This window comes from Denticeps clupeoides, chromosome 9, assembly GCF_900700375.1.
Source record: "Denticeps clupeoides chromosome 9, fDenClu1.1, whole genome shotgun sequence".
In the NCBI taxonomy this organism is placed as follows: Eukaryota; Metazoa; Chordata; class Actinopteri; order Clupeiformes; family Denticipitidae; genus Denticeps; species Denticeps clupeoides.
Genome location: NC_041715.1, coordinates 10,988,097 through 11,128,309, shown reverse-complemented (window position 1 = coordinate 11,128,309; position 140,213 = coordinate 10,988,097). Strand labels below are relative to the sequence as shown.

The window sequence follows — 140,213 nt, the reverse complement described above, 5'->3', positions numbered from 1 at the left end:
GCTGCGATGCTGCTGACAGAAGGCAAGATGGCGCCGGGAAACTGCGGCGCCCCGCGGGAGCGTGGAACGGACACGGCGGCACCAACCGCGCACACGTTTCCATTTATTCTCTTCTTTTTTCTTTTTTTTTTTTTTTTGGTGGCCTTCTCACCCCCCGGTTACACAATGGAGCCCAAAAACACGGAGCAGAGCGGCTACGTTCCAGTAGGAAATAATTACACCAAAATATTCAATAAAAAAATATACAAATATGTTGTAAACTGCGAGACTGACCCGTCAATGCTTTTATTATCAGGGATTTGTGCCACACTGTCCATATTCTAGAATATTCTTAGTGCTCCGGGGTTTTCTTCCATATTTCCTACGCTTGATGCGTTGATGCATCTTCAAAAATGTGCAGCAACAAGGGCCGCGAAGAACGTACTAGAAGTCTCCATGGCGCAGACTTGGCTTGACCGAATGCAGTTTGGTTCTGAGCGTTTGCGTGTGTGAAATGGAAGAGGGAGAAGACGTGGCCCCCGCTGTTCGTGTCGTGGGTTAAATGACAAGCGTCCACCCGCAGTGGACGAGAGGATGTAAACACACACTGCTGTGACATCCCTTTTACGTTCGTATATGTTTTTTTTTTTTGCAACGTGTCCGTGGAAATTTGCCGCCCGCGTGTTGGGAAGTGCGATTACGTACCGGCGCTGTTGTGCCAACTTCTGTCGGATCTTCAAGTGTTGGTCACGTTCTGGCTTGAAATGGTTTGTTTTACGTTAGAAGGGATACAAGAGCGAGAAAAGATACTCTGTGGCGTGAGGAACGTGCGAGGATCTCTACTCGGCGATGCGGTTTAGGCCTGACCCCAGCTAACCTTGGGTGCGAACGAGGGCGCCGTCGAGGATGGGTGTCACCGTTTGGTTCAGTGTCCTCCGTGGAGCCACCTGGGTACAAGGTGGGATCGGTGTTGCCAGATAATTATCGTATTTGTACCATTAGCTTCTGTACAATTAATAATTCCAAAAATCCCATAATGTACGATAAGTTCTCCTCTTCGTTTTGAGTTCTTTCATTAGCACCACACGGTACAGGTCTCTGTTTTCATCGGGCTGTGCAGACATACTTTGCGTGATCATTGCCTTTAGAGCCAATCAATGCTCGACGCACAAAGTAAACAACGATGGGCGGTTTATGGGCAGATTTGCATGGCGGAGTTGCAGTTACGGCTTTCTGCCACTTTTGTAACGTGCAAATGATATTCTGGACTCATCCTGCACTCCACACAGGTTTTTACAAGCGCTCTGTAGGTAAAAGTTGCATTGTACACTATAAAACGCACAGTCTATAATAATATATGTTATTGAAGCAGATTTTTTCTGAGCTACATCAGAATGGAATTTTTTCTCAAAATGAAATAATTTCAAGCTGCTGGTACGACATGTGCCACAACGAAACGTGTCCTCTGCTTTTGACCATCACCCTTTGTGAACAGTGGGCAGCCATGACAGGCGCCTGGGGAGCAGTGTGTGGGGACGGTGCTTTGCTCAGTGGCACCTTGATGGACCTGGATTCCAACCTTCTGATTACGGCGCCGCATCCTTAACTGCTCGGCGGTGTGTAAAATGTGTAAAATTTTAAATATACACTGTATATTACCCTGGTTTGTGGTTGTTAGCTTTGCAGTGATTCAGCCAATCAGGTTTGAATTTTTTTTCTGGCCCTACTCAACACTATTTTCATCAGTATATTGTCCATTTAAAAATGAAACCAGTCTAGGGCTGCAGGCTGTGATTGATGTCGATGTTCTCTTCCTCTCACGTGGATTCTTTGTTTGAGCAAAATGAAGCCTTGACATGATATCAGGATATCCTTTTTGGAGGCAGATTTGCTCCACCACATACATCCATGAAGGGTGGTAGTAGCCTAGTGGGTAACACACTCGCTGGAAAAAGGCGTCTCATAAATGCTGTACACAGTTGTGTGAACACAGTTGTGTGTGTGTGTGTGTGCCCACGCCCGCATGCTTTCACTATAATGTTTGGTGAGGATTCAGTCTAAAAAAAATCTGACTCGTAATTGCTTTTCAAAGCCGTGGCTGTCTGTCCTGCCCAGGAAAGGTGCTTTATAGTCTTGCATATTTTCATGTTCCGAACGGGAACGCAGATGGAAGAAAAAAAATTCCACTTAAGCCCTAGACTTTATTTTTGAACTTGTGCCATTAGAATTTTATTTATTTATTTATTTTACTCTTTTTGACAACTATCGTGAAATATCGTGAAACGGCAATATTGAAACTTGCAGCATTAGTGGTATTGATATATATGATCTGCTGTATATTTAACTAATGCCAAGCCACTATGGCATGAGCCTGTGGGGGTCTGGGTTGGTTTCGGTCTTTGGGATTTAGAGAGTGTGTGTGTGTGTGTGTGTGTGTGTGTGTGTGTCATCTATCTTTATGCCCCAGAATGCCAACTTGCTCTGCAGCTTCCTCTGTTTGTATCATAGAACAATAAAGGAACAAAAAAAAAAAAAACCCCACAGCAATCCCACAATCCCCCGGTGCTGGGGTGTGCAGAGTGGGTGGGTGCTTTATTGTTGCAGTAGGGGGTCAGGGGTGGATCTTTCAGACAACAGAAACCAGACGTGCGTTCTCTGTCGCCCTCTCAGCACGTCTCGCCAGCGTTTCTCACCCTGACTTGTTTACCACGACGCAGACACACTCTCTTCTCTTCTCTTCCCTTCTCTCTCGGTGCCGCCTCTTTTTAATACCCTCGCCTCTGCGCCCGTTGCAGTACGGGAGATTAAAGATGTGTTTAATCGGAGCAGCGCTGTTATAGAGGACAGCGGGACATTATGTAAGCGCAGAGCTGACCTCAGCAGCAGATTAGGCCTTTTGTACTCGTTTATTTGTTTTGCGAGGGTTCCTGCTCGCCGCGAACTACAATTCAAAGCTAAATGGGACACGGTCTGTAGAATGGAATTAATCTGCTGGTGAAAATGTAGGACTCCGCTTGTCTGCATGCCCAGAATCATCTGTTGGTTCCTGCTGCCATTGTTCTGAATGCTGATCCTGATGCAGGGACGGACTTGACTCTGTAATTCATCTGTGTATTTAAAATCTTTCATTAGGTGTGATTGGTTTAATTGTTCTGTATTTTTGTGCCCTTAAGTCATAAAGTCTTTAGACTTTTCATAAGCATGTCTATTCATTCGTGAAACAACGAAAAATCCCAGATTTTGATGAAAAGTAACGATCGTGTTTCCATTTTATGAGAAATAAAATAATAAAATCTTATTTTAAACAAGCATACTTATTCTTAACCAGACAGCCAGCAGCATTTGAAATATCTTTGGTATAATTTCATTGACAACCATTTGAATATATATATATATAATATAATATAATATATAATATAATATAGAGCGAGACAGAGAGAGAGTCAACACTGTTTTGGAATAAAATCTCAGTTTTCATCCTATTCCATCTCATTATATATGCACAAGCTTTTTTATATAAAACATTTGGGTTAAACAAAATAAATGCAGCAAAGAAAGTTCATTAATATATTTTGTTATTTAGGCCAGTGGCTGGCATCTTTTACTGATCTTGTAAATTAACATTGGCCATCAATGAATACAAATTTTTTATTTTAAGCTGTGAAGCGGATGCAGAATAACGGAATATGTTTGTATAGGACATGAAATAGGACATTTGATACCTTCATGAATTAGTTGCTGAAAAATCTTGATAATTCAGTAATTTATGGCTTTCACCTCCCACCAGCGTTGCCAGATTGGACATTTTCCCTCTGATATTACATGTTCATTGCACAAAAACGCGAAAAAATAAGTTGCCATGTCAGACACTCAGACTTAAGATTTTTGCACACAATCTGTGTTGTTTTGTCGATTAATAGTTTTAATTGTATATTATATCATTAGCAGTTTTGTTTTTTACAATGCATGCTGTATTGTATCATTGCATGTGTTAATTTTGACTGATGTCCTTATTACTGATAGTGAAGTGAAAGTGAAGTGATTGTCATTGTGAAACACAGCAGCACAGCACACGGTGACATGGTGAAACGTGTCCTCTGCTTTTAACCATCACCCTTGGTGAGCAGTGGGCAGCCATGACAGGCGCCCGGGGAGCAGTGTGTGGGGACGGTGCTTTACTCAGTGGCACCTCAGTGGCACCTTGACAGATCGGGATTCAAACCGGCGACCTTCTGTTTACGGGGCCGCTTTCACTGCCCCAATTACCAAAGTACATTATGCATTATTGTTCATTATGACAGAAAACAAGTGTATGAGCTGTTTTGTCGGCACATTGCCCCACCCCACATCGTTCGGTTTTTAGGTTGCCTTTGGTGCATTCCGTTAATGCAGATGGGCTCAACTTGCCCATGCAAGCTTTCCAGACCACGGTCCTGCCCCCGTCAGCTGGGAGCTTCAGTATCGATGCAGCTAGTGAGTAATTGCAGCGCGGAGGACCTCTATTCAGTTAGGCTCGGCAGGTTTGCTGCCTAATGCCTCCAAGCTCAAAGCACATTTGGTCTCAAATTAAATTGCTCCGGTCACAGCCAAAGTCAGAGCGAGATTTTTACCAAATGAGCTTTAGTTTTTCTGCCTGGTTGTGTCTGGTCAACCACGTCCTTGATTTGCTTAGCTGTAGCATAGCAGCAAACAAGTAATCTGGAATAGATCGGGTCCCTTTAGGTTCACTGGATTTTGTAGGTGCTACAGCGCTAATGCTAATAATTTGAGCATGAACTCATAGCTTCATGGCTCTGCAGCAGTGTAACTCCCTTGGCTTCTCCACCCTTTCTCCTGTAGGTGCCAGTGGATGACTCGGTGGGTCTCCTGGCAGAGCCACAGGTGGCCATGTTCTGTGGGAAACTCAACATGCATGTCAACGTCCAAAACGGCAAGTGGGAGCCAGACCCCAGTGGTACTAAGAGCTGCATCAGCACCAAGGAGGGCATCCTTCAGTACTGCCAGGAGGTGGGTATTTTTTATATTCTTTGTTTTTCCCTGAGTGATGCAGGTCTTAGGGGTAAAACAGGAGCACTTTAGTCTGACTAAGTGCTGAGTTACTGTTGAGGCTTGACCCCGCCCCTCCTCCCCGCAGGTCTACCCTGAGCTTCAGATCACCAACGTTGTGGAGGCCAACCAGCCCGTCAGCATCCAGAACTGGTGCAAGAAAGGGCGCAGGCAGTGCCGCAGTCACATGCACATTGTTGTCCCATACAGATGCCTGGGTATGTTTTTAAAAAAACGAATAAAAGAGCTATTCTTTCTGTTTTGAATAGGACACTCCAATCGGTTTTAATAGTGCCCATCCCTGGTATGTGTGTACTCTATTGATGCTGAATAGTGCACTATTGTCATACAAATACAATTTGGTCTTTGTGTTCGTAAGAGAGGGTAAGCGTCCTCTTTCTGTGGTTCAGTAGAAGTAGAGTGTCCTAATAAATGCTCTTTTTGGCTGTGTGTGTGTGTGTGTCTACTTCAGTTGGTGAGTTTGTTAGTGATGCTCTTCTGGTTCCTGACAAATGTAAGTTCCTGCACCAGGAGCGCATGGACATGTGCGAGAGCCATCTCCACTGGCACACTGTGGCTAAGGAGGTGAGACGTGCCACATCACGTGACACAGGAAGACAAAAGCCACCATTCATGCTTCTTACCTTTCTGAAGGCTGCTTTTGCTACACTGTAATGAAGAGTGCTGAGATTCCATAACTTCATTTTTCAACTTCAAGCTTTCTAGCCATAATAATAGCTATAACGCCATGTGGTAAATTATTATGAACTGTACTCATTTAGTGTCCCTTAGTCTAACCAAGTACTTGATTCTGATTGCTGGAGCACCACCCTGAACCAGCTTTCTATTAGCCGTGTATTATAGTTACCATGTATACAACAGTATACAGCAAGCATGCTAATAGTATTTTAAATAAATGTCCTAAATGTTTTCATCTAAAAGCAATATTGTTACAATTTTAAAATAAAGTTCTGTAGCTACTTTTATTATATTATTTAATAATGAAGCTTTAATAATGTAGGGTGGTAGTAGCCTAGTGGGTAACACACTCGCCTATGAACCTGAAGAGCCAGGTTCGAATCCCACTTACTACCATTGTGTCCCTGAGCAAGACACTTAACCCTAAATTGTTCCAGGGGGACTGTCCCTGTAACTACTGATTGTAAGTCGCTCTGGATAAGGGCGTCTGATAAATGCTGTAAATGTAAATGAAATGAACTAGGATTGTTAGAGTTTGTTAATTTGTTCATCTGGTTGAATCAGATGCACTGCTTCTGTTAAAAATAGAATTCATATTTCTATAGACCACAATTCGCAGGTTATCTGCCTGCTGTAGTGACTCAGCTGATATCACCTTCTCTTGCAGTCTTGTGGGGACCGCTCCATGAATCTCCATGACTACGGGATGCTGTTGCCATGCGGCATCGACCGTTTCCGTGGTGTTGAGTTTGTGTGCTGCCCGGTGGAGTCTCAGCGCGACGCAGACGTTGAGGAGCAAGAAGAGGCCGACTCAGACGTGTGGTGGGGCGGAGCTGAAGCTGAATACACAGATAGCAGGTGTGTGCACACACACACACACACACACACACATATACACAGACACATGGCCTTCTGTCAATGCTGTCTTGTTTTCATCTGGGTTGAGAACATGCCTTGTGTGAGGCTTGTGTGGACCATGCATAGCTCTATTAAAACTATGAAAAGTCTAGAGCAGTGGTTCCCACCCATTTCCTCTGTCAGTCAGCAGAGTCTGGGGACCACGTACAATGACTGCAGTATAAGCAACTTGGCGGAACATCAAAAGTGTTTCCTTGATGAAAGTAATGAATGCAGTTAGTGTGTCATTTCCATGACGCACTCATATCTTGAGTCATTTATTTTGTCCAGCAGCAGGCAATGCGAACAGATGAAAGTATGTTTTTCCCTTCTAATTGGCAAGAAGCAACCAATCAGAGAGATGCAATTCATGCAGGTTCCGAAGATTTCTTCGCTTTCTGTTTTGTATCAAATTGAGTGAAGTTTGGACGTTAGCTATGTCTGTGTTGGAGTTGGGGCCTTGAAAATATTCTTATTAATAAAACAGGCCCTGGAGATCATTTTGGTAACCACTGTATTTTAATGCCATTTAAGAATATACTGGACCCAGGTAATAAAGTGGAAGTCCATGAAATCTCTCTCAAGGCGGCTGGTGTGTGTCTGAACCCACAGCGTGGCGCGTAAACAGGCAGCAGCGGAGCAGGAGCAGACGGAGGAGGCGGAGCCAGAACCAGCCGTGGTCGAGGAAGAGGATCAGGATGAGACTTACGATGAGGAAGAGGGCGCCTGGGACAACGACGAGGACGGCGATGGCGTAGATGATGATGAGGAGGAAGATGAGGAAGAAGATGATGTGAATGACGAACATGACCCCAGCGAGCAGACCTCCAACATTGCCATGACAACCACCACCACCACTACTACCACCACTACTACAGAGTCAGTAGAGGAAGTTGTCAGGGGTAAGAGGAATTTTATATGATTTGATCATAGCAAAATAATACTTTGGGTGTAATATTTAGTGTAGAAATATGATGAGCTAATTTAAATAATAATATAATTAGGTCTGGGGGCCCTGGGATAAACATCTACTATTTTAATCTTGTGTGTGTGTCTGATTTTTGTGTATTTTTGTTGTTATGAATTATATTCAACAACCCCAAGCTCTTTGGAAGGTGGGTGTGCACACACTTGTCCTTCCCTTAAAATTATGGTTAATGTGTTTTCTCTCATTGAAATGCAGATCAAATTATATTGCAATTAACTCCTAAAAATTCAATTAGTCTTTTTCGTTTTTTCTTTTCCTTACAGCATTTAATTTTAGGTGGCTGTCAGCATAAATCAGTCACAATCCAAAGGCCTTCTCCACATCAAAATACAGAAACAAATCAGCAGGGACATTGAACTGCATAACATATAACCTGCAGAAATGATGCATTTTACATTTTTGATTTATTTGGCAGATGATTTTGTGATGTGCAAGATGTTCCTCCTTTATTACAAGAAATAGTCAAATGTACAAATACAAGAAAAATGTGTGACTGATAGATCAAGATAATTGTCCTTATCTATTCATTCATTCATTTTTCATTTCATTAATAGCCAGAAAAACTCAGTTCAGTACCGTTTTTAAAAAATGACTGTTTTGGTAATTCTGTTGTCTTTATAAATTGAACTCTTTTATGCATTTATTTTACTGGTCATAATATATGAATACTTTTTTTATGTGTTACTGTTACTAATTTAACCCCAATATCTGTGCCATAAGAGGAATTTAATCACTTGATTCTTAGCACTTCGAATTCGTAATTTTCCCCCCTTTCAGGGCTCTATGGAAATGTTCCTTGCGAATACTGGCCGTTTGACTGGTACTGGAGGGGAGTGTTGGTGTGTGGTGCTCATGTACTGTGCTGCTGTGTGTGTCAGAGGTGTGCTGGGCTCCGGCGGAGACGGGGCCGTGCCGCGCCATGCTGCAGCGCTGGTACTTCGTGGCGGAGAAAGGCCGCTGCGCCCCCTTCATCTTCGGGGGCTGCGGGGGAAACCGCAATAACTTTGAGTCGGAGGAGTACTGCCTGTCTGTCTGCAGCAGCAGCGTGCGTAAGTTCCACCGGAAGAGCCGGACGCTGTCTCTCTCACCGCTGGGTTGCTATGTCTACCCCCCCACCCCCCAACCCCCTAACACCACCACCCCCCACCACCAGCACCACTCTTGCGCGGCGGTGCGTCAGAATCCGTCGCCCTGGTTCCAGACGCAGCAGACGCACACGAGGCTGGACGAGCCATCTGCCTCACTCCGCCCGTCCTGCCTGTCTCACTTGCCGCAGACTGACTGCCCTATCTGCTAACACACTGCTTGAGTGGTCACGCGTCTCGCTGGACTCGCTGTGTTTTCTGGAACGGAGGAGGAACCTGTTTACCCTCTTGGCCGATCGGCATTTTAGGCGACCGTCTCTCTCTCTCTCTCTCTCTCTCTCACTAATCGCATGCTCCCAGAGCATTCTAGATGCTGATTGAAGTGGATCCCTGCTGCTGCTGCTGGTGTGTGCAGTAGTGCGCTCCAGTGGGGGTCTTCAGCTGGAATGATCTGCTGTGTCAAGTGTTTCACCCGAGTCACTAACCTGCTGAACTTTGCAGTGTCTATTAACTTGTAGTTAATGCTCTTACACACACTCATCACACACACGCACACACCAATACTCACTTTACATGCTTTTTCTACCTGTTGTACTTAACCGAGATTCATTTCCCCCATCCTATTCTTTCTGTGTCAACAGTGGATGAAGTACACAAACGATGTACTTCACTCAAAGTAGAGATAAAATTTTACTCAGGCAAAAGTAGACTTTAACGTCTCTCTTTGAACTTTATTTTAACGTCACAAATTACTAATTGTAGGCAAACGATTTCCATTCATTAGGTTGAACTAAGTAGTCATGAAAAGGATTTATTAGGATTTCACCAGAGAATTTTCCTTCACTTTGTGCCTGTAAACTGGCCAGATCAGATGGACTGTAACAGGAGTGCTTGTGCAAAACTCAGACAAAAGACCCACGGCAGTCAAAAGTTTTTACAAAAGGAGAAACTGATTTCGCAAAATCTAATTAAAAGTAAGAAATTTGACTTGACGATCTCCTCAGATGCAAAATTACAGTAATGAATGAAACGTACTTGGCTGCTGGCCACCTCTGCTGTTCAGTTTTTCCTGCTGGTTGGACCAGTCTGACTCTGTGTTCTGTCGTTTTTGCTCAGCTGAGCAGAAAACTCGGTCCAGGGGGTTTAGCTGATTTAGCCAGTGCTCCCTTATCTGATCCCAGTCAGCCTGCATCAACAGCGGCTCTGTCAGCACAGCAGTCGCTGCCCAGAGCTAAAACTGAGCCAACACACACATACACAATCATATTATATCCTGACAATTTAACCAGTACAGACGATCAGAATGATGTAGGATTTTTTGCTGATATTCTGTTAATGAGTACACAGATATCACATTTTCTTAAATGTGATCAGTAAATTCAGTAATTCAATGTGCCCACAGGACACTGCAAATAGTTACAGTAATGGACTGGGTCATTTATTGTCCCAACCTTACATCGAACAGTTATGCAGAGATTTTTTCTTTTGAAATTTCTCTTGTTTATCCACCCTGCCGGGTCAGTTTTGTCCGTTTAAAATCTGCTGGTGCTCTGTTCCCGGACTGGGTTCAGTGAGCTCCATGCCTGCTGTAGCTCTTAAGCATTCAGTTATTAAGTCTGAAAATTATTTGCTAATTTCTTTTTCAGTCAATAACTGAAATCTGTTAGCTATTGAGCCATTAGTTGACCTTAGAAATCACGCAGTGAGAAACACAAAGACACACACACATGCAGAACCAACCTGCCTCACTCTGAAAATCAACTTCACACAGTATATTCTTTCAGCATTAACCTATGAGCTGCCTGCTTTTCCTTCTAACAGTGACATTTTTTTAAACATTTTTACTCAGGAAACAAGACACCGGAGTGCTGAGTCCTGTTTTCTTTCTTCTTCTTCTTTTTCTTCTTCACTTCCTTTCTCTTCATACCCCCATTCCTGTCTCTGTTTTCCCCAGTGCCCACCATGGCGCCCAGTCCGGCTGATTTGGTGGACCGTTACCTGGAGGCACCGGGAGACATGAATGAACACGCCCGCTTCCAGAAGGCCAAGGAGAGCCTCGAGGCCAAACACAGGGAGAGAATGAGCCAGGTGATGTAGGGGCGGAGCAGAGCTTCTAACCACTTGCTCACACATGTACATATATATACATAGATGCATACATACTTACAGGGTAGAAAAGAAATCACGCTCGTGTGTCTGCAGGTTATGAGGGAGTGGGAGGAAGCAGAGAGAGAGGCCAAGAGTCTTCCTCGCGCTGACAAAAAGGCTGTGATCCAGGTAAACTGGTGCAGATGCCCCCGACTGTACATCCTTCACATAGACAGAAGCCAAAGTCTGCGGCCTACAGCACTGCTCAACGCTTTACTAGCATTTAACTTTGCTTCAGTGGAGGAAGTCTGTAACGTGGTAATTATAAGGTACATTTACAGTGTCATGGTAACATCTCAACACTGAGATTGTTAGAAACTACTCCTGAATATGGACTTTGCTCAATCAATGGCTTTGGATCATTACCTTTTTCTTAAATTGATAGTCAAGTACTATTGTACTATTTGTATTTGTATTGTACTATTCAGTTCACTCATTATAATTACTGAATTGAATAATGTGGTAGTAGCCTAATGGGTAAGACAATCATCTATGGAAGTCCCAGGTTCAAACCCCACTTACTACCATTGTGTCCTTCAGCAAGTCACTTGACCCTTATTGTCTCCAGGGAGGCAACTCCCTTTTTAAATCATGCTCATAAATACATCGTCTGGGTGTCAGAAATAATTACACAGCAACGAGAGTCCGATCTCTACAAGATACATATAACAAAGCTAGCAGTCTTATCCTGTTTATTTCTTTCCATCCTGCCTCATGTAACATTAATGAACGATATGTACAATAATCAAGCCCTATAATCTATTACCTCATTTCCACTACACTGGTCCCAGGTGCCGCATTTACACTAGACAGGAACTCAGCGGGAGCCGTATGGTAATACGTCAGGTCCATTTTCTCTTTTAAAGCTAACGATCACCCACTCATGACATCACAGGTTTTTGCTAACAGACCATCAAAGTTTAGGGGCCAGTTCAGTGTCTTAATTTCCACACAAAAGATCTTTTGTAGATTTGACCCATCTAATTATATTGGTCTATATTCTAATTATATTATATTATATTAGGGTAACACAGGCCTAAGAATTTAATTATGGGTAATGTTGCTACATTGTTATCTGGATATGACAATGAAACTTCATTGACTCCTGTCACCAAATGTTGATGCCATAGAGGAATGGAGTTATCCTTGGTGGAGGATCATTCTCCCAGTGTGCATCTAGTTATTATATACAACCCCTCTCCCTCTGCAGCACTTCCAGGAGAAGGTGGAGTCTTTGGAACAGGAGGCAGCCAGCGAGCGGCAGCAGCTGGTGGAGACCCACATGGCCCGGGTGGAGGCTCTGCTCATCGACCGCCGACGCATCGCATTGGAGAGTTACCTCAGTGCCCTGCAGGCAAACCCCCCACGGGTAAAAAGCTCAGACAGCACTGCATTATGGCAGGAATTAAATCACAGCCCGTCCACTTCAACGTCACATTTTAATGCTTTTTAAAAGCCTTAACGTTATAAAGCACTAAAGGACCTGTGTGATTGTGTTAGGCTTTTAAAATCTTTGACGCGCACACACACACACACACACACAAACACACTCCTCAGGACTAGAAAACGCTAACAATAAAAGCTGCCGTGCCCATTAAGTACACTCACTGTCATAAAACTACTGGACAGCTGCAGAAAACTCACTGTCCCTTTACTCTCTGTCCCTCTTTCAATCCTCCTCCTCTCGCAGCCCCGTCAGGTCCTCAGCCTGTTGAAGAAGTACATTCGGGCGGAGCAGAAGGACCGGCAACATGCCCTGAAACACTATGAGCACGTCAGCATGGTGGACCCCAAGAAAGCTGCCCACATCCGCCCCCAGGTAATTCCCTCGCCCCCTGGACCAATCATGAAAGTTTTGACTTTTATAACCACAATGGGGTTATAAGGATGGGACTACCATTGTGTCCCTGAGCAAGACACTTAATCCTGAGTGTCTCCAGGAGGGGACTGTCCCTGTAACTACTGTCGCTCTGGATAAGGGCGTCTGGTAAATACTGTAAATGTAAAATGTAAATGTAAGGCTTTTTGTCTATGACGTTGATCCTTAGGTGCTGACCCACCTCCGTGCGATTGAGGATCGCATGAACCAATCGCTGGGATACCTGTACAAGGTCCCCCGGGTGGCCAATGAGATCCAGGACCAAGTCGGTGAGTTTTTCAAGAAGGCTACCTCCTGTTTCTCTTCCCATAGGCTTCGCCTCGGTAGGGCCTATGGGTCCCAAAAGAAATGTATCACTGTAGTCCCAAAACCCACCTTTTCCCCAACAATGTGGCCAGTTTCTATGTTTGGGTTTTCCCGTTCTGACTTTCCCTCCACCCGCAGCCGTGCTGATCCAGAGGGACCAGTCGGAGATGACCCAGCAGATGTCCTCTCTGCAGACAGAGAAGAGGGTGAGCTACGGCAATGACGCTCTGATGCCCGACCTGCCCGACAGCACCACCACTCAGGACCTGCTGCCCCCCGAACAGGACCGTCTGGGCTTTATCCATCCTGAGAGCTTTAACCAGGCCAACACTGACAACCATGGTAACCATCAGCAGCCAGTTTTTTTAAAGACTAATTAAGAAACTGGTCACAAGATATTATATTTAAAATACTGGTAATATTCTGTATCGCATGCCCAGAATGTAAAACGTCACCACTTTCAGATATATTTTGAGGAAATAAACTGTTTCGTAGTACAAGTCACCTAGGGGTGTTGAAATGTATTGCATAATAGATGCATCACGGTGCAGACGTGAACAATTCTGCATCAATGCAGGGCAGAACACAACCGATTACATCGTAATAACGTTGCTTGGTGGTTTTCTGGTCGCGGTATAACAAAATTCTTGTTAAAAAGTAGTTCTGGCAGTGACTGTGGCTGCCTGATCAGAGTACAGTGCCGCTCTGGGCAGGAGCTTCTTGCTGCACGGCACCCGGCGGCCCTGTTCTCGTACCGTGGCCAAAGTTGAAATTTGCTAAGTAGTGTATAAGGTCTAAAATGTAAGTATGGGATGCATCGTGATGCATCGATAATCGAATCGTGAGACCAGTGAAGGTTCACACCTCTACTACAGACTACTAACTACCTCCCTAACTACCACTCTGTCTATATGAAGCCCAGTTTAGTAGTACTGTGCTGATACATATTATCACGATTATGCTGCAGTGCATCCATTCATATTTATTTATAGACTGAAGACTTTCCTGGACCTCACAGAGCAAACCTCTTGCTATTGCAGTTGTTGCTTAGCAACAGGCTGCAGCTTAAAACCATACCTGTTTAAAATATAATTCTGCTGTTATTACATTGCTAATAAAGAATAAAATGAGGTTTAATAACAGAATTGTATAAAGCAGACTTTTGATCCGCTCTAATGGTAATCCTGGCATTTTTCCGCAGTTGAACCAGTAGATGCTCGCCCAGTTCCTGACAGGGGACTCACCACTCGACCTGGTGAGTATGCATTTTGGTGACAGGCTGTACTAATGCAACTCTGACTATTAGAATATCATACAAATGCTGTGTATTGTGAATCCTTTTTAATTGCAGGTTATAGCCTAGTTCTGATTTTCATGAGTTATCAGGCATAATCTTCAATATACATGAAATGAATATAGCATAAAATTGTGAAAACTAACAACGCTATTCAATTTGAAGCAGCACAGTATTTTTGCAGCTAACTTGGGATATTTTTTGTAATTTTTTTTCTTCTTTTTTTCAAGAGTGATTTACACTTCACAGCAGAGGAAGTATGTAATAAATCACGCTTTGATGTGTGTGTGAATGTGTAATTTCTCTGCAGGTTCTGGTCTGAAACCTAATGAGATGCCTGAGGTTCGTCTGAACACGGAGGAGAAGCACAGCACCAACTACGAGGTTCATCCTGAGAGACTGGTACCAATTCCTTCATGATGTGGCCTGAATTGACAGACGTTTTGAAGAATAAATTAATTGTCACTGATGCTTTGACCTCCGTAGGTCTTCTTTGCTGAGGACGTCGGGTCTAACAAGGGAGCCATCATTGGCCTCATGGTTGGTGGGGTTGTCATCGCAACTGTTATTGTTATTACCCTGGTGATGCTGAGGAAGAAGCAGTACACCTCCATCCACCACGGAGTCATTGAGGTGAGGATGGTGGGACGCATCGCTCAGGTTGTAAATGGGGGGTCGGGGAGTTTAACTAAATCATTTTATTGTCACTAGTACACAGCTACAGTACACGACCAGTCATAAATATCAATATACCTATTCATTTATGGCTCATTTCTTTTTCTCACTATTTTTGTGTTAGAGTTAAAAGAACTGAAAACTCTCAGCTATGAAACAACATAAATGCAGTGAACTTTCACGTCTGACTTTCCTTCGCCCATGTTAATAATCATTTCATGAAGCAGCTATGAAGCTAAAAGTAGTGTGCAGAGCAGTCATCAAGGTAAAGTGAATCTAATACAGGAGACATTGTATGCTTCTTGAATGAGATTCTAAAGAGAAGCTTTCATTTTAGTCTCCACAGCCTCCATTGAGCAGGCGTGCAAAATATTTTGAATGGTGGTATGAATGTGGTTGTGTGAGAGGTTCATGTCTCTCTGACTCTCTGTCTGTCTGTCTGTCACTGACAACAGGTGGATGCAGCCGTGACCCCTGAGGAACGCCACCTTACTAAGATGCAGCAGAACGGCTACGAGAACCCCACCTATAAGTTTTTTGAGCAGATGCAGAACTAGGCGTCCCCAGGCCAACCCAGAACACCCTCACTCCCACCCCCATCTCCCCACCCCATCAGGACAGAGCAGCACAGGGACTAACCAGTCATCACCGCCGTCACGTCTAGCTTCTGCTCAGTCCCGTCCCCATGGAGACCCGAGCAGCTTTCCTTCATCCAGTCGCCGGCTGCTGTCCTGGGTTTGCACCAAAAGAAAAGAAAAAAAGCAGAACAGAGAAACACATTATTGACCCATCGAGCCCATCTGTGTGTCCATCTGTGCTTGCCCTTGCTGTGCTGTCACAGTTAATGTTGTTAGCACATCTCTCCTGCACCCTGGGGACCTCCACTGTCCCCTCCCTCCCTCCCTCCCTCCCTCCCTTGTTCCAGCTCACGTTTCCTGTGCGCTCAACCTCTGGGCTGTTTCTTGGCATGCTCACTTACGCCACCGCACCATTCCACTTCCATTTCAAAACTGTCGTTACCTTTTTCCAGAAAAAAAAAAAAAAAAAGATTAAAAGAAAAATGTATAACACTTACAGAGATAAGCAATGAATGTTTGTTTTTCATTTTTATTATTCTAATTTTTTTCAGTGTGTAATAATGTATTAAAGTAAGCCAGAATCTAGCTGTATCGACGTGGTGCATGGCGATGATGACAGAGACAGCCTGAGCTCACACGGTTGCCCAGGAATTCATCTCACGTGTGTAGAGTTTTGGCAGAATTGTACATTTTAGTGTCCGTTTGTGATCACGTTATTTAAAAAAAAAAAAAAACTAAAAAGAAGATTAAAAAAAAAAAAAGATCCATTCAATCCATTCTGCTTTTCACAGGGACGTGCTTTTAAAAAGGAAGACTGTGCTTTTTGTTTTTCATTTGGGTTTCTTTTGTGACTTTGCCACCACGCCCCTGGCAGTGTGGGGCTGTATGTAAAATATATATATATATATATATGGAAGCTGAAATATTATCTTGAGTTTTTTTTTTTTTTTTGGCTACCTTTTGACGCTTAACTCTCTGAGTTTTCTTTAGAGGGGACCATCTGCTTCCCTGTTCTGTTTCATTCCATGTTGGGATTTGAGAATGGGGTTTGGAAAAGAGGGGGTGGGATTTAAGAGTTTATTCATTTCTGGAAAAAAAAATATTAAAATCTCCATTGTCAGCTTGAATTTATTTCTTTTTTCTTTTTAAGTTTTGAGATTTCTGATATTCGTCTGTCTGTTTATTAGCACACTGAGGGGGTAATGACATTTAATAATCTTTTTCTTTTTTAATTCACTCTTCCCACGTCTAAGTGTTGGGTAGACAGAGCAGATGATTGCCACTGAGGCGTTTGAGGTAGAAGGAAGCGTGAGGTTGTGGGTGGACATGGATAGTATTCGGTGTACCCCGCCTGCTTTCATCAACACACACACATACACACACACACACAGGACTTCTCAGGTTGCTGAGACACAATACTGCATCAGCAGAGTCAGAAGAGTGCAAATACTTAAGCCGACCTCGAGTAAGGTGCTGAAAGGCCAGTCCGACGGTGGGATGACATTAATGTTCAGACATGGTCATCAGATAGCACGTGTCAGTATGAGAGGGGTTAGTTACATAAAGAAATTATTTTTTATGGTCCAGTAATTTAAAACACTGCACAACATTGCCAAATATCTTTTAGTTTTTTTTTTATGCTGAAGATTGTGAAGAAAGCATAGAGGTTAACAGCAGGTTAGACTAAAAGCCTCTGGGCAAAATTGATAATAATTTGTACAGTATCTGAAAATTATCACTCCACCTAAAAAATTATCAAAGGCCTTGGGCAGTGCCTGCATTCCTTTGTGGCACAGATTCCTACACAAGAAAGGATACTGGACAAAGTGAAAAGTGAAGGCCTTTAGGTTTTTTTTTTTTCTTCCCCTCTACCATCCTGACTTGTCTTTTGCTTTTCTCCTCCTCCGCTCTGTTTCTTTGTACAAAACCATCAGCTTGGGAGGGAGGAAGCATTCTACACTGTATCCCATGAATAAATGAATAAAGTTTTGAATGTACATACAGACGTCTGGTGTGGGTTTGTGAGTCATGTGTGCATCCACGTGTTGCACAACTTGATTTAGACATGTAGGTCAAAAACATTTGCCACTTTATTGCCCCCTAGAGGCCAGGTCAAAAAGGCCTCAGGGAATTCAACACACAAATTAATTACAAAAAAAAAAAAAAGCACGATTGTATCCCTTACAAATGGAAAAGTACAAAATACAATGCCATTTAGGCTATCAAAAACATGAAGTATATACAAATGAAAATGCAGCAAATGCCAGCATCCAATCAGAACAAGCATACAAAACTCCTCAAATATAGCATAGAGCATCTATATATTCTCTCACACGCACTCTCTCTCTCTTCACACACCCCCTCTTTCCTCTGGAATCCAAACTTCCTTACAAAATCCTGGATTCCCATTGGCTTACAGAAGCTTTGCCCCACCCCCTTCTCAACTGTCCTTGTCCATTGCAGTGGTGGCCAAGGTTACTGTGGTGACAGGCTGGCCAATCCCATGCAGTTGAACCCGGGCCAGTTTCTTCTGCTCACATTCGGTGACCAGGCTGTTGAGCTCGGCAGCGCTGTAGCCAATCAGAGTCCTCAGGTCGCAAACAAACTTATACACAAAGCGCTTGCCTTGCACTTTACTGATCATGTCACCATCATAATAGTACCTGTCAAGAAAGCAGGCAGAGAGGGGCATTAAAGGCAGACTTCAACTGATATCAACAGACAGCGCTGCCTTGTAATGTCAGAGTTCAGAGAGCTCTGAATTATTCATCATATTCTCCATCGCTGCGGCTCAAAGAACAGTTTAATTATTAACTGCATGTTGCACAACATCAACTGTGGTGAATAAAGATATATATGTTAAAATTTTATGTACAATGAAGTCTTCTTGCTCAGGGTTGAATAATATGCTGATGTCTGGTTCTTGCAATGTTTAAAAGGTCCCCTATTATGAAATTTCACTTTGTGAGATTATTTAACATTAATACGAGTTTCCCTAGCCTGTGTATGGTCCTGCAGTGGCTAGAAATGGCGATAGGTGTAAAGGGTGCTGCTTTTTTTTTTTTTTTTAATAGGGGACCTTTAAGAAGTTTAATAAATAAAGTAATTTGGTCTGACATTCGCTTTCCACTTCCAAAAGGTGCCAGAAGGGTTTGGACACAAGCAGTTTCAAAACATTGATGGAATAACACTAGCCAGTGCCATGATGGCATGAAGACACATTCATGAAATTACAATTACACTGTATGTTGTTACATTATACTTATGTTTTTTTTAAGATGTTCTGATTTTCTGTCTTGTAATAGCATTTGAAAAGATCAGAGATTAATCCATAGATTGCTCCAAACATTTGGCCTGTGGTGCATGAATAGCTTCATTTCCCTTAATTCAGGATTAACAGGACTTTTCCGAACCAGAGCAGAAATAAGAAACCCGATCCAGAGGGCTGGTGAGGGTCCAGCTAGGCAGTGGTGGCCTAGCAGTTAAGGAATCGTCCCTGTAATCAGAAGGTTGCCGCATCCCGAACGGCCACAGTGCCACTGAGCAAAGCACCGTCCCCACACACTGCCAGTCACGGCTGCCCACTGCTCACCAAGGGTGATGGTTAAAAGCAGAGGACACATTTCACCGTGTGCTGTGCTGCAGTGTTTCGCAATACAATGACAATCACTTCACTTTCACTTTATAAATCAGCCTCTTAAAGCTCAAGCTAACTTTAGTTAATTGCAAGACGATCCCAAAATCCATCACCCACACCAGCCCTCCATGGATCATCAAGAATAAATGTAGATTTGATTTTTTTTTTTTTTAATTACAGTGAGACAGACCTGAGGGCTCGGCTGAGCTTCTCATAATTCATGGTGGGTTTGTTCTTGCGCTGGCCCCACTTCTGCGCTACCAGCTCAGGCTGGTTTAGCTTGAACTCGCCCTCCTCCCCGACCCAGGAGATGCAGTCTCGCGCATCCTTATCAGTCAGCAGCTCTAGAAGGAACTGCCAGAGCTGGATCTGGCCATTGTTACCTGCAGAAGAAAGTGACAAGATCACATTACAAACAACTAAATGAACCACTGTTAGACCTTAAATATATCAATGTTATCAAGGTCATGGCAAAATCATTTTCTGTTGCTTCTGGGCTTTATCTTTAGCACAGCGTGGATACCTGTGCGGTTGCCAGGGGAGCTGCGTTCTTCTCCCGAGATCCGTGGGGCTCTGGGACCTTTGCTTTGCTTTAGTACCTTAATGGCTGTTGGTGTGGAGTGCATCACAGGGGCAGGGATTATCTGTACCGCTGGAGACATGGATTACAGGGGTACAGAGATTTAGACTGGAGGCGATACACGTAGACAGCGTTTACAATGTTAAGGAGAACAGAGCATGAAAAGTGCAGCGAAGGAAGGGGAGACTTACGCTGGTCGATGGTCACTGTGGCCTCCTGCCCTGCCTGGTCTTGACTGGCCAATACATCTGTACAAAACATCAATTATATTACTGCAATCGCATTAGCAGATGTTGTGTCATGTCCTGACTATTAACCAAAGGCTCAGAACTACGAAATAACACATGTAAACAAAGAAATCGTCTCATATTTTATCTCTCAAGTTCCTATGTTGAGCTCAGGTTCACTCATGTTAATGGTCACATTATGAAGCTGCATACTAAAAATGTTTCCTTCAATCGATTCTCCAAAATAACCCAAATGATCAAAAACCAGCCCTCTGTCTTCCTATAACTCAGTGGAAGTGTTCCACACTCACATTTGCGCAGCAGCTCCAGGTGACTCCAGAGGATCTCGCCATTGGGGACCCTCTGCAGGAACTCCTCCTGGGAGAAGGCACAAAGTTCCCGTCCGGGTATGTGGATGGTGCCAACGTCCATCTCTTCAATGCTAAACTCCTTCATTACCCACACCGCCCAGTGGATTACTTGGTCTGACGTCCACTGAACAGGGTCTGTCGGGGACAATGTAATGTTTACAGTATGAACGAAGGATCTTTTTTTTTTTTAAGAATTGTTCATTGGGGGAAAATAAATAAATAAATAAATAAAATTCTTTATATATAAAATAAATAAATAAAGGGTGTGTATTGGCAAGGATCTCACAATAGGATTCGTATCATGATACATGGGTCACGATACGATTACGTTGTGACATTACTGTGTCTACTGTACTGGATTCAACTCACCATAAGGGATGCTGAGGCGAACCTGCTCCTTACGGTAGCCCTCCAGTGCTGCCGCCCAGCGTGTCACTTGTTCAGAGGTGTCGTCTGCGATGGTGGCGCGCTCCACCGCAATCACCTGACCATCCTCCATCAGATGAGCTTCCTCTCCTGGCACAGCATCTGGGTCAATCACGACCTCCACCGTCTCCACCGGCTTCACAATCTCCAAGATGTTCAGTTTCTCTTCACCTAAAGCAACGCAATGTTATCCATAATGACACAGTGAACTGATTCATAAAGTAATACAGAGGGTATACTGTATACTATATTATAAATGAGTGTACATATTCACTTTTTAATTACCTGGCCTGGTGATAATTTGCAGACTCAACTGCACCGTGCCATCAGTTTTCACTCCTTGATCAAACAGGCTGTGGTCTGGATGCAACTGGTCAAGAGACAGAAAGGGAGAAACAGAGAATACGCAAATTAATATAGAAATTTAGATTACATTGTAGTGGACCGGTAGAATGCAATTTTAAAAGAAGTGCCGTTATCTGGAGGTGAAGTGCATGTATGAAATAAAGTAAACAGTATAGTTTCTTACAGAACGTACAGGAGGGAGTAGAAATATACAGGGTGGTGGTTCAGCACACAGGATATACAAAGTGTGTAACAGTGAAACAGCAGGGCACAGATTCACATGCATGAGTAATATATTTCAGAGTATAATGATGGTAAAGTACACCGTGTCACATACTTGAATGTCCTGAAGACAGATGTCATAACAATCCAGCGAGATCTGGACACGGGGTTCCAGCAACTTCTTGAGGTTCCCAACGGGCTCATTGATGTCAATGTCTTGCGTAATGAGCTCAGTAGTCATGATAGTTTGCTCTTCAACCCTGAACGCGCGCACACACGCAGACAAATGGAGGGAAAAAAGATGAGTGATGGGATTAGGCAACATATGCAAATACTCAACATGATTTCCTCTTGGAAACAACTCAAGACACTCAAAAGTGAATGCGCGTGTGCACTGGAAACGCTACTCACCCCTCCTCCACACACTCCTGCTTCTCCTGTCCATCGATCTCGATCTCTATCATCTCTTCTGTCTCACTTTTTGACATTCCACTCAATAGACTGTGGTCTGGAACACTAAATACAAAGTGTATCGCACTTTAAAACGGGGGAGGTGACACATATGGTATTAAACTGCAAGGCCAACGTGACGTACCCCCCCCCCAACCTCCCATTTACTTTGTTGGAGCATAATTACAGATTTTCATGCCATGCGGAATGATAGGAACTCGCTGTTAGCGGCCCGTGGCCGTTTGCTCGGCCGATCGGACGGGACCGGCGCGCCCATGAAGTCATCACGCAAGTCCGAGGCCTCAGCCAAGTCGAGGCCCACAGCAAAGCGTTTACCAACAACGAGCAACATTTTACAGCGGCAGCGGCCGAACGCTGTCCGGGGGGGAAAAAAACCAAGCGATTAGCGTTCGTTCGCTTGAAAACACTCGCGCCGAATCGGTCCCGGGCGCAGTTGTTGTTTCGGACCGGTGGGCGGGAATCGTAATTGTTTACACATGTTTACGCCAAAAGCGACGGCGTCGGCAACTTTCCGAAGTTCCCGTCCGATAAACTTCTGCGAAGACTTTTCTTTTCTGTTTGTGGAAACTTAAAACGGAAATGGAGGAAAACGGAAACAAAACAGCAGAAGGGCGCACCGTAAAAAACAGCCGGAAATCCTGGCCGAAGTCTCGGCGCTGTCAACACTTCCGAACAAAACCTCGGACGGGGAGCAACAAGGAAGAAAAAAAATGTCCAGAATAACTTTTGATTTGTTTTTTTTTTTTTTTGCTTGTGTTTTCGCGGCGACCCGTGGTGGGCTCCGGTGAGGTAAAGATAGTTTTCCAGCGTACGAAAAAAATAGGGGGAAAAAATAGCGAGCGGCTGAAGCTAACAAGCGGCGGGCTAACGCGGACCGTGCGCCCGAAGGAGCGCGTCGTGAGGGCCTTGCGGCCAGTCAAGAGTTGGCCGGAGCGCTTAATACTTTCGGCTGCACATGATTCGTGACGGGGCGGTGTTTTTTTTTTAATCCTTTTCCAGAGACGGGTAAGAGGTTTTGCGAGTTTTAATGGACCGACGGACCAGCCCGGAGTGCGCGGCTAGCCGTAGCCGCGCGGCTAACGTTGTAGCTTTAGCCGCGATGCTAACGCGCTGGAAACTTCCGCAGCTTCTCTACGCGAAGGGGAAAAAGCGGGAAGTTTTGTCGGCGCGCCACAAATACGAGAACGGACGTCTTCATTATAACGTGGCTTTCGGGGGCGCTTTAGGGCGCATTTGGACGCCGCAACAACAAAAAAAAGGAGCCGCGGCCACGGGGCTTTACGTACCTTCAGTAACCGAGCAGCGGGCGAAGGAAACGCCGAAGCGGGCTCCGTGTTCGGGGTGTAGCGTTAGCCTCCTCTGCGGTAAAAAGCCTTCATGCTGGCTGGTTTTCTGGCCAACAACAGGGGGCGGGGGTGGGAAAGGCCGTGGCGGCGAGGCAACTAGTCCGGCGCACGGAACGGCGCGACGTGTGCGCGGAGAGCCGAGGTCGCAGAAGCGCCCTTGCCCGAGATGTCGTGGAGTTTATAACACGGTCGCGAATATTACGGCGTTCGGTAGCGACCATGGTTGACACGAGCCTGCCTACGGGCGACAAGTACGCGGCGGCGTTTTTTTTTTTTATTATTGCAGATGCATAAAATCTTCTTTCTGCAGTGTACTGTGTGTAAAATAAATGGCAAAACGTCACTGGTTTGGTCTGGTTTTTAATTTTTTTTTTCTCATACAAATGGACAGGAGCACTTACAACACTTCCATCCATGCACTTTCAGTAGTTAAATATACATTGTGTACATATTCCTCCATCAATAGACAGGAATGTTTGTGCATAAAAGGCTTATATAAAGTAAGTAGGAAGTGGCTGTGAGTCCCTGGTCCCTGCACTGCCATGGACGATGGTGCAGTTCATCTACAACATGAAGGATTTGGTGTGTCTGTAGTTTCGTGGCTGCGGAAAAGAGGGCAGAAATAGTCCATTCATCATACCTGCACATTATATACAGTACATGTACATACAGTACAAAGGTTTGGACACACCTTCTTGTTCAATGTGTTTTCTTTATTCTCATGACCATTTACGTTGGTAGATTCTCACTGAAGGCATCTAAACTATGAATGAACACATGTGCAGTTATGTACTTAACAAAAAGCGGAGACCTGGCCTTCACTGAACCCTATCGAGAGGTGAGCTGGACCGCAGAGTGAAGGCAAAGGGGCCAACAAGTGCTAAACACCTCTGGGAACTCCTTCAAGACTGTTGGAAAACCATTTCAGGAGATGACCTCTTGAAGCTCATCGAAAGAATGCCAAGTGTGTGCAAAGCAGTAATCAGAGCAAAGAAACTAGAATATAAAACATGTTTTCAGTTATTTCACCTCCACATGTGTTCATTCATAGTTTTGATGCCTTCAGTGAGAATCTACGAAAGTAAATGGTCATGAAAATACAGAAAACACATTGAATGAGAAGGAGTCCAAACATTTGACCTGTATATATTGCATTGAATATCAGTATCCTCTCTTATGACCTATGTAAGAACGTAAAGGTAAAAGTACTGTACTCACTTCCTGTGGAGGAGGGCTATAGATGTTTTGGTTGCTAAAATTGGGAAAAAAGTTAAAAAGGTCCTCACACATGTAACTGCACACAAATGTCCCATACATCCCAAGCCCCTGACTTCATATTTAACAGGAATACATTTACTGTATGGATCCACACATTGTACACAAGTATTCTAAAGTTTGGGTTATCAGGGGAAATAGTTCATGTTGTAAATGACTGTGGGCGCTGGAAGTAGCTGTTAATGATGGAATATCTACATACGTTATCAGGGTTCCAGTGGAGGGACGTCTGACACTTTAAAAGCTTCATTGATTGTTAGACGGCCCTTCAGCAGTGAACTTAGTAAAGCAAATACAATTAAACTACTTGGGTATCTGGTACTCAAAGTAATTTTGGAACGTCGTTATTGACTATTTATTATGGCACCACAACTGTCATGAGAATTTCTGTTTTCATTTGTTCCAATTTATAAAATACCGTAAACATCTAAAATAGTGAACGCTGGGAAATGTTTGAATGTCCCCATAGTTGACCTACGTACATTCGTGCATATATTTATATTCAGTGTGTGTGTGTATGTGTGTGTGTGTGTGTGTGTGTGTGTGTGTGTGTGTGTGTGTGTGTGTGTGTGTGTATATATATATATATATATATATATATATATATATATATATATATTCTGATTCTGATTCTTAGTAAAAAATCAACACTTACCCTCTTCTCTTCTCCTCTGTCAGAATAAAAAAAAAAAAAACACAATAATGAAACAGCCTGGTTTCCAGCTCTCCTGATGAAGATGAAGATGCGGGGCTCACCGTGCGCCGGGCGGCGGCGGCGGCGGCAGCAGCACCCCCTCCTGTAGCACAGGCACCCCCCCAAACAGCACAGCAGCAGGAGTCCCGCAGCGCCGCCCCCGGCCGCCAGGAGCAGCTTCAGGCTCAGCTCGACTGCGACGAGAGAACCGGGGACCCCCTGAGTGCCGCGGTCCGTGGCCGCCACGAAGTCTGCCCCGCACCCCCCGATACCTACTTTCTATGACCTTCATGTCCTGGCCCGCGCAGCTTTTCGGGGCTCCCACCCCGTTGGAGGACTCGCAGCGGTACCGACCCGCGTCGAACTTGGACACCGTCTTAAATTTCTGCCCAGATCCACACACAAATGAGACAAATCAGAGTCGCCAAAACACGCGCGAACTCGGCCAGCGTGTGTGTGTGTGTGTGTGTGTGTGTGTGTAAAGTGAAGTTATTCAGTAAAGTGAAGTGATTCAGTAAAGTGAAGTGATTGTCACATGTGATACACAGCAGCACAGCACATGGTGCGCACAGTGAAAATTGTCCTCTGCATTTAACCCATCATCCTGACTGAGCAGTGGGCAGCCATGACAGGCGCCCGGGGAGCAGTGTGTGGGGACGGTGCTTTGCTCAGTAGCACCTCTGCCCCTCCACTGCTCCGTGTGTGTGTGTGTGTGTGTATGTGTGTATGTGTGTGTCGTATTGCAGGCGCAGACCAGGGAGCCTTTCTGGGGGTCCAGGCTGTAGTGGGCGTCTGGTCTGGAGGTCAGGGGCCTGTTGTCTTTGTACCAGCTGTAGGTGGCGGCCGGGATGCTGTGCTCGTCTCTGCAGTGCAGCTCGGCGGCCAGGCCGCTCACCGCCGTAGCGGGGATCTCGCAGGACGGGGTGTGAGGGGGGACTAAAAAGATTCATGGCGACGATTATTAACTCGCTTTCAGAAACGCCAAAGTGAGGCATGACCAAAAGGAAATTTTTACTTGCAAAATATACAGTACAGGCCAAAGGTTTGGACATCTTCTCATTCAATGTGTTTTCTGTATTTTCATGACCATTTACGTTGGTAGATTCTCACTGAAGGCATCAAAACTATGAATGAACACGTGTGGAGTTACGTACTTAACAAAAAAAGGTGAAATAACTGAAAACATGTTTTATATTCTAGTTTCTTTGCTCTGGTTACTGCTTTGCACACTCTTGGCATTCTCTCGATGAGCTTCAAGAGGTCGTCACCTGAAATGGTTTTCCAACAGTCTTGAAGGAGTTCCCAGAGGTGTTTAGCACTTGTTGGCCCCTTTGCCTTCACTCTGCGGTCCAGCTCACCCCAAACCATCTGGATTGGGTTCAGGTCCGGTGACTGTGGAGGCCAGGTCTCCACTTTTTGTTAAGTAAATAACTCCGCATGTGTTCATTCATAGTTTTGATGCCTTCAGTCAGAACCTACCAATGTAAATGGTCATGAAAATAAAGAAAACACATGGCCCAAGATGTTCTGGACCTTCAAGCAAAACACTGCCAGACGTTTTCTTATTAGCCAAGCGAGCGACCATTACAGCCACAAACTCTTAAATACAACACTTTTGGTAAACTTGTTTTCTGTCAAGTAATTTAATATGGATTAACCGTCAACCTTTTAGTCCCATCCAGGTATTTACAGTATAAATGGAGATACTTTGGATTTTTAATGCTGTATTAATGTGAAATACTAGACATCAAAATAGAAACAAAATTGTTTCACTTTTATTAAATAAAATATACACAAATCAGTCATGACATGACCTTTGTTAGTCAAAAAACTACTAATGGAAAGTGAAGTGATTGTCATTGTGAAACACTGCAGCACAGCACACGGTGACACAACAAAATATGTTTTATATATAATATTTTAACCATCCCCCTTGATTGAGCAGTGGGCAGTCATGACAGGCGCCCGGGGAGCAGTGTGTGGGGACGGTGCTTTACTCAGTGGCACCTTGGCGGATCGGGATTTGAACCGGCAACCTTCTGATTACAGGGCCGTAAATGTTTACTGAATGTCTGACTGTAAATGCTGGTGTAGCAGAGCATGAGAACCCATCCAAACATACCCAAAACATTAAGGGCGATGTCGACTTCTCCCAGGGGAACATGGTCCAAGCGGGCGGTGACCTCGCAGCGGTACACCCCAGAGTCTTTCTGTGTTACACTCTGGAGGGTCACAGTCGCCCCATCAATCGACGCTCGTTTCGCATAAGCATCTGAACAGAAAAATAGTGGGATGTGAGAAAACAAAGAATGTCTCAACTCTAAAAACACTGTTTACAAAGCGTACAGTACATTAAAAAAAAATCTAAATCATTGCACATTTTGCAATAAGGAATTCTTAAGACTGAAGCTTGCTATAACGCATATTTAAGTCAATGACAAGGCTCTGTGAGAAATATGTTCAAGTTGCAAATGCTATATGCTGCCTAACTGAATTGTGGGTCATCATGCAGAAATAAATAAAAAAAAGTGCTAGCCAATCAAATCCATTGATCTATTTTCCCTTCGAATGTGCTGGCGAATCAGTGAGCAAGAAACAGCTGTTGGTTGCTGCTCCTGTGATCCCTGCGCATCAAACGTGTGATGGTACGTGTGAGTAAACAAAATGCAGTTGCAATAAATGTTCCAAATCGATTGCCGTGATTAACACGTTAATTTTGACAGCCCTAATTATAAGTACTAACTCATTCACTATCCTTTACCACTTAGTCCTGATACTCGCCCAGACCACCAAAGGCCGCACACACACAGCATTCACTCACAAGCTCGTGCCTACGGTCAAGTTAGGGTCACCAATCCAGCTAGCGTATATCAACGGCGGAAACCGGGGGACCCAGTGGAAACCCGCACCGACACGAGGAGAGCATAATGGGGTAAAGTAATGCTGTAAATAAACGAAGGTTCTGCCACCTCTGAATTTGCCGTCAAAATAAACGAAGGCGACGTCTTTTCCCTTCTTCTTCCACTCGATGCGAGGATGGGGGTCCTTCTCCGTCTTGAATTCACAGGACAGTACCGCATCTGAGAGGCAGAGGTTGGGCAAAGATCACATGGTTGCAAAGTGGCCTTTGTCACTCCCACTACCTTTTTTCTTTTTCGCCACATGCCTCAACCTACTGGAGTTCTCATGGGCCACCACGCTGGCTTTACTGGTGCTCACGGTGACAGTCTCAGCGCCTGGAAATCAAACAGAGGAAGATGGCGTGTACTGTAACCAATCAACATCAGCACCGCCTCCGCGTAATATTTACAGCATTTATTATATCAAACACCCTCATCCAGAGTTTTCATAATCCGACCCAATCAGCCCTGTTAGTTCTATTGTTTCGGTTGTTTTCTGTTGTCACCCTCATTTAAGCCAGACAGACCCAGAGGCCTTTTGTCTGGGCTCTGTCGCCTTCACAAATGTGTGGCTCATTCCGCCGGGTTTAGTTTCACGTTTTTTCCCCCACGCTTCTGTTTCGTATTCTGCTTGTTGAAAATCCCGAGCCGACGACTTCATAATCCTGCGTTCCTTTCTTCTTTTTTATGAGAAGCGAGTGTACCGGAGAATGAGCTTGACGTTGGTTTGTGAAAAAACTAAGTGACCACAAATTCAGGACGTGCATCTTGGTAACATGGAAGCCCTCTCTGCAATTCTTCAGAAGGAGGCCAGTTCAGAGAAGAAATGAAATAAATGAAAACGTCATGAAATTCAGCTTTGAATTAGTAAAATTCTCCACTTCTGTGCAAACAAACACAACCGTTCCCCCCCGTGCCACGCTGAGGCCGGTACAGGAATGGGCTTGCCGGTGATGAATGGGATGACACCGCGTGATAGAGGGCAGTGGTTACGCTGGGCTGGTGTGATAAAACAGACCCCAAACATGGGGGCTGGGTGGGCTCCTTTATCATGGAACGCCTGTGCCCTTAATCTCTGTGGTATGTGGACAATGTCCGTCTGCGAGGGTCCGGGGTCGGAACAAGGCGTCTCTGTATCTCTGTAACTGAAGCTGTGCTCCGTCAACCCTGCAGCAAGGGTTAAAATCACACAGCACCTTCTACCCGTCCCACCAACAAGTAATCGTACAAACACCGCCACAACTGGTCAGGGCAAACTTCTCACGCTCTGATACAAAAGTACTTCATGAGAAATACTGTGAAAACACTTCAATGTACATTGTTCAGTGATTAACAAGAACACAAATTAGAATCTGCCACTGGAAGTTTTTAAGTGTTAAGTATTTCTTTTGAATCAGAGTTATACGTGTTATTCTCAGCCATAAAATTCAGTAGCTTTTTATCTAACTGTGTGATCACTCTGCAGAATGAATGAAACTGTAAACGTGACAATTTGAAGCTCAGTAAAACCTTTAAAACGAAAAACTCTTTTTTTTTATAAGATGCAATACCGAAACAGTAATTCTGAATGAGAGTAAGTACCGCCATCATTAAAGACATAAAAATACAAGACCAATTTTACTAGTTTACTCAGGAAGGTTTATTCCTAATGCAATTTTAATCCTCATACATTGAAACAATTTATTTGTGCCTAATCCACTGTCAATACTGTGAGGATATTAACTGTACAACCCTGAGGATAATAAGAATAATAATTACACCTCAGTGAAACACACAGTTTGAGAAGAGATGCCACTGAAAGTGACAATATTCGTGTGACCCCATTAATATTCTGGGCCTTCATCAGACCACCGATATGAACCTCTTGATAGATTAGAGACTGACACCAAGTGCAGTAGGCAGGGTGTAACCATCAAGGGAAATTGTAGGGTATGGAGAAATGACTACATGGGTCATTGATTGGGGGTTCTGTTACAGAAATACAGAACTGTCTGGCTCCGGACTGACTCCGGATGGGGCACTCTGGCTCCGCGATTCGGTTTGTTGTTATCCTGACTGTGTGCAGCTGTTGTGAGTGCTTTAACATCGGCCTCTTTTATCGCTTCCCTGTTATGTCCTCAATCTGTAGGTCCTGTTCTGATGCATGTACCTGTTTTATGTGATAAAGCCCCCCAAATTTTGAAGCTGTGCCTTCCATGCACCATGCTGTTGTGACAAGAATGTGACCCACCAAGCATTTTAAGAAAAATCTTGTTCAATTTCAAGCCAGTCAATCGTCTAAACTAAATGATATAGGACAGAGAATTTTAGTTCAATGTCTGATTCAAAAGGCCTTTCCACCAACTTACATTTATTATGTGCATTAGTATTATTGCACACAATTTCACCCTTTTCGCAGGGGTGGATTATCAGGCCTTCAGTTTCTGTATTAGAAGCACTCATTACATTGGAACACAGGCCGTAGCAAATTTAAGATGAAATCGCACAGAAAACCATTTTCAGCGGGGTTGAGAAGAGGACGTCCATGAAGCAGTCCAATCAGATCAACCTTCACAAGCAATCACCGGTCAAGCATCCAGTCCTTCCTGCACTCTCAAGTTCAAAGGGCACATCAGAGGAGGCTTGCAAACGCACATAGGATGTTATCCTGCAATTTGCAATAAAAGTCATAAGCACAATAATTGAACTCCTTCTTCTGAACTGTTTCGGTTTCTGTGATGAATATATATGATCTTTTCTATGACATCACACTATATACATAGTGGACCCTCAAAAGGACGAATATCATACATGAGTTAATGTCACCAACAATATGAAGGTAGAAGAATACATTCAGCATAATGAATTGTTCCTCTGTACAATTAACTTAACATTCTCACAAGTAAAAGTTGGGTTTAAGTAAAGGTGCTAATTACATATTGTAAGTTGGGTTCTGACAAAAAAAGCGATGAACTTTAAGATGCATGTTGTTCATTATTTGTTGCTTGTTATCATTTATTAATTATAGTTATACTATATATATATATATATAGAGAGAGAGAGAGAGAGAGAGTTCCTCACCAGGATGATTGACACTTGGACTGGGATAACTATGCACGCAACAAATAAATCTTGAAAGAGGTCAGACAGAGGTCTACATGACCACCCACTAAATAACAAATAAAACAAATACATACATACATTTTTTTTTTTATTTCCATGCAAAGCATTAAGATGTATGTCTTGACAGCTGCACTAAACATTAGACTCACTTTAAAGGAAAGTTCAGAAGAAGAGAGGAACAAACTCCATGGATGTTAGAAAGGAGCATTTCCACATGCTGCAGTTCATGAGGATTATACAAACACAAATTTAAAAAATTGTCAGCCTACTCACTCTTAAACAGCCCAAGAAGAAGTGAGAAGGTTGCAAATAACGTGACTGCATCCATTCTCAGGCGTCTTCACACATGCACTCTCTGTCTCTGTCTTCTCCTTTTCATTTTCTCCTAGCTTTGAAGCTCAAAGGGGCTGAGATCTGGAATGAAGGCGGGGGCCACGACGTCCCATGATTTTGGATGATAATCCCGCTTTGTAGATGAGTTTTCTCCTGAGGGAAACCTGGTTTTGGATGGACCTAATCAGCCTCATGGGTCAGAAACCTAAAACCTGAAAATCAGACGTTACATGATAGGGGGTAGCTCTTGATCTTCATATGAGATCTTCTTAAGGGTGATGGGTACATGCTAAGGCGGGGCTGGTATGACTTTTTACCTGGGAAGGGGTGGAGACACAGTGATTTAACACTAAATAGATTTCATTTTACACATTTAAGTCTGTTGAGTGTTAAATTTAACACAGATTTCAGTGTGAACTCTGTGTGAACTCTCTGTAGTCTTTTAACATTGGTATATACAGTGTATATTAAAAAGCGTGCACATATGATAGGAATGGTTGTAAAAGAGTGTGCATGCCCGTAAACTGCACCTTCTGATGTAGCACCTCAGGACTTGGTGATATTTGCAAAAGCATTCCAGATTGGTCAGATTGTGAGGGCATCTCCTGTGCTCTCTTCGGGTCTCATCCATTTCCAGATAAATACACATGCAACACCTTTGTGGTGCACACACAATACATTTAAGTCAGGATCCAGTCTGGAAGAGGCTACTCCGGATCCGGGGTTCAGACCGGAGTTTCATGTTGGTCCTGTGCTATTATGGTTCCTGATTGTTTTCATCCGTACCTGCCTGTATAAAGCTGCCCTGTTCGTGTCTGTTCGCCATTAGTTCATTGTTATGTGATGTTTAGCCCAGTCTTAAACTCCTGTTTTGTGACATCATGTGTATGCGTCCTCCTTCCTCACCATGTCCAACCATCATGACAATTTACTAAGCAAAGCATTAAATCATTAATCACTATTTAATAAGAATGTTTGACAAACTCTGTCATATGAACATATTGAAGTGTTTTTTTTTTCACAGACTGAGGGTTTTTACCATCAAGTGCATACCCTGGACACAAAATAAGTAAATAATGAATACAAAAAAATCACATAAATGAAAACAATGTGACTTAACAGTAATTAAAACGTCCATGTCTATTCTGAAATTGAAAAAAAAATCTGAATGGGAGAAATAGAACCGTGTGAATATGCAGACGTAAAACCACTTCTTATCCACAGGGTAAGCTCCCAGTCAAAAGCTTTGATGAATGAATGATGAATGCCATTTTGAAGAATCTAATGTGTAAAAAAGTGTAGCGTAGTGCACATCGAACCCTCCAGCATCTGTATTGGGCCCCAAATGAAAGCCCAAACAAAGTGGCAGATGATGCAATGCACTGTAATCAGGTCCAGGACCTGCCAATATGCACACACCCACAGTGCAGGAGCAGCTCTCCTGAATGAGGAGAGAAGCATGAAGGAGGTGATCCCCATCGTCCAGTTATGACATTTTATGGATTAAAATATTAAGGCATTATGCATTTGAACAAATAAATAATTCAGTTTCACATTAATCTGACAGATTGTGGGCGGAACTTGTTAACAGATGTCATGTATCATGTTATGTATCATCACAGTCTTCCATGTTGATCAGTCTTTTGCGTGTGATATTTCACAAGTGAAAATATTTGTGGAATATCTGGAGAGGAGGGTAACTGAGCTGGAGCTGATCAACAGGAGCTGGACAGACTCAGAAGATGAACTACAGCTCCCAGTTTCAACATAAAATTAAAAAAACAACATATTTTTATGCCATTTATCAGATGCCGTTTTATCCAGAGCAACTTACAATCAGTAGTTACAGGGACAGCTGGGCCTGATCAACTCCCTCTGCAACTGGATCTTGGACTTCCTGACTGAGAGACCTCAGTCTGTCCGGATCGGGAACAGTATCTCCAGCACCACCACATTGAGTACTGGAGTTCCTCAGGGTTGTGTGCTCAGTCCAATGCTGTTCACCCTGCTGACCCACGACTGTGCAGCGATGCACAGCTCCAACCGCATCATCAAGATCGCCGATGACACGATCATGGTGGGTCTCATCGGCATGAACGATGAGTCAGTATACAGAGAGGAGGTGCAAAGCCTGACGGACTGGTGTAAGGTCAACAATCTGTTTCTGAACATGGACAAAACAAAAGACATGATTCATGTCTGATATATATCCTTAAAAAAAGTTCTTCCTGATGTTTTGTTGCTGGTATTATTAATCTGACCATATATAAATTCTGTTGTGCAGTGCTACATATATGGTGAGGGATGGAAAAGTAAGTAATAAGACTCACGTTTGAGTAATAAAACAGTGTCTGTGCTTCCTCTGCAGTTCTTCTGCCAGGAACATTTTCCTAATGGACACTTGGCATCCGTGACCAGCTCCTACATTTATTCATCAGCAGATGATGAGACTCATGGTCCAGAATGTTACACTAGGACATGGATAGGGGGATACCGATATTTTGAAGCTATGCTTGGTTCGGTGTCCTATTTATAACCCCATAAAGGTGAAAACCAACCCTATAATATATAATCTATGGTTCATTCCCTTAATCATTCGGATGTTGGTGTATGACCTAACTGCTATGACAAGGAGAATGCTTTGCATGAGACTGATGGTCCTAATTAAGTTTTCTGGGGATTCAGGTAATGGGAAGTTCAATTACATGCCATGCTGGGATCTACGCCCCTTCATCTGCTCTTAACCAGTGTGAAGGGCAGATGGTGTAACATCTCATTAGATCTTGGTGATAAAAAATAAAAACAACGAATTGACAGTTTGAAAATGTGTTATTAAATGTTATTATCACAGTACCTGATTCATTAAATTAAATATACATATCACAGGACCAGTTGCATGTTAAAAAAAGTATTTTTTTTTTTCTTTGACACACCTAATTGTGTGTTTCATAATGTCTTTAATAATCAGATAATTATTGTCAAGTCTGTCAAGCATTGTTTTTACTAGCTCATAACATACAGTAACAGAAAGGAGGCACATGGGCCAAACAAAACCAAGATCGTTACACACCCATTAACACAAGGGTTAACCCACCACACAACAGACTGGCACAGAAGGACAAGAGGCAGGTTTATAAACACACACACACACACACACACACACACACTCAGACTGATGTAGACATTGCGCCCACTGGTGGCCACAAGGTACCAGGACAAGGAGAGAACAAAGGTGGACGAGGAAGCTCTGGATGTAAACCTGTTATGGGTCATTTGTCCCAAATGAATACACATAGGTATTTTAAGGGTCACAGATACAAAAGTACGAGCAACAAAAAATGACCACACACTTAGCTAAAGGGAGCCTATAAATCTGTATTGCAAAAATATATTGTTTTTAAATAGCAATCACCCTTATAAGTTATACAGTTGCCAGCCATTCACATCCACCCATTCAATACAAACTAAACTACGTCATGGACTAACCCTAACCCTAGTAAACTAGTAAAGCCAGCCAAGTGTGTCTATTTAGGGATATTTTATTGTATGGAGTACATGGCAGACCCTTGCTCATTTGCATCTGTGCTTCAAAATCTCCATTCTTACATTGGATAGCATTCGGCTCCATGAGTGAGCAGAGGTTTAACCCAGAGCATCATGGGCTTTAGCCAGATGCAGTTAGCCCAGCAGCTGCTGGCACGACCTTGACTGGAATCTTTGTCCTCACTGTAATTCTCAGAAGTCTCCATTTCCTTGTGTCAGCCACAGGATCAGACTAAAGACACTGGGATGAGGGATACTTTACCGAATGAGCATTTTGTTCCGAGTCCAGTGGCCTGGTTTTGAATTGACTTCACCAGAAGCGGTTGTTGGGTAGCTAGATTATGATCTTTTAATCTCCCTAAGATGTGTGAATCAGTAAAAGATAGACACATGAGCGCTAATGGAGCTTTACAGCTCAGCCTCACTCACACACAGCAGGATAGGGGCTAATGAGAGAATCACATTCCTCCCCAGCGCGTGTGTGCGTCAGTTTTCCATTTCATCCCAGCAGCTGTTCGTATCGGTACTGAGATCTGGACCAATGGTTCTCGAGAGACAACGAGTCTGTTTCAAATCCCTTAACATCAATCGCGGATTAACTCATGGCCACGCACACACAGGTATGAACACAAATCCACCCATCCATCGGGATGTAAACCTCCAGAGTGTCACGGTGACACCGTCTGTCTGAGAATGTTCTGCACATTTTTATTCTAGTGCCTGATGCCTGTATAAATATGTGCCAGTTTTCATTTCTGAGCTGGGAATGAATGGATGGGATGGAAAACAGTGTGGTCCTGAGAATTGATGTAGGGTGTCAGCCTCATTTAACTTATTCAATAAACCATCAGAATCTATCAAACTAAATAAAGAAAAATAATCTCGACATTTTTGCATTAAGACATAGTAACTCATATCCAAATTGGGTACAGAATAGGAGTGTGTGACTGTTTTGTTTTTTAACTTTATCTTGTAGGTTGGTAGTAGCCTTGTGGGTAACATACTCTCGCCTATGAACCAGGTTCAAATCCAAACCCAGGTTCTTGCTCCCTGAGCAAGACACTTAACCCAGAGGGACTTTCCCTGTAACTACTGATTGTAAGTCGCTTTGGATAAGGCCGCCTGATAAGTGCTGTAAATGTAAATGTAATTATTTTAAATTAGTTTACAATGGGAGGAGCCTGTGACAATAATTGGGCACTACTGACTCATTGAGGACAAGTCAACATGTAAAATGTAGCTACCAAACAAGAAGATAATCATGTTTATAGAGTTCTGGTTAGTGAACTACTGAATGTGCCTAAAAATATACCCATCCATGTGCAGACAGACAAATGTGACTGGCCACGCCCACTGAGCAGACACTCTGAACTTCAGACACAGGGACTCACCTGGGCGCTCTTCTTGTCTGAGGAATTGCCTGGCTGGTTCCACAGACAATATACTGTATTCACAATGAGTCAAAAGTCAGAGAAATATGTCTGTCAGCATCATCCTTAGCTGTTATCTGGTGGTCAGATAACCGCCATGGGACTGAGGGCTTTGAAAGATAGATGTGTAGTTACAGCTAAAAATGGCTTAAACAACAAACAGGACGTCTGTATCTACGCATAAGAGTTATTTGTTGTCCCCACCCAGACAATTTTGACCAACCTCTCAGGACAGATTATAGCATGCAATGTTAGTATGTAATCAACAGTATCCAGCAACCCAGTAACTAGTGCTTCCTGTTAGAACATCACCCTCCTTCTCCATTCATTAGTCATGTTTGACTGGACAACTTAATGATTTTCAGGTCATGAGGACAATAGAGTTTACCACAAATATGCCACTGTAATCCATGCAGGTGGAATTTTTTAACGTGCAAAAGACATGGCATACATACATATCCCTAGGTAGGTCTTCTGCTGAAATGCTATGGATAGAGATCTAAAGAAAAAACAAAAACTTAGCAGCTACGGGTCCATTTCTTTACCTGCTAGACCACCACTGCCCCAAGACTATGAGTGAGTTGCCTTCGAGCAGCAACAGTTCCACTTTGAAATGAATGCATTCTTTCAGAGAAAGAGAGAGAGATTGCCTGAGTTTAAAGGGGTTACAGCCATTTGCTGACCTTTCTCATACTACATAGATGTGCTGGGCTTTCTTTCGACAGGACAGAGGGGGCTTTGGACAGCTTTTCTCTGCCTCCATCTCTTTCGTAATCTGTTTCTCATCCCACCACGCCCGAGTTCCGCTCACGCCTGTAAATATAGCTCAGTGATCACACGAGTTTGCCTGTAGGGATATGGGCCCTGTGCAAATCCAGGAGAGATGTGAGCTTCAGAAGATCCGACCAGCCAAACCCAGCAGAAACTGGACACAGAGGTTGGTACAGGCTGTACACGTCATTTAATACTTATGCACGGACTTGATCACACAGGGGCTGATTGGCAGCTAGTAGGTTCTCTATAAAAGCACAGTGAGCACAACTGAAGGCAAAGAAGAGCAAAAGGAGATCACAGCTACTAGGTCAGAAGACCTCCAAATATAAGATAAATATAAGTAGTGAATAAACATGTTATTTAGACCATGTTCATTTACATTATTACACAAAATGATAATGTTTGGAAGCATTAATTGTCTTTTCATCTGATTGCAGAACAAGGGCTTGAATTTGTTTGGTTACTATGGAAATGTTGCATAAACCCACAAAAAAGCATCAGAAAGTAAACAAGACTGGCCTCAGAGATGGAGACGTTAATGAAGAAGGTAAGTGTCCCCTGCAGGTTGTGTGTGTACATCTTGGTAATTTGGACCATTTTATGTGACCTGTTCACTGGCCTCAGGCACCAAAGTGATGTCTGGTGAAGCCCTGAGTCGGCGGAACGTTTGGGAGCCGAGTGTCTTCTATGGCCTTGGCATAGAAAAGTTCTTCTTTGCTGGACACGAAATTGAAATTCGGGAATCCCTGGATTCCTACGGTGCCCTCGTTTGGCCAGGGGTAACTTGTATTTTTGGTTTGGAAGTGTTATTAAGTGTTGGTGTACTGTTAACTGGATAAAAGTGCATGTTAATGGGTAATGGAATGTGTGTGCTCACTGGCAGGCTCTGGCTCTGTGTCAGTACCTGGAGAACAACCATTTGCAGATGAACCTGCAGGACAAAGCTGTGCTGGAGATCGGAGCAGGAACTGGTCTGGTGTCTGTGGTGGCATGTTTACAGGGTAAGCAACTCCACACAAGTAAAAGCGAGGTGCTGCACTGCAATTCAACACAAGTCACATTCTGTCAAAAATGTAACACAGCAGAACTTTGTTGGTGAGCTCAGTTCGGAACAGTGAGTTCTAGAAAATGATCTCCTCCCATGTACATATGCTGGAAGACAAGGCTTTGTACATTATTACATTATTTGTTACTCAGCATTTGAAAAATCTGGCAAAAACTGAATTTTTTTCATACATATTAGTGAAATGGCAGTTTTGAATACGCATGTCCATGTATAAGGACGGTAACACTTTTTTGTTGGACTGCAATACATTTTGTTACCTTTCATGACCTTTATACAGTTTGCTGATAATGGTTCTATGCTGTGCCAAGCCCTAAGACTACTGAAAACCTTTCAATAAAGGGCCATACAAAATCAACTTTTTGAAAATTCATCAAGGTATAAAGTGAAGCTATTCAGTTTAGTTTCAGCGCTATGATTTTTATGTTACACAAACATTGCAATGATCTTAGTATTGTTGTTGCCTCTTGTTGATAATTATTCTACACAAATGTAAAAAAAAATAGTATAATGTCTAAAATTTAAATAATTTTTTATTAGATAGATTTTCAGCCTGAAATATGTAACATTCATTCTGTATTAACCAATCACATGGTTCCTAGTTCAAATTATTTATTCCACATAATTATTGTGGAAACAACAAAAAAAAAAATCCATGGGACTATCTATGGTACTAATTCTTAAATGGTTAGCGTAAAGGAAAGTTTACAGGGAGAATACCTGCACGTTAGCTTTTGCAGATGATATACTGTTTGGATTTTCAGGTGCCTGGGTAACAGCCACAGACCTGCCCGACATCCTGAGCAACCTGAACTTTAACCTCACGCGCAACACTCGTAGGCGTTGCCTGTACACGCCACAAGTCACAGAGTTGACCTGGGGTCAGAACCTAGAGCGCACATTACCCTCCTCGATTCTTCGCTATGACTATGTGCTGGCAGCTGATGTGGTCTACCTCCACAAATGTCTGGATGAGCTTCTGCTGACCATGAAACACTTCTGCCGGCCAGGAACCACTCTCCTATGGGCCAACAAGGTTTGACCTTCACCCATCAACTACTGGATCTTAATTATGTAATAATTAGCTGAATGTTATGATAGCTTTATGAGACCACAAGGCAGTGGTAAAAATCGATCAGGCTGTATTCACAATCATACTAATGGCTACTCCTTGTATGACAGAACATCACTAGATTTGTCTATTTACATGTAATTTGTTGTAATTAGTCATTGTTGTTGCTATTTATAATTTCTTATTAAGATAAAAATTATTGGATTTACAAATAATCATTGGAATAATTCTCTAATTATTGATTGTTGAACTTTCCACAATAGCTATCATTAGATTTATAAGCTGGACTTGCTAGAAGAAAAGAGCATTAAATATAAAGCATTAAATGATTATTCTCTTTACAAGCTGGGTGATTATAGCAAAGATATCTGAATAGTCCATTGCAGAATATTGAATTTGAATCTTTTTTTTTTTTTTTTTTAATGCAGATGCGCTTCCAGTCAGATCTGCAGTTCATCAAGCTCTTTAAAGACACCTTCACCACAACTCTGCTAGCTGAAATACCACAATACGACGTCAGGATCTACCAGGCTACTTACAAGGAATAAAGATAAGACTTACCATGGATAAAGGGACAGTGGATATCACAATTATGAATAAGAAAATCGTGTTTTGTGCACATTTGTCGCCTAATAACCTTGAAGACTGTGTGAACCCTTTTTATTGAGGTGGTATATATAGGTGGTACCACTATGCAGCAAAGGAGACGATTTTAGCAACACATAATAGTGGAGTATGTCTCACAAATGTCATTGTTCCCAAAAAAAAAAAAAAAAAAAACATTCTCTGATTCAACCCACGCAAACAAGTTCAGTTCAGAAGACACCTGGGAAGAGTTGGCAACTGTTTTAATAATTTGAAATCATTCATATTCTGGCACCAGGTTAGGCAGAGCCCAGGGAGTGTCACTCCTATAAGACCTGTATGAGTGTAAATTATTCATTCACTTTAACAGAAACATTGTACTCATTTTCATTAACTCGCAGTCCAAAATGGTTCAACATTCTATATATTTATTTTCAAAACATACATTAGCAAAAATTATTTGGAAGTCCGTACATAGAGTTAAAATAATAAAAAAAAGAAGCCCTAAATAAAGCAAATTTGTTTTGTGTCTGCCAGCACTGCTACAGTTTTTACTGTATTACTGACCTGAAGAGAAGTTTAGGAAAAGCAACCTTCAGGGGTTGTACTGCACCACTCATATCATTTGATTAAATAATGGTTGTGAATGACAACTGTTTCATTCTCCTGACTCCAGTCACTGACAAACAGAAAAAGAAATTACAGGCAGTTTTACCATTATAATTATATTATTATTAATTCATATTATTAAGTATAAATTGGACCCATGACCAATTTTGTGAGGCATGGGGAGGGATTTTTTTTTTTTAATTCAATGAAATTAAATAAATAATATTTTTTTTTAAAAAGGTGTCCACACATCTAAACAACTGCCCACTAACAGGGCAAAACGGCAGCAATCTTTGAAGATTCAATTCCACAGTGAAGAAGGCAACAGCCACCACACTAGCTGAACTAATTCTAGCCAATGTGTTTCAAAGAAAATAAAGTACTGAACCAGAGACAATCTATTTCACACACAGGCCACATTACACACTCCCCAAACAACTGGGGATTCTTCTCGGATGGAAGGTCGGCGGGTAAGGCAGGGGTCTACACTGCTGCGATAAAGAAATTCCTCGGCAGGAACGTCCTGTTTCTGCAAGAACTACAACTCCCAACAGCCAACAGGCTACAAGATTCTGCTGGGCAGTTAATGGACCATAGAATCCATCCCAGTGGAGGGTCAAGCGGACGCAGAACTGAGCATACACCCAATCCCCCAGGACTCTCCAAGGCCCTTGTTGATAAATGAGAGAATAAAAGAGTGCGAGAAATCAAGAGAACAGTGCAGCAAGATTACGTTAAAGATAGATCCCTCGAATATGTCCTTGCCAAAGAACTGTGCACTCAAGACCAATGATTAATGATTGTCCTCATCATCCTCGTCATCCTCATCGCAGTCATCATCGTCATCATCATCATCATCTTCCTCCATGTAAGACACTGGGGTTTCTACCCGTGAACCACTGTAGTGAGAATCATTGGAGCTAGAGGCTAGAGTCCCATCTGCTCCACCATCCCTGCATAAAACACAAATGACTCAATTTCACAAACAAAAAAAGCCTGACCATATCATCTCAGCAATCCTGCAAAATGTGAGGCATCTTCAGCAGCCTCAACTCAATTTTTTATTAATTTCAACAGCTTTCAATAAAAATGACTTATGTAAAACAGTTTGGAAATGGCACAAGACAGGATAGTGTCTTACCTGCCCAAATGGCTGCGCTTTCCTTTGGAAGAACCTCCAGTCATGTAAACATTAGTTATTGGACCCTGGGACATTTCTGCAGAAAATATCAGTTTGGGTCTGTGAATTGACTATTGTATAAAGGTAAACACTTCAACAGTGTACAAATTTAAATCATAAAACATAAATATTTCAGTTTCACAAATCAGTTTCTTTAACTGTATCTGCCCGGGGGTGTGTATTGGTAAGGAACTCACAATACGATTACACATTTACATTTACAGCATTTATCAGACACCCTTATCCAGAGAAACTTACAATCAGTAGTTACAGAGACAGTCCCCCCCGGACCAACTCAGGGTTAAGTGTATTGCTCAGGGACACAATGGTAGTAAGTGGGATTTGAACCTGGGTCTTCTGGTTCATAGGCTACTACCACCCACGAGTCACGACACGATTAAATCATGATAAAATCACAATATAATGAGATACTACACATATTGTGATATTCTGTAGTTCGCTGAACAAAACAGCTGTACAGCGCCACCTACAGGAGTGGAGGTTGCACACTGATTCTTATCTTTGCTTACCTCACTAAAGAAAATGCTCAACAGCACAACCTGGTGGACTAAATTTAATGTTGGACTAAATCTGACAAAGAATGTTGAGTATGCACACAGAGTACAGCTGTTTGTTCAGGGAGAGATATTTTGTTGTTTGCAAGCAGCTAGCTCACAACGATGGAGCCCCTTAAATACCATGAAAGGCAAAAATATCCAATGCACACAAGTAATTATCCTGTGTGCACAAGTTAGTGAAAGTGAAGTGATTATCATTGTGAAACACTGCAGCACAGTACACGGTGACAATACATCACCATCAATACGATACATTTTAACAATCACCCTTACTGAGCAGCGGGCAGCCATGACAGGCACCTGAGGCACCAGTGGTACCTTGGTGTTTCAGAATATAAACACTACCTGTCGTTTCTGCAAAATGTTCAGTGTGTAATAGTATGGATGCAAAGTTTGCAGGTATCGTGCTTATTACTTGTTTTTATATGCAAATATGTGGGAAAACTGTGGGATTTGCTGACGGTAACATTGCTCTTCAAGAAATACATAAAAGAGAACACCGCACACAATCATGTCTTACCTGTGACATAGGGCTCCAAAGCCTTGGGAACGAGGTTTCGTGCCACTTTCAGGTCCTCTGCTGAGCACTTGCCAACGTCCAGACCACAGGCCATACCCATTCTCTTCAGAACCTCAATGTCATCATGAATCTCAAACATGCTATCAAAGTTAAAAAGATACTCCAACCTGGGGAGAGATTGAAGCAGCAGTGATAAGAAGGATGGCGTTCAGATTTGTTAATGAAAGAGCAGGATTTATTAGTTTGGTACAATGCTAGTCTGCTATGAGCAGTGGACAGCCATGAAAGGCACTCAGGGTCCCTGAGTGTGTAGAGAAGGTATCTAGCTCAAATCCCAAAATTCCACTGGTTCAGAATATATCAATCTAATATATTGAAACACATGTCTGTTGATGATGTGTGTAAATAGACCATTAACAAGCATCAGAATGACAGATGCTATTTTTTATTAATTGAAATCATTTGCAGAAATTGTGAAACTATTCTGCACCTTAAATTTGATTGAAGTAAACTGAGCTGTAGAACTGTTAATTTTACATCAGTATGATCAGTGTATTCAAAAGTATCTGTCTTTTTAGAACTCAAGTTATGTTTGGAACAAAGCAATTAATTGAACCACTGCAATGCTTTCTTCTTGATGCAGACATTTCATACTGTGCAGCCTTTACCGTTAGTCAATTACTGATCCCATGAGCCTCATTATATTAGACTCCTGGCAGTGGGTACACTGTTCAGTGTAACCATAATAATCAAACAGATCAGGAGGGGCAGCACATATATATCTCTCTGTAATATGTACAGTACAGGCAAACAGTTTGGACACACCTTTGACAAGACCATTCACATTGGTAGATTCTCACAGAAGGCATCAAAACTATGAATGAACACATGTGGAGTTATGTACTTAACAAAAAGCGGAGACCTGGTCTCCACAGTCACCGGACAGCGAGCTGGACCGCAGAGTGAAAGCAAAGGGGCCAACAAGTGCTAAACACCTCTGGGAACTCCTTCAAGACTGTTGGAAAACCATTTCAGGTGACGACCTCTTGAAGCTCATCGAGAGAATGCCAAGAGTGTGCAAAGCAGTAATCAGAGCAAAGAAACTAGAATATAAAACACGTTTTCAGTTACTTCACCTTTTTTTGTTAAGTACATAACTCCACATGTGTTCATTCATAGTTTTGCTGCCTTCAGTGAGAATCTAATGTAAATGGTCATGAAAATAAAGAAAACACATTGAATGAGAAGGTGGGTCCAAACTTTTGGCCTGTACTGTACATATCCTTAAAGGCATCAATTGTAGACGCAACACCATTTAGAGGAAACTGAAAGTGAGTTACACTTACTTGTCATTGGAGATGCTGCAGTCTATGACAGCGTTTTTGCTGGTGTTGATGATGATGAAGGGCAGATGTATGACTGAACTATCCAGCGGCAATGACTTTGTCTGCTGCTCTCTCTGCCTGTTGCGCTGTACCAGTTTTTTGAAGACTATTTGCTGCAAATAATGCATAACGGTCAAACTAATCGGTCAGATAGACTCACTAAACTAAACCAGAGAAGTCAATAAATTAAGGGTGACTGGGCTTTGAGTGGCATCCAGTGGCACTAAGAATTTCTTTAAACAATCACACATTCAGTAATACCTGTAATATGAGCTCCTGAAGCTGTGACTGCTTCTGTCTGATTCTTTCAAGTCGTCTTTGTCTCTCTACCTAAAAGCAAAAGCAGTGCAAGTGATCTCCTTGTCAGTTGCACTAATATTATTCTAGACATGAGAATTATTGTAGTCTGGTAGGTAAGACACTTGCCTATGAACCAGAAGACCACAAAGTCACATGTTCAAACCCCACTCACCATTGTGTCCCTGAGCAAGACACTTAACTTCAAGTTGTTCCAGAGGGACTGTCCCTGTAACTGTAATTGTTAGCTCTGGATAAGGGCATCTGATAAATGCCGTAAATGCCTAAATATAGAAAATTTTACAACTTGTGTGACCGATATATACGGATCAATAATGTACAATATTATCGTACATTATATTGTGCAATAATGCACTCATTCATGCAAAGTTACAGAATTTTAAATATATTTTTAAATGAATCATGATATTGCCAATAATGAAATATTGTAATATTGCAAACGACAGAAGGAAGTACATGAATCAGCAACCTATGACTGTGCAAGTCATATAAGGAATGACATGAATGCAAAAAATTAAATGATCACTTCACTCTTTATATTTCTGCCATAGCGCCAAGTCCTCACCTCCAGATTCTGGCACTCCTGGGCGGAGTTTGTCGGCAATCCAATCCACTTTATCTCCTTCTTCTCCTTGGAGATGATGTTCATAGCCATCAGCACGTTGAGTGCATCATAAACACGTCGCCGGATGTTCTTCTGATCGTAAACATGCTACATGCAACAAAGTCAAACAGGAATATTAAAATCTAAGAATCTTAGGGGTGGTGGTCTAGTGGTTAAGGAAAATGCCCCATAATCAGAGGGTTACTGGTTCAAATCCTGATCCACCAAGAAGCCAGTGAGGTGCAACTGAGCAAAGCACCGTCCCCACACACTGCTCCCCGGGCGCCTTTCATGGCTGCCCACTGCTCACCAAGGGCGATGGGTTAAAAGCAGAGGACACATTTCGTTATACCGTGTGATGTGCTGCAGTGCATCACAATGACAATCCCTTCACTTTCAAAAATGAAGGTTAATATAAATATGAATATAAATAGCTTGTCCTGAGATTAATTCAGTGGTGATGTGAATATGTGTAGACTTTTCCTTTATGGTAGGGTTTATTAAAACTAAATTTGTTATTAAAGCTAGAACTCCAAGTTATACAGGGAGCGCAGAATTATTAGGCAAGATGTAATTTTGAGGAATAATTTTATTATTGAACCACCACCATGTTCTCAATGAACCCATAAAACTCATTAATATCAAAGCTGAATGTTTTTGGAAGTAGTTTTTAGCTATTTTAGGGGGATATCTGTGTGTGCAGGTAACTATTACTGTGCATAATTATTAGGCAACTTAACAAAAAACAAATATATACCCATTTCAATTATTTATTTTTACCAGTGAAACCAATATAACATCTCCACATTCACAAATATACATTTCTGACATTCAAAAACAAAACAAAAACAAATCAGCGACCAATATAGCCACCTTTCTTTGCAAGGACACTCAAAAGCCTGCCATCCATGGATTCTGTCAGTGTTTTGATCTGTTCACCATCAACATTGCGTGTAGCAGCAACCACAGCCTCCCAGACACTGTTCAGAGAGGTGTACTGTTTTCCCTCCGTGTAAATCTCACATTTGATGAGGGACCACAGGTTCTCAATGGGGTTCGGATCAGGTGAACAAGGAGGCCATGTCATTACTTTTTCTTCTTTTATACCCTTTCTTGCCAGCCACGCTGTGGAGTACTTGGACGCGTGTGATGGAGCATTGTCCTGCATGAAAATCCTGTTTTTCTTGAAGGATGCAGACTTCTTCCTGTACCACTGCTTGAAGAAGGTGTCTTCCAGAAACTGGCAGTAGGACTGGGAGTTGAGCTTGACTCAATCCTCAACCCGAAAAGGCCCCACAAGCTCATCTTTGATGATACCAGGCCAAACCAGTACTCCACCTCCACCTTGCTGGCGTCTGAGTCGGACTGGAGCTCTCTGCCCTTTACCAATCCAGCCACGGGCCCATAAAGACTCACTCTCATTTCATCAGTCCATAAAACCTGAGAAAAAATCAGTCTTGAGATATTTCTTGGCCCAGTCTTGACGTTTCAGCTTGTGTGTCTTGTTCAGTGGTGGTCGTCTTTCAGCCTTTCTTACCTTGGCCATGTCTCTGAGTATTGCACACCTTGTGCTTTTGGGCACTCCAGTGATGTTGCAGCTCTGAAATATGGCCAAACTGGTGGCAAGTGGCATCTTGGCAGCTGCACGCTTGACTTTTCTCAGTTCATGGGCAGTTATTTTGCGCTTTGGTTTTTCCACACGCTTCTTGTGACCCTGTTGACTATTTTGAATGAAACGCTTGATTGTTCGATGATCACGCTTCAGAAGCTTTGCAATTTTAAGAGTGCTGCATCCCTCTGCAAGATTTCCCACTATTTTTTACTTTTCTGAGCCTGTCAAGTCCTTCTTTTGACCCATTTTGCCAAAGGAAAGGAAGTTGCCTAATAATTATGCACACCTGATATAGGGTGTTGATGTCATTAGACCACACCCCTCTCATTACAGAGATGCACATCACCTAATATGCTTAATTGGTAGTAGGCTTTCGAGCCTATACAGCTTGGAGTAAGACAACATGCATGAAGAGGATGATGTGGACAAAATACTCATTTGCCTAATAATTCTGCACTCCCTGTATGTGCCAGTTGTGGTTTAGATGGTTGCACAGGTTCTACTTGTTCAGATCTCTCAGTTAGAAGGAATCCTTATTAAGGTAATAAAAATTAGTAAAGGACTTGAGTGGACACTGGACTCACCGCTTCACTGGGTGAGATGTGGCTTTCCACAGAGCTGAACTCTGCCACCAGCTCATCAGCCACTTCGTTGTAGGTGGTGACACCTTTCTTCTGCACCTTCTCACACACCTTCATGGAGAAATGCCTTAGGCCCTTCCCATTCTTCTCCCCCCTTTTACTGCGTCGCCTGTGAGCAGGAAAGGGACAGAAAAGAAATCTCAACTAGAGATTTAATTCCACTGTCCATCTGAGGTCAGTGCTGGGAACCACCTTAGAAGACAACAGTATTCTCAGCTGATAATGATGCATTGCTCTCTGACAAATAAGACTGAAGAGCAAGTAACTAGGACATTACTACATCTGTGATTACTACATCTACATGTGTTCAGATATTGGATTTTGAGGTTAGAGTTCCAAAATTGTTCCAGATGCACCAGACCATACACTAAAGTAATGGTATTAATAGCAAATACCTACCAGTTGCTACAAAATGTTTCACACAACAGAGAGGACTAACTTGTGTCACAGCCCTTCTACTAAATTGCACATAAGGAAAAATTCTGACAAACAGCCAGGCTCACACATGCAACCTCATTTCTCAGTGGTGTGACTTAGGTCGTAGGTCGCACTGGTACGACCATCCGTTCAAGGTGGGCAAACGTCTCCGTAAACTCCCTATGGTTTACACAACCAAAACGTAATTAGATCCATGTATTCTAAACCAATCAGAGATTTTGATGGGCGGGGTCCAGATATTCCTGTATGTTTGAAAGAGTGCATGCTGCAGTTAGACAGAGAGCGGAGTAGCGTGGACCTGTCAGATAGGCAGAGTGGATGTAGCCACGGATTAGAGCTTAAATCAGGCCTTAAAAGTTAGACCCGAACCAGACAAGTACAGCTTTTTAAAAGCCCGAACCAGACATTGTGGCGGTGGATGCCAGCTACCCTGACAGTAGCAACATGCTACATGCACATTGCGAGTCTTTTCTACATAACGCATCACCTGACTGCTCATTTACCTGGCGCAGCACATCTCTAAAAACATTACATGCTGTGATAAATGTATTGGCCAAGCGTAGTGGGTCTTCTGAACAGTCAAAGTTAGAGGAAGTGACAGGGACTCTGGCTGGAAGATGTTGCACCCGGTGGCGTGAAACTCACCCTGTGGACCATGGTGAGGCGTCGGACGGCTGGGACTGAGACAGGAACTGTGAGCTGGGCGTGTGGGGGCTGGTTACCAAAATGGCATTTGATCCACTGGGTCGCTGCGGTGTGCCAATCACCTGCACAGAAACAGGTGGCAAAAGGTCAGAGATGAGATCTGGACATGCAGCCAGACAGTCAGGATTGCTAATCAATGTGAGCATATGGCCATCCTTGAAGAAAAAAAGGGGGGTACCCCCTAGAGCCAATTATTGGACCTCAAGGTACCGTTAATGGCCGAAATATACATGTACGTGGTAAACTGAGGAACCACTTAGGCTTGAAAGGCCCTTCTGTTTACGACTATGTATGCTACACCTGAAAAAGAAAGAGATGGCAACACAAAGAGGAAGTTCTGGCTGTTTTACTTCGCAACATAAAAAAAAGGTTACATGAGATCTTCCTGTCAGAACAGTAGAAAAATCCTCTATTGCTCTGCTTCCTGTGAAATGGTCATACTGCCTCCATGGGCGCCCCTAGCGTTCATGTCCATAAGCGGCACGTGGGAACTCACTAGATGTGATGCAATGTTGACGTTGGAGGGACCCAGCGTCTTCGGAAGGAGCTGCTTTCCTGCAGCTAGAGCCTGAGGATGGACCGTCACCAAGGACAAGACACCTGCAGAAACACATTCGACCTGCTTTAAGTTTAATGAAGCGGTGGGATGAACATGCAGACTGTCATCAGTAGATGACAATGTTGTAGAAAGAGGAGTAAAACCAGAGGATAACCTTTGCTGGGACTTAGGTTCTGGTCAATGAAAACCTTCAGCTCCCCATTAGCTTCAATCAAGCCGGCCTGCAGAGAAAACAACAAGACGTACATTTCTACATGCCCACTGCTGACTTCTCTGCTCAATACAGAGATATGCATGCACAGAGCTATGCATGCGCAGAAACTCACATCTTTGGCCATGTTTGGAGGAACAGTAGTTGAGAAACCCTTCTCTGTAAATTACCTGCGACAGAAGACAAAAAATGGGATACTGTGGTATGTAATAACAAGGGTGTGTAACCATGAAGCATACAAAACCAAAATGGCTTCTTCAAGAGAAAGACATTCTTTTCTTGTGTTACACTGAAAAGATTATAAAATAAGTATGGCTACGTATTACAGATGATGCAACATTCACATCAGAAGTTCGCTGGTTCGAATCCCAATCCGCCAAGGTGCCACTGAGCAAAGCACCGTCCCCACACACTGCTCCCCGGGGCACCTGTCATGGCTGCCCACTGTTAAAAATACATAAAAGCTTACTAACTACATCAGTTTATATGTGATAATGAACAATACTTTAAAAAATTGGCAGATGTTCAGGCTCAAATAATTAATAATCATTTAATGGATATAACTTTGAAACAAGGTATAACAAAAGATAGCACTGGGTATTACCGACTGACGTTTGTAATATCAATGTATGCGAACGACCCAAATAAACAAATAAACGGATCCCCCCAGAAACAGGCTGATCTCAGGACAGGACGGCTATCAGACATGCCTGGACATGCCACTAATTTCTGCCTATAGACAAAAAGTATATATTTTTTTTTATCTTTGCAAAGCTGTTAGTGGCAAAAATATCGACGGATTTTACTGCTCATGCTGGAACCTGCATAGAATGGATGAGAGGGAAACAATAATATTGATGTACAGTGTCTCACAAAAGTGAGTCCAGTCCTTGGGACAACACTGAAGATATGACACCGATATTATGTTAATTTGCTGTCCCCTCTGGCACCAAAAGTGAGTACACCCCTAGGTGAAAATGTGCAAATTGGAGGTGCTCCATGATGTCGTCATAGAGGAGTGGAAAGGGATTCCAGTGGCAACCTGTGAAGCGCTAGTGACCTCAAGAGAGGCAAGGCAGCGCGGGAAAATACTGAGACTCTGGGCAGTTTGAACATTTTCACTTAGGCGTGTACTCCCATTCGTTGCCAGAGGTTTATACAGTAATGGCTGTATGTTCAGCTAATGCATTGTATCAAAGTGTAATATCCACGGTGTTGATGAAAAGAAAGGTATAATAAAATATTTACAAAAAGGTGAGGGGTGTACCCACTTTCGTGAGATACTGTACACTGCGATGCTTCCTTTAGAGATACATTATAAATTACGGGGGTCATACAGCACTTAAAAATTTACTTCATTATTCTGCATTTTGATATTAATAATAATTTTGCTTCCATTAACCATCCAGCGGTTTTGATGAAATGGCGTGGTTTTTTTCCTTTGCACAAAATCGCTGAATGCAAAAGCTGACAGGCACCGTCGACCGATTGATTATAGCTGCCGATTATCGCAGAATCGACAGTGTTGCCGTCTCATCGTTATCGTATCGCGGCAACTGCTGGAATTAGGAAGCCGCTGCGGAGATTTCCTACAGATAAACGTGTCTTGCGTTAAATTGACCTCAACGCGGCCACTCGGAACCAGCAGGGCTGGACCGGGGCAGAAACTGAAGGGAGCGCCACAGCTCGCAGGTCCGGCGTGGGTTTAAACCCACAGAACTCGGCCGTGTTTTAGGAAAAAAAAATAAAATAAAAATCCACTTACATTCACCGACGCTCATGCACTGGCTGATCTTAGGCACCAGGGTCCAGTCGCCCTTCTGCTTCCCCGCTGCGTTTTATATTTTATTGTGTGTGTGTGTGTGTATATATTTATAAAAAATATAAAGAGAAAACGTGGAGATATGTGATTGCACTTTATACCGCCGCTGCCTCCTCCTCCTTCTCCAGTGGGGTTTTCTGCTGGCACGGAGGAGAGGAAGAGGAGGTCTGAAAGCCCCATCACCAAACAGGAAACTGTTCTTTGCATCGGTCGCGGTCGGGGCACGTTACCGATCACGCCGATAGTAAAAAGCGTTCCAGGTTCTGTCCAAACCCGCTGGCGGCCGACCGGCCATCGACAAAATGGATGCGCCGGTCGTGCAGTAGCAGAGCGGGGAAAGTAGTTTTTATTTTTATTATCCCGTTACGCGGGATCGGGTCCATAAAGTCACAGAAATAACCCCCGTCTTACGCATTCGCTGCCACAATCGCCGACCTTACCCTTTACTCTTTAACTTCGTAAAACAGACGATCGGAAGCAGGCCATCGGTCGCGGACGACGCGCGGTGAAAGCCGCGCTCCGTGCTCGCGTCGAGTCGCGTACATAAACGCAGATTTGTCCCACTGACCCCCGGCGGGGGATCACCATCTCGGCTCGACGGGAGCTGCTCCCCGGGACCGCGTTTTCCCCCTCATCCGCCAGCTCTTGGAGCAGTCAGCCATTTTACACGCCGCTAAGCCCCGGCTAACAACACCGACCGCCGGGTTAGCCGGCGCTACAGCTAGCTAGTTAGTTACCTCGCTGACGGGATTTTAACTTTAAACTCAGCCGCCAGCGGGGGAGGGCGTCGCAACGCCGCCCGGGACACACCGGGGTGAGGCAGAGCGATGACAACCAAGTAAATAATACACACATGTAGGTGGCGTGTGTGTTGGGTGGCCGTGTGACCTACATAATGCCGGGCTAAAGCGACACCGGGGTCCCACGTTGGCGGTCAGGCTGGCAGCGTCAAGGGCGGCCGGACCGTGCGACAGTCGGCCGTCGAGTTTTGGCCGCTCGCGTCCCGCAAATGGCGACGCTAACTTGCGTTATGTTTCACGTAACTCCGGCGGAGCACTCTGCTCGACGACCACGTCGAAATAAAAACAGGAGAGTAAAATAAAAATAAGAGACAGGACTTTGCGTAATAGCTCACTTCTTTAGCGCAGACGCGGCATGTTGACCCGGGGAGGGGGACTCGGGTTGGTCCGTAGCGAGCATGCGGGACGCAGGACCGCTCCTCCCGGCTCTGCCGACAGCAGCGAGCCGCCTGCCGCTTCGAAACTGAGCTTGGCGGTGTCGGCGAGCCAATGATGCCGATTGGACGCGCGGAGGCGTGACGCGGGCGGCACGCTGCCACAGAGTCCCGCCTCCGCTGGTTTGTGATTGGTTGGCGCGCTGTGACGCAATCTTCCGGTTCGGTATTACGTTTTTTGATTGAATATTTGCAAATATATGGACATATTAGCATACAGAAGGGGAGGAGGAAAATAAGGAAGTACAAAGAAATACTTTCATATACTTGGATTTATGTATGTAGAATAGAATTATGTAATCAAAGATTTCTAACAAAACGTTATATTTGCTACTGGCCACAACAAAGTCAGTAAACACTGTGGTTCGTTATTACATCGTAATTATAATGTGAAGTGATGGTTAATGTGGGCTTTGTGCCTATATAAAGATTTTATCTGAAATACTGTTTGGATATTCGATCTGCCAGTGTTTCGTTGCAGAACGAACCACCTAATGAACATTGTATTTACAGACACTGTTATCACTATTAGCCAAGTAACAATACCTGCTTGTCACACTAATTACTTAATTGATGGTAACATGAAAGCAGGTTGTAAGTCGCTCTGGATAAGGGTTTCTGCCAAATGTAACTAATTAGTTAGCATGGATGTTTGAGAATTATACAGTGCATTAACAGCATAGACACACATCTGTGCAGTTTTATGTCCTTTTTGGTGAAAAATATAGATTACACATACATGAAATACACTTAGATGAACTATTTCCGAAAGTGTAATATCTGATATTTCTGCTGAACATCTGAAATTCTTATTTGGATATTTTTCATATAACAACATTTGCAACTACTTGTTGTATTACTACTACTACTAATGATGCATGACTAGAATGTTCATGCCTTTTATATATTTTTGTTTTACAGTATTGATTCAAATTATTTAAACCATTTATTTCCTCCTTTACTTATTTACTATAGTACATTGTATAGCTTAGCCTTACTTTCTTCGTGGCTAATCTATGTACTCTACAACAGCACTACATCGCTATAGTGTGTTGTAATAAAGTAGATCATAAGGTATTTGTGAGAAGTAAAGCTACCTTCTACTTTTAGTGCATTAAGGTTTCATACAATGTCGTTTTAAAAAAAAAATGTATTGTCACACCCATGTTGCAGCCCGACCAGCAGTATAAACCTGCGCAAAAAGAATGTTAATGTTCTGAAGCAGGAACCTGCTGCCCGTCCGCCTGTGTATTGGACTACAACTCCCTGCACCGTGCGCCCTCAGCGCGCATGCTCCGTCCGTCTCTAGCGCAGTCCCTTGACGCCGACGCGCAGGCGTACACGGAACCACCGAGTATCAAATTGGTCCAAACAGCGGGTGATAAAAATGGTAGGTAATCTGAAAAGCGCCACGCCGAGCATGTCGATGAAAGGTCGGCGCGCCCGCGGCCCGGCCGCCGCCGGAAGGCTCGCGGCGCGGCGGCGGCTGTCCGTCGGCTCCGCGCGCGCTCCGTCCTCAGCCCGCGTCGCCGTGTGTCAGCCGCGTTCGTGTCCAGAAATCTGTCCGCGGCGGAGCGGCGGGGAAGGTCAGTTGTTGATATTTCGGGTCCGCGGTCGCGCCCGCACGTTCCTTTCCTTTTTGGTGCGCGGAGGCGCCTGGCGACTTGCGGCGTTCGGGCGGGCGGGGGGGCACGCGGTTTATATATCTATATATATTTACATTCATAGCATTTGTTATTATGCACGTTATTATAATTATTATGGTGACGCTTGACTCGCCAGTTTAAAAAAAAAAAAAAAAAAAAAAAAGCACTTCTGGATATTGACGCATAGCTGCACATCGAGGGTCGTCCGGATCGTGTTCATCACCGGCGACCTGACAGATCAGCCGGACGCGCCGCGGTTATTAATGTCCGTGTCGCTTTTCTAGTGTCGTGACGGCCGGTGGCGTTTGGTGCCTGCAGCGCAGTCGGTGGCTCGGACCCGAGGAGCGCGGAGTGCGTGGCTTCGGGGACCGTGTTGGGCTGAGAGATGCGTATGTGCTTACTCTGCACGGTTGGAAATAACTCGCAGCGTGTACGGTTTGTTTTGCGTCAGCTGTCCTAAGTTTGCCAGGGGGTCCTCCTGCTCAAGTTACATTCCAAGAGGAGCTCCTGTCGCAAGTTGTCATCCAGTGTTGTGACACAAGCGAACAATCTGAGCCCTTTCCCGGCGTCTGAGCGTGGCCGTGTCGCGCCGGCTCTCCAGGGCAGACCGTCGCTACGGTCCGCCTCTGAATGTGTGTGTTTGCGTCCCTCGGCACCCTCGCCTGCGTGTCCGTCTGCCTGCTTCTCCTGCTGGTGACCTGCCTGTGCCCACCGGGAACGCCGTCTCAGGGCCTCTGCTTTCTTTCCGTGCAGCACAAGCTGAAGTCTTCGCAGAAGGACAAGGTTCGACAGTTCATGTCCTTCACCCAGGCTGGGGAGAAGACAGCTGTGTACTGCCTCACGCAGAATGACTGGAAACTAGAGGTGGCCACCGACAACTACTTCCAGAACCCAGACCTGTATTACAAGGAATCCATGAAAACCTCGGTGGATAAGAAGAAGCTGGAACAGCTCTACAGCCGCTACAAAGGTAATTTCGTTCTTCTGTCTCTACGTAGCGGCCAGGCCTCGTGTAACACCGAACTGCTGTTTCTATATGGACTTGACCTCTGATTTGACCTCTGTGTTCCTTTGCATTAGTTGTAAATTTAGGGCCAGATTTAAGGATAATGTCCGTTGCCTTGTCCTTCATCAGATCCCCAGGATGAAAATAAGATCGGGATTGACGGGATCCAGCAGTTTTGCGATGATCTCAACCTTGACCCGGCCAGCATAAGTGTCCTCGTTGTGGCGTGGAAATTTCGGGCAGCCACACAGTGTGAATTCTCCAAGAAGGAATTCCTTGATGGCATGACAGAACTTGGGTAGGACATCGTCTTAGCCTTAATCCGTGCTCCACTTTTTGCCTCCAGACCACGTAATGGTAACGATCTGAAAAAGGGGCGTGGCTGCCTAGCATGTAGACCTTGGTCAATTCCTGCTCTCCCGATTCCTCAACCATTCTCCCTCTTTCCCTTCTCATCCAGATGTGACAGTCCAGAGAAACTGAAGGCTCTCCTCCCCAGATTAGAACAGGAGCTCAAAGACAGCGGGAAGTTCAAGGATTTCTACCAGTTCACTTTCAACTTTGCCAAGAACCCTGGACAGAAGGGTTTAGGTCAGAACCAGATAGTTCAGTACCAAGTACTACGTACAAGTTCAAATGAGCTTTATTGTCATTTCAGCCACATACAGGTTGGACAGTACATCGTGAAACGAAACAGCGTTTCTCCAGAACCAAGTGCTACATATGCAATTTAAACAAGGTTACAGACTGACTTAAAGTGCATGTGTGTGACATCGACAAACTGCACTATGTAAAGTGCAAACATTTATGACAAATAAAACATGTAGACAACAAAGATTACTTAAAAAGCACTAAGCCAATGAAAGGAAGAAATGTTGCAAGTTTTGGAAGAGGATTTTGGGTATAAATGGGTATATCCTGTCTGTCTGTCATAGATTTAGAAATGGCCATAGCTTATTGGAACCTGGTTCTGACTGGCCGGTTCAAGTTTCTGGATCTGTGGAACAGGTTTTTATTGGTGAGTGATTAGTTTCCTTGTGTTAGTGTCCTGTATAAAGTCCTGTGTTTAATAAATCTCTGCTTAATGGGTTCTTTCCTTCTCCAAAGGAACACCACAAACGATCAATTCCTAAAGACACATGGAACCTGCTTCTGGATTTTGGAAACATGATCGCTGACGATATGTCCAACTATGATGAGGAGGGTGAGTGGGAACCTTTTCCCCCTCACGTTGTGTCCCCATAGTGTAATGTCCACCTGACTCCTACTCTGATGCGTATGGTGTGGTCTCTTGCATGAAAAAAATGTGAACCCGTTGTGAATGTTTTGGCTGAAGGTGAGTGAAGATTCTCCTGAGCACATTTAATCACATGACCTGTCTGTGGCTCTTTCCTAGGGGCGTGGCCTGTTCTCATAGATGACTTTGTGGAATTTGCCCGGCCAATCGTGACAGGAGGGAAGCGCAAGACAGTATAATCACGGTCCTGCTCTTCTGCAGACCCGGCCTTGTCTAGTTATTGACTTTGTAGGTTTTTTTTTTTTTTTTTTAAAGACTTGTAAAAAAAAAAAGAAAAAATAAGAAACAAAGAACAGCAGAGAAACTATGAGATCATGAGACTGCACGACTATCAGAGAGCAACGATCACGCACACCTCCTTGCCCAGAAAAAGAAAAAAGGAAGTGCACCGTACAACAGCTGAAAAAATTGCATTTGGAGTCGCCGCATGCACCTTTCCAGCTGTGAGTGCAGACAGTCTGTTTTTCCCAAGGCCCTTAAAGAAGACAAGCACCCCGCAGCACCACCACCCACCTCCAACCAGCGCTGTTTCACCTCAGGAGGATGCCCACCGTCCCCGCCCCGCCCCTAACCCCGACCACATGCTGAATGGGTGGAGGGGCTGGTGCTGGAGCGCCCGTACCTGTACGTTGGTCTGGAGACTTATTGTGGGCGTATGTGTGCTTCTTTTTTAAATATAAATAATTTCCTGCGGGGCTTCAAGGGGCCCATTTAACAGATCCACTTTCTACTCCAGAGACCCGGGTTGTGAGCAGCATGCCGATCACCAGCACAAACACTATTGTTACAGTTGTAATATACTGTATCTGCTGTAGCAGTATGTACAGAGAGAATTCTATGAATAAATAATGTATAAAGTATGAGGGGGTGAATAAAAATATACTTTGGGGGCGGGGGAGAGGTGTTTGCGTACAGTAATTAAACTCTGTTATCGAAGGCCTCATTATCACTTTATTTCGGGTCAGGTGCGTGACCATATCATTTTTTTTTCTGTAGAATTCGATGTGACTATGCACAGTTATATGTTTTCCATTATTATTTTCACCATTTGGTCAGATTTATGTATTCAAATAAATTATAGCGCTTTAAGTAAAGTGGTCATGATTGTAAAAGGGCATGATTCATGAATGACTGAAGCTCATCAAATGTTGTAATTCCAAGAGAAGTCATCAGAGGGAGCTGTGGGCTTGTCTGGTAAATGACTATAATATATCACTAAAGTAAGTTAAAAAAATTGTTCATTTGGATTTGTTGCCATGCGTCAGAATTGAGGAAAGCGTTTTATGAAACCATTATGTCACATTTTTCACAAAATTGTGGCTTATTTAGGCATTTTGAGGAATAATATGCTTAAAAGGCTCAAAATACTTTTTTTTCGCAACATAGAATCAATGTACGTCAGATGGCTAATGATTTATGATCTTGTAATAAAGATAATAAGGTTTAGGCTTTTTTTCTTATTGTCGTTAGTATTTACTGACCTGTCTGTTATAATTGGATTTTGGATGGATTTGGACAGACACAATTTGCATTCTAAGACCAGTGAATGGAAATAATGTATTTGTGAAAAGAATAAGTCAAAAAATCCCTCCCTACTGTGGTTCTGGGTGTGGATGACATTTGGCCCCATCAACAGGACTCATGCACCCTCATCATTACACATTTAACACCCCTGTTGAAATGCCATGTGTTTGTGTAAAAATTAAAACCTATAACCTGTACAACTGAATTAAAAAGCATGCAAAATGTACAATAAGCTGTTTGCTTAAGTGGGCACACCCTAAAACGAATTCTACGTTGAAGCACCTTTTAATTTATTTACATATCATTTGATTTTATTACAGCATGTAGTCTTCGTATGTACATCAGATTTAGTGACTCTGATTAACCTGTACTAATAGGATTTCCCTGAAATTAAATGAGTTGCTTATTCATCTAAATACATGGTTCACAATAGAGATTACAAAGCAGGGTTAGTGATGGCCTGCTGCTAATAAAGCAGACTCGTAAACAAAGGGTTGTGGGGTCAAATCCTGAACTGCCAAGGTGCCACTGAGGTACCTTACGGCTCCCTTTCGTGGCTGCCCACTGCTTACTTAGATTGATCCTGGGGACAAATTTAGTTGTGTGCACAGTTTGCTGTGTTTGCTGTGTTTCACAATAACAAAGACTTGTCATATCAAAGATCTCAGTCAGGAGATGGGTACAGCAGTGGCTCTGAGAAAACATTGACAATATTACAAAAACTGGTCAGGGAAGCTGCCAAGAGACCTACAGCAACACTGAAGGAGCTGCATGAATGTCTAGCAAGTAACAACTTGGGACAACAATTTCCCATACTCTTCCTAGGTCTGGACTATGGGGTAGGGTTGCAAGTACATTACGTCTGCCAAAGGCATTTGGAAAAAGTGTGTTGCTGTCTGAGGATATGAAGGGTGATGTTTCTGGTTTCAATTCCAGGGACTCCAGCCCACCACAGGGTCCACATACAGACCATTCACTTACACACTATTCAAAGTCGCCAATTCATCTAGGGCGCTTTCACACCTACAGGCTTTAATCTGTTTCCTCCCTTGTTGCAATTAGTTTGGTCCGGTATGAACACAGTAATTTCACTAGAGTGGGCACCAAAACAACCCCCAAATCCACATCAAATAGGGAACTCTGGTGAGTACACATTTTGAACTAAAACCAAGTGGCTACATGTCTATGCAGTTATTTTGCTTGTACACTCAACATGCTGTAAAATGAATTGCAGACACACTTGGAGTTGTGAGGAGGAGTAAATTAAAGTTCCATTAAGAAAATGTCTCTCCAATTTCACACAAACATGTAGCAGCCCACAACAAAAGTATTCACTTTTGTTGTTCTCGTGGTTACACAAGAGTAAATTCTCATGTGATTTAAAGAGACACATTTTGGTTGGCTTGGATTTTTCCCTATGTGAAAGGAAAATCACACAGTGTTGCAACTTTACCGACTGAGTTGGACCAAAGCAAATGTACTAAGGTGTGAAAGCGCCCCTAGTGTCCATGCCTTTGGATGCAGGAAGCTGTGGAGAACCAGAGGAACCAGGGAAGAGCATTCAAACTCCACCCACAGAGGGTTCCAGCCAGGATTTGAAATCACAACCTTGGAGGTGCAAGGCCACATCGCTAACCACCGTGCCACCAGCACAGCTTCATTGCTGCTGATATCCATGATCTGTCACAAGAGCAGGACCCCGTCTGACTGCAACTCAGTTTATCAGAGCTTTCTTCTGCTAAGTGGTTAATTATCAGCAGCCAAACAGTGTGAGACATTGTGACCAGAGACATCAGCTTGATCCTGATCCTGAGCCAATATGCAGGAGCTCAGTGGCTGGTCAGACCAGTTATTTCTTTGTTATATGCTTTGTCCAAACATTAGCTGAACAAAACAGACACTGCGGAAATCTATTATCATAAATACACATGGACTGTAGGACTTTTCATGTGCTGCATTAGACCAGCACTCGGCGGATTTCACACAAACCATCACTGAGGTAATGTAACTTATCACTTCATTTAGAAATCATTATATATCATATTTTTATCCATAAAATAATGGATTTTAAATAACAGTCTAACAATTTCAGTAACAATAGACACTAAAAGGGCCAACAGATGTTAATGGGTTAGTTACAAATTAATTGGTAGTTACACATATGTTGCATATGTATTACCCTACTTATACATATAGTGAAATTAGAACGTGCGTACGTGTGTGAAATACAAAATCGATGTTATGTGTAGAAATGACATAGAGTACTGAACGGAGGTTTCAAGCTGTAGTGTAGTTATATAAAATGTAATAATTCTCCTTCAGCGTTTCCTGGGCCTGGTGACGTGAAATTGATTGTTTTGTCATTGTGAAACACTGCAGCACAGAAATGTGTCCTCTGCTTTTAACCCGTCACCCTTGGTGAGCAGTGGGCATCCATGACAGGGGACCCATACGCAACAAAATATATTTCGTGTGTATCAATATATTGTGAATTGTGTAATATATGTTGATATATTCTATAATAATATTTTTTATAATATTAATAATAATAATATATGTAAGCAGTGTATAAATATATGAATCAGGATTTATGACAATATATGGAAAAATTGCAATTTCATATATTGAATAAATGCATTGTTATACTATTTAATATATTATATATACTTAAATATTAAATGAGATTATATATTGAAAGGCATTGCAAATATATGGGGAATTTTCTCATATATACTGAAATGTATTTAGCAATGCAATAAATATTCTAGTATGTAGCAATATATGTTTGTTTCGCAAGGCAAGCAGTGTGTGTGGCACCTCAGCGGATCGGGATTCGAACCCGCAACCCCAGGCCTGCTTCCTTACCCGCTAAGCCAGTCATTTGTCTCCACATGTCTCAATAGCGCTTAAAACCATCCTTTGGATTAGGTTCCACACGGAGAACCGCACGGTGACATGGACAGCAGCCATAGTTCACACAGTCCCCTCAGGTAAGACGCGTTTTCCCCACATTCACGTTGAATCTGTATCTCTACTTCTGGTGCCTACATGCCTACAATCAAAAGTTCTGAAACGACCACATCATGTACACAAGCACACACGCACACTGCCAGCAAGCCAGTGACTTGTATGCAGTGTTGGGCTTGTTCCCTAATGTAAGGTCAAGGCGCCCTGAGGAAGAAATAAAGATATATAGCAAGATATAAAAACATTTATCTCTGTAAAAAAAGAACAGATCGTAAGTACACTTTTTGTTGGTGTGCTGGTTTTGTCCTGTCATGTAGAATAGGATGGTTTAATGATAGTTTTATAAACAGAGTATAAACTGAGATGAGCCTCATGATTGACTGCTCTCACACACAAGCAATTTATTCATTGTGGATGATCAATAAACATTTAACCAAGCAGTTCTTCTTAGTTGTTCTTATACAGTACAGGACAAAAGGTTTGGACACACCTACTCATTCAATGGGTTTTCTTTATTTTCATGACCATTTACTTTGGTAGATTCTCACTGGAGGTATCAAAACTATGAATTAACACATTTATTTATTTAAAAAAAAAATCCTCAGTGCGACTATCAAACGGTTAGCATGTCACGCAAGTCTGAAAGTAGTGCTTTATATAATGAGGTCAATTATCAGGTTTATAGAACGCAGGCCATTTCTCTGTTGGCACCCATAACGTCTGTGCCTTATCAAAACAATAATCTCACTATGATGTTTATCATTTCATCTCCCATTTCTGACAATAAAAGATCAAGGACCTTATTACATAAATTTCCCAATTAGCAAAACTATTTGTGATAACAATGGAAAACTATAGTTAGGACCTTTTTGGATTTAGGATTCATGTAGTGTAGTGCCCATGACACTATATATTTTTTTATTATTTATGGAATAGTAATATAACTCAACAAATACTGTCATATTGTTTTACAATGCACTTCTGCGCTTCTACACAACGGACTGGACTGTCTCCTTTCTGGGGATGTAGGATTGATTCTTATGGGTTTGAGAAGCCCGAGGAGCCCCATGAGGAGACGATGGTAGAGTATCTCACCATTCTCAGCCGTAGGTCTTTGAAGTGGTCACGACTTTTGCATGGAAACGACAAAGTAGAGAAAAACATGAAAGGTAGCTACACCCTGTCTCTTCTTGTAACTGAGCATTTGTATATTAAAAAATTGACAGCACAAAACATGTGTGCATGAACAGTGAAGCGGTACGTGAGAAAAGGAGTGCCCAAGGAACACCGGACCTTGGTCTGGATGGCGGCCAGCGGAGCCCAGGATCAGCTGGAGAGGAACCCGGGATATTATTCCTCGCTACTGGAAAGTGAAGGGGATGCCAAGCTTGAGGAGGCCATTCGCGCAGGTGTGTGTTCACGCACCCACACACAAAAACAACAACAAAAAAGTCCCCTGCCCATATTGTCATAAAACACAGAATTCAGATTGAAGCTTTGCTGCGCTGACCTGCCTGAGAAACGTGGGCTGAGACTTTTTGCGGTCTGAAGAAAAAAAGACAAGAGTTTCATTTAAAGTATCAGTTACATGGCCTCTCTTTTGCAGACATACACAGAACGTTCCCAGACAACGTTCAGTTCCGGGACTCGTCCGAGGAGTGCCTGCAGGCAGCTCTCTACAATGTTCTGCGGGCGTTTGGACTCCACAACAAGGAAGTGGGATACTGCCAGGTACTCTCCCTCCCAGCAGTTACCCAGACACTTGTGTCAAGCATAGTTTCAGGCTAGCGTGTGTATGTATGTTTGTGTTGGTGCTTTTTTTTTTTGGTTTGAATTGTAAACACGGGTATTATTTGCAGTTGAGCGCAACCTCTGCGCACTTTACGATGTCGCAAAAACTACCCTATCCAATGACCTCCCTAGTTTAACGGGATCCCTTCCACCACCAGCCCTATTTTTTTATTACATTAATCAGTTAGCTATTGAACCTTTCAGCTAGCTGAATCTGTCCAATCTGTTTTGGTGGCTTCCCCCAGGGCCTGACTGAATCGACCTGGCTGTAAAGTTGCATTAGGCCTCAGGCATTGTGTCCTTTGTCATCTGTGGCTGACAGCGTTGCACTGGGAAGCACAATGGGAACAATGGATTGTTTTTTGGCATTTCTGCCCCTGATGCAGAAAAAAAACGTCTATGCACAATGCAGTGTGCACAAATGCACCCCTTTTCACAGAGGTTGCCCTCTTTCGAGCCCCACCTCTGTACCGACAGAGTATTCAGACAGAGAGCGAGTGATTCATCCATTGTCCTTCCTCTTGCTGATGTAGGGTATGAACTTCATTGCTGGGTATCTCATCATCATCACTAAAGATGAGGAGAAATCCTTCTGGCTGTTGGATGCTTTGCTGGGGAGGATATTACCAGGTCAGTTCCTCCCTGCATTTTCTACAGCAAACAAGGCCTTCAATCAGTAAATTCAACATGAACTTCATCACGGGCAGGCTGAAATAACCCAAACACCAGTCCTAATTCATAGGCTCTATCTGAATATCCCTTGAAGGTATTGATACCATTCCTAATTTCTGCCTGTGAACTTTTATGGTTTATGAATAAAAAATAATAGAAAACTCCAAACCTTTCTACAAAAATTAACATATTGTGGCTTCTAAGGAATTTTATTTTATGTCAATAGCTGACACACTTCACTCAAATATGGAAGAGACTATGGGTCCTATTTTGAATTTCTTATGTCCCAAGTCTTACATCTTAAGCAATTTAGGGAGAGAGAAGTGGGGTCCTGATTTGGATTCTGATTTGCTGGGAACAAGCAGAGAGCACAAAAAATGGGTTTAAACGGCCAGATAATGTACTCACAAAAGTTGGATTTTCACGCAAAAATGCAAAGGATACCTGAAATTCAGTGTTGCAAAACCAAGTCCTGGTATGTCTTTAAAAGGTTTGTGTAGGCAATTTTTATGAAATTAATATGAACATGAAAGGTACTTAAAATTGTGCTTGCTATTTGGTCATGAGAAATGGCATGTAGTCTCAAGAAAAGTAAAAGGTTTAATTCAATCAGAATGTTTGTATTAATTTACTTATGATAAACTTTCATACACTATCAACTTTCATTGAGATTTAGATTCTTTTTTAGATTTTGCCTGGTGTAAAGTTGAGACATCAGATTAACCTACATAGAATAGATAGAATTGATCTGAAAAGTCCAAATAATGGTGCTGACATAATTTGAACGTCCTCCTCAGACATCGTAAGGCTTGGAACATACTGAATCAGAAGACTTTATTAATCCCGAAATAAATGATTATTGATTATTGAAAATAAGAACCATCTCTGCGCTATAACTGAGACATTGTCTCTGTTTCAGATTACTACACAACTTCCATGTTGGGTCTGAGGGTGGATCAGGAAGTCTTGGGAGAGCTTGTGAGGCTTAGGGTTCCGGTGGTGTGGCAGCTGATGCAGAAGCACAACGTGATGTGGACCCTGGTGGTTTCACGCTGGTTCATCTGCCTTTTCGTCGACATTCTACCTGTGGAGGTGAGTTACAGGTATAGGTGTACCTGCTGAATCTCCTTAATTACTAAATTAGAGGATCTAGGTTTGATTGTGCTTCCCGGCTTTACTAGGATCAGAGGCTTTTTTTGGCCCATGTGAAATTATCCTTGCAATTACTTTATCTGTTATTTACAGATAAGTGTTACTTAATCTTGGCAAGATGTTACTTAATCTTAAACAGCCATGTCAGAACATCCCATGGTTGTGGGATGGATGTCACCGTGTTTCAGAAGGGGCAAATGACTGAAATGACAAAAAATAAAACTGAAATGCGAGATGAGTTGAGAACCATCATCAGTCAAACCATTGGCTACAACTTACTATTTACATTTACGCCATTTATCAGACGCCCTTATCAGTACAATCAGTAGTTACAGGGACAGTCCCAGTGGAGACCCACTAGGATACTAACAACGGTGTTCTTGATTGTGAATCAAAGAAGTCCTCATCATAGAGCCACCACAATTTCATCCATTATGCAGCAAAAAAACTAATACTGAACATGAGGTAAATGTTCTAGGTCATGCCATCCATACAGAATAACCATTTCTCCTTCTTTATCTTAAGACGGTTCTGCGGATCTGGGACTGTCTGTTCTACGAGGGTTCCAAGATCCTGTTCCGTGTTGCACTCACACTAATTCGCCACAACCAGCCACTCCTCCTTCAGGCAAAGAACCTTCCAGATGTCTGTGAACGTTTCAAGCAGATCACGCATGGGGAGTTTGTGGGGGACTGTCATTGCTTTATCCAGGTGTGTGCTTTACGTGGCCTCGCCTGCTGATTCCAACTCATGTATAGCCAGTGTGGCTTACTGCAATTTTTATTTTATCTTGTACCTTTCCCCCCCCACAGAAAATCTTTCAGGAACCCGGGCGTCTCACAATGGCAACAATCGGCAAACTTAGGCAGATGTGCAGAGAGCGCATTTTAGCCGAGGAGTCTGGCCTGGCCGTCCCTTAACGTCCATTTGGGCAGGTGTCAGGGAACATATCAAAAAGGACATACCATGCCATCATTTCGGCATCTGGTAGAGCGGAAAAAGTAGGTCATGAAGAGGAGAGCGGCAGCGGGTGAAAGATATACCACAGGCCAAGAGGATTCACAGAACATGCTATTTACAAATGATTTATTGTGTCCTGTATTGTTCCAATAATAAATCATAGTGTACCGTCACTGTAAATACTGATATACTTTATACACAATTACTGGCTGCAATAAAGGAAATTTAAAGCTTTTCTGCATTACTCTGTGTTCTCTATTGCTGAATTCCTCCATATTTCATTTAAAATAAGCAGGTAAGCATTAATTTCTTGTAGTTTTTCCAAAGGGGAACAAAAAGGCACAAAGTTCTTTAATTCGTCCCTTTTTATTAAAATCACAGCATTTCAAAAGTGATGCACATGTTGTCTAATCAATAAATTACTCTTAACGAATTAACAGAATTACTAGTGATGACTATCCAAACCCACACTTTCAATCCATATTGCCACTGCACTCTGAGGGCAGGGGATCAATTGGTCAGTAACTGCAAACCAAAGAGCTTTTACTGGTCAGCACCAGTTTTTGTCTTCATTTTTTCCAGACCAAGACGACCCCTGCTTGGCGAGATTACTTCTAAAGGTCACACGCTTTTTTATGATGAGTCAGCAAACCACAGTCAGCCACCCCGACTTCCACCAGTTCCTGAAACACCAATCAAGAGTGGGTATAAACTTCACCGCGCGGTACTGGACGCGGGCTCGTGGCTCCCCCACCCATCCCTTCTGTTTAGGGTAAACACCCGTCCACCACCTCAGCACATTACGTTACCATGCACTTCCCGCGGTAATCGGTAAAGGGTTCGTCAATGACTACGTGCTACATGCTGATAGCAGAGAATAATGGCCTTCCCTATAATATTAAAAAATAAAAGTTTTAGCTTTGTTTTCTGTCACCACATAGAAAAGGTTAAACCACGATGAAGACTAGCGGTTCGGGCCAAGCTGCCTGTAACTAACCCAGTCTCTCCGTAGCGTTCACGCAACCTCACCAGTAACACACTTCGTAACTACAGAGGAGAAAATGCCCTGGAGCCAATCAGATGAGGGTTGAGGAGGAGCCTAACTAAGTCATTACAAATCCCTTTCCAATCTGGTAATAAACCACGTGTGTATCTATATAGACGAGAAAAGAACACAGCCAGAATAATAGAACAGCATAAGGCCAAACAAGCGACAGCCAAACGTTGATTGTTTCATCACTGTGTCAGCTGCATTTCATGCCAGTGTTTGAAATGCCTTTATGTGATTATTACCTCAGTGCACATTATTACTGAACAATGACATTTTGAGTGCACCGGTGCACTCCCTCTCCGTAACCCAACTATGCGCTCACCATCGTTGTGCTGCAAAAGACCAAAAACGAACATTTCCTAAAGCAGGCACTGCAAGAAAACGGCTGACTATACTGTGCTCTAAAAACCGCAACCAATAGACAAAACTTGAGAGTAAGCATGTGATACGATATTACCAGTTCTGTACAACAGAGCAGAAAGTCCTGAAAGTGCACAGCCACAAGTGTGGGGGTCAAAGGGCACAGAACAAAAGCTCTAAAAATTGAGGCACCGGGTACATGGAGAAAACGGAGACTATGGGGGTGACAGCCTAGAAAGGCAAACAGAAGAGTGCGTCGTAGCAGTGCGCTTTCCAGCTCGGGAGGTCTTGTGACAGGAAGTGCTCAGATGGTCTGGTAGCCAGCGTGACTCCTCTTCCTGCCGATGAGGTACGCCACGAGCACGACGAGCACCAGGCCGGCCAGTGCTGCGCCCACGATGATGGGGATCAACAGGTCATCTTGGTCCAGCTGACACTCCTCCGCTTTGAGAGAGGAGAATTTACCCGTACATGTTATTTTTACTCGGTCATCCAATAAAATAAAACACAGTTTCACTGTATGAATGGAAATATGTTTGGGTTATTCTGATATTAGGGTATTTATAACTGGACCTAAATCACCATAGATCCAATAAAATGCAATTAAACAAGTAACATTAATTTAATTTCCAATTGGATTTAAATTGTGAAGAATAGACAGAAATTTGGAAAAAAACATCAAAATAATAAATATAACTGATCAACCCTTACACAAGTCAGTCTGCATTACTGGACTGTTTCACCAAGCTAAGACAAGTCAGGCACCAGACAGTATCAGAAGTATGTTTTAGAAAGAAGGGTGGGTAGAAATGGGTTTGTCAATGACCAGTCAATTATCAATGACCCACCAGCCGCAAACTGATCCCCACTGATGGCAAATGGCTGCACCTGCAGCTGGAAAGTGTTTAGGGAGAAAACTGAAGTCACGCTCAGAATCTGCTCCTCCCGGCACATGTAGGAATATCCCAGCGTTCCCCTTATATAGTCTAGACTGTTGTTTCCGGCACCAAATGGCACTAAAGAGAAAAAAAAAAAAAGATGAGAAACAGGTATCTGTAAATAGCAAGTTTATCATAATTTACTTTATTATTAATCTAAGACTATTCTCAAATATGGAATAGAGACAATACACAAAAAATAATTTGTTAAAGCAAGTTTTACATTTATATATTATATCTATATAATTTATTAGAGAGTATAAAATAACTATTTGTAAAGGTCCAATTGTTATTTTGTTCTTTAAAAAAAAAAAAAAACATCACTTCTTTGTAATAATAAAATACATCAATGATTCAAATTTCATCTTTTTACTCACCTGACATTTCTGGCCAGAACGCTGACATGTTCAGGCCACTGAGATGGTATTTTTTAGAAGTAGAGTTCTGCAGGAACAATTAATAAACAAATTAGGGATATGAAACCATCCTGTATAAATTGATCTTTCTTCCCCCTCACATACGCATTTACTGCGGTGAAAGTGCAGTGGCTTTAATTGACCACCAGATGGAGATGTAGAACCTAGACCAGGGGTCCACAGTTCCACCTTCCACCACACCTGCTTCAACCCCAGACCTGGTTGGTCACGATTACAGAGACGGAATCAGGAGTGTTCAATGAGAATCGACCGGAAACGTGCAAGATGAATGAATGAGAGTTCGGTCGGTTACTTGTTAAAATGATGAGCAGATTTTTGTTTATCCCTTTACAGAGTTTTTATCTCCCGGCCCTGATGCTGCTCAGAGAGCGAGAGAGAAAGACCAAAATAAAACACTTGCCAGTGAGAAGAAGAAAGTCAGGTTTGTCTTCTCGTCCATCAGAATCAGGGAGGCACGGTCAGACTCGCATGACCCAAGGTGCCTTGTCACATTGGGCCGCAGGTTCACAACTTCTTGGACCGTCTGCGCAGGATGAGAATTGCGTGTTCAGGGCAACGACAGGCGGACATGGTCATTTACATTTACAGCATTTATCAGACGCCCTTATCCAGAGTGACTTACAATCAGTAGTTACAGGGACAGTCCCCCCCTGGAGCAATTTAGGGTTAAGTGTCTTGCTCAGGGACACAATAGTAGTAAGTGGGATTTGAACCTGGGTCTTCTGGTCCATAGGCTACTACCACCCCTACTACGGACCAAAACTAAGAAGAGAGAGACCGCGGTAGATCACTCAGGAACACAACAGAGAACATGCTCAGCTGCCACCACAACTCGTGACGTGAGAAAACGACGAGGTCATTAAGTATGTCACACTTAATCCGTTCTCATACTTCAGAAACTGAACCATGAAGGCATACTTTATAATCCCAGAGAAGAAACTATATATCAGCATTAAGCCATTGATGATTATTGGTGTGTGCGCGTGCACGTCACCTTCTGCTGAGTGTTCTTAAAGGTGACGTTCATCTGCAGACCCATTTGTGCCATCAGACAGACAGTGCCATTGTCGCCGGTCACGTTGTAGATGCCCCGCTCTGGGTGGGGAGGGGTCGCAGGGGTCACGGGATCACTGGTCTGGGGGAGAGCAGTGGTGGCCTGCCGGGTCGCCACGGCGAAACTGCGATGCAATGCTGTTTAAACAAATAACATGGACAACTTAGAAGCAGAAAGCAATTGTGCTTTTGTCTTAAATAAAGATCGCCGAAAAATAGCGGGTCAGAAGGTAGGCAGCGATTACATAACCGCGCGTCACTGATGGGACAATGCAAAGGGGACCGTAACCAGGGGCGCTCTGCCCCCCCCAAAAAAACCAGGGCCAAACTAGCGGGCAGGCCGGTAAACATCACCAGCTAGCTTCCTACGTGGCCAGCTACCGAAGCGCGCTTACCCAGCAGCAGGACGAGGGCGAGCCGCCCGGGCAGGGCTCCGTCGCGGCGGCGGCGGCAGCCGGAGGTCATGTTCGCAGGGCGGCAGCTGTGGCGTGGCGGTAAATCACGGCGCGGCCGAGCCGAGGGACTCCGGAGACTGGCCGCGCGCAGCGCGCACACGGCGCGGCGGTCCGGCGCATGCGCAGAGCGCCCGGACGACCCACGGAGCTTTTTAACTTCTTCTTCTCTTTCTTCTTCTTCTTTTTTTTTTAAATCACCGACGAGCGTATAAACGATAAGAGCGGCCCACTTCTGCTCCGCTATCAGTGGGAACCGCGGACGGGTTCCGGGGTGGCTGTTCTGGCCCATGCAGGGGGGGGGCAGGGTCACGTGGGTACAAGTGACGACCACCCATTCCAGGTCACGTGAGAAGAGGGACAGAAAAAGTGCATAAACAAAGATCGTGTTAAACTCTTTCTTCACGTGTTTGCTAGTAAATATAGTCACCAATGAAAGTGCTCGCTTCTTTCGTCTTTTGACAAGCTGTTATGTAATTGGGCTTAAACCTTTTGCAGTCACGTTAGCACCATAAGTACATTTTCTACAGCACTACTGTAATACTGCTGCACTGTGCAACTGATGTGAGTAAAAACATTAAAACATTATTTTAAAAAGGACAATACATGTATTTCATGGTTAATCTGTTTACCTTATCGACCACATGACCAGGCACATAATTAAATAATGTATTTATTTAACAAGTGTAGTTTTCCATTACAGTTACATATTATGAAAATTTGGAAGAATAAGAATTATGTAGATAATGAAATATTTGCTTATGGAAATGATCTCATCCGAAGGAAGCCACACAGTGACTGTACAGAAATAAAGTCAAAACTGTCAGAGCCATGTCTGAGTAAAAACAGGTTTGTACAAATTACTCTAATGTTATTTTATATAGTCGTCCAGTGACAGGCTTTATATATTCACCTTGACACTCAACCTTGACCTGATCTCAGTGTAGTCATTAGATGAGATGTCTTGCCAGAGTTCCGTACGGTCTCCACACACACATATTCGGCCACCTGATGAGGGACAATTTGCAAGGTGATGCCTAAACTCTGAACATTGTGGAATGTTCTCACACAGCCCTGCTACCTGTCTTTTATTTGCTGACACTCTAGTCCTAATTATAGCCTCACTGTGTTCTTCCCCCACTCCATGATTTAAGAGGCAGGACTAAACAGACTGGAGAACAGGAATCTTGGGTAGGATTTGTACTTTCTTGCACTCATCATATCTAAAGCTGTCCAATAATCCATCTTATCTGCAAAACATGAAATGTTATAATGTCTGTGGTCATGGTAAAAGTTGGGAAATCTGCCTTATTGCATATTCTGCAGAGTCTTATTGCATTATTGTATTGAATTGATATATTTTTGTCATGCTGAATCTGAAACCAGACTGGTGAATCACACTAGACTGGTGACTCACAACAAACCATCGCTTCTCATTTTACCTGTATTTACAGTAACTTATCAAGAACATCAAGAACTAAGCAAGATTTTGTTGTCTTTGATGTCACACCACCAGCACAGCCCAGAGCAGATTAATGTCTGTTTTTGACACAACCCATGGAGGAGAGAGTGGCGAATAGCTGCTGTGCTTGAAGCGGGGAAATAAACCTGCTTACTCATATGCCTAAGGTTTCCACACTCCTGCAGCAGGAAGTGGGTGGAATGAAGCTGTTCAAAAGTTTCATGTTCAAAAAGGGTTTTGATGTGACCTGCAGAGGGAGCTGGCATGACAGAATGATCAGCTCTCTTGGTGGCCTTATTAAACAGACTATTTGCCTTTTCCAGGAACGCTGGTCCTTTCTTCTGTTTGTTGGTATATCGCTCCATAACTGACCAACTTAGTCGGTGTTTGCTAGGGCTTTGTTATTACTGTGGGCACTTCTTGAATGTCCTGCTCATCCACACCTTGGATGAACCCCGAACCTGCAGACGTGACTCCACCCTGCTCCTCTTCATGAGCAAGGACTTGGTCAGGCGACACCCCTCTGGACATCCATGCACTCTTCCTTTCCAAGTTCGCCTGACAATTAAACACCATCTAGTGCTAGGCCTTTCATAGCTGACCTTACACAACCACAGTACAGTCCTGGTCCCCTTCCTGTTATACCACCAGTCTAAACTTGCCCATGTGTTCCAAAGAAAGCCCAATTAAACCCTTCGTGTCCACCATGTTTGCTGCAGTGGAATAAATCTGCAGACGCTTGACATGTTTCTTTTTCTTTACTCCTGTATGCCCACAATGCATTACAGCAAAAACCCAGAACAGGCATTTACGAGACGCCCTTATCCAGAGCGACTTACAATCAGTAGTTACAGGGACAGTCCCCCCCTGGAGACACTCAGGGTTAAGTGTCTTGCTCAGGGACACAATGGTTGTAAGTGGGATTTGAACCTGGGTCTTCTGGTTCATAGGCGAGTGTGTTACCCCACTAGGCTAGTACCAACCAGGCATAACACACTTTGAACAACACATTAGACACCCTTCAGCAAGGTACTGTCCCCAGTACCTTGCTGAGGTACAAGGTACTGTACTGTTTTATGTAGTTTATCTCAATGATGACGGTGGTCAAATCTTCAAGTCTAAAGCTCTGGAGTCTCAGCCACACAGGTATTGCATGCTTTGGATTACAAATGAAATTCGGAAATCATGAGCTGCTCTCCAGAATCCCGAAGGCCCCAGTTAAATCAGGGTTTCAGCACAGTGACTCCAGCACTGCTTCAAACCAGTTGTGGCCTAGTCAGACTTGACATCAACTCCCATCCTCACAGTCTCCCTCATGACCTCAGCACCTCTGGAAACAATCCAGAGTCAGAATGCCACCACTTCAGCCTGTTCATGGTCTTCTATATTTCTATACAGTACAGGCTAAAAGTTTGGACACACCTTCTCATTCAATGTGTTTTCTTTATTTTCATGACCATTTACATTAGTAGATTCTCACTGAAGGCATCAAAGCTATGAATGAATCACATGTGGAGTTATGTACACATACATACACACACACATACATCCATCAATACATTTGTGTGTTAATGTAGCATAAAAGTATTCTAGACAAGTTACCCTGCAGGCATTCACTATTGTGTAGCCTAACCTCAGACCTTCCCTTAATAATAATAATGAAGCCACTAAACTTCAGTGGACACAAAGGAAAGTCTAAGTGTATTCATAATGGCACTAGTGCATATAAAACTATGGCCCAACTGAGCAAGTCAGAAGTAATCTGAAAAAGACATGTTTAGTTGTTTGAAATCAAGCCTGCTGTAAGATGAGCAAAGATTAATCTGACACAAGCTTTCTTTAAGGGGAACAAGACGTTGTGTTGTTGTTAGTTCAGGATGTTGATCTGGGTTATGAGCCATAAGCCAACCTGCCTCTCACTGTTGCTATTATGTTTTAGGTCTACTTCTTCCAGGGTAGCTGCATTAAACTATTGCAAACAGGCAAGTAGAGTAATGTATTACGTTTGCTTGCTTCAGGTTCTTCCTTCTTGTAATGTGGCAATAAACATGGGTTTATAATACCAATACTTTTCTTGAAGTTTTTTAAAATTAAATTTAAACAGTAATATGAAGCCCCCTACTTTCACATTTTATAACATAAAAAGTACAGCTTATCACAAACATGAAAAACATGGTATAAATATTTCAGAGCAAGCTTATTTTGGAGCCAACTTGGAGTTAAGAACATCAATGCAGCATTTTGCGCTGGTGGATTATAATCAGAATGTAAAGAGATGTTCAAAACCCAAAAAGAAACAGGAGCAAGATACAAAGTTGACAATTTATTGAAATAGAAAAAAAAAAATGTGGTCAGACCCAGAAGCTTTACAATCTTCTTCTTCCTCTGCTGGACCCTTGTTCTGTGTGTGTGTGTGTGTGTGTGTGTGTATATATATATATATATAGAACCGGTAGACAGACACACACACACACACACAACAATTTTGACATCCAGTTTACTCCCACATCCTATTTTTATGGTTTTCATTTCCCCAGAAAGTTTAGAAATAATTTTGCACCTGAATCCAACAAATTTAACACTTAACAATTTATTAGACTTTTTGAAATCATTGAGTGAAAATAAAATGTTCTTTTAAACGCACTGAAGCATGTGGCCTTTATCTGTTGTGCATCACTGTCGGTTTAGCTGCCTGCATGTAACACGTCGACGGTAACCACTCTTTTCTGATGATGGTATAAGAATTTAATTGTTCACATTCGGGTTGAAAGGTGTTTCGGATTCTGAGATCTCTGCAAAATTCCAAACCAAGACAACCAGTTCTGCCACTTCATACCATTTTAAAAGAAATAAAAAACAAATTGGGACGTCTGATCGGCTTTTGTTTCTTGCACTTCGAGCTGGTTCATTATTTTTGAAGATCTGCTCCCCTTTGATGTGAGGTGCCTTTGTTTCCGCTCTTGTATTAGCCATAATTGTCATCACTGGCAAGTAAACACACACACACAAAAAACTTCAAAACTGTGCTCAACATAAAAATACCATCTGTTTTTGTTAAATGCAACAGGGTAACGACAGGAGAGCATCAATAAAATTAGTTTTTAGGTCAAATCAAACATTATTAGTAAAAGAAAAAAGAAAGAAACAATCTACAGGGGGAATAAAAAAGGTGACGAGGGACATGTGCCGAGATGTTGAGATTAGGGTCAAGTGGTGACACCAGGGGGAGCAGCCCTTCACAGCCATTTCCTGTCAGCAGGGCAAGAGGTGCAAACCAGGGACCTCAAGAGAACGAGCCATCGAGGGGCGAGAGACAGCAACAGGAAGGAAGCCAGTGGCGAGCATCCGAGCAGGGTCCAGAGAGCGAGGGGCACGCTGGTGGCAGGATGATAAGAAAGTTGAGGACAGGTGACCTGCTGGTCCTCACCTTCGTGGTTCATTCGGCAGGTAAGGGCCTTTTGTTGGGAGACCACCATCTGCTGGTATTCTAAAATAGGTAGCATAGAGATGAACTTCCATAAAGACTTGTATATGAAGACTTTGTGCATATGAATGTTTGATCCTAATCCATCCTAATCACTACAAACTGGGTGGACATGTTTCACTACAACTGATGTAGAATAATTATTTCAGGGGACATCGTGTTAGAATCTAAAGAAGTCTTAACAAAAATGAGCATGACCTTGTCTTTGTAGCAAATTTCATAAGAGGGTATTGTTTGATTGTAGAGCGGCTATTGCTGTACAGCCTTTACTCCACCTCTACATACCATTCAGTAAATTATATTCAGTAAGTTTCTAAAAGGCTAAGGGCAGTTAAATAGAAGCCCTATTTATCCAATACTAATGTCCATTGTAACTCATCTGCCTTTTCAAGTACATGAGATTTATTATGAGTTATGAGATGTTAATTCAACATTAAACTCAAATTCTAATGGCAGGTGAGGGTGCTGAATGAGACATGAACACAATAGCAAGGAAGCCTTGAAGAGCATAAAACTAGTTTACATTTTCAATACTGTATATAAAATGCATCTTACAGTGCTTTTTAACATTTCACGGGTGTTTTTTTTTTGTACAAATACAAATAGTTGTTTTAGTGAGTTAGAATATTAAAATGTTATTCTATTATTAAATAATTAATTCTATAAATAAAATCATTTACATTCATTAATATGAACTGCAGTCTTCCTTCATGTGCAACAGTTTATGGAAATAACAAAGAAGGAACTACGGTAATTTATTAGACAACAAGAAACAATTTGTTTCGAGTCAATGGGCCCATTTTTTTATTCTACCATTTGGCATGAATAAAACAAATTAAAGAAGCACCACAACCGGCCAAATGCATCTAGTGCACCAGCAGAGGTGGGCTGTACTTATTTCGAACTTCGTCAACGCTGCTACCAGTTTTGTCTTACCTGAAATCTGCACTTTGAACATTCTTTCATGCTCACATGATGTACTTTTAATTACATGTAATACAGTCCTCATTCTGCAGAGCCCAGTTATGAAGCGAGCTTCAGAGCCCTGCAGTGTGTGGTGGGCAGCGTCATAAAGCTACTGCAACCCTGTAACACAGACACAGCTGCAGACATAGAGCTAGTATTATGTATGTAGTGCTGATCTTAAACTCAAGCTTCCAAACTGAGTAAGTGCAATTTTTTAGGGCTGCAACTATCGAATATTTTTGGAATCAAGTATTCTGTCGATTTTTTCATCGATTAATGGGATAACTCATACTTTTGCGTTTTTAAACAACTCTATCAATAGTGTGTTATGCAACATGAAAATCCTCTTAAAATGAGCAAGCAATTGGCTGTTATTCCTCACAAAAAAAGTTTAATAAAACTAGTGGTGGGCCGTTATCGGCGTTAACGTGCTGCGTTAACGTGAGACTCTTATCGGCGCTAAAAAAATATCGCTGTTAATCTATTCACAAAGTTGGCTTGGGACCTGGGTCTATACTACGCAAGCTATTGTGCCGGAGTTAAATGGTTAGATTTATAATTATATTTCTTCTTTCTTGTGTCTTTTATTTTCTTATTTCCTAAAGACTTTTATTTTGTTTTTGAGACCCGGTTCAGGTCTCTTGGACACATGGCGTGAGCTGTGAGAGGTGCGTGGGGTTTGTGTGCAAAAAGTTATTTCTTTCATTTTAATTTATGTACATATTAGGAATATTTTGCATGTGTGTTATTTTGTGAATTTTTTTATGTTCTTTTAATACTGTATATTGTAGAGAGAGTTGCAGAAAGACGCGATGTGTGACGCGATGTTCTGACATGACCTTGCTTTTTGTACAGGAATGCAGTATTGTAAATTGTGAATGCTTTATGTTAATGTTCAGTTCTCTTGGACACATGGCGTGAGTTGTGAGAGAAGAGAGAGGTGCAGAAAGACGCGATGTTCTGACGTGACCTTGCTTTTTGTACAGAATACACTTTGCACAGAAAATCTCTTGGGTGTCAGCTCATCATTTGTGGTTCAAGAAACGAAATCAAAAAGTTACACAACGCTGAAGAAGAACTGGTACACTATGATGACTTTCACCTTGACATTTTAGCGCGGAGGTATACCTAGCCGAATTGCACTGTAGGGGGCGAGAACGAGTCTTCGAACTGTGAAATTACCACATCAAACGTGACGTGCTAACATGGATGCAGCTATTTAACTGAATAAACAGTTGGTAAACACAAGTACATCTTATTGAACATAATTTATTTTCATCACCAATTATCATAGTAGAACAGCTTTCTCAAGCAGTTTGTGATGCATTTTGGAAACAGGAGATGAGCCCCTGGTCTAATGCGGCACCTGGCTTGAGAAACCCGTTCTCAAAGACTTACTTTTAGTCATTATTTGGGTAGCACACATATTCTGAATGCCTTCGGCAGAATTCAAATTAGCCATTTTAATCTAGATGAATCTAGATTAATGTAGATTAATCTAGAATCTAGATTAATAGTATCTAAATCTAGATAAATTTTTCTTACTCTAGATTAATCTAGATTAATTTTTTTACTCTAGATTAATTCCAAGATTGTAGTGAGATTAATCTAGATTAATCTATGCCCACCTCTAAATAAAACTCAATACTTTTATTAGATTTTGGGTTACTGGCTCCAGAACTAAGCCAATTTAATCAAACTTTCTGTGAAACATTCATTATGTACATGAAAAAAACTATGAAACATAGGTTAGCCTATTTGTCCTTAGTTCTATTTTAATTTAAAAAAGGAAAAAGGGGTGTACTCCCTGCTATAGCCCAGCTGAGAGCAAAGAGAAAGAAATTATAAAGGTACAAAAGAGTAAAAAGAAAATATAAATAAACAATTCAAGTATTACTAATAATCCAACTTAAACAATACAGTTCAGTTTCCAGTTGTATCCAGATGAGGTAGGCAGGTACAATGTTTGTCTTTGTGCAATGTTATGTGCAAAATATATATAGAGAGAGAACTTGTCTTAATGCATGTGTGTGCAATGCATGTACAATCCTGCGCCGCTGTGATGTACTGTGGGGAAGAAAAAAAAAACATTGATTTGTGCAACAAATGCTATAAACTCTCCCAAAAGTAAATCTATTTGCTAACGAATGTAGATTTGTCCATCTGTTGCATTTATTATTACTACCTTATGTATGGGGAAGGCGTGTTTTGAGATGTAACCTATCAGTGTGTGTGTGGCGCGTGGGAGGGAGAGATGGGGACGGATGAATTACATGAGTGAGATCTCATGCCTCGTCACTATCGACTCATAACCCAAATAATTACAAATAATGTATGTTCTAAGAAGCGCTAATGTTAGTTAGCAATCATAAAAATACAATACCTTGTAGAAGCTCCGAGTCCGCTTGGAGAAATGTGGTTTACGTGAGGATGATTTTGGTTAAGGTGCTGTAGCATTGACGAAGTACTTTTATGGTAAGCCGGGTCCGTTTTACAGTGTATACACTGCACTATGTTGTCCACATTACGTAGCGTAAAAAGGTCCCACACTTCAGACATTTTATGCCTTTTATGCACACATTGTGGTGCTAGTTTGGTGTTAGTTTTATCTGTGACGACACAAATAAAAGTGACAGAAAATGTCACTTGCTAGTCTGCCACATGCTAGTCGGTAATACATGTTGCTAAATTACAAAAATGGAAAAAACATAACGACCATTCTGTTTCAGACTACGAGGAAGGTTGTCTGTTTGTAGTTGATGCATGAGAAGGGGCGTGGTTTCTGTGGAACCCCGCCCTGCAGGGTTTCAGGCCACAGAAAACTTTTTTTAATTTTTTATTTCATCATTTATAAACCTAACTTCGCAGTTCCTTTTTTAGTCTAGGACTACCGTAAATTCTGGACTATAGAGCGCACCAATATATAGGCTGAACCTACTAATTTTTAAAAGAAAAAGAAATTGAACATAAGTAAGCTGCACTTGTCCCCTTTGAGATTTTAACGGAGCAAGATGTTACAGGAAAGATTTGTTTTTACTGTAATATCCACAACTACAAAGCAAAAGTCATTTGTAACTATCGCCATCGTCCTCCTGTGCACTCAAGCTTACGTGCAGCAGCTCTATTTCCTATGCATTTCTTCCTAGGCTACTACCACCCTTGTGGACTGGGAACTCGAAATTGTCCATATGGGTGTGTGTGTGTGTGTGCGCACCATGAGGTGGGCTGATGTCCCACCATGCTTGGCGTCCCCCTCCCTGTGCCCTGCACCCCGCTCCAGCCACCGTGACCCTGGTTTGGAATAAGTGTTGATGGACAGTGAGCAGTGAGTGAGTGAATTAGCTGATTGGTTACTGACATATTTCTTTTTTGTTTATTTATTTGTTTTTAACTTTGAACAGTCTTAAAACTAGGAGAGAGAGAGAGCTGTTTGTGTCTGTCTTTGATGTTGGTTCAAAAGGGCCTGAAATAAAGCTGCCCTACAGAGAGAAGAGAATCTCTCTAAACTTAACCAGAGCAGTGGAAAGTGTGGGGGGTCAGAGACAGAGAGGAAGAGAGATATAAAGAGAGAGAGAGAGAAATGTGTGGTTGAAGACGAACCGAAGCACATTTCTGTTGCCATCTGTGGGGTTAGTGCTGCTGCAGATGGGTGTGGATGTCGAGAGCGTATGTGTGTGTTGTGATTTCCAGGCCTGTTCCTGGTGACCCACTGTTCTTCACAGGTTCGGGCTGCTGTTAATGCCAAAATGTAATTGCATTAAAAATGTTTACAAGATGCAGATAATGTTATAAACAAATAAATAAGTTATAGTCTTTTGGACAGGCTTGTTACTTTTTTATGATATATACGTTTCCCTTAGGACCTCACATTGACGTAAAAAGAAGTGAATGTGTGTTTACGTAAATGCATGCACACATATGTGCATATGTGCGTGGTGTGTGCGCACTCATCTTTCTCTGTAGCTCTCTGGCTGGTGAGCGCTCAGCAGGTGTGGAAAACAGAAAGCCACCAAAGTAGATAAGCAGTGCTGCAGCCACAGAGAAGTTAAGATCTCCCCATCCTTTCTAAGTTAGGGGGAGACCTTCAATTTGCAATTCATTATATTACTAAAACGGAGGGCCAGTAGTAGGTGCTGAGTGCTGAAGAACAGTATTCAAGTAAAACTATGGTTGCATTATAATATAATATATTGTATATTGTTAAGGTACTAGTAGAAATTAGTACTCAAATAAGTAGTGAGTAACTTCCTATTTTGTAGTCTATTAAACTGTATTGAATTCAAACATACTAAAATGATACTTGATATTAACAATACTAAACAACACTTACTGTTAAAAACAGTTATCATTTCGGACATGAAAAATGTCTGTCAAACAATAATGTCTGAAATGCTATATACAGTGCTACAGTGCTATACAAAGCATTTTTTAACATTCTGTCTCTCACAGTTGAAGTGTACCTATGATGAAAATCATTTTTTAAAAGTGGGACAACTTGCACAATCGTGCACAACTTGACCAAAGGTTTTGAGGATGACACAAACACTGGTTTTCACAAAGTTTGCTGCTTCAGACTTTTTAGATCTTTTTGTAAGTTGTTTCTGTTGTATATTGAAGTATAAGTTTTACATCAAATTTATGCAAAGAGTCAATGTGACATGCCCTGACATAATCATAATCAGTGCTTGGAGTTTGTCAGAATTTTGGGGGTTTTGTTTGTCCACCCGCCTCTTGGACCCATGGACCCAAAGTTTCAATGTTTTGTTCCCCAAGCCACTTAGTTATCACTTTGGCCTTAATCTCTGTGAGCCCATTCCCTTGGATGAGAAGCAGCCCCACACATGAATACAGGACTGATGGTGGCGCTCACCTTTTTTTCTGCCGCCAATTGTTTTAACAGATGCCCCAAACAAAAGGGGCTTCATCAGAGAAAATGACTTTACCCAAGTCCTCAATAGTCCAATCCCTGTACTTTTTGCAGAACATCAGTCTGTCTTTGATGTTTTACTTAGAGAGAAGTGGCTTCTTTTCTGCCCTTCTTGACATTAGGCCATCCTCCAAAAGTCTTCGCCTCACTGTGCGTACAGATGTTCACGCTTGCTGGATTTTCTCAGGCCTTCTGATGCCTTCTTCACAACACTTGAACCTCTCCCCTTTGATGATTTGATAAATGGTTGATTTAGATGTAATCATAGTTTCAGCAATACTCTTGCCTATGAAGCTCTTTTTATGCAACACAATGATGACTGGGGGGGGGGTTAAATCCTTTTTTATGGTAAAGAGGGACTTAGCAATTCATCTGGTCACTCTTCATAACATTCTGGAGTATATGCAAATAGCCGTAATAAAAGTGGGAGCAGCAATTTTGGTGAAAACCTGTCATTTTCAAAACGTTTGGTCATGACTGTAGATTGCACCATTGTCTGTAATCTCCACTTTAAATTTCTATGCAGACCAGCAGTGTACAGACAGTGTACAGAGACCAGTAACATTTCCAATGAAAGTTTGAGAGATGGGTCTCAAGCAGAGGTCGCAATTTAATGCTTTTGTGAACCTAGACGCTCAAGCATTTTGTACTCATCCAAAAAATCTTGTGTTTGTGTCATCATACACTAGGTGTTCACTGTTCAGATATATAAGACAACGAGTGAACCACATCACAAATGTATCTCAGATGGACAATTTTAAAAAATGGAGTAAATGTAATACATTCATACCCACCTCCGCTGAGCACTGACTGGTAACACGTGTGAGGTCTTACACACAGACACACAGTTATGGACACTAAGATAGAGGGCATTGTGAAGAATTCAACGCAGTAAACATATTTAGTATTTTTGTAGCAGGAGAAAGCAAAGTATTTTTTAATAGCTCATTAACGTGACATTTCCGAATAAGGCTGTAAAATACGAAAATGTGGAAAATACTAAAATAGGTGATACTCTGTGAATTCTTTCTGGATCAGTTTATATGTGACGTTTGTGTCCACCAGAAGCCAGTGTGCTGAGTCACCCAGAGGCCTGCTACATTCTGGATGGCATCCTACTGATGTATTGCATCACACTCACAGCACTGTACTTCAGGGTCAAGGTCAGAGCCGTGCATCCACACAGGTCAACATTCACTGGGGGAGATGGTGGCTTAGTGGGCAAGGAAGCGGACCTGTAATCGGAAGGTTGCCGGGTTCAAATCCCGAACCGCCAAGGTGCCACTGGGGTGATTGGTTAAATGCAGAGGATTTGTCATTGTGTCATTGCTACAGTGTTTCACAATTACAATCCCTTTCCTTTCACTGTTCCCGCTCACAGCTTGCTAGGGCAAGGGCCACTGCACCGCAGGATGGAAGCAGAAGAGTGAGTTTATTTCCATTTATCAGAAAATGATTCAAACACTGTGCAGACCTGGGGATGTTCCAGCTATTATTAATGATGAAATCATATGGGTATGGATAAATCAAACAATAAAATGAAAATTAATGCACAAAACGTTTAAATGCAGGTCCATATTTGTGATTACACTATACATTAATGCTAAACCTAAATGCAAATGTGTTAAAACAAATGAAAATTAATGCTGCTGGGAACACAGACTGTATTTTATACACATGTTGGTCATGTTAAATAATTATTAAAAATCAATCAATTAATTGCAAATAATCACAACTGACTATTAAGTCTAGATCTTGCCTTAATGCATATTTCAAATTCTGATAGAGACAGGTGTGGGAAAAGGCTCAGGGAGATGATCTTTTTCTTTCTTTCTTAATAAACCACCCTGCCATGTGCAAAGCGACAGAACATGCCAGTATGTGTGTTGTGAGACGTTGTCTGGAAGGTCTCTTCTGTGTCAACAGGACCCCGAGCCTGACGGTAGAGGGGAATATGAGGCAGTGGGGATTCAGAACGTCTCAGAAAGTGGGACAGCCCGCCGTGTGAGTGCCATTAGTGGAATATAATATTATTCATAAAATAATAGTAACTGTGGTGGACTGGCGCCCTGTCCTGGGTGAGTCCCCGCCTGGCACTCATGACCCAGAGTAACAGGACCAAACAGTTACGTGAGTGATTTAATATACTGTAATATACTGTACTTCGTCTGCGGCTGGCATTTGTATGATAAACATGCTGCTTTCTGTATCTCTCAGTTCTCACCTCTGAGAACAGGGCACAGAGGAGCAAACTTAGAAACCATTCAAGAGCAACACCTGCCAACCACTGAGCTCAGCAATAGTGTACTGCGTTGTCTGAATGTACACACATTTTGAAGATTTTTCATTTCGAGGGTATTTATCAAAATCCAAATACTGTATGTTCTTACCATTCAGGCAGTTATGTGTATTTTGAATAGAATGTTGGATTTTGTACAGTTCTGGTTCTTTTTTTCTTACTTAAGTGACCTACAAGCCAGGCCTGGAAGAGAATGTGAAAATATTTTCTCTCATTTCTTAACCTGTGACATCATCATGCAAGTTTTGTCAAAATACTACTAAAGATTTCTGAACAGAAGAAGAAATAGTATGTCTGTATGTACCATAATACTTGTATACATCAAATCAACACAACATTCAACCACTTATCAAGTAACATACTGATCATACTGAGTTTCTTCAGCGCATCAATGAATGAAGTTCAAAAATCTGCAGCCTGGAGGATTTACTGTAGATTTACCACAAGATTCTGAATGAACTGTCCCTCAGCAAGACACATAACCATGAGTCGCTCCAATTTCACACACTGCTAGTACAACGGCACCTCTAATGCGGATTTTCTTAAATTTAAATGAACACCATAAAGATCAGTGATAAGGAAGAAGACATTACAGTTGACTGTGGGTCTCCACCATTGTAAAGAACAGGTTCCAGTTTTCCCATGTCTGAGAACGAGAAAACAGACATTAGTACATCGCAGTGGTCTAACTTCACTTCTTCATCATTTCCCAGCCTCGGCAGACAGGAACAGCAGAAGGGAAAAGGGTAGGGAAATGTGAACTTGCTGGAATATCTGCAATATTTTATTTCAATGTAAGCATGAGGAAAAATTGTAGTAACATGTTGCATCTCATCTTCACAGGGCCGGAAAGAAAAGACATATGAGGTACAGAAAAATTCTCCATTCTCCCTGCAGCTTTCCTTGTAGTCCATTTGTCTGAATTGAACAGAATTATAAAAGCTAGACTGCGATATAGTACCAGTGTTTGTCCCACTGATGCTAGCTATGCCTTCAATTAGTCTCTTCACTGGGTGTCAGAAATATCTGGGTGATGATGTGAAGATGAGAGGAAACGATTGATCGATTAATGATTGATGGCACTGTCAGGGTATAGTGTTTATTATTTTAAACCTCAGTTTTACATAATCATAGATTTTTTTTGGTCTGTCAGAATGGTTGGCAAAATGTTGCTATCGTGTGATAAACTCAAGAGTTCTATGTATGGATGCATTACGGATCCTTCTTCTTCTTTGGGGCAGTGGTGGCATAGTGGTTAAGGAAGCGACCCCGTAGTCAGAAGGTTGCCGGTTCAAATCCCGACCCGCCAAGGTGCCACTGAGCAAAGTACTGTCCCCACACACTGCTCCCCGGGCGCCTGTCATTGCTGCCCACTGCTCACCAACGGTGATGGTTAAAAGCAGAGCACACATTACGTTGTGTCACCATGTGCTGTGCTGCACTGTGCTGTCATTTTCACTGTCTGCAGTCTCTCACGCAGGTGCATTCAGACGACTACGAATCCCTGGAAATGAGGCGCCTGCCGCCAAGAACCGCGCCCTAATGAGACCTTCTCCTCTGCGGTCCAGTCCCATGGAGCCCCAACGCACACCTTTTGAAAGTATTACAAATGCTGCAGTACCTGCTGCTTTCATGCCATGCTCTGCTCAGTGTGGAGTATGTAACTGTTCTGTTGTAGGTAGACCAAAAATTAATATGGGACCTGATGAAATATCTTTTAATACCCAACTAGCCCATAATAATTACGGCTTCAGTTGGCTTATATATATATATAATATTGTATAGCTTTAGACATTTTTTTTTATGGTTTCTAGAATTTAAGAATGTCATAATGCTTAAGTCTCATATTAAACGTGGATGTCAGTCTATCAGTGTTTCTCATCTGTAAGCTTTATTTACACAAATATCAATTAACAGCTTTCTGAATTTTTTTTAAACTACAGGGAGTGCAGAATTATTAGGCAAGTTGTATTTTTGAGGAATAATTTTATTATTGAACAACCATGTTCTCAATGAACCCAAAAAACTCATATCAAAGCTGAATGTTTTTGGAAGTAGTTTTTAGTTTGTTTTTATTTTTAGCTATTTTAGGGGGATATCTGTGTGTGCAGGTGACTATTACTGTGCATAATTATTAGGCAACTTAACAAAAAACAAATATATACCCATTTCAATTATTTATTTTTACCAGTGAAACCAATATAACATCTCCACATTCACAAATATACATTTCTGGCATTCCAAAACAAAAACAAATCAGCGACCAATATAGCCACCTTTCTTTGCAAGGACACTCAAAAGCCTGCCATCCATGGATTCTGTCAGTGTTTTGATCTGTTCACCATCAACATTGCGTGCAGCAGCAACCACAGCCTCCCAGACACTGTTCAGAGAGGTGTACTGTTTTCCCTCCTTGTAAATCTCACATTTGATGGACCACAGGTTCTCAATGGGGTTCAGATCAGGTGAACAAGGAGGCCATGTCATTAGTTTTTCTTCTTTTATACCCTTTCTTGGCAGCCACGCTGTGGAGTACTTGGACGCGTGTGATGGAGCATTGTCCTGCATGAAAATCCTGTTTTTCTTGAAGGATGCAGACTTCTTCCTGTACCACTGCTTGAAGAAGGTGTCTTCCAGAAACTGGCAATAGGACTGGGAGTTGAGCTTGACTCCATCCTCAACCCGAAAAGGCCCCACAAGCTCATCTTTGATGATACCAGACCAAACCAGTACTCCACCTCCACCTTGCTAGCGTCTGAGTCGGACTGGAGCTCTCTGCCCTTTACCAATCCAGCCACGGGCCCATCCATCTGGCCCATCAAGACTCACTCTCATTTCATCAGTCCATAAAACCTTAGAAAAATCAGTCAAGATATTTCTTGACCCAGTCTTGACGTTTCAGCTTGTGTGTCTTGTTCAGTGGTGGTCGTCTTTCAGCCTTTCTTACCTTGGCCATGTCTCTGAGTATTGCACACCTTGTGCTTTTGGGCACTCCAGTGATGTTGCAGCTCTGAAATATGGCCAAACTGGTGGCAAGTGGCATCTTGGCAGCTGCACACTTGACTTTTCTCAGTTCATGGGCAGTTATTTTGTGCTTTGGATTTTCCACACGCTTCTTGCGACCCTGTTGACTATTTTGAATGAAACGCATGATTGTTCGATGATCACGCTTCAGAAGCTTTGCAATTTTACGAGTGCTGCATCCCTCTGCAAGATATCCCACTATTTTTGACTTTTCTGAGCCTGTCAAGTCCTTCTTTTGACCCATTTTGCCAAAGGAAAGGAAGTTGCCTAATAATTATGCACACCTGATATAGGGTGTTGATGTCATTAGACCACACCCCTTCTCATTACAGAGATGCGCATCACCTAATATGCTTAATTGGTAGTGGGCTTTCGAGCCTATAGAGCTTGGAGTAAGACAACATGCATGAAGAGGATGATGTGGACAAAATACTCATTTGCCTAATAAATCTGCACCCCCTAGTCACTAGTCATGTGCAAAAGTATTTTCTGAGGTTTGAGGCTAGTGAGTCAGCTGCGCTTGCAACGGTGTTTGCAGTACACAGCTACTGTACAGAATTGTTCTTTAGAGTATAGGTCATTAGAGAATCAATTTTGCTGAAATTTTGACATGGGATTCTCCATAGTTCCCCTACTGAACAAGATTAGGAATGTTATTCTAATGTAGTCAAGACACCAGACAACTCACAATTTTAAAACACTTGAAAATGGTTTAATGATGTTTACAACAAAAGAGAACTGTACAGCTACAGTAAAGTTTTCATATGAAGAAAAAAAAAAACAAACAAAAAATACAGCAGACAAATGCGTCGACTCTACCATGTATCTTGATTCACATCAACAGTTTCTACACAGTGGTTCCGTTCAGAACCATCACGTTGTAGCCGATTCAATCTCAACGCTGACGTGTTCCCACGGTAACCGAAACCGGGTACGTGACTGTGGGTCTTGTGGAGAGTAAGTTCTACAGTATTAGAGAAGAGGACTTTCCTCACGCCTCAGCAGATCAGAAGACTGGATGAATCACGTTGCTTTTCAATTGAAATCTTCTACTGATGTGTTGTATGTACATGTTTCTTTTTTTTTTTGTATTTTTTTCCAATTTGATCCTCTTGTTTGGACAAGTTGGGCAGTGAAACTGATCACACACATGAGCACACCCAAAAACATACAAAAATACTATTTTCTTTTTTTCCTACCTAGATTAAGACGGTTTTGCAGTTAACTCCATGCTATGACAGAAGAGCAATACACCCAACAAAGTTCAAAAACGACAAAAATGTATTTTTTTTTTCCTTTCACTTAAGTATCTCAGAAAAAATACCAAAATATACATCTAAGCTTTGGAATTACTGAGGTCAGGGCTAATGTCAGGGTCAGGGCTCTGCCTCTTATTGCGTGCGCTGCAGTTCTCCATAAAGACAGAAGGAAAAATGAAAGTCTTTGGTATCTGCATTTGGTTCAATATTTGGAGTTTTGCTTTGGGATAAGAGCTTGTAAGTTCCTACAACCCCCCCACTAAAAAAAAAGTAGTCGAGTGAAGAGTCGGAGAATCCGTCTGGCGGAAAAAACCTGCGTCGTTCAGAGTGGAGGAGTACGATGCATAGTTGCACAAACCGTTCAGTCGACAGGCGTACAAAAGCACAAAGAGGAGTCGTCGGCCGCAGCGCGCGTTAAAGAGACGTTGCCCAGCCCTGCCAGCGTTCCACATGCCTATAAGGGATGCTGGCGCTGTCCTTCCCATCTCCCCTCAACCCTGTAAGTCTATATGTGTGTGTGTTAGACCAAACACCTACAGATACTAGACCAATACAGGGTTGTGTTAAGAGATGGGTTAGTCCATACAATCACTTTAGTAAGTCTTTGGTTACCACAGAGGGAGTGAGAGACTTTAGAGAAGGTCCAAGGAGAGAACACACATCTACACACACAAAAAACAGCTACAGCTACATTCAGAAGTAAATAAGACGAGAGGATGTGATTGTCAAAATAATATTAATAATAATAATAATAAATGAAAGAATGTGATGGGAGATTATGTGTGAATTATTAATAAAATGATAATAAATAAAGAAGTGAAAAATGAAGGACAAACCCGAATGGAGGATGGATGAGATGAATTAGAAGCCTTTTATTGTGTCTCTTGTCTCTCCTCGGCATCACACACTCCACGCACTAAACGGACAGCGGCCAAACCTCCTTCACAGGACACGCTTTTTTTTTTTTTTTTTTAATCTTTGTTTTTCTTAAGTAAATTAAAGTTTTACTCAGTCTCGAGTTAGAAATGAGGTATACAACAGCTGCTTTTACCACGCCCGCTGGCCCAATTACACCAGCGCTACCAGTGAACCGAATGCTACCCAATCAATCAGCATCTCAACTACGTCTCAACCAATGACAGAGCAACCTCTGTAGCTCAGAGGCTTAAAAAGCTTAAACATAGTCCTAGCAAAGTGGTCACTGTATCATCAATTTTATTTATTTATTTTTAGTTCAAAAAAAGTTTTTTTAGTTCTATGCAAATTTCCAAGTGCTCTGATTCTTCCAGAAAGTCAGTCTGCTACATTACAAAGCAAACGGCACCACCACTAAGAACTACGATTCCCACCTGCACGTTTTAGCCTCGGTTGAGTTATTAAAGCTTTTACTCACAGGACTGTCAACATCTCACCTAAAAAGGTAGGTAGCAACCAGTCCATTGAAAACCATAACCAAAAATAAACTATGACCAGAACTCACAGCCTCATTTCAATGGTTTCTATGCACCGAGGGAGCTAGACATGCATGCAGGGATGTATTCTTGCTCGCTCATGCATCCACACACACACACACACACACACACACACACACACACACACTCTATGCAACAATGCACCTATTTCCTAAAATAACAGTAAGGCATAAATGATAAGGGTTATTCGTTTTTCATTGTAAAACTAAGAAAGCCTTAGATGTTGCTCTCTCGTGCGATACAAACAATAAAAGGCATCAAATAATAAAAACTGAAATGATTGTTAAAAACAACACATCAAAATAAAGTCCATAACAATCTAACAATTTAAAAAAAAAAAAAAATTAAGTTTACGATCAGGAGCTTTAGAGTCTGTTACCCCAGCAACAATAAAAAGCAGGGGGTCTGTTCATCAGGAGCACCAAACAGGCCCCTCCCACATACACGGTAGGACACACTCCTCTGGGGGTGGGGGCCTGACTACAGCGACTCCCACACCCAAAGGGGTGTGGTTTTTAATTTTTGGTCTTGAAAATTTTTGACAATTGCGATCATTATTAAAAGATTATTTTAAACTTTTTTGTGAATAATAAGCATGACAAAAACACTACATTCATTCTTGATAATAGTTCAAATATAAAATATGAATATTTTACATATGAGTATATATATTTATTTATATAGGGTTAAGAAAAGTGTAGTTTCTGTATTCTGTAAGTCGTTCCAGAGATAAATATTTCAGTAACTTCCAATTGGTGCCAATCAGGCTACCACGCTAAACAAACATAAACAATACTCAAGACCACTACAAACCAAAAAAAAAAAAAAAAAAAAAAAAAAAAAAACTACAATTCCCATGAGGCCATGCAGCAACCTCAGGACAGAACCAGCAGAGTGAGCAGCAACGACACATCAACCCAGCCGCAGAGACAAAGGCTTCTTTTTTAAAAACTTTGGCAAGCAGAATAACAAAAAGAATCATTACTGGTTAACCTGCAATCACCCTACTAGTAGTCGCACTTGAATACGCAGTAGTAGTTTGGCTTGACTTTTTTTTTGGTTGCTTTCATTCATTTTTATTGACTAAAATATCTGACAGTTGGGTGGTACTTTGCTTGACATAAACCTTTCACTTAAGTGCTGCTGAGGTATTTTATGAAATTAAAGCATATCTGATGAAGGTACATCTACTGAGCACTTGTTAATTTATATATATATATATAAATATATATATGGAGGTGAAAAAATGTACATAAAGTATGAACAGGTAAAGACAGGCTTACTTTCTTTTCAGTCATGGCGGTGTGTTAATAAGAAAGTCTTTTACACAAACAGATGCATATTAGTGTGGTGGTAATTTTCTACCAAATACGGATCTGCTGATATAACAGGGAAGGATGAACAGAGAAACAAAAAACACTCAACAGCACTTATAGACAAGGCTATAGACAAATACTCTTTGGATGCTTTCATTTCAAAATATATATGTATATATATTTAAGAAAATCGTCTTTCTTATGGTTTCATTTCCATGGTGCATCATTAGCCTTTTTAAAGCTAATAATTCAGATCACTCTGTAAAGCCATTAGAAGTATGAGGGGGGTCGGTCTGTTGATGTGTGGTATAAGGTAGGGTTCATCATCAGTAGTGTGTAGAGTAGTGAGCGTGTGAACCTGTCCTCGCCGGTCCACACAGGCACAGCAGCTAGTGAGAAAACCACTTTGGTTCAAGCTTTACGACATGGCTGAATATTGGTAGGAAACAAAAGATGAAACATGAAACAATATATTTTTTTTAAATCCCTCCCACCCACACTTCGGTTCCCAATGCTTATGGTAATGGATAATAAATCACAAAAAAAAAGCCTTTTTTGGCAAAACTTAGTAAGAGTTGCACAAAAGTTGCAAACTCACAAAATTTGCTCACATACTGCCCAAATATACTAACTGTTGGTTAGATGGAGGAAACCAGCACCAGTTGTAATATTACGCCGATACACCTCAACCAAACGCTAGGGATCTTATAATTGATGACAGAAGGGAACAATTCTGATCGATGCCGTGCAGAACATAATTGATGATATCAAAATGACGTTACTTGGTGACGGCGGCAAAAAATCCTAGATAAAAAGAAATGCCGGTAGTGACTGTGGCGGCCTGATCTCAGTACAGCTTCGCTGCAGGTACGAGTTCGGCCTTGCCCACATGGACGTTTCTAAATGAATGCCCTCTGAACACCATACGTGTTTTTAGCTGCATTCAATTGGCGTTTCACTGGCGTTTGCGTTACACTGCTTAACAATCATTGTGGTTTAACGTTCGCCCGGGTTCGACAGAAACTGACATCAAGAAAACATTGCATGAATCGTTTACTTGACATCAACCGAACGCTGGTGCTGAACACCCGTGTGGACCCTTTGATTTGCTCCAACAATCAGAAAAACAGTCGCCGTTCATTCCGCACTCACCTGACCCCACAAACGTGTGAATGAGGACTAACTCTCATCTCACTGACTTATTTGAAAACCTAACCAGAAGCAATGTACAAAAAATGATGCGGCGTATCGTGATTTGAGCCCAAAATGTTGAAAATACTATTAAAGCAATGGCCACCCCCCCCAAAAAAAAAAAAAACCCCATCTAAATCTCCCTTCTTCCATTTGTTTTCAGTTTTTTTGGTTTCTTGTGCTGTTGCTACAGTCCGCTACAAAGCACAACAGAGAGGAGAGATGTCTTTTGTCCACAAATCATATAAAAAAAAAAAATAATAATAATAATAAAAGTTTGTCTTTGGAAATGATCAAAATATTGCATTTTCTCCTGCTGTCTACCAAGAGCCTCTAGGTTTTATAAATATTCAGGTTAAAGCCACACAGCTACAACATGACGACATACAGCAAAGATTTTTGGTATCTCTTGAAGAAAGGCCAGTCGGGGACCTTGGAAAATAAAGACCTCTTGGTCACAGAGCGACAGAAGACCTTCTCCACCCCGCAGTGGGTGGACCGCAGTTCTGACAGTCCAGTTTTTTTTTTTTTTGGTACAGATTCGGTGCACAAGTAGAAAGTAACATTTAAATTATAATAATATTAATAATAAACACACCAAACCATCTAATTTCCTTTCTTCTGGTAGCATCCCACTACCTCCAATGAAATGTTAAGGCTGTTTTTCACCTTCAGACCACCTGCTGACCAAAACGAACAGTACAACAGTACAGGCTGAAAGGAGCAATGTTCATAACTGATGTCCGCCCCCCCCCCCCAAAAAAAAAAAAAAAAAACGTCACTACATAAGAGATCTCAGTCCTCATCAGTTTTGGACGCAACCTCTCATTTTCCAGAAAAGCTGAGTGTTAATCCGTGTGTGTGCTATACTCCCAAACAATACAAATATCTCAGTGTTTTTAGTTGGCTGTCCTTCAAGCAAGCAACCCCCCTGTCTCAGCCAAGTATTACTCCTGTTAAAGCCTTGGAACCACAATTAAGAAGTGATAGGAGATAAAGCTAAGTTACTCTCAGAAAGAGTCCAAAAAAAAAAAAAAAAAAAAAAAACAAAAAACAAATAAATATAAAGACGTAGAATCTGATATGAACAGTGTAAAAGCCTGCGAGTCTGCGGCTCGCTTCGACGTGTGAAAGTACAGACTTTACATGAGCAGTAAGAACATCATTAAGGTGTTAAAAAGTTTTGGTTTGCTTATTCAGAAGCAGCTCAGAAAAGGAGAGAGGATGTATATTTAGAAAAGGAGGAGTGTACATGGAAACACCTCAACAGTCACACCGAGTCTGAAGGACATGTTTCGGAAATGACAACGAACTCCCTGGTGAAATAAAAAAAAAAAAAAAAAAAGACTGATAGAAAGAAAGCAATTCCTCTTCCGTTCCATTGAAGGGAGAGGAGGGAATAAAAATACATCCTCTTTTCAGTGGGTCTCTTTTTGGTGGCAGCACAAAAAAAAAAAAATAGATCATCACCTCGATTGAGAAGGACAGTAAGAAGAGAACTCAGAAGTGGGAGGAAAGAGGCCTTCGCTTTCACTGTGCCTTGGAGGCGGTGGTGATGGTGGAGGCCGGCACGGTCGCCGTGGTGACTACGCTCTGGTGGGCGTCGGCTGTGAGATGCAGGTTGGCCGCGCCTGCGGACACCAGGCTGACGGGGTTGCTGGTGAGCAGGGACAGGTTTTGTGGGTTCAGGAACAGGGGCGCTGTCACCAGATTGGGGGTACTGCCTGCACTCGCATTGGCAAACAGAAAGTTTCCACTGGCATCCAGAGATGTGATGGGCAGTGTGCCGCTGGACGCTAGCGCTACACAGATCATGAGAAGCATGTTTTAACACAAAGGTCACTACATATCATTTAAGATACAAAATATTAATGTGACAGTAAATAATAGCTATATAGAAAATGTGTAAGAATGATAACAAGGTTGCAGATGCTCCTGTACGTAAATCTAAACATATAGTGTCAGTTTCCCATTCATGCCTAAAAGACAACACATTTTAATCTAAAACTAGGTTTAATCCAGATTTTGGCATCTGAAGATCAGAAGACTTCAGTCACAGGTTCAAACCCCACTTACTACAATTGTGCCGTAAAGGGGGCTCTCCACTTCTATACTGGTAAAGGAGTCCTTTCATGCTTTGTATCTGTTTATTTATGTAAATCCTTGACATATGCAGGTTTCCTGTGCTTACTACAGTAGAAAAGGTGCAGCAAGTAGTAATGCCCATATTAGATTTTCTAAAATTATTTACAATTGTGTGAAGTTATATGCAAATTTATTATGTAAAAAAAAAAAACCTGTGTGCTCCTCATACCTTGAATGGTGGCCAGCGTGCTGTTGCTCATTAAAGCAGGACTCAGGGCGCTACCAAGAGCTCCTGGTGCCAGACTCAACAGGGCCCCCCTGAGGACACACACACATGCTCAGTTAAAAAAAAAAAAAATCATCATGAATCCTTTTAACGAGCCCTTCCACAGAGACCACCATCTTCCTACAGTAGCCCAGATTCCACAAATCACACATCCACAAATTACTTGCTCACAGACTGATACAAATACACACCCAGGGGTAAACTGTGAAGATGCCATTAGACTAGGGCTGAGGCCGGCAGCAGCTGCCATGGCGGCGATCCCGGCACTGGTGGGCAGCTGTGCAGCACTCTGCAGGGCAGCTGAGAGACTGGGTGCCGCCACCATCACCTGACCTGTACCCAGCGTGTGTGCCAGAGTGGTGGAGGGAGCTTGGGTGACAACGCTGTGTCCCTCCTGGGACCTGCCCGGATCTGATGCCGACGATGACGTCTGCAGCTCCGTCGGGGAAGGGCTTAGCGAGGGTGAGCCGGTGGTGGTTGAGACCATGGGTGTGGTGGAGATGACAGATGCCGTGTTGGTGGTGGATGCAGCAGTGATGGTTGTTCCTGATGCAAGAGGAGGAGTAAGTCAAAAATTACTGTGATCTTTCCCAGTGCATAATTAAAAAACAATTATTTAAGAGTGGGCCAATGATTCTAAACACTGGATAAATTTTCATTAAATATTAAAATATGTAAAATCCATTCAGATTCTAAACATCAGATGGATAAAAGGTCACTTTACAAAGTGGTTCTATTTAACTAGGATATAAAATATTAATATGAACATAATCACTTGCTGTTGTCCAGTCACACATCAGCTGTAAATATGTCCGCTGGTGTAGCAGTAGTGGAATGTGTAGTAGTAGTGCCACAGGTTGAGAACCAAGGATTTAGTTGCATGTTCTACCATCAAATCATGAGCCACATGATAATACTTTCGCATCAGACACGTACCAGTGACGCCAAGGCTGGAGACGCTGGTGCTGGTGAGAGACAAAGCTGGGTTTACAGTCAGTGTGGTCGGTGTGTTACTGGTCACAAGGCTTGTTGTACTGGTCACCTGTCACAAAGGGTCAGCCAAAACAGTATGTTAATTACACAAATTGAGAAATTGATCATTTCTGTTTACTGAATTATACTGCATGTAAAACAATTTTATAAAATGAAAAAGGAAATGAGCTTGCTGAAATAAAACAATATAAAATAAAAAAAAAAATTGTTTACACAACTGCGCTTCTGAATAAGACGTTCCATGATATTATCATCAGCTACTTTAGAAGAGATACACTGTTGCTACCTTCTTTGTGTAGAGGAGATAGTATTTATGATGTGTACTGGTTGTTCTGGACATATTCATCAGCAGTCAGTGGTTTCCACCGTAGGTTGACATCTGGCCAGCACCACACTAACACCACCCTACCACATTAGTGTCACTTCCATTTAAACCTCAATATAAATTCAATTTGGACCGCAGGATGTCCTTTCGTCGGAAAGTGAACATTGACTATGTTTTTTTCTTCCTTCCAGATTTGGGGGACTAAAGGAAAAGATTGCAGTACCAGGGGTGAGGATGGGGAAAAGATGGTTTTGATGGGAGTGCCACCGATGCCTCCGCTGCTTGGGGGGTTTATCCTCTTCTCCTTCTGCCTGCGGTTGCAGAACCACACCCGGATCACCTCCTTCTCCATGTTGAGCTGGTCGGCGATCATGGTGATCTCCTCCGAGGTAGGTTTTTGGTTCTGCTTGAAGAGGACAAACACACCACAGCGCAATGCCCTTTCAGTACAGGGAGTCATTGTTAAAAGAAATACAATATATTAATATATAAGCAGGTTATGAAATTATTATACCCATGCTACTACACAGACATAGTTTTAACACTTCCGTGACCTTTGCACAGAACCCTTAAAGCTGTGGGATGTATATTTGTTGTAAATACTTTTCACATTATTTTTATTTGGACCGGCAGAATTTTTCATGACTGGATACCTCTTCTGGATTCCACCAGAATCGCTCTTTAATGCTCTCTCCTTTTCACACGTGGATTTGCATCATACAGCTGATCTTTTACACAAAAAACACAGAGTGGACTGGTGGATGGGCATTATTGGGCCTGATGGGATGGTGACAGTTAGCGTTATTATATTGTTTACAGTCTAACTGGTGTTCAGTGGTATAAAACAGAGTACAGCATCCTAGTCTTAGGTTACTTCATTTGCTTTTGTAACCTATGATACGATGTCCCACACGGACATATCACTTACACCGTTATGGATTTTGGTTTATGAAGTTAGGCCTGAACGATGTATCAAAAACGAACAAAAATGTAGATTCAAATAAATGTGATTTTTACAAATTGCATCAACCCCAGATTCCATCTGTTAATATCAGAGTTAATGCGGGATGAGGCATGCGCAAACATGCTGGGTCGGTTGGAGACGGTCAGTGAGCGAGATTACCCATCACCTTCTGGATACCCAGAAGGTGATGGGTAATCACCTGGAGTCATAGTCCTAGATGCTTTGTCATCTACAAATAAAAGCATTGATTTTACTAGTTATTTTTCTGAAAATGGGGCCAGATGTGGCTCCACAGGGGGCTCACCTCCAGAAAGCTTTTCTCTAAGGCCACACGGATGTTGGTCTCAATGCTGGTCCGCTTTTTGCGTCGTCGGTTCAACCCCTCGATGCCGAGGCCTGGAGAGCCCAGAGAGCTGGGGCTGGAGAGAGCCTGGTCAGAAGTCAGGTTCTCTGCACACACAGCAGGGACACAAAACACACACACACACACACAGAAGTAAGCACTGGAAACACAGGGTAAGTTTAAACACCAATACACAGTCAAAGACTCTAACCTGCATCGTTGAGCCACTTCTCCAGTAGTGGCTTGAGTTTACACATGTTTTTAAAGCTCAGGTTCAAGGCCTCAAATCGAGAGATGGTGGTTTGGCTGAAGTCATTTCCATAAAGCTTTCCCATTGCAAGGCCAACGTCGCCCTATCATAAACACACACACATTCAAAAATAAGAAAGGTATGTGCATATAAAAGGCTAAGCATGAGATCCATAATATGTAAAAAGTTAAAGTGAAGTGATTGTCACATGTGATACACAGCAGCACAGCACACGATGCACACAGTGAAATTTGTCCTCTGCATTTAACCCATCACCCTGAGTGAGCAGTGGGCAGCCATGACAGGCGCCCGGGGAGCAGTGCGTGGGGACGGTGCTTTGCTCAGTGGCACCTCAGTGGCACCTTGGCGGATCGGGAATTGAACCGGCAACCTTCTGATTACAGGGCCGCTTCCTTAACCGCTAGGCCACCACTGCCACTATGTTATGTGGATGAGAGTGTGAAGACTTCTGTTTCTCCTCAGCTTGATGGTCAGTTTATCACTGATCATGCTTAAAGGTCAAGCAATCTGACTAAACGTCTGCAAACATGCAAGCACTTACTGTTCCATTCTCAAAATCCATGTGTGTACTGAAAGTTGCTCAATTTGACAACTGCTGCGCTTGGTCCAGAATGTGTGAGCTTCTACATGTACTGTAAAAGTCTTGGCTATAAATGTAAATTTTTTCAACTGGATGTAAAGAACATTCCAGTTGAACAATTAGGAATTCCTAATATGCAATATCCTTAACTGCTTGTATGTTTTTGTTTGATTTCTACCATTGTCAGACTGCACTCTGTTTGTCCGTGAAGGTACCTGAGTGAAGCCCAGTTTAATCCTCCTTTGTTTGAAGGTCTTTGCAAATTGCTCCAGCTCCTCCAGGTCACTGGGCTCCTCCAGGCTGGGCGTGTCCATGCGCTTTGGTGTGCTCTGGGTGTGGGGTAGGGGCTGGAGGGGCATAGCTGCTACCGTACGAGTCGGAGTTGCTGGCTGAACCATGAGAGAAAGGTCAGTCACCAACTTGTTTGGCATACATGCATGCATACACACACACATTCCAGATTTCCCAAATTCAAATCTGATTTTGTACAGATTTCTATAATTAATTCTGACATACTGAGACATGATATCATAACTTTTAATATCATTCTACCTCAATAGACTTTTGTCCCAGTGTCAAATGACCAGCTCAAGACCAGCTGGATCACTATTTCTCATAATTATGAAATTAGATCTTAAACTACTATAATTGCAATTATAAATTGGTATTGTTACAATAATACATTGTAGGTGAAACTATGAGCATTATGAAAGTGAAAGTCAAGTGATTGTAATACACTGCAGCACAGCAAACTGTGCACACAACGAAATGTGTCATCTGCATTTAACCCATCACCCTTAGTAAGCAGTGGGCAGCCATGAAGGGTCTCAGAGAGCAGTGTGTGGGGATGCTCAGTCCTTGGCGGTTCGGGATTCCAATTAAGCTTCCTTACCCTCTAGGCCGCCACTGCCAATTATATGGTAACTATTCAAAACCGGTACAACACACAATTGCAGCAAAGGGAAGGTCTTGCACTTGGAAGATCAGAGTAATTGTAGAGGGATTGTAGTAAAGAGTCTGACCTGTGTGGCGAGAGTGATGCTTGGCTGGGTCTGCAGGAGGTTGGCTTGGCTTTGAGGTAGTTGAGTCAGAAGATTCTGGGCCTGGATAAGACCTGAAGAAGACAAACATAGTCAGGAACATTCACAACTCTAATAAGAGGATCAGTCAGGTTTGTACAAGAGCTTGATCTTTGCATTTTTGAGACTACGCAAGTTGGGTGTTAGTAACCTAGTGGATAACACAGGACTGGGTTCAGATCCCAGTTGCTACTATTGTGGCTACCAACATACAGGTTTCGAAAAAAACTAATTAAATTAGTCAGATACATTTAAACCAGTGTTTCTCAAATAGTGGGAGGCACGGGTGACTCCGGGAACAAGGAGTAGTTATTTTTTTGCACTGAACAAGAGTTGCAGGATATATGAAGTGCAGTGAATAAACTTAATCTGAAAAGGACAAGACCACACAAATTTACCTGCATAGCAAAGCCTATAGTAGTAGTAATAATAATAATAATAATAATACGTAACATTCCTATGCCCCCCCTCCAATACAGAAAAAAAAAAAGACAGGGTAAATAATCACCAGGTTCATGGTGCAATTTTAAAAGGTAAAGGTTTGTGCAAACATTTTACTTATTCCTATGGGAGGCGTAACAAACAATCATTGAGGAGCACTGGTATAAACACTCACCACTAGGGTGTAATATGGGAAAAAAAAAAACTCAAAACCTACAAGATTTGTCAAGATGAATCATCTAGTTAAGCATCCAGAAACATTGTCTAAAATGTGGCATGTTCAAGATATATTGGCAGATGACATTATTATTTTTGATCATATTTTCTTAAGAGAGATTTTGCAACCATCATGCACAAATAGTCACTAGAGCATTGCTTGCTGTACATGACTAGTTTGTACTATTATGGAATTGTTTTTATTGGCTTGCAGTTGGTTCAGATTCTGGATCCTACAGGAACCCCCAATAGATCTAAAGTCTGCAGGTCTTTCTCAGCAAGAGAGACAGGATTTACTCACTTTGCTGGCCCTGTGGTGTCTGGGAGATGATGAATTGCGCAGGCTGGAGCTGGGTGGCGATCGGGTGGCCCGGCTGCACCAGTACAAACTGCTGCAGGTTCAGATTCTGCTGCTGCAGCTGCTGTAACTGCTGCAGGTCCTCGGCGCAGGAAAAAAAAAAAAAAAAAAAAAAAACCACAGATAAAACATCACTACAACACAGTCCAAGTCAGCACACCTAGCAATACTGACAATTTCTTCTTAAAAGCACCTCATTGCTCTGGATGAGGGTGTCTGCTAAATGCTGTAAATGTAACTCTAATGTAAACAAACATGTTCAGGTTGGCAGATCTGTAAATAAGACTGTACAAGTATCCCACAGTAAGTCAGTTACAGCATGTTTGCGCATGCCTCATCCCGCATTAACTCTGATATTAACAGATGGAATCTGGGGTTGATGCAATTTGTAAAAATCACATTTATTTGAATCTACATTTTTGTTCGTTTTTGATACATCGTTCAGGCCTAACTTCATAAACCAAAATCCATTACGGTGTAAGTGATATGTCCGTGTGGGACATCGTATCATAGGTTACAAAAGCAAATGAAGTAACCTAAGACTAGGATGCTGTACTCTGTTTTATACCACTGAACACCAGTTAGACTGTAAACAATATAATAACGCTAACTGTCACCATCCCATCAGGCCCAATAATGCCCATCCACCAGTCCACTCTGTGTTTTTTGTGTAAAAGATCAGCTGTATGATGCAAATCCACGTGTGAAAAGGAGAAAGCATTAAAGAGCGATTCTGGTGGAATTTTATTAGAGACCATAAAAATAACATTTATTTGAATAGACAAAGAGTCAGAATGCTGTGTAGCAAACTGTAATATCATGTAATTACAATATACCATATATCCTAACCACAACTCACCAGCCTTGTACAAAAAAGTACAAAGTGTTATATTTTGTATGCAACAAACATACTACAACATACACACTGACTAACCAGCCTGTAAACATGTGACATGCAGCTGCACTTACCTGTGTGATATGTATGGGCTGGGACAGGGGGATCTGTGTGATGGGCGTGGCCGCGGAGGCAGAGATGCTGGCCCCGCTGGTGCTGCTCTGCTGGCTGGCGGAGTGCTGCACAGCTGCAGCCAGAAGTTGAGCCTGGGCCTGCTGCAGCAATAGCTGCTGCTGCGCTGGAGTCAGGGTCAGCTGTGGACAAAAGGAGAGATGGTCTTTCAGCATATACATACATACATACAAAGAGAGAGAGAGAGACACACACACACACACACACACACACACACACAATACAGCAAAGTTTAGGCAGTAGTGAAAAAGTTTTTTCATCTTCCCAACTTTAACTTGAAGGGACTGTCTAAAGCTGTAGAACACAGAGATATTGGAATAATTTCATTCGATTGTTGATATATAGAGAACCGGGGTTGGTCTCTCCCAACTCTAAACTAATGAATGATCTCCTACAAACAAAAGTCTACAGATGTTTTACTGCTGCTCAGAGAAAAATAGGAGCACATAATCTTTTCCTTCAGACACGTAATGTCATTGTTTTGTGAAAATAAGTAAATTCTGCAATAAACAGTTAAAGAATCAATATTTGATCAGTGTTTGACATGCAGCTTAGATGAGACGGCAGACTTTTCCACAGTACTCTGTGTGCAATATATAATCTTCGATGAAATCCCACAGTGAATATAGGTTGAAAATGAATAGACTGACATTATATGATTTGGCTTGTGGTGCATTATGGGGTAGCACAATCCCACACAGAAAGGAAAGGGGAAAAAAAAAAAAAAAAAAAAAAAAAAAAACCTTAAATCAATATATATAACCAAGGCAATTTTTTTCTCTTTATATAAATGGGGGGGGGAAGAAAAAGAAAAAAAAAAAAAAGTCTCCACCCAGCGAATTATTGGCACACGACCACAAGCATGCAGATCACATGGTACTCTGACAGATGGCAATAATGACAGGCTTTCCCCTTTCCACATCTTAATCACTGTTTTCTTGTTCTCCTAAACCTGTATGTCCACCACTGAGGTGTGCATGTATATACATACATACACAAACACACATATATAAGAGAGAGAGAGAGTGAGCGAGAGACAGACAGAGACTCTCGATGAGGTGTATTCATAATAGCCACAACCCCTCAGACAGACATAAGATGGAGTGGCCATTTATTTTTCAACTAAACCTCATTAGACGGACAAGATATGGGGCAGGGAACAAGGGAGAGCACAGAAACACTCACCGGCCACTTTTTTAGGAATACTACCTTTCAGGGGTCGGCAACCTTTAACAAATCTAAGAGCCATTTGGACCTGGTTTCCGCAAAAGAGAAAGAAGCAGGGAGCCGCCAATTCTTTTTTACATGTAAAAATTAAGATAATAATGCATGGATTTTATTATGATATGTATAAAAAAAAAAACTAGGCTAGTGTGTTGCTTGTGAAATTTAATTTATGTAAAGAACATTTTTAACATATATATTAGAAGTTCTCATACTATTACTAGCACGAATATGAGTGTAGATGCCAAGATGAATGTTTAAATCACCCATATAAGTCTAAATGTCCGGCCAGACAGGTTCAGGGAAAAAAAAAAAAAAAAAAAAAAGAATATCTTGTCACCTAACTTAGTGGCGCTATGCTAACTGTCCACAACTTAATCTTCAACTTAAAGCAAACATATGCAAATCATTAAACTTTACATAAATCGCAGACAACTGTTTACTCACCCCAAATGAACCACAATATATATAAAAAAAGTCAGATGAAAATATTATACACTTAAATTATTATTTTTCCCAAACCCACGGGGAGGCGCAGTGTAAGGATGAAAAAGCCAAAGGTTGCAGACCCCTGTTACAGACCATTGGCTGCTATCTCAGTAAAGAGTAGCAGTGAGTTTAGTATGACAGACAGAAAGTTAGAAAATCAATACTTCACAAAGTTGTGTATGTCTGTGAACACACACGTTTTTCAATTGCTGTAGCCAATGAATTGTGAAAATGCAAAATAATACATCTGCACTTTTGACTGTATGCAATGTTTCAAAATAAAACCCCAACCCCTAAACCCTTACCTTATTATCTATGCCTTTCATAAGTGTGAAAGTGCATGATGTACATGGATTAACACATATAGTTTGACCCTACCTGAAAGCCACTATATTAATGTATATTAAATAATTTCCTGTCTTTCCATTAGGAACTTTTATTTTGAAACCTTGAATACTGACAAAAGCACAGCGAGTGCCTTAAAGCGGCAGAATTATTTCACAATTTATTGGCTGCAGCAATTGAAAAACCAATGTGCGTGTGTAAGATTTCTAGGTTTTTGTTTAAGGAGTCAGAGAAAATCCTGCAAAAGATATGTGATTGTCAAATACAGGTCTCACTGCTAACTTAACTGCACACAGCAGCAACTTCAGTATTGTTAGCTCCAATAATCATACGTCTGTTTAGGACCAAGAAATCACAGCTGGCAAAACATTCCATTTGTGAGTGTGTGTGTGTGTGTGTGTGTTAGGGGTCCACCACCCAAACAAGTATCCTAGCCAACTGTCCTGTGCTCAAAAATTGACTATTGATGAAAAGTTGCAACACAATTAGCAAGACAGTCTTATACAAAAACAAAAAGACAAGCATAATAAACATATCCTTTCGTTCGGCCTCTGGAACCGAGGGCAAACATGCCACTTAATCCAGCTATCTGTCCCCCAGCTAACATCAGCTGGGAATGGGACAGCGCCCCCTGCTGACTGGAGGCTGCCGGTTCAGCAGACACGTCAGACTTAGACTAGTACTAGAAGAGAGTAAAGGGTCATTCTCAGGTGAGACCCCCTATAAACATCCAGCCATAAAAGCAAACGCCACTGTGAACACTATGGTGCGTCTGAACATACCAGTCCATAATTGCTACATCTCTGAATTATCATATGTAACCATTAAAAAGCAATAATAGTTATTTAAAAAAAAAAAAAAAAAAAAAAAAAAAAAAACCAAACAAACATATATGTCCAGGAGGATTATTATTCTTTAGACATAAAATAAACCATAATTACCATATTTTAAAATATTATTTTCTTTACATTTACAAAATTATGATCTAATATTCACAATGCACCCCCGATCTAATATAGACCCCCACCACCTTTTGCCGACCTTGATCAGTCAAGATCTCCATGAAGCAGATTAAAAGTTCTGCAAGCTATGGTGGTGCTTCATGGAAAATACTTCCCAATAATTCCAACAATTTAATTGAGACCTGGACAAGCTGCAGTCCAGTTCAGAACCTGTAACTCATGTCCTGCTGAAATGGAAGCACCGTGAAGGGTTGTACTTGTCACACACACATTTGGTAGGTCGTGACCACTGCAAACTGGAAGCATCCCAGTTTGCAGATGTTATGATGCATCGGTCCCAGCAAAACACAATTTGGTCAAAGTTGCTCAAATCCTTTAATTTCCCTAAACAGTCCCTAAACAAAATACAGTGCATCTCAAAAGTATTTACAGCGCATCACTTTTCCAAATGCATTTTTCCATCAGAATTCTAGACACAACATCCCATAATGACTATGTGGGGAAAAAAGTTTACTTGGAGTTTTGGCAAATTTATTAAAGAAAGAAAAAAAAAAAAAAGCCTTTGCTCAATATTTTCTCAATGCACCATGGGCAGCAATTACAGCCTTAAATCTTTTTGAATATGAAGCCACAAGCTTGGCACACCTAACCCGGGCCAGTTTTGCTCATTCCTGTGGCACCTTTCAAGCTCCATCAGGTTCGATGGGTAGCATCAGTGCACAGACTTTTTAAGATCTCCAGAGATGTTCAATTGGATTCAGGTCTGGGCTCTGGCTGGGACTCACAGAGTTGTCCAGAAGCCACTGCTTTGATATCTTGGGTCTGTGCTTTGGGTCATTGTTCTGTTGAAGGATGAACAGGAGTTCAAGAGCGCTCTGGAGCCAGTTTTCTTCAAGGATTGTCTGTACATTTCTGCAGTCATCTTTCCCACTATCCTGACTAGTCTCCCAGTTGCTGCAGCTGAAAAACATCCGCACAGCATGATGCTGCCACCACCATGCTTCACTGTTGGGATGGTACTGGCCTGGTGATGAGCGGTGCCTGGTTTCCACAAACGTGTGCCTTCTTTTAAGGATTGCACCTCTGGCTGCTCTACCATACAGGCCGAATCCATAGGTGGTTCATAGGCGGGTGTGTTACCCCCTAGGTTACTACCACCGTATTAAGTTAGCCTTCCTTTCACACAAGGACGAAACAAAGAAACAATACGTAGGGATGTAGCTCAGTGGTAGAGTGCATGCTTCAGATGTATGAGGTCCCTCGAAAGGATGACACGTAAATCCGTGAAGCACTCCATATTGGGGCAGTGGTGGCCTAGCAGTTAAGGAAGCAGCCCTGTAATCAGAAGGTTGCCGGTTCGAATTCCGATCTGCCAAGGTGCCACTGAGCAAAGCACCGTCCCCACACACTGCTCCCCGGGCGCCTTTCAGTGCTGCCCACTGCTCACAAACGTGATTGTTAAAAGCAGAGGACACATTTAGTTGTGTCATTGTTTGCTGTGCTGCAGTGTATCAAGTATATCACAATACAGATCACTTCGCTTCAATTATTTCATACAAAAAGTCTAAAGAGACAGTCTAAATATTCTTGACGTTTGACTATTTTGCCTGTAAATACTGTGGTGTTATGCAAACAGCTGGGTTGGGTTGATATTATCTGCATAAATATTTCAATATTATTCACAGAATACCACAGAATTGATGGATTTGGCTATGTTTGAATTTTTCCATCTGGCACACTCTATGGACCAATTAAAAGCAAACCAACTAGTTGATGCTGGACAGGAAAACATAATTTTCTGCCTCTAATTACTATGGAAAAAAAGATCACATAAAAAACAATAACTGTCTGGCCAAATGTAACAGACTTGCAAAACCCCCTACAACATGACTTTGGCCCAACCCACCCCCTTCATTGGCCATGTTCAAGCTGATGACAGAACCATTAGAGCTAATGATCGTGGTGTTCAGGGACCATCCGTAAAATTGACCTAACAGGCAAATAGATGTCATGGTAGCGTAACCCCTTTACACACATACACACATACACACACACACACACAATGGTTTTGATAAGTAGAGAAGTGATGTGGGGCTCTGTAGCCCCCTGAGACCTGAAGGGTAGAAGATGTCTATGTTAATTTAAGGACAGTGGGGAGAGCGAGAGAGAGAGAGCGGTTTTGCAGCTCATGTAAATTCTGCATATATTTGCATACTCTCCACCATCTGTTTCCGAGCAACTGTGGAACAGCTAATTATCATACAGGACTGATTAATGTCCCTTGTTGCTGGGCGATACGAGCCTGAGCAGCTTCCCCTCTTCCCTCACCAGCAAGCCTCCGCATAAATCCAGAGCTGCCATCTTGTTGGCACACACACACACACACACACACACACACACACACACACAAAGCAACAATCCCCCCCCCCCCAATATTTGTCTCACACACACAAACACACATTTTCTGAGAAGTATGATAATAGCATAGCAGCTACACTCTTGACATACAGACAGGACACATCATGCCAACAGAGAACAATGACCCCAGAGAGATCTGCACATTCCTGCAGGCCTTTCAGAAGAGTGTGTGTGTGTGTATGAGAAATTGTTACCTTTTTGGAGCACTGTGGTGGAGTATGTCAGTGTGAGACTGAAATTATTTGATACTGTCTATGTATGTGTGAAAGAAAAGAGGGAGAGACACACGCACACAGGGGGTGGTGCATGGCTGCACGGTGGCTTTACCTGTTGGAACAGAGCTTGTGCGTGTGCGTTGGTGATTGCGCTTGTGGTCTGCACCGTCTGCCTCTGAAAGTCCAGTCCGTTTGTTTGGGCACCTAGAGGGAAGAGATGATGCAGATAAAGACCCACAAAGGGGGAAAAAGGTCCCTTCAACTGTAACTTCGCCCCCCCTCCACACAAACTACATTCACAGGAAACACAGGTAACCTCGGCAAAGAAGCTCATTAAAATGCACAAAAATAAATAAAAAACACCTCGCATGCATTAAATATAAGCAATGCACTGCATGCATTTCATATTAACGCTGCAAGGTTGTTTTTTTTCTGTTGTAGCTCGAATCGCAAAGACACACAAGATGAAGCAAGCAGCGGCAGCAGCACAAACCCATACAGTGGCACAAAAGCCCCTTCGCAACACAAAGCCCCTCCCCTCCACAGGACAGGTGCGAACAAAAGAGCGCAAACTCACCTGGGTGCCCCTCCCCGCCCTTACTCGCGTCTGACGGGTTACTCATTTTAGCATCTGAAAGACACACGGACAGGCTTCAGGTCTCGGCGCGGAGCCCCCACCCCCCAGCCCTGTCCCGCCCGCATGGAGCAGTAAAAAGAGCGCTGCGCTTTAAAGGTGACAAATGACGTGTATTTGCATTTGGCGCCGGCGCACAGTTACAAGTTGCCAAAAATAAATAAATAAATGGATAGATAGATTAGAAACCCAATAAAAAGGGAAGGGAGTTTAATAATAATAATAAAAAAAAAATTACATTATTCCATTCGCTTGGAATAAAAAAAAACAAAACTATTAATTAATTCATTGTTCACTATTATTAAAAGCAGGAGCAACTGAACGGATTTCTATTGCGTTATGTACTATTTAAATGCCACTGTGGTTAACAGTTAACGGTGACGCGGCCCTCGCTTTAGTCCCACTCACCTGGCAGCGCTGCACCTGCACTCTCCAGCATGGCTTTCAAGAACGACCAGGGTCGGCGACTATCAAGGACCCCCGAAAAAAAAGGAAGCGGGTGTCCGGTACCGCGGTCACCACCCAGGGGCACAAAGCAAAAGGCTCATATGAAGAGGCTGGTGGGAGTTAAGAGATTGAGTCTGGTCTTCCTCTTCCCTCCTCTACACTCTGCTCTACTCTCTCTCTCTCTCTCTCTCTCTCACAATCGTCACGACGACTCGAGGGTGAAAAGTTTTTTGTTTTTTTTTTCTCCCCTCTTTTCTGGACAGAAACAGAAACAAAGAGTGCAGCTGGCAGCAGCCATAACGAAGCGCAATCAGTATTCAGCTGATTAAAGCCGTATGCAAATGTCCCGCTGCCTCGTTAGCGGAGCGACACTTTGAAGTCCTGCGAGCGATTCATTTCACACCACGCTCTGAAAGCTTTCTGCATAATTTAAAAATCTCCATAAATATTTATCATCTAATTAGCATATTAATTGGAATAGCTTTTGGAGGGAACTGGAAAGCAGAGGGAGGGAGGAGATGGAGACAGCGACTCGGCCATGGGAGAGGTGGCGCCGACTCGTTCACTGAGAAATGGAAAGGGCTCGAATTAGGAGCTCAGGTAAGCATAGAGTTCCCAGAATGCACCGTTTGGATAGAAAATAAAATAAATTAAAAAAAAGGACGCCGTCAGAGAGAAACAAGTGAGACAGGAAGGTGTACTTAATTGTATATAAATACACACTCATTAATCCACACTAACGGAATTTTAATGAATCATAATGACAGGACCCCTGCAGCTCAAGCGGCCCTGCGATCAAAAGGAATAAAGCTCACTCACACACACACACACACACACACACACACACACACACACACACACACATTAGCATATTTAGATTAACTTTAGATTCCGTTAGCTTCTCGTTTGTGAAAAAATATTCCCGCTTCTTGAAGCTGGGGTTTGGAAATGACTTTGCCAGCCACCGTGTCAAAAAGCAACAGCGAAGCTACGGCGCCTTATCCGCTCCACCCTTTTACTATTCAAAAAACAGAAAGGAACTCCCAACCCACCCCCAGCATCTACTCAGATGAGTACCTTGGTAATAATTTACCACATTTTAACACTCATCAGGGGAAATGGGTGGTGCCATTTGAGGATATCTGCAGTGACATTTTACAAAATGATTTTCAAAAATCAATACAGCAATACATATCTATTAAAGCTGTCTAAGAAACCCAAAAGTGATGTCACCAGACATCACTAATGTTAAGTATGCTTGTTTGGAAAAAAAAGTACATTTTGAATTAATTCTGCTTTGAAAATAATGAAAGTGGATATTTCTTCAGTTTCAAATATATTATGATCACATCATAAACAGCCATCCTACAAAATATATAATATATTGCAGAATCTACATATTGTGATATCGTCGTTATCATGGGTGGTGCATTAATGTAGATGATAAATCATTCCACACATTTACATTTACAGAATTTATCAGAGGCCCTTATCCAGAGCGACTTACAATCAGTAGTAGCAACTCAGGGTTAAGAGTCTTGCTCAGGGACACAATGGTAGTAAGTGGGATTCGAACCCGGGTCTTCTGGTTCATAGGCGAGTGTGTTACCCACTAGGCTACTACCACCCTGGACACATTCCACTCAAGATATTGCTAAGTGAAAATATCCGATCAAAATCACTCATCTTTTTGGCCCATTCAAGTCTGTTCTGGACATAATCGCTTGATAGAACTTTCTAACTCCACCTGGGCTGGAACAATCTTAAATATACACTGAGGTCAGTGTTAACTGAGTTTCTATACAGAACATATCCGAACAATATAAATTAACATTAATAAGCATACATACTAGATAGGTTAAATAATACATTACATATTTATAATGGTATCTTAACATGAGTAATCTATACATTAACTGAGAATAGTGCTCACGGCTAAGTGATAAGTGTTCGGAAAATTCTGTAACTCAAGATAAATTAGTAATGGAAATGCAATTTGGCAAAATTAATAGCTACAAATTTTTGTCATACTTGACCATTCCGAACAGAGTTTAGGGAAACCAAAGGACTGTAGATGGATTTTTTTATTTGCTTGAAAATTATGCTAATTGGATATACAGTAATAATTAGGGTATTAAATGGCCACAGAGTAACCTCACTTATTACTTTTCTTCTGGCTTGCTTTGAAGGGCGTTCCTTTTGCAATCTTATGAACTACATTTTAATGACTGTTCTCAGTATTTTCTTCAAACTTACTTCAAATCTTCAATAATGTTTCTGGACCATGATCATGCAGCTAATGCTCAGACAAAAAAAACTAAACTAGAAAAACAGGTATGGAAAGATGGATAAGCCAAAAAAAATAAAAATACTTAGGCTGAACCTACAACACTTTCAAGTGAAAGAATTTCTGCCCCTTTCATTGAGGGTTTTTAGCCAAAGGCAAAATGGGTTGGATAGGTAATCAATATTTCAGTTAACTGTGATCCTTAATATATAGAGAGACACACACATAGACTGTATTGACAAAACTGTAGACAGCAATTAATTGCATTATTTAAAGGAAGGTGAGCTTTAATGTTGGCCTAGTGTCAGATGCCAACAGAACGAATGGAGGACGCATTTTGCTGCTGGTACAGTGTCTAGGGGCTGACAGTGTAACTTATTATGCAAATGAAGCAGAGAAAAAATGTTTTAAAAAAGGAACTCATTAGTGCTAGTTTATTGGAAGGCCGACTGAATGGCAGATTAAGTGGCTTCAGAGTTTGCAGAATATTAAGCATATTCAAATCCTTAGCACATTTTAATTTAAGCGATAAAGGCAATGTCTGTGCTTTTCAGCGAAAAAAAAAAAAAAAAAAAAAAACTTCAGTTCTGAAAGAGCTGAAGGTACAGCTGCAACTGCAGACTGTGGACCACAATGTCCCTCTCATGGCCATTTTGCCTGAAGAGTTGTGCCGGAGTCGTGCCTGATGACACACCAAACATCTACTTGTACAGCCCTGGCTTTGCCATCAGAGCGCCAGTATGTTTGAGTTGGGTCACTGAAAGCTGGGGGCTGAAAGTTTTGTGGTAGTATCTTAGCGGGTAACACACTAGCCTATGAACCAGAAGACCCAGGTTCAAATCCCACTTACTACCATTGGGTCCCTGAGCAAGACACTTAACCCTGAGTGTCTCCAGGGGGGGACTGTCCCTGTAACTACTGATTGTAAGTCGCTCTGGATAAGGGCATCTGATAAATGCTGTAAATGTAAATATAAATTAATGAGATGTTAACTCAGTGAGGGACAGACACCATTTCTCGGGTTTGTTAGGGCACTACCCCAAATCCAGGACGAGTAGAGATGTGTGCATGAATGGGGTCAGCAATGGTAACTGAAGTGGTGGAACTTCTTTATCACATCAGACAATAAGCTGCAGACTGTAGCCTTCATTTGCATGGGGACAAATTACCATGCAGTGAACGGAGGAACGACTCAGTCTTTCGTATAGTAGACATTTGATATTTTAGACAGAAACAATACCCCACATAGACATCCTTATAACTCCAAACCAAGCACATTTACATGTTTTATTCCCTTACCATTGGGCTACAGTTTTATTATTCATTATTCACAACTGTTTATTTAATGAATATTCAGCAGAATCTGCTGAGTTGGACTAAAAAAAAAACAAAAACAAATCTGGCTACTCAAACAGCGAATTACAGTTCATCTAGTATTAAAAAAAACCATCAGGAAACAGTGCTTCTTGTATATATTCTGCATGCCTCGGGATTATTTGTATCGCAGACTCAAAATCCAAGCATCAAGCCTCAAGAAAATTAATATTATTAAAAGTGAATTGCAAGAAAACCATAAGAAATGTAACGGGGATTCAATATTAACACACTATTAGGTTTTTGACAAAACACATTGGGCGACCCGTGTTTGATATTATGATGTAGTTCAACCCACATCTGCTGATGCAGTATATACTCTACTTGTGTGAAGAAGGCCAGTTTTATTGCCTCTTTCACAGGTTTTCAGCTATACTAAACTAATTGGACTTCAGAATTAATGAAGCTTTTAAAGTGACAGACTTGGGTCAACAAACACAGCATTCCACAGGAACTCAAGACTAATTGTTGCTGATAAAGGTTCTCTCTACGTATACCGATATTCCATCATTAACGCTTCCTACCAAAAACGAGGACATGGCCTTCTAAACGGCCGTAAACTTGTTAAACGGTTTGCGTACGTATAAATAGATTCAAATCAAATCCTATTCTAATTGTATTTGTCACGTACACAGTCATACACGGTATGATATGCAGTGAAATGCTTGTGCGACTGCTATAGAGCACAGTATTGCAAATACTGCACATTTTAAACATTTGTAACGCAAGCGAGAAGGTGTGAAAAATGTGTAAAATGCGGCTGTTCAAATGACGGGGGAGATCCGAGTCCAGAAGTTGTTTGAAAGTGCAGGAGCGTATTGGCGACCGGTCCCCACGTAGTGTAGCGTTGTGGTTGGGAGCTCGTTTCTTTCCGAAAAGAATGAACCACCAAGGCGGGCGCTCGCTGGGCCACTCCTCCAAAATTAGACATTCTAATGAGGCGCTTTAATATATTCCTCTGCTGTAAACACACACACACACACACACACACACACACACACACACTTCAAAGCGCGCTACAAGTACGCGACGTTGCGCGCTAATGCAGGTGCGCCGCTACCCGGCGTGCACCGCGCTCACGTTTAACACAAAGCGCCCGGCGCCGCAGACACCGGGGCTGTCAAAGCACCGCCGTACGCGCCTCGGCCCGCCTCACTGCTCTTTGTGCCGCTGCGCGAAGAAAGCGGAACGAGATTAAAACGCCGCCGATGAGCGCGGAGGGAGAAAAACAAAACCAACACGCACGTAAAAGACGGAGCCAGTGGCGCGTTGAAAAGCGCCGCGAACGAGAATTTTTTTTTTTTTTAAAAAAGAAACAAAACCGCTAGCATCGCCGCTAGCTTCTCTCCCCCCCTCAGATAAAACCCAGCTTTAGCCTGAGGTAACGTCGTATTCCAACATGAAGTTGACACCAGTCGGCCGACCCAGCGTAAAAAAGTTTAAATGTTCTCTACGTGACAAAAAAAAGGAGGAAGGAGGAACACACCGTCGGTGTGATTAAAGGTAAAAAAAATGGAGGGGGGGCGCCGAGCCAGCTGCGGGATTTAACATTCAGCTGATAGAATATGCTAAACGGCGCACTCCGCTCGGCGAGGCCCGCATGAATAACACAAAGGCGGCTTCTCCCCACACACACACACACACACGAACAACAACAACAACAGAAAAGCACACTGCACCAAACGCCAGGTCGCGACGCACACGTCCCGTTAACCCGGCTCGTCGCGGCCGGCCGGCCGGGTGGGTGGACGGGTGGTGGGGTTTTTTTTTTTTCTTTCGCGTCGTGCACTCCTGCGCTTTCATTTATTTATTTGTCTTTATTTTTCTTTTATTTGCGAGGGCGAATGAACGTGCAAGCATTCATCGGACACAATAAGCCGCCGCGCTCCGCGTTAGCGGGCGGCTAGCTCCGCTTTTAACAAGCGGACCCGGCCGGGGCCGATTACTAATAAAATATGCTAAATCGCGTCCGACCACGGCCCGATATGAATATGTAACACACAATCGACAGGCCGTGTTTTTTTCCCCTCTCTCTCTCTCTCTCATTCTTCTTCTCCTTCGTCGCCCCCCTTTTATTAATTCGCCTTCGCACTGCACGGGCAGCGGCGGCGGCGGCAGCAGCAGCCCCCACGTCCGCTGTCCGCCGAATTATCCCGAATGATCCCCTACACGCTCCCGGGACTCCCGGACGAGAGATACGGGCTTTCTCTCTTCCTGCCGCCGCCGCTGCTGCTGTTTACTCGCGGCCCGTCCGCCGCGCGACGCGCTCGCGAGAAAGAGCGTTTGAATATGAATATGAATATGTAAAAATGCAGTAATGATTACCTGCTCCCGAACTCTCATCTTGACTCGCTGCTCCTCCGTCCGCCATTTTGAATATTTAACCGAAATCCCAGCCCTTATACAAACACACACACACACACACACAACCTCACACACACACAATACCTTACCCACTGCCCACTTACACTTTCATCAACATGCCTACGAAACAACACACTCAGTTTATTTGTGATATTCAAATAATTTGATATTTAAAGTGTGGCGTGTATTGCACGTCAGATGGTTCTAGAACAGCATTTCTAATGTAAACGAAAGTTGCGACGTAGCCGAACGATTTTTAAAAAAAAAAGACGTTTTGTTTTTACAGATTTCAAGACTTTTGTTGACCGTGGACTTGATCTAGCACGTGATCGGCCATGCAAATATTTCATTTTTTTAACAAATGCATGGAACTGTAAGCCTCTAGACTCAGGGGCACACAGTGGCGGTGGTTGCAGAGTCATTGTTTCTTCTACCATTGAGCTTTTGTTATAGTTCAAAATTGATGGAAGGTGCTGTAATAACATGGAGAGTTTGTTGTGTGCAATGATGTTTAGCATAAAAGATACCCCCCCTTAAAATTTCAAAATAAAAGCACACTATGTGCATATACGACTAACCAAAGCTTTTACTTTTACCACTCTTTCACCACTCACGCGTACTGCGAGTCCACCTTTGGGATGGACAATTAGCTTTTTTATTTCAAGTATTTAGTATTTATGTGCAACTTACATAGGCCAAATGAGAGTTTTTCAACTTCTGTACATTTGTATTTAGCTTAATGTAAGGTTATGAACAATATACATATTGGCCGGAAGAGGGCAGTATTGCAACTGAACATGTTGCCTTGTTCACAGTCACTAAAATGTAATGCAGCTGTGGCAGCAGTGAAACACTCTGCAGTACAAAAACAACCAATGGGGCAATATATTTTCTATACTTTTAAGAGTATGTATTAGCAGCAATGCATATGTCTATGTCTGCTAGCCGAATCCAGCTAAGATCATAAATGACTGGTGTATCAATGGGGTTAACTGTGTCAACAATAGCAGTGTCACTAACATTTTTACGGTGTGTAATCACTTCCATTGTCTATAGAGACTAAGATTATCCAGTTGTCAGATAATAGATCTTCTAAGATCCGAAGGGTAAGTAAGTCAGCATGAGTTAGGCTAATTGGAGACAGAGAAAAGAGAACAGAGGGAAAGGCTTATAGGTTAGAGTTAGAAAACTGGCCTGCCATCAACGTGATGAACATAAGCTTGTATTAATAATGTAGTATGGATGAGCACAAAACAATTTTATTACTGACATGGCTTACAAATCCTATTTTCTGCACTGATCTGACCTGTCACTTTTGCTCTATATCTCCATAAGCATCTGAAAAAATATCCTGATTGCAAATGGATGTTGAGGCTTGAAATACAATTGACAGTGAGATCTGGTACCTGTTCTGACTCATTATTTCTGGCATTACACAGCAATGCAGCAAAACAATTCGACAGGCACTTCATGTATTCCCAATGTCAGATGGGATTGTCTTAAACATATCTAGAATATACAGTTTGTGATTGTATGCATGGGAGTAGGTGTTGTAGTTGAAAGACATGAACACATGTCTCTGTAATACAAAAAAAAACATTTATTGCTACCAGTTCAAGAAGTGACGTCTGCTGTACAATAGCTATAACATGAGGACATACCATTAAATGCTGTTATGAAAACATGAAAAATGGTGCATTCACAGGAAAACAACAAAACACTTTCATAATATTTACCACCACAACATGACTCAAAATATCTTAATTACACATTTTCATTCATTTTTCAAACCTAAGCCTTCCATCGCGCACATAATAAAACAAGTCCTAAAATGTAAAAACAAAGTACAAAAATATAGTTACATTTTTGACTTAAAAGTAAATGGTCTGCACACTGGCAAATATTTCTGTTTCATATGGTTATAATGTATGTAAACAAAAGTGAGTCTTAGCGGTGAGGTGAACTAACACAGTAGCCTCAACAGAGTTCAACAGGGGCGTACAATCCTATCTGCAAAGGGCTGCTGTGTGGGCAGGTTCGCTGTTTAAACCCAGGCCAGGAGTGAGGATCAAATTCAGCAAATCATTCCCCTAAGTAGTCTAATTAGGCAGCTGAAGTGAACACCTGCACACCCACCAGCCATTGTTGGATAAGATGAGATACCTCTGCGCTGTAAGTATGGACTTTTCCAAGGACTGGTTTAAGAGGCAGCATAAATAAATGTGTATGTGTAAGATTTGGTACTGAGGCACTGAATAGATTTGCTATCAAAATAATGCCAAAAAGTATATATATAAGTTCAAAATTCAGTAGCACCATAGTGTCTAGCTGCTTATGCAAGTAAATTGATTACAGCCTTCAAAATGACTTTAAGACAAATTAAGACTTCAATAATTTGTTGGCAATTATTACTGTAGTTTTATCAGCTCTTCCGTTCAACCGATGAAGGATGCAAGTGATAAGCTGATTGGTGGTGCTGGTGGTTCAGTGAGAACTAGAGCTTCTTGTAATGCCTTTCAGTCAATTCTCAGTGTACGTACCTGTAGAGGGAAAAGACAGAAAAAAGGGGTCATTAAAAAGACCTGTGCTGTGAAAAGATGGGTGCTGGGGGCTTCTTTACTACATGCCTCAATGAGAACGCAGGTCGTCTTGCACTCCTCCTCTGTGTCGAAGCGGTTGTCATTGCCCTGACAGCCTCCATACCAGAACTGGGCGCAGGAGTTGGCTTGTTTGTCATAGTACCAGCGGATGACGTATGTTCGGCAGGGGCCTTGATCCAGGCTCAGTGTACAGCGGGGGTTCCGGTACACATGTTCTGAGGAACAAACACAGTATTCAACCGAATGAAATGAGTACCACCTCCTAAAAAGAACCACCATTATGACCGGCATAGTATTGATAAAAACAGTAGCATAGGTCCACTTAACTAGTTTAAACAGGAGGCAACTTAATTCCTAACATAAAAATGATTTATTAATGTCATCTATTTTAAATAAATAATGGTAAATAATGTAATGTAAATGTAAATACTTCAACACACAACACATGTGGACCAACCTATTTTTATTTATATACACTGGGCCTGTTTCATTTAGATGCACACTTTTATATTTCATGAGCAATACAAACTAATAACATAAAATAATAGTTTGCTCTGATTCACCTTTCTAAGTCAAACTTCCCAACATAAGACACAAATATAAGGTAGACAAGAAGCAAGAGCCTCACCTTGGATCACAGCATGTTTTTGTACTGGCCCAGAGGATGCCACTGTGCCTCCTGATGATGTGGATGTAGACGATGATGTAGACTGTGAGGTAGATGTTACTGAAGCACCTCCCTTAGAGAAGACACCTTCTCTTACCGAAATAGCAGTTTGAGGAGGGTGAGCATTCTTGCTCACTGTGGACACGTGACTAGTACCCCGCACATGGCTTCTAATGTCCAAATCCTCTCCTTCATAGTAATCGTCTTCCACTTTTACCTGAAAAGAAGCAAATATATGGTCTCCATCATCACCAGTATCATTACCAGTATCATTACCTAAGAGGCCATGCCAGGTTGTTTGTGCACTTATTTTCTATAAAGTTTGTGATTGTAGTACCTGTTGGCATGTGGATTTATAACATTCATAACAGGTGGTTAATGAATTATAATGAGGACCTGTCTATCACACAGACTCCTGGTGTGTGAGGGGGTTAAGCATAAAGTGTGCATAAATTGAAGCTGTACAATGCACTGCAAAAAATCAATATTTTGCCATTTGGTTTAAAATCAGTCTATGGCAGTTCCCGAGAGTCAAGCATGTTGAATATGAAAACATTATTATTATTATTATTAGCTGCCATTACCTGGACTTTCTGTGGCCCAGACTGAATGGGCAGGGAGAAGGTGTCGCCCCGTCCTCTGTTGTGGCTGTCATGGTTTGTTGTAGGAATCGTGTTGCTGAAGCCGTTGTTGCCATGGTTGGTGTAACCGTTGCTTCCATAGCCATTGTTCCCATGCCCGTTCCCATGTCCATTGCTGCCATAGCCATTTGTCACACGGTTGTAAATGAGGGCACCGTTCTCATCTTCACAGAACTGGCTGACCAGTTTTGATTCTAGAGCTGAGGTGAGAATTTTTGCAATGGTTAGTTTACTGTAATAGATGTCCACCACTAAGAATCATGGAGAACCATTGAGAGACATGTTCTTGTACATCCTGTGTGAAATCCTGCGAAGGAACAATATACAGCATAACGTAGGATATGGCATGAATTGCATATGAATTACCTGGCAGAGTGTTGTAGTCATCGATGAGGTACATGTGTTCACTGTCGGGGTCAGATGCGATCAGATTGAGTTCCCGCAGGAACTCTGCCTGTGTTGGGTCGGAGCTATTGACAATTCCCAACGCATACATCTCAATGTTGGCAGCATGGGCCTCCCTTACTGCCATGTCCAGCTTGACCGGATCACGTTTGTCTGTCTGCCCATCTGTGATGACTATGGCCACTTTCCGAACCCCAAAACGGGAGCTATAGAAAGCCTCCTGGGTTGCCTTGCGGATGGCAGTGCCAGTGTGGGTGCCTTCGCCCAGGTACGGCATTTTCCTAATGGCCTGCTTAACGTCCTGCTTGGTAATGTAGCGGACCAGGTTGAACTCCAGGTTGACCTCCAAACTGTACAGGACAAGGCCAATTCTTGTGGCATTACGGCCCACAGTGACACGGTCCACCAGTGCTGTGACAAAGTCTTTGATGATCTCAAAGTTTTCAGGTCCCACACTCTCTGAGCTGTCAATAACAAATACAAGCTCCATGGGCCTCTCCTTGCACTTGATTCCACATCCTGGAAACATGGGAAAGGTTCTAATGTTATTACTCCCTGTGATTAACATTGAGTGTAGCAATACAAAATATACTCACAAGAATATTTTTAAAATACATTTCTTGGCATCAGCATGTCATGAAATGGTTGATAGCAAGAAATGAATCCAAGGAAATGATTATCATTGTGTACAGGTTTGGCACTCTATCTAAAAGAAGGGTTTCTTGTAGGTGACTCACCACAGATCTCTTTGATCAGTTTGATAATATCTTCTCTCTGAAAATTTACATAAAGAATTTGGTTTCATATATCTGTACATCTATTAGAGGAGTTTTTATTTCATATGCAAGCTGTTTGTCCAAACTTACAGTGAGACCCATTTCACCTTTAACTCCTGGCCTTCCCTAAGATTGTGAAAACATACTTATTTAGTAAATGCAATTTAATGTTGAGATATGACGCCCTGTTCATCAGAAAGATGTCATTAGATCAGTAATTTTGCACATGGATCTGTGTCACGTCACACAACTCACACTTTGGCCTGGAGTTCCTGGGTCACCCATGTCACCTTTAACACCTTTCATCCCTCTCTCTCCTTGCATTCCACGGTCACCCTGCACAAATTACAATTAATAAGAGGTTTCTTCTTCAATTAAATACTGTCTATTTAATGATATACAGTCCTGATTATTACCTTTGGACCATGCAGTCCTTCTCCTGGAGCTCCTCTTGGTCCATTTACCCCCTGAGGTCCAATCTCACCCTAAGTGCAAATTAAAAAAAATACCCAAGGCACCTCCATGAAGCTGACGTTTGCATCTTCCAACACATGATCCTTTCTATAGTGCAATGTATGTGTATAAAAGATCACAATTTACCAGAAAAAATTGTGCATTTTCAAATCGTCCATTCTCAATGCAAAAAATATGGACATGCGAATGGGATGTTGGTTTGATGTAGGTATGAGTAGGTCAAAGCAGAGGGGTGGGCATTTTGCATGTCACTTTCATTCTGAGAGTGGGGTCCACCACTAAAGATATCCTGACTACAGACATCTTGTGTGAGAAACTGAAGACTAATGAACTGACCAACACAGATTGTAATCTACACATAAAGGCTCAGTGGAATTTTGTGAGTATTTGTTGCACCGTATGACATACCTTGGGACCTTGCAAGCCTTCACCTGGAGGTCCTGGAGGCCCTGTAGGCCCTGGTCGGCCAATATTACCCTAAAACAACAGGGTGACAAAATTAATGAGAAAAACAACCGGTGCCATAGACATGACTACTAATTCTTTTTTTCAGACTTATTGTGTTCTGATTTCAGCACATTTTCATAAATAATAGTAAACTCATTGTGTTTGTGTTAATCATTTTCTTACTTGGGGTCCTGGCAGCCCCTCACCTGGTGGGCCTGGTAACCCTGGTAAACCTCTGAAGCCAATGTCACCCTTACAAGCATTAGAGAAAGTTATGTTAAAAGAAGTAGATTGTGCTGACATTTTGGTTGTCAAAAGAACTTTGGAAAAGATTAGAACAATCAAAAGAATAGATTGCTAGCTAGCACAATTTCAAGTGCAAAGAAATAGAATTGATGATCGATTGATCCTCAGAATGGTTACATCTCATGACATGCTCTCCTTACCTTAGGGCCCGGAAATCCTATTCCCTCAGGCCCATGCTCCCCCGGGAGACCCGTAAGACCAGGAGGACCCTGTAAACCACATTAATAAACCTGTAATGACTTGTATTCCTATTGTAATCCTATCCTGAAAGCTAGACCATTATCAATACGACCACACTGACACAGTAGATTTGTTAGCAAATCTGGCAAAAGAGGTGGAAAAATATTTGTACTGGAAAAAGTGTTCTTACCATTGGACCTGGGAACCCCTCCCCTTTGGGACCAAATGGGCCAGGTGGGCCAGGATTACCACGGTCACCCTGATACAACAAGCATGTGTCAGATCATGCCAAGATGTATTTGTTGGAATCATAATTCCTGACCTACCTTTGGTCCTGGCAGACCAATGCCTGTTTCACCAATTAGCCCAGGTGGACCATAAGGACCTGGATCTCCCTACAGCACACAGCATGAGGTATGACTTTATCAGACCATTGGCAGCTATAATGCTAAATTGTGACAGCAACCCCAGCTGAAGAGTACTTGCCGAGGTGTGAAAAATATGGTCATTACCTTGGGTCCTGCAATGGCACGACCTGGCAGTCCTGGCATTCCTAGACGTCCTGGTACACCGGGTTCTCCCTGACAGAGAGAAGAGCCAACTCTACAATCGCCACTTTGACAAACTAATGCCATGAGATGTTCAGAGTTCAGTCTGTCTGAATTTCTGAACAATGTTTGGTTTGTTTTGTCACCTTAGGTCCTGAAGACCCGGTGATTCCGGGAGGTCCAGGTAATCCACGAACCCCCCTCTGGCCCTGGTCTCCCTGCAAATACAACAGAAAATGACTTCCTTGCTAGATTACATTGATCCAATCTCAGACAAATGTGCTCTAGAGCAGTGGCTCCCAACCTGTGTCCCCACCGGGGGGTGCTAGAGATCACAGGTGCTCCACACAATTTTGTCTGCACTGAGTTTGTGAAAATATCAAAATTATATTTATTTATTAAAAGCCTGTGTGTGTGAGGGTGAGATACACCTGATGATATAAAAAGAAAGAAAATTGTGCATTTAACGTACAGCGTAAAGAAGAAGAAAAAATACTGTTCATTTTTGTAATGCTTGCATGCAGGTAAGAGTTGGGGTTGGGGGGCTTGTCTTGAATATAGGCCAGTTGGGCCTCAAAAAGCTGGGAACCATTGCTCTAGAGAGATCAACTTTGTACCTTCTCGCCTTGGGTGCCAACTCCGGGTGATCCCTCAGAACCTCTGATGCCAGGAAAACCAGGTTCACCCTGGAGAAAATAAAGTTCTTGATAAGGCCCATCTGTAGCACTGAACCTCAAGATGAAAGTTCTGGTTTATTAGGACCCCCAACTAAGAATACAATCTTTTTATTCACTTTTGTTGTAGATTCTGTACACAAGTCAGGCAATTAGAAGGTTACAAGTTAATCTGAATATTCTGTAAAGAGGAAGGTCATGAGCTGCCGTTTGAAAATACTCAGTGACTGAGCTGTTCTGACCTCAAGGGGTAGTTCATTCCATCACCACAAGGGGTAGTTAATTCCTTAATCATTCATAAAAAATGGTGCACGAATGTCACGAATCACCTTCTGCCCAGGAGCTCCATCTTCTCCAGGAAGCCCTGGTAAACCTCCCAAACCAGCAGATCCTGGCTCACCCTGAGATATTTACAAAATAAAAGTTTTACCCACAGCTACATACCTAATTAAAACCCATTATAAATAATAACATGAGAGCACTTACCTTTGGTCCTGGTTCACCTATCCCTCTGTCCCCTGGAGCTCCGTGCTCTCCTGGCAATCCTTGGTCACCCTATGGATGTTTTATAAGATTTCATATATTTGAAGATTACATTTTAAAGTATGCTATTTGCATTGAGAGTGGTGGGAAACAATATCAACCTTAGATCCTAGAAGGCCTTCTCCTGGAGGACCTCTGACTCCAGGTGGACCTCTGGGACCTTCTACACCCTATAAAAATGAGGAATAATAAAATAAAAAGTTCAAATTTCCATTAGCTTTCCATTTCCTGGTGTCTAAACCATACTTGGTTGGAAATTGGACTGATATAGCTGACAAAGTTCCAACAAAGATCTCCTAAATGTGTTTCATGGACCACACCCCATGGTGCATAGCATTAGAAGTAAGAATTGAATAATGAATTCAAGCTGCCACTTTAATGTAAAAATGCAAAAGCTATAGTCTAGTTAAAGGTGATTATTCAGGAATTAAAACATACTTATGATTACATCACATCATTTCTAGTTCTGCATAAATACTATTCTTTTAAACTCACCTTTTCTCCCTGAATGCCCACTCCAGTAAGCCCAAGTGGACCTGGGAGACCTGGTGGCCCCAGCTCTCCCTGGATGTCAAAAACACAGAAAGAATCAACACCTGCTTGCATAACAACACCTCTATGGCCCATCAGCAGGTCTATGGTCCTGATTCCTTAACAGTGTAAAGTAACTAAAACCACTCGACTTTACTGGTGCATGCAGATTTGAATCCAAGACATGATATGAGGCATTAAACCTCAGGCTTAATATAAAACAGCCAAAAGGTAGTAGAAAACAGGAGTGCCTCTCCAACCAACTTTTATTTTTCCCATACATCTCGGTTTCCTCATTCCCTTCCCATTTCCTGAGAACCCTTCTGTGTGTAATTGGAGGTTTAAAAGGACATTCAGGCTCCTTTTATGTCTATCATTAACTCTTTTGTATGGCTGGCATGGTGTGTTGCTGTGAGGAGCATTCATTAGCTGATGTATTTACTGCCCACCCTTTCTCCTTTGATTCCAGCGCCAGTCTGCCCACGAGGCCCCCGCGGGCCATCAGGTCCACGTTCTCCCTGGACAGCAGAAGAGAGGTCATCAGTCTCACACTCCCTGCTATTGCTTCAGGTAAATCTCAGTTTAATCACAAGATTTTCATCCACTTTAACTACACTGTCAGTTTGTATAACACAGTTCAAACCTTTCTCTTGGATAATTAGTGTAAGAAAGAAGCCTAGGTTTGAATGAAAAATCTTTATTACTAGAGGAAAATAATGAAACACAGATGACTCGACAGTAACATAAATCTCCCCAATATACATAAACCGACCCCTTTTTCACAAGGAAATTTCCCAAAACACATGCCTGACTTCAGACAGATGTTGTGATGCCTCAGGGCATTCAGGGTGACAATAATTTTCCTGCATTATTCGGATACCGACTTTAATGAGTGTTTCCAGGCCACACTAAAACTACTGAATTACTGATGTGAAATGGATGTAAGAGTCATATTTTTTTCCATCTGTAATTCTACATTTACCATCTCCAGTTTATACAATTGCCATTATGACCCCTTCCCTTTGCATGTTAACAGAAGAGTTAACAGCACATGTTACTACCTCAGTTTCCAAGCATTAAGAATGTCAAGGTGTCAACATTGCTGTGTTCTGTTGAAGATTGCTGTCAGACAGTTCAAATGAAAAGCAATGAATATAATAATCTACATCTATATTGTACACCAAAGAAATGGAAAAGTCTGACATCTGAAATCTGAACTGACATTCATTCATTTTTAATCAGATTCTTCTTCATTTGTGAAAACGAAGAATATACCCTTTCCATCATTCTGCTATTAGATGTCCTACAGTAAAATGTAAGATAATAGTGTGAAGGAAAAGTCATTACCATACCTTTGGTCCTGGAAAACCCTCTCCCTGCGGCCCTTTCTCCCCTTGAACACCCTGTGGCCCTTGAGGCCCCTGTTTTAAAGCAAGAGTCATATTACACATGAGAATTTGAAACATGTGAAGCACCGCCTGTGTCATTTGTGATCCTGAGCAGCCCAGGTTCAGTCATGAAAATGTGCCCATACCACGACCAATTAAGATTTCAGATCAGGTTACAGACTTCGTTAAGGGGAATAATGTGAGTTGGTTGCTGAAGTGACAGATTAAAAATGCTCTGGAGATTAAAGATCGGCATTTGAAAGCCAGTCTATGCTATAAAATATTTACTTTGGAATTTCATCATACCAAAAAGACATTTTTACACCAAGAAAAATACTTTTTCTAGATACCTTACATAAGGGAGGTATACTTACAGGCAGGCCTGTTTCCCCCATTCCTGGAGGACCTGGAGGTCCTGGTCTGCCCTGGAAACCCATGTCACCCTGCAGACAAAACACAGAAAACCATCACTGATTTATTACTGAACTGAAAATGCACACTGTCAGGTTCACGTACTCAACTGCCTGTCACATTACTGAGACATCACACTAAGACATGACAGGTCTAGCAAGCCGTTATTGCCACATAAATGCTAGTGTGTTTCAGTAACTTATATGGAATGTCCAACTTTGTATTGGGGATTAAACTCAGGCTGTTTGAGGCAAGACACAAATATCAAAGAAACGGAAGGTTCATACTTTTGGTCCAGGAAGTCCAATTCCATTTTCTCCTTGCATTCCAGATGGCCCAGGAGGTCCCCGCTCACCCTTTATCAACAAGTAGATATCATAAATTCTGATGTAGTTGTTAAGTTCACAAAACAACAAAATAAAAAATATAGAATCAAGTTTTTGCATGAAAGTTTTTTGAAGATAATTAATTATTGATTGACATATTGTTTTACTGACTTAAAATTCTGAATGTGTTTGCATGTTCAGGCAGCTCCATCTGGTGGTGCTTACATATATGACACTAGTTACAAATAAGACAACTGAGACTTCAGCTAAGTTAATTTTTATGCCTAATGATTTGTTTGCTTTACATAAGTATACCAATAATCATACAGGCATTTTTTCAGATTTAAAATAATAATTGTTTTGTATTGTATTAATGAATATACCTAATATAATGTGTATGAACCTGAGGGAGAAAACATATGCATATGAAGGAGCAAGTTTCTCAAAACAGAAAATGGTCTGTTGTTTGGACTGGTAGCGCTGTGACATGTTGAAGAAATTTTAAACAAGTCATGACAAATCTTTAGCTCATTATTGCAAGATTAACATCACAACATTCTAAGCAATAGACTCAAAAGAACATTCAAAAGAAACATTTCGTTCATTTATGAATGGGGTTGTACCCATTTTCTTGACAGCAACCTCTCGGCTGATCTCAGAAGCGCCTTGTAAAACATGATTCCAGCTAATAATTCCAGGTTTAGGACTTTTGGACCATGCTGTGGTCATGACTAAAATAACTCAAGGAATAGATTAATTTTATTGTGCTTAATGACTAACTTTGCCATAGAGGGTCATAATAACCAGCTGTTGAGGTCAGTAAGTTTCAGCTGGCAGATGTCCACCTCAGCCCTGTTTAGAGTGTTCTGGTCATATATATTATCTCCTTTCGCACCATGTCAGACACACCTGCACGCCATCACATTATATTTTCACCGCCAGAAAGACAGGTAGCAACTATTATTTCCAAATTACAAAGAAAATCTCCTTTGCAGGACCCCTGCCTCCAGGCCATGTCTGAGTAGGCCGTGAAAATTGCTTCCTCATATTAACTTTAATGAACATGCCTGGTACTGGCACCAGCCAGTTTGAGAGGTACCCATTAGAGGTGACTCAAAAAAAAAAATTCTGTCCAGAGCAAAATAGATCAAGGACATCCCTGCAAGTTCCTCTTCCAGGCATCAGCACACCCAGGGTTCCAATGTCAATCATTATGTGATTATTGCACAGCAGGTATTATAAAAAAACAACACACAAACCTTATTTCCAGAAGGTCCCTCTACTCCCATGTCACCCTGTGGGCCAGGCAAACCCTGTGTAGTGTTCAAAAGAAATAACAACTTCTTTAGCAATGACTCACACGCAAGCCTGGATTCTTGGTCGGGATCCCGTTTTTTTATGCTTCAGAATACTTTATGTAGCCATGTAAGTACCCATTTAAGTGTTTGGGCATAAGCCTTTGATGGATCTGCTTTCTAATCTCAGATGACACCTTTCTGGATTTCCAGTGATTATCCTGCCATTATTTATCACTCCGAGAGATACACATTCCGTTTATTTAATCCATGTACTTACTGACTTAATAAAAGTAGTAGCTCAGTAAGAAGAGCATTTATGATCACTATTATTTAAGACAAGCAACAAAATTTCAGCTTTTACCTGCAGGCCTCGAATGCCTCTTGTGCCAACTGGTCCTTCTGGGCCCTGGAAAAAGCGAGAAATCAATGGCAGTAATTGCAAAGTCAATGACCTGTCGTGTCACCCTAGTTAGTTTTAATGATTATCAGTGCAGGAGCACTCACCCTGTCCCCTTTGATGCCTGGAGTTCCACACTCTCCCCTCTCACCCTGTTTGGAGAGACAGAGGGACAGACAATGTTGACCATGAGTTTTTGCTCTGTGGTGTCTTACACAATTATCTGGGCTAGCAGGCATCGATGGTTTCATACCTGCTCTCCTTTATAACCAGGCTTTCCCTAAAGAGCACAAAAGAATGACATTTTCTTATTATTTCTAATTATGGTACATAAATAAATATTGCAATAATAAGTCATTGTTTAAATACATATTAAAAGAATGGAATTTAATAGCTGACCTCTGACCCATCTCGACCTGGCAGTCCACTCAGCCCACTTTCACCCTGAAAAGGAAGGAATTTACACTCAGTAAAATAGGAGGTGGTTTTGTTAAGTGGGTGTTTTGACATATGATTTTGATTTTGACATATCTATCATATCTAACTGATAGTTCAGAAATAGTACAATGACACATTAATGTTCCAAGGGTGGGCAGTACAGGAATGTACCACTAGGACTAATTATTGGACCTTAATGTAAATATGTGTACTATTAGGAAGAACAAAATGTACATAACATTGCTGGGAAAAAGTATTTTCCTGACCCTTAAATGTTTCACATAATCAAACATATTTCAATATTAGACAAAAATAACCCAAATATACCACAAAATGCAGTTTTAAATTATTTTATTTATTGAGGAAAAACCAGTCAAGCCTAAGTGTAATTACCCCCTGACCATAATAACTGGTTTTGCCACCCTCAGCAGCAAGTCTTTCACTTTGCTGTAGAGGAATCTTTTTTGAAGAATTGTTTGAATTCAGTCACATTGAAGGGTTGAAACATTTTTTTTAGGTCATGCCACACCACAACTGGATTAAACTCTGGACATTGACTAGGCCACATCAAAACCTTCATTCTGTTTTTGTTAGTCATTTGGCTGGTGTGTTTTGGATCATTATCCTGTTGCAGAACCAAAGTGCACTTCGGCTTGTAGTTAGATACTGATGGCTGTACATTCTCCTTCAGGAGAGAGAGCAGAAATCATGGTTCCATCAATTACATCCAGTTTTCCAGGTCCTGACCAGCAAAGCACAGTTATAATAGTTTTGGATTTTTCATTAGTTTTAGTTTTTATTTCGTTTAGATTTTTTTTTTCAAATTCAGTTAGTTTTAATTAGTTTTTAGAGGCAGATTTACTAGTTTTTATTAGTTTTGATATTTTGAAATTGCTTAGTTTTAGTTTTTATTAGTTACAGTGTTAGTTTTAGTTTTTTTTTTTTGTAAATTAGGATATTTGTCAGGTGCATGAATCAAAATCACCAGAATAGCCTTATCCATCTTAGCTCCGATAAGGTTATTGACTCTTGCAGCTCCGGGTGTTTTGAATTTTGGTTCGAGTGAAGTGGTGAACTTTTTGAAGGTAATCGAGTCACACAGTCGTGTAGACATTCCAGTCTTAATAAACATATTTACCAATGCTTCTTCTCATTTGTGGTGTTCTTGCGTATTTACTAGCCAGCAGCTACTTGGTCGGCGGTGGAAGCGGTCCATTATGGATGCTGTAGTATCACGTTCCTTTCCCATGTTACCTGGCCTGGCTACCGCTTCTCTTTCGGGGGAGGGCGGGCGAGAGGCTAGCTTGTTCAGGTACTCTTGGTTCGCCTTTTTGTGTGAGCTTTTCAAATGGACTTTCAGATTCGTGGGGTTTTTCCCCTTGAGAAGTATTCCACATATTGTATCACCTGCTTCTACAACAAGGCACTTACTTTTATTTTTGCCACTGTCATAATCAAAGAAATGCCAAATAGGACTTTCTTCCGCTTTCTTCAGACTTTCGCTGCAGCCATCACGCTAGCCGGCGGCGTCACGGACAGACTATGGACGCGTGACGTCACAGACCACGTGTTACCATAATGGTCAAAAATCTGGCTTAAAACTGGCAGCGTGAAGTAAATAGATTTTAATTCAACCCAAAAGGCTTATTACAAAGACGAAAACGAATGACGTTTTTGCTATAATATTAGTTCGTTTAAGTTCGTTTTGTATACACACAAAAGTTTCAGTTAGTTTTCGTTTTTTTTAACTCTTTATTTCAGTTAACGAAAATGCTTTTTCAATTCTAGTTTTAGTTTTATCGTTCGTTTTCGTTAACTATAATAACCTTGCAGCAAAGGGGCAGTGGTGGCTTAGCAGGGCAATGGTAGCCTAGCAGTTAAGGAAGTGGCCCCATAATCAGGTTGCCAGTTCAAATCATGATCCGCCACTGAGCAAAGCACTGTCCCCACACACTGTCATGGCTGCCCACTGCTCACTAATGGTGATGGGTTAAAAGCAGAGGACACATTTTGTAGTGTCACTGTGCGCTGATTGTTTCTGGTCAGCTATATGTTTTGCATACTATTTTCAGGCAAGTTAATAAACACTGACCTTCACTGAGGCAAGTGAAGGCCTGCAGCTCTTTAGACGTTGTTCTGGAGCTTGGGATCACAGTGTGGGGTGCAAATAAATTCAACCATTACTTAAATCTTATCTTGTATGTTATCTTCTATATTATTGAAGTTTGATTATTGATAAAGCACTGCATTTTTAGCTTTATAAAAGAAAATAGGGGCACTGGGTGTGTAGCAGCATGACTGTATGATGAGCATACTAGAAATACTGAAAATAGAATTTATTACATACCTTATGTCCTTTTGGTCCGGGGGCACCATCATCACCTGGACGACCTTTCTTGCCCTGCGGAATATGGCACAATATTATTCAGCACAATCAAATAAAAGTAAGAGTCACAGGCTGCTCCCCTCCAGTGCCTCAGTGCATTTGTATTTTTGCATTTCTTACATAGGAATTGATTTCAGGGCAACGAGAGCCTGACCTTCACCTCCGTTTTTATGTGTGTGTTAATAGCTATAAGCTTTTCTTATGGTAAACCGAAACACTGTGGGTCAATCAAAGGATCCTGCAGCTCTAGGCAACAGTGTCAGTGCGAAAAGGATTCCCCTCTGTGACCCTGGAGGAGGTTAAAGGGGGGAAAACTGTTAAAGAGGTGGATGGCGGCGCAAATTAAGAGTTCAGGCTTTGAATGCTTTGCTTGGGCGTGAGGATCATCTCCGGACTTGTTTCAGCCTGACCAGGAGTGAGAGGCCATTCTGGCGGCCGGCACCTGGTCAACATGTACTGGCTGCATCCAGCAGATGGAATACGGCAATTCGTCTAATTAGGGCAATTATCTGGGAGTCTGTAACTTGCACTTTTTGGGAATGCGAGGCATGTTTTTGGCAAGAGCACCTGGTCCTGAGATACGGGTGAGATCTTTTTGGAAGAGGAAAGTGCCGTTGTGTCGCCATTCGGTTAAATAAATTAGACTTTCAATTCTCAGTCTTGGTGCACACACAGCTGGCTCTTGGTATAATTTATGATGGAGAAAAAGGCCCTGTTTTATTTGGCAGCGGAGGCCATTTAGCAGACATCCCTTTAGCCATCCCCTCAGTCAGACTGTTTACTGCTTGGGTTAAAAGGTGGTTCAGCCATGGGAAACTTGGTATGAATAATGGCAAATGGTGCTAATTCTTTGTTATGGGCTTTCCACAAAGACCATAGCTATCCCAGCATTCTCAAGGCAAGAGCGTTGGACTGATTGTGTCCCTCTCTTTGAAACACCTCTTACCCCCAATGGGCAAAGATCACCAGTTCCTTGGGACCACAAGTTGCTCTCTGAATATTCAGTTGTGGATAGTTTGCTGGAAGTACTCACCGCCGGGCCACTGGGTCCTCTCTCTCCCTTCTCACAAGCACATTTCTGGGCCACAGGGCACTTCAACAACAAAACACAGAGTTGATGTAAATGATCCATAAATTCCTTAGAAGGGGTATCACTACGTTTGGACATGCCAAATCATTTATTTTTAAAACTATTGTTATATTGTGGATGGAAGACTCAGAACTATGAAATAACACAAAACCTTATATACAAAGCAAATTGCTTCATATTTTGCTTAATATTTAGCTGTGATGACAGCATTTCACACCCTTGACTTCTCTCAGTCACCTTAAGTTAGAGCACGGTTTTCCGGAAAGAGTTCCTATGTCATGAAGCAGTCATGAAAGTTAAAAAAGGTGACTCTGATTCATGAGCTATCTAATACTTAGTTTTCTTAAAGAAAACTAATTAAAGAAGATTTTTCTAAATAGTGATTGTCTTCATGGCGTAGGTGAGTCCAAACTGTTGACTAGTATGACATCGAAAACAACTGTACATACCCCCTCATCAGCCACATCAGCCTTTGGAAAACATAAAAAAAAACAATAAACCATTATTTTATGTTTATTTTATCTTTTAAAAATGTTGAGAAGTAACAATATCTACTCAGTTAAACTCACGATTTCTGTGAGAATCTTCTCAACAATATCCAGGTCTTGCAGATTGTGGACGAAGCGGTTGGCTGGTGAGCTGGCCAGACGTTGCAGCTGGGCCACATTGGCGGGATCTTTGGCAACACGTGTGATGCCCACTGTGAAGAATTTCACACCTTGGTTCTTAGCATCAGCAGTGGCAGAAAAGATGTCTGGGTTCCTTGGGTGGGCCACGCCCTCCGTCAGCAGCACAGCCACCTTGACGCTGGGCACCTCAGACTCCTCGTTGAAGATCTTGGTCATGTTGGTAATGGCGTAAGTGGTGTAGGTGCCGTGGCCAATGTAGTTGATGGGCATGATGCGGCTCTTGAAGTTCTCTGTGCCACGCCACTGTTTGAGGGTCTGCTCAATGATCACGTGGCTGCTGTACTGCAGGAGCGCCACCTTCCACCTGAGACTGCGGCCTGTCTGCAGCCGGAGACCGGGGAGTCTCTCCACCACGTCTACAACAAAACGCTTCTCCTTCTCATGGTTCTCCTTGGCACTCTCAGAACTGTCCACCAGGAAAGCCAATTCCAAGGTACAGTCTTCATCCAATATAGCTGTCAGACACATGAAACAACAACCCATGCTCATTCCATTCAAGCTGGAGTAATGCTAATCTTAATAGGAAGACACTCATCTAGACTCTTCTCAATCTCAGCCCCTAGGTTGTGGAATGAACTTCCCCTCAAAGTAAAAAAAAATTAGGTGAGAAAAACAACAACAGAGTGAATAAAATAATTGTATTCATAGGGTTGGGGTCATAGTGAACCAGAACTGATAACTTCATTCATGGTAACATGAAAGCAAATTGCTCTGGATAAAGGCCAAATGGCGCTAATGTAAATGTAATCTTTGTGCTAATGTGAAAGTTATTAATTGTCACACACCATAGCACAGCTCCCAGTGCACACAGTGAAATGTGTCCTCTGAATTTAACCGTGAGCAGTGGGCAGCCATGAAAGGTGCCCGGGGGGGGGGGGGCAGTGTGTGTTTCCTTACCCGCTAAGCCAACCAATGGCCCTAAATGCTAACCTTAACCGCAGAAAAAAAGATATTTGTAAGAATTATGTTATCATTCTTACAAATATAGTTTTCTTTGTGTCATAATAACATGTTATAAATGTTCAACACGAAAGCAGGTAAGACACAGCAAATTATTTCCAGTCCAATAATGTCCAAAAGAAAAAGAAAACGCACACATAAGACTGCCTAAAAGTTAACAATTTCCCTTTTACATGGTAGCTTAAACCACTGTAACATACTACATAACACAAACAGTACAATTCAGTGACACCACTGCACAACTATACTTATGTAAATTGAAAGCCACTTAGTGACAATATTCTTTCCATTGTATTCTCCTTCCTGACCACTTCACTCCTTGATGTACTGTCTCTGCCATCCTTCAGTTAAGACATCACCTACAATCTCTTTTGATTTGTAGTTCCTTGTTGGTTGTCTGATAGAGGTGGCCTTTTTTATAAACTCAAAAAATCATAAATGTCATATCTGAATCAGGTGCACACATTTATATTAAAAAAACAATCTGGCAATGAAGCGTACACATTTCAGAGTTAAACCATTCTTAATTTTTTTTATAACACAGGCTATTTTTTGTTTGTTTCTACTTAGCTTTGAAAAAAATTGCACACTCAAAATTGTATAGAAAGCAATAAGACTCTTTCTTCTTAAGCAAGGGTGTAAACGAGGTGAAAATACCCCATGCTTGTACAAACATGTCAAAATAAATCATGCTCATGGTCTAGAATGCTCCTGAAAGTGACTACCTCTCAGCGGTGGAAAGACTATGGATCAGAGAATGGGCTGAATATCTCCTCGTCATCAGACATGCCTAACAGATCCCAGCGGCCTTTCTGCCTTTTACATGTTCTGACTGAACCATTACCCTTTTTGGTAATAAGTATTGACCGTGTGAATTTATCTGTCTTACCTTGTCCATTGTGTTTCTGAGTGAGCACAGAGTTTGCAGTCAAGACCTGTCTGCTTCTCTTGATCCCTATCCTTTCATCATCATACTCCTGAGCCCATACCCCCAGCCCTGTAAGCAACAGGAGCCAGGACAAGGTAGGGTGCATAATCGACTTTCCTGTTGAGATTGATAGCAGTCAAGTTAAGGTGTTAAACTTAAATATGCACAGTAATTAAAATAATTTCAAAATATGCTTCGTATGCATTCTGATAACACCATTATATTTGTCATATAAAAGAATATCAAGATCTCAATACACATATCAATGCCCCTAGAGTGTAGGGTTGGAGAAATAGGTGAACTTTAAACCAATACTAGACTCACTCAGGAATCAGGGTCCAGCTGCAGGTCCAGATGAGCATTCAGATCTTAGACTGATGGGGGGAGAGGGTAAAAGATTGAGAAGGAGGCAAAGAGAGGAGGTAGGATCCGTGTCAGACAGTGTGAGGCATACTCACTGTGTGCCACTCCCGCTCTGTCACACGCCCCCTTTTAAACAGAGGAGGGACCACCTGACCTATCTGTGCACCCAATACGCTCAAACCACCAATGACTGGGGGCCCAGAGATATGGAAATTTATTTAGAAAAGCAATTTATGGATGGTGACACCATGCAGTTATATAAGTTATCACACCCAATTCAGTTTATCTGCTTCATGTGGCATTGATTGATGCACAATTCTTTTAAATCATCATTTAATCATCATTTGTTAACGGTTAATAATTACTGGAATTGAGTAATGAGCCTAATACGTTCACATACATACATACATAAATATGTGTGTATACAGTACAGGGCAAAAGTTTGGACACACCTTCTCATTCAATGTGTTTTCTTTTTTTTCATGACCATTTACATTGGTAGAGTCTTACTGAAGGCATCAAAACTATGAATGAACACATGAACACAAAATATTAAATAAAACAACAATTCATTATTAACAATAATTTATGGTTTTATGGCGAAGAAAATGTACACACACACACAAATACCTTTTGTAACATTTCTGTACATTTTGTTAACCTGTAGATTTTGGGTCTTACAGATCAGAAACGTTTTGGTCTTCTTTTGGCCTTAAACTGGAGAAATGGTGCGTGAAATAATGTGAACAATGGACATCACTAAGCCAAATGCAATGAACTGAACTAGGGGTCGACGACACTCACATGCAGTCATATATCTGTCATGTAAAGGGGGCTAGAACGTGACTTGGAATTCTACTTTTCACCAGTGGCAGCCTGCTCTTGATATCTGAGTACTAAAGCAGCAAATTCCCCTGAGCACGTTTATGCTGGTGAGTCCCTTATATATGAGAATTATTTGCCTCCCCCAGACAAAGCATGTTTAGAGCAGGCGTCTGTGTGTCCAGCTCAAAGCACTGATGACCATCTGACAGACATGTCACGGAAAGCCTCTGACCTGTAACCCCACTGCAGTGGTGGAGCAAGTGGCAGCAGGTCTGCCGTTGTAGGAATCGCAGAGTTCCATTCCAGCTGCGAACGTGCCAGTGAGGGTCTACACTCTAAAGCCGCAGGCAGAATGTAAACAAGACTGGAGCTGACATCCAGGAATGTTGCACTGAATAATGGCTAACTAAAAAAGTCACTTCATTCTTGTCTTTGGAATCTTTTGAAAAGATAATAAAAGGAATGACTACTCAGACAAATGTGTATTAGTGAATACCCTGTTGCTGTGGTATTTATAAAATGTACTCATGCTGCATTCATCTTCAACAATACTAAGACTACTTAGACTACATATGTAAGAAAAACGTCAACTTCAGAGTGCATAAAATGATTGTATTCATAGTTGGGGTCCTGGTGAACCTTCACTGATGGTAACCTGAAAGCACGCTCTGGATAATGCCATAAACGTAGATATAAATCTTCTGAAATATCACACAATCATGTTACACATTAACTTCAGGGCTTATTTTTCATTTCAGTTGTATTTATTGCTCAATAGTATGGTGGATCTAAAATGTGCAGAATGCTGATAAAATATTTAAAAGCACACTGGTTTTCTATTTGTTTCTGTTCTGCAGCAGAAGTGTTTAAATGAATGTGAAAAATAATTTCATGTGTTTTTCACATACACTTTTATTATATGGTGTCAAATCCAAACGATATATGGCCAGATTCCATTGCAGGAGCAAAGGAAGATATTGCTGTCCAGTTAATGTCCAGTGTGAAACACAGATGGGTAGCCTGGGGTGAGAAATACCGGGTATGCCAGGTGCAGAGCTTATCGAAAACAAAAAAAATGTGTTAAGATGGCCTCCCTTTGAAGTACTTTTTGCAATAAATTTCATTTACCATAATAGGCACACAGAAATATAAATTAAGGAATAAAATAATAATAAAAATAGAACAAAAATAAAATATTAATTATAGAAAAGGGAAGTTTGTGAACAAACTGTGATTTTGGCTTGGAAAGCAGTTAAAGGTTAAAAGATGAGAGGATGAATGTATGAATGGGAAGAGTGGACTCATTGTTAAATTAGTTTATGTACAATTTTAGCAAATAGTATGAAAAACTACTTATGACTATAGTATGAAAGGAAGAAAAGATGAAGGCGAAGCATGGAATCACAGTTTACTTTGTTAATTTGGGAATGGGTGAATTTGAGAGAAATAAAGGATGAAGCAGAAGAGTGGAATCATTGCAAAATGAATTTTGTGAAATTGGCTGAAAATTATAAATAGTTGAACTATTTTAATGCTATCATGCTAGCATTAAATGCTAATGTCAGCAATGCTAACATCAACAATGCTATGGAACTTGTTCAAAAATGATCATGTTAGCATGCTAATGTTTGAATGTTACATTAAAAATGCTACCGGGGTGTGGCCACAGCGTGTAAGCGAAATTTGGTGACATTTGGCGCATGTTCAAAAATTTGTATGTTAACATGCTAACATCAAAAATGCTCAAGTAAAATTTGGTGATGTTTGTACCATGTTTAAAAGTTAGACTGTTAGCATGCTAATGTTGGCATGTTACATCATAAATGCAACCAGGGTGTGGCCACCATGCGTCAAGTGAAATTTGGTTTGTTCCATGTTTAAATATTAGCATGATAGCATATTAATGTTAGCATGCTAGCATCAAAAATGCTAACGAGGTGTGGCCACAGTGAGTCACAGGAAATTTGGTGATTTGGACCATGATCAAACATTAGCATATTAGCATGTAGACACAATGCATCACATTAAATTTGGTGACGTTTGGGACGTCTCATTTATCTTAGTTGAAAAACTGAAAATTCAATAAAAGGGTTTCAATTTGATAATATAGGAGGAGTGGTAAATAGGGGGATTAGTCAAAAAAAGTTACATGTGGTTAAATTAGTTAAATTCTGTGAATAGTTAAAATATATAGTGGTAAGAAGTGTAAAAGTGCAAACATTATTCATTTAGGTGCTCTGTAAAATGTGTTATATAAACATTTGATATGTAAAATTCATGATTTATGACTTTTTAAAATCTTGTGTAAAAATCTTTTCAATTGTAACACATTATTGGGTCTGTCAGGAAGACAGACCATTTATTATTGTGCTGAGAATGGCAAAAATGAACATTAAAGAACGTTAAAGACCGCCACGCGAAGACCGTCAAACGTAAAGAAACAACGGAGTGGTCAGGCCGAAGGCCTGACCACTCCGCACACGATGATATATTTTTTGCTTTGGTAGGTCGTACGGCCCGGCCACAAATCGGGTTAAAACGTGTAAAAAGTACCGTTTACCATCGTGCCGGGAACGCGTTTTTGGCTCCCTGAGGCTAACCGTTGAAGCTAGCGACCCGAAAATCGAGGCGGGGCCGAAGGCCTCGCCGAGTCTTACGATCCGACGTATGGGACGAGTCGGTGGCACCAACGGTGGTTTGGAAAACCCGGAAAAAGCCGGAAAACCGGGAAAAAGGCAATAAAAGGACACGTCTTACGTCCAAGGCCGCCACGATAAGACCGTGAAACGCACAGAAACAACGGAGTGGTCAGGCCGAAGGCCTGACCACTCCGCACACGATGATATATTTTTTGTTTTGGTAGGTCGCACGGCCCGTCCACAAATCGGGTTCAAAGCGTAAAAAGTGCGGTTTACTGTTGCGCAGAGAAAGAGGTTTTCAGCTCCCTGTGACCAGCCGTAAAAGCTAGAGACACGGGAGTCGAGGCGAGGCCGAAGGCCTCGCCGAGACACACGATCTGACATATTGGATGTGTTGCTACCGCCAACAGTGATCAGGAAAACATGAGAAATAGGGAAGGAGGCCAAAAAGGCCATGTCTCGCATTTGTGGCTGCCACGCTAAGGCCGTGAGACGCACAAAAAAACGGAGAGGTCAGGCCGAAGGCCTGACCTCTCCGCACACAATGACCTATTGGTTGCTTCTTTGGGGATTACAGGAGGGCCACAAATCGCGTCCAAAACATTAAAAGTTCGAAAAAATCTGGTTTCCAAGAATTTGCGATGAAACGCTTCACAGCACACACACGAATCTCATATCAAATCGTGCGGCTTGTCGTTACGCACGGTTTGACGTATGGCTCGGCTCGGCCGGATTTACGGTCCGCGCGCAATTAGCCAAAAAGCGTTTTCGGAACGCGTTTATTATTCTAGCCCAAAATTGGACTTTTTTGGAGTTTGTGTCCAGACGGTTTGACATACAAAGAAGATATTGATGTCGTCTCGTAGATCTCGCCATGGCCGACGATTTGACGTATCCGTCTGACTTACGGATCATGCACAAATTTGGGAAAACAAAAAAGTGTAAATGCGCGAAAAAAGTTTATTTATTTATTATTATAGCCTTTTTTCGGCAATTAATGCGGGTCGTACCGAAGCACGCACACCGGCGTGCTATATATCAAAAATTAGAACTTTGTTGTGTGAGGTGTGCTATTACTTTTATAAGCGATCGGACTGGGCCTGGCCGAGCTATTAACGCTGAAACAGGGTCATTTCCCATTGGAATGTATTGATCGCTAATTTTAGCATTGGTAGCATTTGTAAAATAAAACTTCTTTGAAGTGATACTGCAGTACCACAGTAAAGAATTCCCATTTTACAAATTACATGCCCGCAGCTGTGACCAATGCCTGGACAGACCCATCAAAATTTCCCCTGGAATTTTGGCTTCTAGTTTGAAAATTATTATTTTAAGATTCTTCTTGAAGGTGAAAGATACGACTTGTTTTTTGTCTAGATCAAAGACGCTTTATTTCTGTTGCACCAAAACAATCATTATTAATGTGTGCAAAAACACCCTCAGGAGGGAGTCTTTCACCAACCTGTCTTCATAAAGCAGACATTAAAGCACAAAGCGGAATGTTAAATGCTCAGCCACACTTCGTGATGCATCTGGACCAATAATGATTAGTTCACTACATATTCCTCAGATCCTTTTGTTTTTGCTTAGCCCTGTTTCAAGCAAACTGAGCCTACCACATTTCTTAGAGAAGAAAATTTGACCTAGGCATGTGATACCCCTAACCCTGAACCCACTGAAATGCTAAAAAGTAGTACAATCAAGACAGCACAGACATAGTGTGATGCCCTGCACCACCCATGCTGTTGCACACCCCACATAATCGCTCGCCACACCCACTTCACTCGACACACCTGTGCACACCCTAATCTCTCCACTCTAAAGCCCTAGTGCACTCCACAGTGGGTGTCTGAGCTTCTCAGCAAAAGTCCAGTTGAGAGGCTGAAAGTCACGGGATTTTTTTGTTTTGTTTTGTTTTGTGTAAATGAACTAACTGTTTTGTTGCACCAGGGTTCCTTCGCTCCTTCCCCACGGCATCACACAGAGTGATAACCTGATTTGTAGGGCAAAATGATCCATTTACATTTACAAGACACCCTTATCCAGAGCGACTTGCAATCATTAGTTACAGGGACAGTCCCCCTGGAGCATCTTAGGGTTAAGTGTCTTGCTCAGGGACACAATGGTAGAAACATGGAAGTCACATTGGGCACTATTTTCTAATTGATAGTGGCCTACTGGGTAAGACACTCTGCTATGAAGCACAGTCACAGGTTTAAAACCCACTTACTACCATTGTGTAAACATAAGCTTTAATGATACTTGCACGTGTGATTTATTAATGGCCATGGGTTTATATGATCCAGAATGATGACCCCAGCCAATTAATAAGCAATTCTTTTTCATCTATTTATGTAAATCCCAAGAATGCCTAACCTTACATTAGCAAACAAGCCCGGTTTGCCCATTATGGTTTTCTTCAGCACATTTATTGGAAATCAAGATGAAAAGTATTCTACTTTTAGCTGCAACGGCATTAATCTTCTCCACTGCAAGACAAGTGGTATGATTGGTATAATCTTTTTCCAAGTGGTATGAGCTTGTGACCTTTAGGCGTGACTGGAACCCATGTTCAAAAATCTTGTGAACATGTCTGCTTGATTTATGCTTGCACGGAAACAGATCACGTATGGAAGAAAGCATTCGCATATGCAGGAGGAGACGACTGCCGCACATACCAAGCCAGACACTTCAGGTAGCCTGTGGAAGTGTCTGCACGTAGGCACAGCTACAGAATCCAAAGTAACACCTGAGGAATGGGTCACACTCCCTGGGGGCCAATGTGTGTGGCTACTGCTGCATGTCCCAGATCATGAAAACTGCTGAGAGGTGCCTCATTCCCGGCGGATGGATTGCATGTGAATAGTCTTGTTGGGAAAGACCTAAAGACATTTATGTTTCAAACACTGAGCGCTGACTTCTAGACATTCTAGCGCTGCTCTGAGATACGTAGCGTCTGGCAAGATATTTATTGCCTTTCTACAGGGCAAACAGTTCAGTGGAAGGTTTCAGTGAGGGCTTAAACACCAGACTGAATATTAAAATTATTGATATGCTTGTAAGACTTACCCAGCACTCACAACTGGATAGCAGTACAATGAAATTTGGTTGTTCTGCAACAACCAAATGTTAGAATGTTTTCAGAAAGTGACTAATAGAAATAGATTTGATTGCATTGCAGTATGAAATTCTGCTTATCAAGAGATAATTTAACAGTGCATTTTGAACAACTGCAATCTGTTATTTAATGTGATTCACATGTGTGTTTTAGGCAACATACTCAAGAAGCTGAAAAAAACTAAAGAGTTTTGGTTTTGTTAAAGAAACAACCCCAAAAAACAGACAAGTACAAAAAGCAAGTCCAGGTCATGAAAAAGAATAATGCTTCTTTCAAGTACAAAAGAATATCAAAGACTATATAACATGTATGTTCTTATAAAGCGCAAAAGTATATAAGAGTGAACAGAAAAACATAAACCATAGTACAATGTCGAGTGAAAAAACAAATGAAATGGACCGCAGGATTGAAAGGATGCAGGATTTGGAAGACTGCAATGAAAAACTGACAGCTGCCCTTTCTTTAGCACATAAGCAGATGCGAGAACTGAAAGATAATTGGATTTCCAGTGACATTCATCAGCGCAAAGAAAGTGAGCTGTTAGGAGCTGATAAACTGGTGATTAAAGAAGATCTCGAAAGACCGCTGGAAATGGAAAGGGAGAAAATTAAACAACTAGAACAGACTCTCAAGTCTGAAAAAGAGGCTCATGAGCAAAATATAAAGGCGGTGATGGCTGAATATGAAAAAAAGCTGCACGAGATGCAGTCCTCCACCAGCAATATGGGAAGTTCTCTCCTTGTAAAACCTAAAATAAAAAGAGGTGGGGCGAGGATACAAGGCTACTGGTATAGACAGTCCAGACCTCAACTTGAGGAGAGCACAGATTTTGCGCCAATAAAAGAGGATGCACACGAATCAGTCCTGGAAGTCAAGGAAGCCCAGCCTCAAGAACAAAGTAGTCAGGAGTGGTTGCCTGTCAACTGCAGTGGACCACCCAGACAATACCTCAAGGAGCACACAAATGACTATCCGGAAAAACAGGACGCCCACCCATACTTCAATTCAAGTGCCATCTCTAACACCCTATCCAACTCGGAGAACAAACCAGTCTGCCGACCACAATTGCGACCAGCAACCTTCCTTTACCAGTACTCTGAGGTTGGTGCCTCAACTCCTGTGTCTCCTCCTTAACCTCCACCGGTTGCTATAATAAGCCACAGCCCCCATGAGGAGCATGCAAGTGGTGGTCGTGAAAAACAAGATCCACATGAATTGGTTGTGGAAGTCAAGGAGTCAGATCCTTAAAACTTTCTAGGAAAATGTAGGACGCATGACCGCTGCACTGCAATGGACCACACATACCATGCTTCAAGGAGTCCATAAATGACTCCCTCATTGAAGTC

The 140,213-nt window shown here is 42.0% G+C and overlaps 11 protein-coding genes across 30 annotated transcripts in view; 5 read left to right on the top strand and 6 right to left on the bottom strand.

Annotated features, from left to right (window-relative positions):
- The window catches only part of appb (amyloid beta (A4) precursor protein b), an 18,343-nt gene extending 768 nt beyond the window's left edge, over window positions 1-17,575 (top strand). The window contains exons 2-17 of one of the 3 annotated variants that reach the window (XM_028990270.1): window positions 4,819-4,986; window positions 5,114-5,243; window positions 5,498-5,610; window positions 6,392-6,582; window positions 7,234-7,523; window positions 8,488-8,658; window positions 10,649-10,782; window positions 10,897-10,971; window positions 12,053-12,211; window positions 12,533-12,661; window positions 12,891-12,990; window positions 13,166-13,369; window positions 14,229-14,282; window positions 14,632-14,705; window positions 14,808-14,954; window positions 15,452-17,575. In XM_028990270.1, the coding sequence (XP_028846103.1) occupies window positions 4,819-4,986; window positions 5,114-5,243; window positions 5,498-5,610; window positions 6,392-6,582; window positions 7,234-7,523; window positions 8,488-8,658; window positions 10,649-10,782; window positions 10,897-10,971; window positions 12,053-12,211; window positions 12,533-12,661; window positions 12,891-12,990; window positions 13,166-13,369; window positions 14,229-14,282; window positions 14,632-14,705; window positions 14,808-14,954; window positions 15,452-15,553 (2,241 nt within the window). In that variant the 3' untranslated portion in view covers window positions 15,554-17,575. Of the gene's footprint in view, window positions 1-4,818; window positions 4,987-5,113; window positions 5,244-5,497; window positions 5,611-6,391; window positions 6,583-7,233; window positions 7,524-8,487; window positions 8,659-10,648; window positions 10,783-10,896; window positions 10,972-12,052; window positions 12,212-12,532; window positions 12,662-12,890; window positions 12,991-13,165; window positions 13,370-14,228; window positions 14,283-14,631; window positions 14,724-14,807; window positions 14,955-15,451 lie in introns of all 3 variants that reach the window. The other 2 variants (XM_028990269.1, XM_028990271.1) reach the window with 2 other exon arrangements.
- Window positions 17,576-17,734: 159 nt separating this feature from the next.
- gabpa (GA binding protein transcription factor subunit alpha) lies at window positions 17,735-23,416 on the bottom strand. 4 transcript variants are annotated; one of them, XM_028990274.1, is made up of 10 exons: window positions 23,140-23,416; window positions 21,794-21,898; window positions 21,498-21,642; window positions 21,101-21,185; window positions 20,759-20,986; window positions 20,330-20,524; window positions 19,983-20,039; window positions 19,735-19,863; window positions 19,402-19,594; window positions 17,735-18,237 (listed from the first exon to the last, which is right to left on the bottom strand). In XM_028990274.1, exons 2-10 carry the CDS (start codon window positions 21,868-21,870, stop codon window positions 18,015-18,017), a joined length of 1,332 nt encoding a protein of 443 aa, XP_028846107.1. In that variant the 5' UTR covers window positions 21,871-21,898; window positions 23,140-23,416; the 3' UTR covers window positions 17,735-18,014. The 4 variants fall into 4 exon arrangements, with proteins under 4 accessions (XP_028846107.1, XP_028846106.1, XP_028846105.1 ...); XM_028990273.1 differs by lacking the exon at window positions 23,140-23,416 and adding an exon at window positions 22,001-22,565; XM_028990272.1 differs by lacking the exon at window positions 23,140-23,416 and adding an exon at window positions 22,020-22,565.
- A 369-nt stretch (window positions 23,417-23,785) lies between these two features.
- On the bottom strand, window positions 23,786-31,506 carry jam2b (junctional adhesion molecule 2b). Of its 2 annotated transcripts, none has more exons than XM_028991872.1 (9): window positions 31,444-31,506; window positions 28,345-28,404; window positions 28,138-28,248; window positions 27,291-27,440; window positions 25,923-26,104; window positions 25,231-25,553; window positions 25,130-25,145; window positions 24,418-24,451; window positions 23,786-23,801 (listed from the first exon to the last, which is right to left on the bottom strand). In XM_028991872.1, the coding sequence occupies exons 1-8, from the start codon at window positions 31,496-31,498 to the stop codon at window positions 24,434-24,436; spliced, it is 915 nt and encodes a 304-aa protein (XP_028847705.1). In that variant the 5' UTR covers window positions 31,499-31,506; the 3' UTR covers window positions 23,786-23,801; window positions 24,418-24,433. The 2 variants fall into 2 exon arrangements, with proteins under 2 accessions (XP_028847705.1, XP_028847706.1); XM_028991873.1 differs by lacking the exon at window positions 23,786-23,801 and having other exon boundaries at window positions 24,296-24,451; window positions 25,231-25,362; window positions 25,445-25,553.
- Window positions 31,507-37,337: 5,831 nt separating this feature from the next.
- mettl21cb (methyltransferase 21C, AARS1 lysine b) lies at window positions 37,338-40,506 on the top strand. 2 transcript variants are annotated; one of them, XM_028992017.1, is made up of 6 exons: window positions 37,338-37,413; window positions 37,688-37,797; window positions 37,875-38,029; window positions 38,134-38,251; window positions 39,078-39,349; window positions 39,814-40,506. In XM_028992017.1, exons 2-6 carry the CDS (start codon window positions 37,716-37,718, stop codon window positions 39,931-39,933), a joined length of 747 nt encoding a protein of 248 aa, XP_028847850.1. In that variant the 5' UTR covers window positions 37,338-37,413; window positions 37,688-37,715; the 3' UTR covers window positions 39,934-40,506. The 2 variants fall into 2 exon arrangements, with proteins under 2 accessions (XP_028847850.1, XP_028847848.1); XM_028992015.1 differs by having other exon boundaries at window positions 37,370-37,557.
- Window positions 40,378-52,442, bottom strand: tfdp1a (transcription factor Dp-1, a). Of its 3 annotated transcripts, none has more exons than XM_028992013.1 (12): window positions 52,045-52,442; window positions 49,446-49,500; window positions 49,274-49,340; window positions 49,057-49,160; window positions 48,501-48,622; window positions 47,361-47,526; window positions 45,126-45,272; window positions 44,504-44,572; window positions 44,204-44,355; window positions 42,858-43,024; window positions 41,721-41,796; window positions 40,378-41,532 (listed from the first exon to the last, which is right to left on the bottom strand). In XM_028992013.1, exons 2-12 carry the CDS (start codon window positions 49,455-49,457, stop codon window positions 41,373-41,375), a joined length of 1,242 nt encoding a protein of 413 aa, XP_028847846.1. In that variant the 5' UTR covers window positions 49,458-49,500; window positions 52,045-52,442; the 3' UTR covers window positions 40,378-41,372. The 3 variants fall into 3 exon arrangements, with proteins under 3 accessions (XP_028847846.1, XP_028847845.1, XP_028847847.1); XM_028992012.1 differs by having other exon boundaries at window positions 52,288-52,440; XM_028992014.1 differs by lacking the exon at window positions 52,045-52,442 and adding an exon at window positions 51,593-51,869.
- A 1,236-nt stretch (window positions 52,443-53,678) lies between these two features.
- dcun1d2a (DCN1, defective in cullin neddylation 1, domain containing 2a) lies at window positions 53,679-57,781 on the top strand. Of its 4 annotated transcripts, none has more exons than XM_028991071.1 (7): window positions 53,679-53,776; window positions 54,786-55,002; window positions 55,168-55,336; window positions 55,499-55,629; window positions 55,974-56,056; window positions 56,146-56,242; window positions 56,435-57,781. In XM_028991071.1, the coding sequence occupies exons 1-7, from the start codon at window positions 53,774-53,776 to the stop codon at window positions 56,512-56,514; spliced, it is 780 nt and encodes a 259-aa protein (XP_028846904.1). In that variant the 5' UTR covers window positions 53,679-53,773; the 3' UTR covers window positions 56,515-57,781. The 4 variants fall into 4 exon arrangements, with proteins under 4 accessions (XP_028846904.1, XP_028846908.1, XP_028846905.1 ...); XM_028991072.1 differs by lacking the exon at window positions 53,679-53,776 and adding an exon at window positions 53,822-53,972; XM_028991073.1 differs by lacking the exon at window positions 53,679-53,776 and adding an exon at window positions 54,538-54,664.
- A 2,020-nt stretch (window positions 57,782-59,801) lies between these two features.
- Window positions 59,802-65,634, top strand: LOC114797156 (growth hormone-regulated TBC protein 1-A-like). Of its 4 annotated transcripts, XM_028991838.1 has the most exons (10): window positions 59,831-59,858; window positions 60,657-60,849; window positions 61,856-61,995; window positions 62,077-62,235; window positions 62,433-62,557; window positions 63,151-63,247; window positions 64,209-64,381; window positions 64,967-65,152; window positions 65,254-65,379; window positions 65,414-65,634. In XM_028991838.1, the coding sequence occupies exons 2-9, from the start codon at window positions 60,815-60,817 to the stop codon at window positions 65,359-65,361; spliced, it is 1,023 nt and encodes a 340-aa protein (XP_028847671.1). In that variant the 5' UTR covers window positions 59,831-59,858; window positions 60,657-60,814; the 3' UTR covers window positions 65,362-65,379; window positions 65,414-65,634. The 4 variants fall into 4 exon arrangements, with proteins under 4 accessions (XP_028847670.1, XP_028847669.1, XP_028847671.1 ...); XM_028991837.1 differs by having other exon boundaries at window positions 59,802-59,858; window positions 60,788-60,849; window positions 65,254-65,634; XM_028991836.1 differs by having other exon boundaries at window positions 59,809-59,858; window positions 60,763-60,849; window positions 65,254-65,634.
- A 114-nt stretch (window positions 65,635-65,748) lies between these two features.
- Window positions 65,749-69,970, bottom strand: lamp1b (lysosomal associated membrane protein 1b). The gene is made up of 6 exons (XM_028991840.1): window positions 69,636-69,970; window positions 69,182-69,378; window positions 68,588-68,710; window positions 68,128-68,194; window positions 67,661-67,828; window positions 65,749-67,256 (listed from the first exon to the last, which is right to left on the bottom strand). Exons 1-6 carry the CDS (start codon window positions 69,703-69,705, stop codon window positions 67,117-67,119), a joined length of 765 nt encoding a protein of 254 aa, XP_028847673.1. The 5' UTR covers window positions 69,706-69,970; the 3' UTR covers window positions 65,749-67,116.
- Window positions 69,971-70,188: 218 nt separating this feature from the next.
- On the top strand, window positions 70,189-84,682 carry LOC114797158 (T-cell surface glycoprotein CD3 zeta chain-like). Of its 3 annotated transcripts, none has more exons than XM_028991842.1 (9): window positions 70,189-70,256; window positions 70,847-70,883; window positions 74,414-74,601; window positions 81,600-81,694; window positions 81,913-81,957; window positions 82,458-82,535; window positions 83,544-83,576; window positions 83,674-83,697; window positions 84,299-84,682. In XM_028991842.1, exons 3-9 carry the CDS (start codon window positions 74,541-74,543, stop codon window positions 84,371-84,373), a joined length of 411 nt encoding a protein of 136 aa, XP_028847675.1. In that variant the 5' UTR covers window positions 70,189-70,256; window positions 70,847-70,883; window positions 74,414-74,540; the 3' UTR covers window positions 84,374-84,682. The 3 variants fall into 3 exon arrangements, with proteins under 3 accessions (XP_028847675.1, XP_028847676.1, XP_028847674.1); XM_028991843.1 differs by having other exon boundaries at window positions 81,597-81,694; window positions 84,311-84,682; XM_028991841.1 differs by having other exon boundaries at window positions 81,597-81,694.
- Window positions 84,683-92,537: 7,855 nt separating this feature from the next.
- pou2f1b (POU class 2 homeobox 1b) lies at window positions 92,538-112,826 on the bottom strand. Of its 3 annotated transcripts, none has more exons than XM_028991544.1 (14): window positions 112,781-112,826; window positions 106,291-106,344; window positions 105,826-105,917; window positions 100,003-100,182; window positions 98,977-99,115; window positions 97,962-98,053; window positions 97,155-97,328; window positions 96,300-96,441; window positions 96,050-96,195; window positions 95,005-95,187; window positions 94,400-94,505; window positions 93,655-94,009; window positions 93,407-93,495; window positions 92,538-92,894 (listed from the first exon to the last, which is right to left on the bottom strand). In XM_028991544.1, exons 1-14 carry the CDS (start codon window positions 112,824-112,826, stop codon window positions 92,623-92,625), a joined length of 2,070 nt encoding a protein of 689 aa, XP_028847377.1. In that variant the 3' UTR covers window positions 92,538-92,622. The 3 variants fall into 3 exon arrangements, with proteins under 3 accessions (XP_028847377.1, XP_028847378.1, XP_028847380.1); XM_028991545.1 differs by having other exon boundaries at window positions 98,977-99,106; XM_028991547.1 differs by lacking the exon at window positions 106,291-106,344 and having other exon boundaries at window positions 98,977-99,106.
- Window positions 112,827-114,399: 1,573 nt separating this feature from the next.
- Window positions 114,400-132,728, bottom strand: col28a2a (collagen, type XXVIII, alpha 2a). The gene is made up of 36 exons (XM_028991543.1): window positions 132,247-132,728; window positions 131,884-132,039; window positions 129,915-130,489; window positions 129,795-129,815; window positions 129,289-129,348; window positions 128,217-128,270; window positions 125,831-125,875; window positions 125,685-125,711; window positions 125,539-125,583; window positions 125,396-125,440; window positions 124,996-125,049; window positions 123,698-123,766; window positions 123,374-123,442; window positions 122,964-123,032; window positions 122,061-122,129; window positions 121,576-121,644; window positions 121,182-121,250; window positions 121,024-121,092; window positions 120,867-120,938; window positions 120,481-120,549; window positions 120,010-120,081; window positions 119,828-119,896; window positions 119,642-119,710; window positions 119,506-119,574; window positions 119,276-119,344; window positions 119,013-119,081; window positions 118,791-118,859; window positions 118,325-118,393; window positions 118,164-118,244; window positions 117,999-118,034; window positions 117,870-117,906; window positions 117,094-117,651; window positions 116,671-116,927; window positions 116,048-116,303; window positions 115,447-115,634; window positions 114,400-115,359 (listed from the first exon to the last, which is right to left on the bottom strand). The coding sequence occupies exons 2-36, from the start codon at window positions 132,026-132,028 to the stop codon at window positions 115,336-115,338; spliced, it is 3,687 nt and encodes a 1,228-aa protein (XP_028847376.1). The 5' UTR covers window positions 132,029-132,039; window positions 132,247-132,728; the 3' UTR covers window positions 114,400-115,335.
- Between the last annotated feature and the right edge of the window lie 7,485 nt (window positions 132,729-140,213).

Coding starts and splice junctions, on each gene's coding strand:
- gabpa (XM_028990272.1), bottom strand. CDS start 22,117: ATGACTTCATGGGCGCGCCGGTCCCGTCCGATCGGCCGAGCAAACGGC. Junction 20,040..20,329: donor CCTGGAGCTGCTGCGCAAAT/GTGAGTGTGGAA, acceptor TGTTTTGTACAG/ATGTATTGGCCAGTCAAGAC. Junction 19,595..19,734: donor CTCCCCTGGCAACCGCACAG/GTATCCACGCTG, acceptor TTTCTTCTGCAG/GTAACAATGGCCAGATCCAG.
- mettl21cb (XM_028992017.1), top strand. CDS start 37,716: ATGGAAATGTTGCATAAACCCACAAAAAAGCATCAGAAAGTAAACAAG. Junction 37,798..37,874: donor TGGAGACGTTAATGAAGAAG/GTAAGTGTCCCC, acceptor CACTGGCCTCAG/GCACCAAAGTGATGTCTGGT. Junction 39,350..39,813: donor CTCTCCTATGGGCCAACAAG/GTTTGACCTTCA, acceptor TTTTTAATGCAG/ATGCGCTTCCAGTCAGATCT.
- col28a2a (XM_028991543.1), bottom strand. CDS start 132,028: ATGCACCCTACCTTGTCCTGGCTCCTGTTGCTTACAGGGCTGGGGGTA. Junction 129,816..129,914: donor AGAAGATTCTCACAGAAATC/GTGAGTTTAACT, acceptor TGTTTTCCAAAG/GCTGATGTGGCTGATGAGGG. Junction 120,939..121,023: donor TAGGTGAACCAGGACCAAAG/GTAAGTGCTCTC, acceptor TAAATATCTCAG/GGTGAGCCAGGATCTGCTGG.
- jam2b (XM_028991872.1), bottom strand. CDS start 31,498: ATGGATGCAGTCACGTTATTTGCAACCTTCTCACTTCTTCTTGGGCTG. Junction 28,405..31,443: donor TCTTCTTGGGCTGTTTAAGA/GTGAGTAGGCTG, acceptor TTTGATTTCCAG/GCGCTGAGACTGTCACCGTG. Junction 26,105..27,290: donor CATCGCCCTTAATGTTTTGG/GTATGTTTGGAT, acceptor GAATCTTTTTAG/TCCCCCCTCACACCCCGTCC.
- LOC114797158 (XM_028991841.1), top strand. CDS start 74,541: ATGATAAGAAAGTTGAGGACAGGTGACCTGCTGGTCCTCACCTTCGTG. Junction 82,536..83,543: donor AAAGTGGGACAGCCCGCCGT/GTGAGTGCCATT, acceptor ATCATTTCCCAG/CCTCGGCAGACAGGAACAGC. Junction 83,698..84,298: donor GGAAAGAAAAGACATATGAG/GTACAGAAAAAT, acceptor CACTGTCTGCAG/TCTCTCACGCAGGTGCATTC.
- dcun1d2a (XM_028991071.1), top strand. Junction 55,337..55,498: donor GATGGCATGACAGAACTTGG/GTAGGACATCGT, acceptor CTTCTCATCCAG/ATGTGACAGTCCAGAGAAAC. Junction 56,243..56,434: donor GTCCAACTATGATGAGGAGG/GTGAGTGGGAAC, acceptor GCTCTTTCCTAG/GGGCGTGGCCTGTTCTCATA.
- LOC114797156 (XM_028991837.1), top strand. CDS start 60,815: ATGGACAGCAGCCATAGTTCACACAGTCCCCTCAG. Junction 63,248..64,208: donor GCTGGGGAGGATATTACCAG/GTCAGTTCCTCC, acceptor TCTCTGTTTCAG/ATTACTACACAACTTCCATG. Junction 65,153..65,253: donor ACTGTCATTGCTTTATCCAG/GTGTGTGCTTTA, acceptor CCCCCCCCACAG/AAAATCTTTCAGGAACCCGG.
- lamp1b (XM_028991840.1), bottom strand. CDS start 69,705: ATGACCTCCGGCTGCCGCCGCCGCCGCGACGGAGCCCTGCCCGGGCGG. Junction 68,711..69,181: donor TTAAGAACACTCAGCAGAAG/GTGACGTGCACG, acceptor CATCCTGCGCAG/ACGGTCCAAGAAGTTGTGAA. Junction 67,829..68,127: donor GTTCTGGCCAGAAATGTCAG/GTGAGTAAAAAG, acceptor TTTTCTCTTTAG/TGCCATTTGGTGCCGGAAAC.
- tfdp1a (XM_028992013.1), bottom strand. Junction 48,623..49,056: donor TCAACATTGCATCACATCTA/GTGAGTTCCCAC, acceptor GTTTCTGTGCAG/GTGATTGGCACACCGCAGCG. Junction 43,025..44,203: donor TGCAGCATCTCCAATGACAA/GTAAGTGTAACT, acceptor ATCTCTCCCCAG/GTTGGAGTATCTTTTTAACT.
- pou2f1b (XM_028991544.1), bottom strand. CDS start 112,826: ATGGCGGACGGAGGAGCAGCGAGTCAAGATGAGAGTTCGGGAGCAG. Junction 99,116..100,002: donor AGCCCATACATATCACACAG/GTAAGTGCAGCT, acceptor TCCTGCGCCGAG/GACCTGCAGCAGTTACAGCA. Junction 98,054..98,976: donor GACACCACAGGGCCAGCAAA/GTGAGTAAATCC, acceptor TGTCTTCTTCAG/GTCTTATCCAGGCCCAGAAT.